Source organism: Ascidiella aspersa, chromosome 3 (genome assembly GCF_963924565.1).
Source record: "Ascidiella aspersa chromosome 3, kaAscAspe10.2, whole genome shotgun sequence".
In the NCBI taxonomy this organism is placed as follows: Eukaryota; Metazoa; Chordata; class Ascidiacea; order Phlebobranchia; family Ascidiidae; genus Ascidiella; species Ascidiella aspersa.
Genome location: NC_139449.1, coordinates 36,467,116 through 36,587,766, shown reverse-complemented (window position 1 = coordinate 36,587,766; position 120,651 = coordinate 36,467,116). Strand labels below are relative to the sequence as shown.

The 120,651-nt window shown below is 35.5% G+C and overlaps 6 protein-coding genes, 2 long non-coding RNA genes and 2 other non-coding genes across 10 annotated transcripts; 1 reads left to right on the top strand and 9 right to left on the bottom strand.

Annotated features, from left to right (window-relative positions):
- Positions 1-12,141: 12,141 nt before the first annotated feature.
- Positions 12,142-19,942, bottom strand: LOC146162781 (carbohydrate sulfotransferase 1-like). The gene is made up of 6 exons (XM_083385514.1): positions 19,238-19,942; positions 18,207-18,398; positions 17,159-17,287; positions 14,660-14,848; positions 13,819-13,946; positions 12,142-13,050 (listed from the first exon to the last, which is right to left on the bottom strand). The coding sequence occupies exons 1-6, from the start codon at positions 19,397-19,399 to the stop codon at positions 12,576-12,578; spliced, it is 1,275 nt and encodes a 424-aa protein (XP_083241640.1). The 5' UTR covers positions 19,400-19,942; the 3' UTR covers positions 12,142-12,575.
- A 17,415-nt stretch (positions 19,943-37,357) lies between these two features.
- On the bottom strand, positions 37,358-38,457 carry LOC146162780 (uncharacterized). Its single transcript, XR_014494702.1, has 2 exons — positions 38,382-38,457; positions 37,358-37,577 (listed from the first exon to the last, which is right to left on the bottom strand). It is a non-coding gene; the product is annotated as an uncharacterized LOC146162780 (long non-coding RNA).
- Positions 38,458-40,384: 1,927 nt separating this feature from the next.
- Positions 40,385-83,274, bottom strand: LOC146162779 (uncharacterized). The gene is made up of 43 exons (XM_083384122.1): positions 83,141-83,274; positions 82,371-82,646; positions 81,548-81,659; positions 80,529-80,710; positions 80,095-80,206; positions 79,615-79,796; positions 78,768-78,879; positions 77,811-77,995; positions 76,603-76,714; positions 75,811-75,998; positions 74,912-75,023; positions 74,558-74,742; positions 73,059-73,170; positions 71,715-71,899; positions 70,938-71,049; positions 68,922-69,103; positions 67,200-67,311; positions 65,980-66,158; positions 65,382-65,493; positions 64,770-64,951; positions 63,217-63,510; positions 62,513-62,689; positions 61,807-61,938; positions 61,102-61,316; positions 59,366-59,539; positions 57,024-57,228; positions 55,685-55,829; positions 55,275-55,351; positions 54,583-54,707; positions 53,841-53,931; positions 52,930-53,003; positions 52,044-52,178; positions 50,682-50,822; positions 49,988-50,148; positions 48,532-48,667; positions 47,709-47,812; positions 47,197-47,300; positions 46,392-46,459; positions 45,624-45,746; positions 44,886-45,014; positions 43,618-43,757; positions 42,963-43,098; positions 40,385-41,982 (listed from the first exon to the last, which is right to left on the bottom strand). The coding sequence occupies exons 1-43, from the start codon at positions 83,235-83,237 to the stop codon at positions 41,743-41,745; spliced, it is 6,357 nt and encodes a 2,118-aa protein (XP_083240248.1). The 5' UTR covers positions 83,238-83,274; the 3' UTR covers positions 40,385-41,742.
- A 2,566-nt stretch (positions 83,275-85,840) lies between these two features.
- LOC146162778 (uncharacterized) lies at positions 85,841-99,120 on the bottom strand. The gene is made up of 23 exons (XM_083385302.1): positions 99,105-99,120; positions 98,749-99,024; positions 97,930-98,041; positions 97,638-97,819; positions 96,848-96,959; positions 96,443-96,624; positions 96,151-96,262; positions 95,388-95,572; positions 94,607-94,718; positions 94,172-94,359; positions 93,188-93,299; positions 91,808-91,992; positions 91,431-91,542; positions 90,412-90,596; positions 89,960-90,311; positions 89,819-89,883; positions 89,588-89,734; positions 89,380-89,487; positions 88,426-88,583; positions 87,927-88,082; positions 87,377-87,588; positions 86,571-86,670; positions 85,841-85,966 (listed from the first exon to the last, which is right to left on the bottom strand). The coding sequence occupies exons 1-23, from the start codon at positions 99,118-99,120 to the stop codon at positions 85,907-85,909; spliced, it is 3,429 nt and encodes a 1,142-aa protein (XP_083241428.1). The 3' UTR covers positions 85,841-85,906.
- Positions 99,121-99,596: 476 nt separating this feature from the next.
- On the bottom strand, positions 99,597-100,270 carry LOC146162777 (uncharacterized). Its single transcript, XR_014494636.1, has 3 exons — positions 100,208-100,270; positions 99,807-99,884; positions 99,597-99,709 (listed from the first exon to the last, which is right to left on the bottom strand). It is a non-coding gene; the product is annotated as an uncharacterized LOC146162777 (long non-coding RNA).
- Positions 100,271-102,063: 1,793 nt separating this feature from the next.
- Positions 102,064-107,290, bottom strand: LOC146162776 (uncharacterized). Its single transcript, XM_083385301.1, has 5 exons — positions 107,216-107,290; positions 106,213-106,380; positions 103,523-103,600; positions 103,283-103,435; positions 102,064-102,398 (listed from the first exon to the last, which is right to left on the bottom strand). Exons 1-5 carry the CDS (start codon positions 107,277-107,279, stop codon positions 102,064-102,066), a joined length of 798 nt encoding a protein of 265 aa, XP_083241427.1. The 5' UTR covers positions 107,280-107,290.
- A 917-nt stretch (positions 107,291-108,207) lies between these two features.
- LOC146162775 (uncharacterized) lies at positions 108,208-112,264 on the bottom strand. The gene is made up of 4 exons (XM_083385778.1): positions 112,172-112,264; positions 110,622-110,838; positions 110,025-110,207; positions 108,208-109,237 (listed from the first exon to the last, which is right to left on the bottom strand). The coding sequence occupies exons 1-4, from the start codon at positions 112,262-112,264 to the stop codon at positions 108,603-108,605; spliced, it is 1,128 nt and encodes a 375-aa protein (XP_083241904.1). The 3' UTR covers positions 108,208-108,602.
- Positions 112,265-113,350: 1,086 nt separating this feature from the next.
- Positions 113,351-113,421, bottom strand: Trnag-gcc (transfer RNA glycine (anticodon GCC)). The gene has a single exon. It is a non-coding gene; the product is annotated as a tRNA-Gly (tRNA).
- Positions 113,422-113,426: 5 nt separating this feature from the next.
- Trnae-uuc (transfer RNA glutamic acid (anticodon UUC)) lies at positions 113,427-113,498 on the bottom strand. The gene has a single exon. It is a non-coding gene; the product is annotated as a tRNA-Glu (tRNA).
- Positions 113,499-113,760: 262 nt separating this feature from the next.
- On the top strand, positions 113,761-118,867 carry LOC146162772 (splicing factor YJU2-like). The gene is made up of 7 exons (XM_083384564.1): positions 113,761-113,901; positions 114,315-114,415; positions 115,203-115,347; positions 115,562-115,693; positions 116,137-116,318; positions 116,507-116,642; positions 117,526-118,867. The coding sequence occupies exons 1-7, from the start codon at positions 113,878-113,880 to the stop codon at positions 117,805-117,807; spliced, it is 1,002 nt and encodes a 333-aa protein (XP_083240690.1). The 5' UTR covers positions 113,761-113,877; the 3' UTR covers positions 117,808-118,867.
- The last annotated feature ends 1,784 nt before the right edge of the window (positions 118,868-120,651 follow it).

The following is a 120,651-nucleotide window of genomic DNA, read 5'->3' as shown; positions in this document are numbered from 1 at the left end:
TTATTCCGTAGGGTTTAGGCCTTATTTCGATTTAAAACTAATTTCGACTAATGTGTATCTATATACAATGTGTATCTATGTTCCATTTTTTCAATTTTCTTGTTTTTTTTTCTCAAACTGTGTTTTTTATTTTAACGATGATGAATGAAAAACAACCAAACAGACTGGTTGCACTAACATGAAGAATTTGTATATTTCAACAGGTGGGACATGACCACCGTGCTATCTGAACTCCACTTAAACAAACTGCGTTGCATTTCAAAGAGCATACTGTCAGGTCGCTTGTAAATTTATTGTACATTCAAACAATTCAACATTGCCCGCTTTTAATAAAAAAGTTTACAGTGCAGTAAAATGCGTCTCGCAAGATAAGCATGTGTATATTTCAACAGGGGAAACATGACCACCGTGCTATCTGAACTCCACTAAATCGAAACTAAAATAAACTGCCATTGTAATTTAAGGAGCATACTGTCAGGTCGCTTATAGATTTATTGTACATTCACATAATTTAGTATAGCTCGCTTTCAATAAAATGGCTTACAGTGCAGTAAAAACACGTGTTGCCAGTAAGGAGCGCATCGTTGACTGTTGTGCAATAGAAAGGACACGACTAACGTTGCATTCAAAGCGAATGTGTTGAGAATTAAAACTGGCCAGCGCACAGGAAATACGCCAGAAAGCCTTTAGCAGACTTTAGCACACGCACAACAAACACAGTACTGCAAATAACAAATACAGACGCTGATTCGCTACACATGCATTTGTTGTATATTGTTTTTAATCCAGCAGCCGCGTGACACTATACAGCATGGGTGGCCAACCAATCAGATAGCAAGAGCCGCATTTGTTACTTGGTTAACCGCTAAGAGCCACACCTTACACACATGGAACGAATTGAATAGCCTATATCACACCTTTGGAACACAATACACAGGTTTTTTTATTAACTTCAATAAAAATATAAAAGCCATAATATTTGGTAAAAGCGACATTTCGCAATTTACAGACGTTTCAGCAATAACTCATGCCATCATCAGTGTAAAAATCAAGTGATGATAAAAGCGTAAAAAGAAAGGAAAAAAGGACAAAAATAGCAGCAAAAAAAGGCGATGTATGGGTCAATGTGTAGCGCTAGGTATTAAAAAGATATAAAGGTGCCGAGGTTGTATCTATATTTTAACGCTTTTATGTTCACTTGATTTTTACACTGATGATGGCAGGAGTTATTGTTGAAAAGTCTGAAAATTGCGAAATGTCACTTTTGTCAAATATTATGGCTTTTATATTTTTATTGAAGTTGCTATATCACACCATTTCTTATTCCCACAGAGCGATTGCACGAAGCGCGGAAAAAGTGCCTTTATTTCGTTAAGTGGACAAAATTTTAATTTAGAAAGAGACGCGACGCATTGAATGAAAAAATACACATTTCTAGATATAATTTCATTCATCAATATTATTTGGTAAATACTTGGCGTTTATTTTGTTTCGAAAGTGTTACCAAAAGTACAAAGGCCTTCAGGCAAACAGTCTGAGTCCGACAATAATATATAACTTTCACAAAAAAACTTGACACATTTAAAAAAACCATAAGTGCGACATGAACGTAAGAGCAGCATAAAACTGAGTGAAGAGCCGCATGCGGCCCGCGAATTTGCCACCCCTGCTATATAGCAAAAGAGCGACGGCGTTAGGGATCAGCTCGAAATGCCGGCTGGGTTTTCTAGAACGGCCAGGTAAGGAAAAGAGTATCGAAATATTTGACGCTTTACCAGGCGAACACACTATAATTACAAGCACAAACAGACATGCGTCATTTCTCTACAAATATAACGCTACCGCCTGGGAAAAAGTGGCCGTTTGCCTTTGGCGGGAAAATATCTCGTGCTCAACAGTGGCAAGCCATGGGTCGATAAAAAATGGAGTACTATATAGATTTGGTTTAAGGATATTTACACTTGTGGAATTGACCTAAGCGAGTAGCCTTTAACCTTTTTATTAACGGAACCTAAATTAAATACAAAATAAAATCAGCATTTAAATGCGACCCCAGTTTTTTTGCCGATAGGTAATTTTTAAACCAGGGAGTCGAACCGGAACCGAACCGGAACTTTATGAACCGGTTTTGGGTCAATTTTGTCTGAACTGTAACCGAACCTGAACCGGGTTTTGTAAGATTTTAAGGAGCCGAACCGAACTGAACCGAATATTTTGAAAGTACCTGAACCTTAACTGAACCCGAACCTGTTAACTAAAGCGGTTCGCTCCAGCATGACGTCACAACTTCTATTTTAAATACTCGAGTTATGCCATGTTTAAAATTTTATGAACAAATTTGAATATTGATTAAAAAAACGTTTATTTTTTTATTTTTCAGATATTTCCATAATAAGTTGCTGTTTTTTTAATACGTCACGTAACTTTGATTGAATGACTTACTATTCAAAGATTATTCTCTACATATATTGATCCACATTTTTAAATTTAGCACAACTTATATTATATCCGAACCGAAACTTTATGAACCGGTTTTGAAATAACGATGGTCGAACCGGAAAAGTCAAACGGTTCGACTCCCTGTATAAAACACAACTTTTTAGCACACGAAACACATCTTTTTAATTTTTTTTAAACATTTGCAAATGCTCATTACACTTGTTTGAATCCCGAGCCCAACGAAACCACTAAAACTATAGAAATTGGTGATTGATGACGACCCTGTATTAGGTTTAGGCGACCCCATGTGGGATCGTGACCCATAGGCTGAAGACCACTGACCTAATCATTTGTTAAGTTTATCTAGTAAAAGGTATTTTGTGTTAACTTCATTGTTTGTGATACTGTATTCTGACTATATTTTATAAATCTATGCTGTCAAAGATTTATAAAAAATGTTTTTTTTTAATATAGATTCGAGAATAGCCATTTTGATTGTGAAATTACAACTGGTGCCACACAAACTCATACCAATTAAAATGACATTCATTTTTTTGCTGAGAAGCTAAACACAGTTGATGTAACATTATTTGAACCAGTCGGCCATGAAAATAAAACACAATATCAATTTTTTTGGTATAAATCAGGGTGATCCAAGGTTTACTGCATAGTGGGCCACAATATTTCTTGCATATTCTTTGCGGGCCACATAAAGGAAGCTGCATGCGTACCAGGACGTCACAAGGTATCGTCAAAGACATATAACCTTCAGAAACGTTCTGCTATAGTCAAACTTGTGCGCAAATGAAACCGAGTGTTATGAGACTGGGAGAATTGGTGCTCGCGAAGCGAAAAATTTGCGTATTTGGCAAAACTTTTAATTCAGAAGACTGCTTTTTATAAGTGTAGAATGTTCGCAGAAACTGTGCGCGTATCTTACTAAAATTTTAAGAGAGATGTTGCATACTACTCAATCTCTAAATTAATAAAACTAATTGTTTCGCGCAAAAAGGTTTTATCTTGGCAAGGGAAAAGCTTGTAAAACAGGTGAAAGCTTGTAAAACAGGGGCGGGCAACCTTTTTAACACTGGGGCCAGTTAGGAAATTTAATGCTTACAGGAGGACCGCACATCAAATAAACACTAATTGATATTTTCAGCTTTTACTAAAAAAACACAAGTACAAGCGAATATGAAATATCATAGCAGGCACACATGTGGATGTTCAAATAGAAGTTAGTGAGAAGGCTGATGTTGGATATTTTGAACCAACTTGTCAATGTTTGGTTTCAGGCCAGATGTGCATAGACGCAAACTATTTAACAGCAATTATTCAAAACCAGCTGTTAAACATAACATCTCAGTCAATATGCGCGGCAAAAGTCGTAGCAGACAAGTGTAATTGTTGCAAAACAATTCTTTATCATAACAACGTAACGCAAGTAAAACTTTAGGAATAAAGATTGTTTTGTAATAGATGCTTTCCATTCGAGTTGAACAACTGCATTAGTGTAGCGGTGTAGCCTATGGGTTACATTGCACTTTCCAGCAGGAAACTGAAATAGAAAAAGTTCCAACATTGGTGCACACAAAATACCCTTATTTAAGGAAAAATATCTGGAAGAAGGCGAAGGGCCGCACAAAAACTGCCAAAGGGCCGCATGCGGCCCGCGGGCTGCACGTTGCCCGCCCCTGCTGTAAAACAATACTTTCTAGCAGAGTGATATACTTTATCGCACATTTACTTTAAAACGCAAATATAACTTATAAGTTTGCAAAATAGCATTAAAAAAAGTTTCATATAGGACGCACTGCGGATTCTCTCAAACTGGTCTAACACATTCCAAAAATTAGGCGTTCTTGCAACCCCTTGGGTCCCAATTTGGTGAGAGATAGGAAACTGGTTTATTTCATGTTATAACTGGAGAAATGTAATCATAACCATACAATTGCAGTATGTATGCTTACTGTTTGTTGGTCACTAAGATTTATTTCAATAAATCTCACAGGTACACATTGCAATACTTCAACAGTGCTTCGCGGGCCACGAACAACGATGTCCACATGTGGCCCGCGGGCCTGGGTTTGGACCAACCTGGTATAAATAATACGTTTTAGAAAACGGCTTTTACATATCTTATCGTATTTTTACAGGTTTAAGTATTGTAATAGATTTCGCTGCGTATTTGGCCTTATAGTATGTTCCCGATCAAAAATCCAGATAATATTGATACTGACCATCTTTATGAAGAATCAGTTGATGGTTAGTCCCAGTAATATGCAGAGTTAACCTAATTGCATATTATCATACTTTTAATTTACCCTTTACAGTTAAATTAATTATTCATTATACTACCTATTTATTTACCTTCTATGTTTCGTCTTTTTTAATATTGTTAATACCTTAGTGATAATAGAGCTTTGTTGTCAAACCAATTTAGCAAATCACATTGTCAAGTTTAGTGTTGCATTTTTGTCAGGAATGTACTTCTCAAAACCTTGAAGCAAATGCTAAGAAGAGCATTACAGCCAGGGCTGGGGAGCCAAAGCTTTAGGGCCAGATCCATTTTTATTTTGTTTGTGAGGCGAGTTTATTATGTTTGTGGAGCTGGAGCCATTTTTATTACTTTGTTTGGGCGAATCTCTTACATTTTGAGAGCTGAAGCTTTGAATAACTAATATAATTTAATTTAGCCTGATCTGTAGGCAAAGCCTTCTTTCTGTGTTAGCGATGGCGATATCACTTTTTTGACCGATACCCAATTTTTTACAATTTTGTCAACCGATACCGTTACCGATTTTTTTATATACCTGGTAAATGTTAAAAACTTTAATTAATTAAAAATAAGATCCAAATATCATTTTAATGTATATGCCTTTAATAAATTATTATTAAACTATTATTAAATTAACTTGGCGTGGTGCTAAAACCCAATTTTTTTAAATTAAAAAATAGGTAAGTTGTTTGTTGTACAGGAAAAACTCTATCATATTTTCGTACTAAAATATTGGCAAAAGTATCAGCCCACATTTACCGATATCGATAAATCGTTAAAAGCCAAATATCAGCCAGCATGGGTAAACTGCTATATCTCTGTCTCTAATATGTGTGTTTGGTGATTCTGGAGCTGTGTTTATTGTTGATGCAATAACAGTTGTGTTCTTTACCTACTTAGGAAAGACATGTCATTTTTCAGGGCAGGAGAGTTCACAGCAGAACTCTTTACTTTTAACCAGGGCTGAGGGATTATTAAAAAAAATACAGCCCGACACTAACCAAACAAAAATAAAGTTGTTTCCTGCCAAATTTATCGATTTTGTGAAGTCCTGAGTTTGGCTTCAAATAAAGCCTAAATCAGTATTCCTACAATTCACAAAACCAAAATAGGGTGAATATACAGCAACCGACCCATAACCGTGCCATATAACTCACCCACCCACAATACCTGTTTTTGAAAATATTCCTTTTTAATTCATATTTTGTGGCTTTAATGGTTGCAAATTTGTTCTGCGCATGCACACATCATACTATAGACTGGGTAGTCTTACTTGAGTCCCACGTCTGCGTCCAGCAGCAAAATAGACCGACTCTGTAAGACTTTGACTCTGTAGCCCTGCTTTACACACAGGAAACTTTGTGGGGTGGAATATTGGTTCTAGGAAATATCTAAAATAAACATGCAAACTGCTTTTAAAAAAAATTGGACGGCCCAAACAGAGCTAATTATTTGTTCAGTATAATGTTGAAATCCATACTACCACAACTTTTTTAAAGTATTTTAGGTATGCTGTCAATTTTGTTTATTACAATGCAATCATTTAAAAATTAAATTGTAAATTGTTAGTTGTGTTAGAGTCAAAAAAATGAAACACTTAGGTACTAGAATAGTGTACATTCAAATATTCCATGAGAATTAATCTTATCACTACATTAAATAACGGTTTTGATGTTTTTTTAGAAGATCAACAAAGTCATTCAATTCAATTGGATAATTTACCACCTAAAAGAAGCTACAAGGCAATCAGTTTAAGGAAATATGCTAATCAAGCACCACTCAACTGCAAAGAAAAAAAAACAAAAAAAATTAAAGTTAAAAGGCAATTAAGGTGGCTAACCTGGCTTCAACGGGAGGCGGAGTGGTTTATAAACTATGAACCTGAACAAAGTAATCACAACCACAAAAATATCATTATTGCACGTCGACAATGGTTGAGGCCGCGATACATGTTGTCTCCACCCGTGCGGCCCAATATGGACAAACGCAGAACAGTCAACAAGAAAACTCAAACAAATGGTAAGTGGGTCACTGGCATTAGTATTCAAGTGGTTTCATGTCATCGGTTACAAAAACAAAAAGTGTAAGATCAAAGTCGAAAGAAAAGTTACGGCTGCCACAAAGTTTTGATTTGTGCATTGAAAAGTTTTTAAAAGCCTTTGTTTCTCCTTAAGTCTTTAAATAGTATTCGAATTTGTTTTATGTTCAGCTTTAAGTTATGTGTTAAAATAAGTGTGTTTAAAACTATTTTTAACTATTTTCTTATTGTGTTAACCATGGCACTTAAACGGTTTCGTTTTAAAAATGTATTTTGAAAAAGCATGGTTAATTTTAGGTCTTTGAAAGGCCATAAGTTTTCTTATAAAATATTTTTTTCATATCGACATTTAGCTTAATTATAAATTTCAAAGCCAAAAAGGTCGAGTAGATCGACAGCATCTTGATTAAGACGTTCGATACGAACTTGTATCATCTTCAGTTAGTGTGACTGAAAAGCAAATCAAAGCTTCACTTATAAAAGGCAGGATGCAATTGTTATCGAGTAGCCGCAATCTAAAGACGTCTGAAGCCCTCCGAGCACTTCGGGTTTGCAAAAATCAACCTTATGGTCCGAGTGCTGCAGAAGATGTCTGCAAACCTCTGACCTCCTACATTGGTCAAACCCGACAAAATCTTTTAACGAGGGTCAAAGAACACAGAGTGGACGAGATATCAGAGGTTTGCAGACATCTTCTGCAGCACTCGGACCATAAGGTTGATTTTTGCAAACCCGAAGTGCTCGGAGGGGCTTCAGACGTCTTTAGATTGCGGCTACTCGAGTCGCTATCTATTCAAGACTGCAGCCCTGAACTGAACGTCGACACCTTATCTACACCGCTCTACCTATTCAACACCTAAAGGCTCCAACTGTAAAAACTCTGATGATAACAATTGCGTCCTGCCTTTTATAAGTGAAGCTTTGATTTGCTTTTCAGTCACACTAACTGAAGATGATACAAGTTCGTATCGAAACGTCTTAATCAAGATGGTGTCGATCTACTCGACCTTTTTGGCTTTGAAATTTATAATTAAGCTACATTACAGATTCGTGCATAGTGTACCCACGAAATTTAGCTTAATTTTGAATTTTAAAACCAAAAGGTGAAGAATCATTTTGTTAAGATATTTTGATACCTGCTTGTATCATCATCAGTTAATAACCAAGAAGCTACATTTTGTTGTATACCATGGTGTGCAAAGAGGCGGTATTGAATGAAAATATTTATTTAATACGTAGTGCTAGTAAGTAGCATTTTGTTGTTCACGTTAAATACATTATATAATTTTTTATAGATGACTCAAGTTATGCCTTTTGCAGACACATTAAATTGGTGCTGAAAAACTGTTGTGATAATTGCAAGGTAAATTATGTTTGTAAAATAATTTACAGTCTTATTATTAGGTACTTTGTTATTTGAATAACTCAAAACTATTGCAAGATAAATTAAAAACTACTTTACCAAAAGTATAGTCATTTAATCAATAAAAAAATAGAAATTATTTTCACAAAAATCTTCAATTTTAACAAACATTATCAAAAATATTTTAAAAGTAGAATTGTGGTATTGTTTTGCTGCATTTAACATTTTCTGAACAGCCAACCAACAATTTTCTGAAGAAGTCTGTGACCAGTTCAAAATAAACGGAAAGAGCAAATTGCAAGTATCAAGATTCGTTTGGTCAGCAGGCAAGGTTAGCAATTTGACAGCCACAATTAAAAACTTTAACCCAAACAATTTTGGTTATGCAGTAAGTTAATGTCTTTTCAAGAAAAAGCGTATCTTAAAGTTGGTTTGGTGACTTAAATAGAAGTTAATGTTGAAACTAAAACACCACGCTCATTAATTTATTTAAATGACCCAACAGGCTTGTCAAATAATCTTGAACTTTCGAGGTTAAAACGTTCGGTTAAATATGGATATCATCGGGTTTATGGTAATATACGCCATCCACATGCAGCAACTTTAAATAAATTATGGGCGATCTCAGCCATACAGGGACCGTCGCTCTACCTACTAAGCTACATAGGCTCAGAGGGAAACAAGTTGAGAAACAACCTTAACATCGTTGCCTACTGCATCCTGCTCGTAAAACTAGCCTGTGGCGACATTCGAACTTATGACTTGGGCATAGCCGGACCGTGCAAACACAGTTGCAATGTATAATTTACAAGGCTGCCTCAAAGTCTTTGGGCTTTTTAATGTGTTTGAATTGATTTGTGTATTAAAAAGTTGTTAAATAAACCCTTTGTTTTTCAGTCTTTGAATAGCCTTTAAATTTATTTTAAGTATGTGCGATTACAAAAAAACATTTTTAACAATTTTTATTGTGCTACAAAATTGGCGTGCCCTCTAACATGTTTCAACAAATTTCTATTACATTAACATAATATACCTTAAAAATAAGCTATTGCTGCCAGGCATAATACTCCGTTATAATATACTTTACTTTCTCCGGAAAAACAATTCAATTTGAATAGACCATTGTACTTAAAGAAGAAGCAATGGTATACAAATTATAGTAAGCCTTATTTTGGCACCCCTGTACCTTGGCGCCTGGGAACATATGTACCCCACCGCACCCCCCTAGCTACGCCTCTGCTGATCATGACATTTATATCATTTTGTTTTTCGGCAAGTAATCTAAGTATAGACCTTTAAAAAACTTTTTTTCTTTAAAAGAGCCTTTGGAAGCTGTTATGGCTTGCTTTCACTTCTGAATTACAGAAGGCCTAGAACTAATATGTTTTAAACCTTTTTAGTTTATCTGTAGCAGTATGAATGTTCATGAAATCTCAACCCAACTTGGTGCAACTTGGACACAATTAAAACAAGATAAAAATCTGCCAAAAGAAACCACAGCGAAGCAAGTGGCAATAAAAGAGAAAGTTTGTTTCCCCTTTCCTCATTGGCGTTACAATGTTTTTGTATTAATATAAGATAACTGAAACTTGTCACAAAACAAACCTAATTTATTTTCCAAGTTATACTGTTTGGTGCTGGTCTAGAATTCTACCAGTTAGATTAAAGTAACGAAACAAGTTGTCGAAATTGAAACTGCCAGGCAGAAAATAGTAATCAACCCACGCGACCTAATTGCTAACCCTAACCTAAACATGTGTTCAAACAATCAGTTGTGTGGTAGGTTTATTAACCAGCGCCCTATGTTTTTGTATTGAAATAAGATATCAAAACTTGCCACAAAACAAACAAGGCTTATTTTCCATTTAAATACTCAGTTTACTTCAGTGCTTCTCAACTTATGGAATTTGTGTTGTCGTTTCATTTGGTTGGGTCGCCGACTGCAGTAGTTTCATATGCTTATTTAATAATATTGGTTCTGAGCAAGATTTGTATAATCTTTGAAAAAATGATGGACACAATACAATGACATGGCTTATATAATTTAAATTTGAACTTAATTATTAATGTCTTGGGTTTTGCTCGCTTACAAAAAGTTTATTTAAGATAAGTGGACCAAGATATCTTTGATGTAAAGCGTTTGTGAAAAAAATTGAGAATACTGTGGAAGAAATACGACATGGTTTATAATAATTAAATTTAAACTTAATTTTGTTAATGTATTTTGTTGCTTACACGTTTGAGAAAAAATTGAGAAAAACCTACGCTAGCATTCTGGTTGCCATGAAAAAATTAAACACTGATGTCAGGAGATAAATATTTGATTAAAATGCACCCATAAATAGTTCAGTACATACATATTCGAGTGCGCGTTACATGTACATCACAATGCACGCGTTACCATACATTGCACTACCATGTACACTGTAAAGTAGTGAGAGATGTTGTTCTCCTTCCACGGCCGCCAGCTCAGCTCGCAGACGCGCTGTTGCAGAGATTATTAACTTGATCGCGACTTGCGCTCTCTGCTTGATCTTCGGGCTACGGTTTTCAGGTGCTCAGCCCACAAGCACCGCGCGTAAAGTACTCAGCCGGGAGTTGAGCCCCTATCTGAGGATTGCTGGACAGTGGCGCTAACCACTGCGCCAACGCGCCCGCGTTCAGTGAATGAAATGCTTATGCTTAGTATTAGGGTCGCTGCAACTAAGGTTGGGAAACACTGGTATTTACCTGAAAATGTGCCCGACCGAAAAAAATCAACGGCCACAGGTTTTGCACCTGCTATAACTGAATGCGTAGAACTTTTTTTATTAGCTGCGTGTGATCAGGATTATTTTTGTTTGGGGTAACATGGACATTTTAATGACCTCACAAGTTTACGTCATTACGCGACGTCATTTAATTTTCAAAACTACTGTTGTTTTTGAGCGAACTCTTGTGGAAATCGCGTTTAGCGCAAAAAGTTTATTTGATTAAAATTGGCGACAATAATAGTACTTTGCATATTGCCTTTGGGCTGAATAGGTAAAAGCTGCTTGTCCGGCTGTATCGCTTATGCTGCGATTTTGACTTTCCGCCGTGTGTTGTAAATTGGTCCGTCGGATGGCCAATTTCTTTTTTTCGCATTCTAACGAAATAGTAGCTTAACTATTAACACCTGACCAATGTAGGCTACAAACCGGTAACAATCGTTAAAATTAGCAGATCTTTTGCCGTACGTACCGATTTACCGTTTGTTTATACGCAATTAGTTTATTTCGTTCTGGTTCGCACCCACATTGGCAATTTTATTTGTTAATCGAGAAGCTCTTACCTGGTTTAAAATTACCGTTCACACTTGATAAAAAATAGTTTATAACCCAAACGGTTTACTACTGGTTGTACGGTTAGCTTGTTTTGTTTATTCCAGTTGATTCCCTTTTTTGTTTATTCCAGTTGATTAACTTTTTTATTCCGTGGCCCAATTTTTTTTATAAAGCAGTTCGTGGCCCACTGTGTGTCGTAAAATTTTTTGTACGGTGTTTAGCGCATCGTTCAAATTAGATAAATCAGCCTGGCTGATATTATACATGCAAAATTGCCAGTCTGCAAGTCTGCAATTGAACTGCCTTTTCGAATAAAACCATTCATCTGGAGACTACAAATCGACTCATTAAGGCATTAATGAATTTCTTCTCTTTAATTGGGTATTTTATGAAGAAATCTTTTTCAGGTTTTTCCTATATTTTTAACCTCTCGCGATGGCTAGCGCACATTGATTAACAACAGTTTTTTTAAAACTAGAAGTATTTTTCTGACTTGATATATCACATGACAAACAAAAAAGAAGCTTCAGTAAGTTTCCGACTAGTCTGCTAAACTTCAACAACACTTTGGACTCTTGCTCTACAATGGTACTAAAACGCTCTGTCTCACCAATGATGTTTGATTGGTCGCACATATAGCTGCTAAAATCTAAAAAACATAGTCCCACACTTTTTTAACAGTAAATTTGTTTGGTCAGACAGGGATGAATGAAGGGTAAAGGCGTATAAATATTCATGTTTCACAGTTACAAGATTTTCTAAATACTTAGAAATAATGCTAACAATTAGTTCAGTAAAACAAACATGCACAATTGCCATCTTTCAGACAGCTCTGTTGCCCACTAAAATGGTCTCGTGGCCCACTATTGGGCCATGGTCCACAGTTTGGGAACCACAGGTATATTCCATCACAAATGATCGCGGAAAATACCATAGGTGACTGTTCTGGCTTGGCCGGGAGACGGCGGTTCCTTTTGAAGAGAATAAGTAGATACTAAGGATATAAGAAGGAACATTTCATAGAATACAACATGAAAATGGTTAACGCCAGACAGACGCCTACAAAACCACGCTTGGCGCAAAAAATAAAATAAACTGCATGAACCTAATAATGTAACGATACGCTCGTTTGAAAAAAGTAAATGATCTACAAAATCACCACCACAGATCGGCTGTTGCATTATTATAATGGTCGGCGTCTAGTACCGTTTTATAATTCAAACGCTTCAAAACATTCCGGCATTTTAATTGCGCCTGTTTCACCTCATCAAAAGTTAAAATCTTTCGCCAGTGGCCGACAGCCTCCAACGAGTTGCGTTTCGTCGTGAATAACGAAGTGATGTCACTGGAGTTACCAGCTTTTGTATTGTCGTTGATCCACCCCTTAATAGAGGAATCAAAGTTTAATCCGACAAAGTCGTATATTTTCTTTGCGCTTTCTTGGGGATTTAAAGAAACGTCCTCAAAGCGAAGTCTCATGTACTTGTTCTTCCATTTCCGTGTGTTTTTTCCACATTTTTTATCGCCCTCCTCTTTTTCAAAGCAATCTGTAAAGTTCAAGTTGGACTCCATTTGTGAGCAAAGGTATTCGCTTTGCCCGGAAATTTCAAATCCCTCTGAGGTGTCGTACCTTAAAAAAGTATTTTTTTTAGAAACGTTATTTAAAAGGTATATTAGGCAAAATACAGATAAAGTTGTAAAAACAGTATACAATGACGTTTACTAAAGGATCAGCACGTTTTGTTTTTAAGAAAATTTTTAGTTTTAACGAAAGTATATATATAATGAAGTACTTTATTTTATCCAAAGAAATGTAAATACTTTAGTTAAACGAGCTAATCCAATTAAACACAAAAATATTATATTTTCTCAGTAAATGAATTAGCTGGTCTAGTAGTAGCCTGTATCGGCCAAAATAATCGGCCATGGTTTTTGACAGTGTCGTAATGAGTTAAGTCAATGACTTTAAATTACTTGACTTGACTTAAGTCTTTCGGACAAATGACTTGACTTAAGTCTTTTGAACAAATGACTTGGGTTTGAAATAAAGTATTTTTTTTATAAAATTAAGCTATTTGTCCAATTTTTGAACAAAAAACTAATTGCTTGATGCTATATGGTCCGTTTTCGTTAGTTTTTAGTTCAGTTATTGTTCATAGTCATACGAGTTAAAATTCTAATGGGTTTAACGTTTTGTTTTTATGACAAGGACATGACTTGAAGTTGACTTGCTTTAATTATGACTTGACTTCTTTAATTATGACTTGGCAAACTGATGACTTGGACTGGGACTCGGACTTGACTTGTTATTTATTCGAAATGACTTGACTTAGACTTAAGTCACTTTTAAATGACTTGTTTACAACACTGGTTTTTGAAGCACACATGTTTCCAATACCTTGCGAATACTTTTCGCCTTGATGTCAAAACGGCGCGCGGGTCCCGCACCAAATGGATCACTCGTACATCCAGATTGTCATTTTCCATGATGTGATGGAGTTTCTGTAAAGACGGCTCGGCTATAATCTGTAACACACATCAATGTCAAAGATGGTTAATTTGGTTTGTTTCATACAAATTGTAAAAAGAAGTATACATTTGTCTTGGTGTTTGGCTTTTATAATAAAAGAACACTATTTTATAAGTTGGTAACATAAAAACATTACAAACTGCCAAACCGGAAGTTTTTTTTTCATCTGTCTAGTTGTAAAATGTTGCATGGGAGGTGCGCTAACATTCGGAAATCTTTTCCCGCTTTATGCGTTTAATTCTTAAAGCTCTTAATTTTGGGAGCTCACTGGTTGAAGGTTGTAGTAAGAGTAAGAGCAAGATTTTTTTTTTTTTTTAGTAAGTCTTTTATTCCAATTAATTAGATTGCAGTAAGACTAGCAAAGCCCATACAGAAGAAGCAAAAGCCGTTTTAAACTTTACGGATATCTCTTTTCAAAGTGCTATACCCTTGCTTCTGTATGGGCTTTGATATTCTGGCGCTTTTGCCCGGGAGCTTTATATTGCTAACATTATCAGGTGCAAGTTGGCGTTTCGGTTTGGGTGGGTCAAGTATTATTATTATGTTTTTTCTCGCATATTTATTTCTTCCTTTCAATTTTAATTTTGACAACTCGACTAGTTAGTGTAAAAATAGTGGTAGGATTCTAGATCAGCGCCGTGGCTCGCATTGCAGGTAAAATGTTACACGTATAAAGCCTTACTCAATAAATTTGACTAACAAACCACACCTTGGCAACTGGAAAGAGACTTCTCTTGCAAATTTCAGAAAGACGTTCAGGATTGAAGGGAACCGCGCATTTTTGACCTTCTTTGGTGCAAAGGTCAGTGTCACGCCTGAGAAACTTGCTTTTCCCACGAAAACAAAAGTTGTCACTGGCACATCTTGCCGATTTGTCGTTGTTGATTTCTTTGGTCTCCTAAAAACATAAATAGACATTTTACTTATTTGACAATCGCTGTGTTTAAATGACTAGTACGTTTATGAAAAAACGTGAAATTCAGTTTTGCCATTTTATCAAAATAAGTTTAGGAAATTAAAGCTTAACAGCAAAATGATGAAGATTTAAAACTGCAGTTTCTAAATATATCAAATTCTATGAGCAATATATATTTGAACTAAAAATAACTAAAACTCAACGAATTGTTTAACATTAAAATTAAAAAAAAAAACAATTTTATGAAAAATTTTATAGGAAAAAATCGTTGAAAAACAATTACTCAGATCATCGACTTAATCCATGTCATTGACTCCAGTCATTACAACAGTGCAAAATGCAACAGACTTTTTATTAAAACTGTGTGTATTCGTTAACACCTTAGCAAGAACAGAGGGGTCTAACAAATAATTAACTTTTATCAGCAGTGTTTGTATATCTTAATGATTGATTTTGTGTGTATGGGGGCAATATTAAATCATATTTAAATTTATTTTAATCAACTGGTTAATTTAGATTTCATATCAACACTTTTTGTCACAAAAAAACATTAAAAAAGGATTACCTTTACCTATGTAATAATAATCTTTTTTATTTTATTAAGTCTTGCTTTTTGAAAAAAAACTTTTATGTCATTGACTCCAGTCATTACAACAAACTTTTATGTTAACTGGCCAGTTTATTCCTAACGCATTCTGTTTTACTGCAACGTTAGTTGTATCCGAATTGTTCTAAAACCCAGTCAACGATGCACTCCTTACTGGCAACATGTGTTTTTCTGCGCTGTAAGCTCTTTTATTGAAAGCGAACTATGCTGAATTATGTGCATGTACAACAAATCTATAAGCGACCTGACAGTGCACTTTGAAATGCGATAACAGTTTGTTTTATATTTGATATAGTGGAGTTCAGATAGCACGGTGGCTCCCTGTTGAAAATACACATTTAAAGAAATATGAATTTAGTGGACTTTGTTGTTACACTTGGCTTATTTTCTCTGGGTTACGCCAATTAAAGAAATAATTACCTTAGCCAGCTAAAACACCAATAATTAAATGGTGAAACAACTCTCATCTAGTGCCAGATTATTCAATATTATTGCCCTTCCCAATATACAAAATAATTGTATCTTTTTTTATTAGTTTAACTGGGTGATCATTTCATTTAGTTTAACTGAGTGATCATTTTTGTGTCACCAAACATCCTGCGATTTTGTTACCAACTAAAAATAATCATTCATGAATATAGTCCGTATTGCTTTTTTGTGTGTAGGTGAAACGACTAAAACTCTGCCTTTTTCCTACGCCTTATAGAAGTTAAATAGAACATCGGGAATTTCTAAGTTTAAGGAAAATTACAGCAGTTAAGTCAGTATTTTTAACCTGGCATTTTCACGTCTTGTGGGGTCTCCGTTTTTTTTAAATTGAATATAATTGGGACGAAAACAGATACCAGAGGTCCTCAACGTTTCATGTATGGTGAGGTGACCGGATACCCCCTTTACATGGGCTCAAGACAATTAGGAGCCCCTTGCTAAATTTCAGAAATAAGTAATGTCACACGGGAAGTATGTGAAGTCAAAATGAAACCACAGATTTGAGTTAAACTGGCTTATAAATTGAAATATGACATGCAAGTCACAATTCGAATGTTGAACAATTTTTACCTACCAAAGCGTGGTGGTACATTAGTTAAAATTATACACGTCATTTTTGGACTTTTTTTATTGAATATATGGGGATCAATAACAGATTCCATTTCCCATTGCAATTTTCCTAAATCTTCCATGTTTGACGAGGGACTCGACCCCCCCTTTGCATTGACTCTAAACAATTATTGTCTCCCTGCTCAAGTTTCAGAAAAATACTTAAAACCTAAGCCTTTGAAGTCAAAATTAACCACTAATTTGTGTTTAACCCGGTGTTTCGCAACCTTTTTTTGGTTTGCGGCACCCTACAGAAATTATAAATAGCTCGCGGCACCCTTGCTCGTATTTTTGCTGAGTGATTAACTGTAACGTTACAATAAACGAGATTGAAACAGCACGTTAACTGTGCAACAAGGTTGAAAAAAAACTTTTTGATTTTTAGCGCTTTTATCTTCCACAAAAAATTTTATTAAAAAGCTTACCAATGGAGCAAAAATTGGAATCCTAAAGAATTTGAAGTATATCTCGGAACCTTTGAGCGTTAAAAATGTCACACTTTAGTGCCGCGACCTTCCGGTTGAAAACCACTGGTTTAACCGCCTAAAATTGAAATATGACATGCTTGTGGCAAAAGTTTTACTTACCAAAGCGTGCTTGTACATTTCCGCTAGGTGGCTGAAGTTGCACGTGACCACGTCTTCTAGCGCCCTCATGCGGTTAGTTTCCTGGCCTTGATTCCAAAACGCGTGGAGCGGTTCAAATGCGTAAAAAACCTAAATAAAACACAGAAATCCTAAACGGCAGAAAAATAAAGTTATAAATCGTCGGCAGAGGCGGATCCAGGGGGTGCGTGACTATGGTCTCCTCAAAACTGAATTGCGCGAATTTAAAACATTTTTTTGAAATAGCTTCTTTGTTGAAAGTCACACCTTTGCAAACTAAACCTTTCGCAAAATTAAAATAAATTATCTCATCTGTTTTATCATAACGAACTTCTGAAAAACGTTCCCATTTGGGTCCGGTCAAAACAGGGAAATTTATAGTTTTAAAATTACCAAAAAATTCTGTAAATTTACAGGATTTTTGTGTGCAGCATTTTACATAAAAAACTGTAAAAATACTGTTCAATCGTTGATAAGAAAATCCTTGTAAATTTTATTACCGTTTTAACTGTAAAAGTTTTACAGTGTTCCCATGTAAATCTGCTGCACATGAAAGTCCTGTATTTTTTATACTATTTTTCTACTAGTGTACCATTACCTGCGTGTGTTGGTTAAACACCATTACCTGCGTGTGCTGGTTAAACACCATTACCTGCGCGTGGTGGTTAAACAGCATTACCTGCGTGTGCTGGTTAAACACCATTACCTGCGTGTGTTGGTTAAACACCATTACCTGCGTGTGCTGGTTAAACACCATTACCTGCGTGTGCTGGTTAAACACCATTACCTGCGTGTGCTGGTTAAACACTATTACCTGCGTGTGCTGGTTAAACACCATTACCTGCGTGTGCTGGTTAAACACCATTACCTGCGTGTGCTGGTTAAACACCGTTACCTGCGTGTGCTGGTTAAACATCATTACCTGCGTGTGCTGGTTAAACACCATTACCTGCGTGTGCTGGTTAAACACCATTACCTGCGTGTGCTGGTTAAACACCATTACCTGCGTGTGCTGGTTAAACACCATTACCTGCGTGTGCTGGTTAAACAGCTCTCCTGTGAAGCTGGAACCCGATCGCATCGTTGTGAAGATTACCACCGCTGTTATCCTGCCTTCCTTGTCTCGTGGTGGTTTGACCTTGACCTCGTGCGGCGTGACCTTGACCTTGGCGTCTTTGCTTGAGCTCGAGTTTGCTTGTGAGGTTGGCGGACTCACATTGTCCTGTTAGTTTTTTAAGTTTAAGTTATTAGTGACTAACTTTGGAATTTAAACATTCATACACAAGTGTGCACCAATGCGATTTGAGCACAAGCGAGGTTTATAGCTTATTCGGAAAAACGAGCTTATGGAAGCTTTGCCAATTAAGTGCATTTCTCTTTGTCGGTCAATAAAACCTTCTAATTCCATTTTTTTTATTCTGCTGTTAATATTTTTGTTTTTCGAGAAAGATCGCAATTTTTTCTAATTATTTTAAACACCATTTCTAAAGCTCAGGAAAATACCTCTTTGCGATTTATTAGGTTAAATATAATCCCCATAAAAACAGGTTTAATGTAATCCCCATATGTTTTCATCATTTAGTTTTAATTTACTTAACTTTTCATTTTTGTTTTTTTTATAATCCACTCGTATGACACAGTGTTAATATTGCCTATGCCCGCTGCTCAGTTTATTTGCCGAAAAATATGACGTTTTGTAACAAAACCGGCTGAAAAATATGACTTTTGTAATAGAACCGACTGACAAAAAATTTGAATCCCACCACTGGTCACAATCCTGATATAAACGCAGAACAAGCCTGTTCTACACCACTAGTTGTTTTTAATATCCGAGTTACGTGAATGGGCCTTGTTTTTATCAGCGGCCTACACTCTTATCGCCATACACTGACCATCCTGGTTTAGATAATGTATTTATTTTGTTTCCTTCTGTCTGTCGTCTTTCGAAACGTCTAAAATGCTTCCTACTTCTGTATGGGCTTTGATATTCCAACTATACGTCCTACAACAACCTCGATCCATTATGCTGCAAAATCCCAATAATATTATGCATATACTTACGCTTAACAACTTTGTGTCCGTCTTATTTGTTTCATTGCGTTTCTGTTGTATCTGCTTTTCGCGTTTTAATAGTTTGCTTTCTTGAAAGATAATCAAACTGACAGCGAACAGACAGACAAGTAATATTATTTGTAGGCACAGAACAGTATTAACCCTACGCATATCGACTGCCTTACATAGATATGCGCCATGGACATATTAATAAGATCTGTGGAGGAAAATGTGTTTAGTTTACTCTGCAGAAACTACAAGACAGCGGCCGCCGAACCCATCTATGTCCGTTTGTTGGGTAAAATGTCTTGAGGCATGACGGTATATGACAGGGGTGGCCAACCAATCAGATACCAAGAGCCGTATTTGTTACTTGGTTAACTGCTAAGAACCACACGTTACACATATGGAACGAAATAAATCGCCTATCACTACTCCATCATATTCACTCCCACAAAGTGATCGCGCGAAAAAAGTGTATATACAATGGGCTTAGGAAAACAGTCGTAGTCGAAATCAATAGTCCATAACTTAACCAAAGAAAATCGATCAGAAAAAACATAAGATTAGGCCTACCGGTGCATCAAATACTACGCGTTCTGCACGTTTTGATGATGGTTGAAACAATTGTTTTAAATGAAGGCTACTGAAAGTGACAATAAGTGGTGGGCCGCACGTAAATATCAGGCGGGCCGCAGGTTGGACATCCCTGCCCTTAACAATATTATCTTTGCACCTTTATTTTCAACTAAAAAAATATCGTGTAACGGAATAAAATACGTTTCGTACATCCTTGCTCGTTTCTTGCGTAGGATTCCCGATAATGCCACGTAAATAGATGCTGTTTTCAATTTAGGTCTGTAGGTTGTGTAAACATACAGCTAACAAATGGACCTCGACCAACCCATGCTATGTGGCGCTGTTTACTTAGTTGTGCTTCATTTCTTGTGGTTAAACATCCACTGAAAATACCGGGTGTTTCTATATAAGTTGGCACCACTGCTGACGCATTGGCCTACGCCAGTGTTTGTCGACCTATGGGTGTCGCGTCGACAGTTGTTTAAAATCTAGTGATATCGCAACTTTGGCCACGACGCTATGTCCAGTTTCAACAATAGTTTCACGTCCGCAATCTGTTTGGAACACAACAAGACCACCGTAAAATGCCATTCTTACAGATTCCGCTATTCAAAACACTTTTGCTTTTTCAATTTTGCAAAAATAGTCCAACATAATAAAAATAATTTACGTAATGGAATATTCCCAAAGTTGCAAGGAATTTAAGTAAGGTCAAAAGCGGGACGAAAATCCGAAAAATACATCGCCCACAAAACTCGCAATAATGTGACTGAATTTTACAAAACTAAGCATACAAAGTTGAAACAATACATAGTAAGAATACCAAAGCTCATACAGAAATAGGTAGCATTTTGAACGTTTTGAAAAAACTCGTTATTCATTTTTAATATGTGAAAAAATACAGGAATCCTATTTTGACTTGCTTTTTCATTTTTTGCTAATCTAATCCAACGTTTCAGATCTTTTGTAAACTTGTGAAAAACTCACTTGGCACCTATGACGTCACAGTTTGTAACTGTTTTATATTGTGACGTCACTGACATATTTAAGACCGATTCATTTATGCCCAGTGAGCATTATTTCGCGAAAAATGAAGAGTGCTATTGTCTGTCTTTTTAAAAAAAAGGCAGAAAACCTTATTTTGACAAAAATAACAGACGGTTATGTTTCAATGACGTCATAAGTTTATAAGAATGAGATTAAACCGGAAATCAAATCAAATTGACTCAGTGATCCAATGACTTGACTTAAGTGCTCCTAGCTCACAGTTTTCAAATGAATTTATTTGACTTAGGCTAAATATTTTGGTCAAATGACTTTGGTTGGCTCAACTATTTTGGACAAATGACTTAGGTTGAAAAGAAGTGTTTTAATTAGGCTTTTTTATCGAATTTAGGATTTTTTTATATAGAACAGTTTTCTTGTTCTACTTTGCGTTTTTGTTATGTTTTAATTAAGAGTTTTGTAATCGGACAATTTTAATAGTTTAACGTTTAATTCTTATAACAAGCACTTGACTTGAAATTTACTTGGTCTTATTAAGCACTTGACTTGTTATTTAATCAAAAAAACTTGAATTGGACTTGTGACTAAAGTCGTTTTAAAATCACTTGTTAACTGGAAATCGTGGCTTATAATAAATATCGATTAACATAAAGAAGAAGATAGCAAATGTTTTAAACATTTTGAAGAAATCTTTGTAAATGTTAGATACTTGCTTCTGCTTAGGCTTTGATATAATCTTTTCTACATCCAACTAATCTCCATCCATTATGCTCCAAAATACGTTTTGAAACTAACGAAAAACATGTGAAACAAACATATACCTACAAAAACGCAAAGCAAAACTGCCTGGATTTAAAAAATATTAAGCCCTGTCGGTCAGATGACAAGTTTTCAATAAATTATAAGGATGCGAAACCAAGCTCTGCTGTTTTACTGACTTATCGTCTCCTTTTAACGACCTGGATTGTTTGCATAGTTGCAACTGGAGTTAAGCGGTTTGTACAACGACTGGCCTCATGTACACTTTGGTAAATATCATATATATATATACAGAACTTTGTTTTATTTTAGGTGTTGTAAATTTTCGTTTAAACAAAGTTTAACATGTTTTAACTAACTTTTTTAAGAGATTTGTTTAATACAGTTTGATGAGCAGTTTATTCCTTTTTTTATAACTGAATTAAAACACAGCCCCTTAAGTTACACATTGCTTTAGGACAGTACATTAATTTACTTTTGAAAAATAACATAAAACCCCAAAATTATAAGAAGTTTACATTTTATATATTTTTTTACCGAGACTTGATAATTGAGTGATACGAATTTTGACTGCCATACCTAAGGTACCTCATTCTGGATATGAAAATCGCAAGGAATTTAGGAAAGTTAAAAAAACGGAAAAACACAGTAAAGACAATATCTACAAAACTATCAATAAAATAACCTTTTAGTGACTGAGAACGCTGTAGAATTACTATTAAGTAGAAACCCCGCAAACCTGATGGAACCTTATCATAATTGTCAAAACTCCCGCTATGACCAAATGTTATGAAACTATAAATCGTTATACTTTTACCTACAATTGACACAAAACTTTACTACAAAATGTCAAAATATGCATTTGTGAAAAAAATTAAAATAAAATCCAGGTACTAGCTGAACAATTCCACTATTTATGGTGATCGTTAGATTAGAGTTTTTCAACTTCAAAGTTACCTTAACCGTGTCATCGGTCAAAAGCAATGAATTACCTACGTATGCAGAGGTTCTTAAACTATTTTTATCGCAGACCCCTAAAATTTTCTTTTACTTCGCGTCGACCACTGTAGGCAAACATTTTCAAAAATGACGTCATAAATTGACGTCACAGTACAAACAGGCTTCATAAATCTGCTGATTTCGGTCCAAAAATGTGAAAGTGAAATGGAGTCTAACTATACATTCAGTGCAAAACCGTTTAATTTTTAATCAAACTGTTTCCTTTTAAAACAAGATTACTTCTTAAATATACACTACTATTTTAAGTAGGATTCATGGACCCCCTAACACTAGTACACGGACCGCCACGGGGTTCATGGACGCTAGTTTAAGAACCCCTGGATTAGAACAAACAACCCCATAATAAGTACACAACATGTACCGGTATACCGTATACGAGTTTTATTTTTATACGTGATTGCTTTACGCCTTTTGGTTGCCAACCACAACTTTTTGTGGCAAAAAGAGTTGACGCTGGTCACTAATCATTGAGAGGAAATGTGTTTTAAACGACATAAACTAACTAGTAGTGGCACATAACAATAACGCTAGTCCCTTGTACACAACTTCGCGTTCAACCTTACGTAGCTGTTATGTTTTTATGGGAACACACAAAAATAAGACTGTAGTAAACAATACAGTATTACTTGATTTCTATGTAAACAGTGTATCACGTGACTGTATTGACCACACCCATTATTAATGTGTATCACATATCAATTCGGATAAACACGAGCAATAGCGAAAAATTAAGCAAACCACCTTGTGTTATGTCTAGTCTTTGACACAGAACTTGGCAGCGGAACACTATAAAAACCTACACAGCAACAATATCTAAAGTGGATTAGCCTACAATACGACAGAACTAAGATAAAAATGCATAATAAAGCCAAATGACGCGAATATATCTTCAACGAAATAAGACCTAAAAATGTCGCATTAAATCCGAAATTGATCGGTACATGGCTAAAATAGACAAAACAACGCCTAAAACTGTAGGGAGAGTGTATGGGACGAAATGGCATCGGCCATTTTGGTGTTGACGTTTGGCCGGCCTATAGTTTGAACGACGCCGTTGTTTAGCACCGATTTTTTGGGATTAGGTAAAAGGCTGTGTAGGTAGGGCCTTATTCTGGCCATTAGGACTAATATGATGTTAATCCTATTTTCGTCTTATCCCAAACTACAAAAAAACTGAACTTGGCTATCTTGAAACCTTTAAATAAATAATAATTAGGGAAAATTCCACAATTCCGTAAATGCTTTCAAATTGCCAGCCCTAATTATACAACTGCCGAAAATTATGCGCCAGTAACGATTTAAAAATAAATAAATCTTTCCAGAATTGCTTGGTACAATAAATTGCATTTCTCCACAACTTCTCCAACCTTATTCCTGCCCAATGCATTTGCTCTTAAAGGAATCTTTCGTGAACCAGCCAACTTATGACTGGCTTGTTTGCCAAGCTCGTTAATGATCGTTTTTCCCCAAATTACTTTTCTAAACCTACTTTGCGCGCACAAATACTCAACCTTTTCCTAGCAACCATTTGTAATGTGCTTTTAAAAAAGGAATTATTATACAAATGAAGGCGTGGTTATTATTGCAGATTGTCACATGCGAATTGCTGAATGAAATATCGACCATGTTTGGCTTGTGAGAAAATTAAAGAATGTGATAAAATAATAAAACTTGTAAAATGTGGTTTGAAATATAAAAAATGAATTTCTTTAAAGCAACCAGTTGTATGACCATAAAAACGTTTGTTAGGGCTTTGATATTATATAAGCAAACATAAAATGGCTAAACTTTCTTTCCTTTTAAAATATATGTAAGATTATTGGATTGGGTAATTGGTTTTACCATTGCTATTGCCCCGGAACATTTTTAATTAAGTTTCTATCAAAACCTGTGCAATAGGAGTAACATAATTGCCTGGAAGGCAGTGGTGAAAGTAAATCGGAAGGGCTTAACGGTAAAATTATTGCGTCCGCAACAGGGTTCGGGTGAATTTTGCATTAGGTACTGTTTAAAAAATGTATTTTTTTACCAGTCTAGTCCGCCATCTCCTTGAATGTATTTAAACGAGGTTTTCAGTTGCATTTTTGTACATCTCGCAAAGTCTCAGGTTTCCTAGAGTTACTTGATTTAGACGTTTGGTTATGACGTAACTTGTGACGTCATCTTTAAAATTTTGTAGGTTCCGTAAAAAAAATGTTTCTGGTTTTATCCGTCCTAGTAGGTGGTAAGAAAGAACACAATGAATGTATAGCTTATAGGAAGCCACTTAAAGCGCTATTAAAATGGTAGTTGTAAGTCAATATTGTTCAGCAGTCTGTTAGAGTATCGCCCTACTCTAAAATATGTGGCTGGTAAATGATTGGCAGACACGCATTATTGGGTTTTGTTTTTTTAGAGGAAGTGTATTTAATTTAGTGCACGAAATACACGTGTTGATAAGTATACCTCACATGTTATGCAACTCAAGATGCAGCTTCTTTACTGATTTCTTTTTTCAATACAAGTAATTTAAATAGTCTTATCTTAAATATCAAGAAAATAAGATGCTGTATATTTTGAAGTTTCAACGAACGCCCTAAAAATAAAAATCCGCATTTTTTTAATTCTAAAGAGAATTTCTAAGAGTAAAATCTTATGCACTTAAAAATGATTTTGAGGTTTTTTACGTAAAAAAACTTATGTTGAAAATAAAAGAATTATTAATTGAAACGTTCACAAAATGCTACCTACTTCTGTATGGACTTTGGATTCCAACTACGCCTAACTAAAACGCTCCAAAAACTTATCTTTTTATGCTTTTTAAAGCTTTAAAGGATATTCATTTTGGGTTAATATAAACATAGACCAAACAATCAAACCGCAGTGACGAAGAATTAATATTAACAGTGATTTTTTCAATAATTAATTAAAACAGTTGTTTTGAAAGGCTAACATATGTTTAAGGCAGGGGTGTCCAACACGCGTGCCAAATGTGGCACGCGACGTAATAAAAAATAGCACGCAAGCCCTCCCCAAAAATATTAAAATTGTTATTTAGCCATTAGCCAAAAAAGCTTAATTTGTTATTTAGCCAATTGTCAGAAAATACTAAGTTTGCTATACAGCCAATTGTCATTGTTTGTTGGCAATCACGACAACCAACAATTACTTTTGAAATAGTAACATAATACTGTGTGGAGGCTAGCATTCACATCATATTATACAGCTTGGTGTGAAGAAACAAAAGTGAGCTCACCGAGAGACACTTTGATGTAGTGATGCGCATTTCTACTAGACAGTTTTGTTTTTCAAGTTTAAATAAACGTTCTCATTTTTGATAAAAAAGCGCTTATATGATTAAAAAGAATTGGTTCGGCTACGAAACTTTGGCACGGGAAGAAGTTATAAGATAAAATGTTTGAGTTGGACACCCTGGTTTAAGGAGTCGTTTTGTCGTTTATACCTATGAGGGGGTTGAACTTAGCTTATAAGTAGGGGCAGTGTTTTTTTAAGGTGTTTTGTTCAAATTTCTCCAGCGTTTTCCCAAATTTTGGACTCGCAACTTTTGGCATTTAAATGACACACTTGCGGTCTCTTAAAACTACTTAGCGGTCACCCAAACCTTAAAAAAAACCTGTGTAGAAATGACCGATAATATCGGATAGCAGCTATAGGTGCCGATCTGATACCAAAAATAACAAGAATTTCAGTCATGATTAAAAAAAACAATTTTTTTGTAATAACCTGAAAAAAAAATGCCTTCGATATGTTACTTTGTTTATTTCGCATGTTTAAGGCATATTGATGAGGATATTTGGTATCGTACCTTATTTTTTTGTTTATTTATTTATTTTTTTTTTTTTTTTTATCGGACCCTATCCACGTTTTTTTTTTTCAAAACACCGTTTGTCGGCATCGCAATGAAAGTTAAGTATCGAACAATCCTAGATATAAGTTTTTTTCCCTTTTTTCTTTTCGCTTTACCAACACAGCTGGTTGTTGTTTTTCCCAAGACTTGGGTAGCAGGATGGTCCGGTTTTCTATAGCACTATGGCCTATACCTATAACTTTCATCTTATATATTTTTAACCTGGTCGCGTAGTTTGATGCTCTTGGTTCTACGATTATTTTCCTATGACTTTTTATTTCTACCACCTAGTTTAAGTGTTTACATTATTTTGTATTCGTATTTCAGAGACTGATGATGCCGTGATTGGCGAAATATATTTCTCTTTTATAAACTAGAACCTATAGTGACTGATTTTGACTGAGACAAGAAATTGTAAAGTATATTGCTACCATTCGAAGTCATTGTCGTCATTAACGTGCTTTAGGGCGAAGAGATATCTTCTTTTTTACATATTCAGTTTGCATTGTTATTGGACGTTGTGTGGAGATTTTACTATTAACAGGTTGTTATCGTTCTCAAGATTAAATAACGAAAACAGTTTTTTCCGATGTAAATCTTTATTACAATGTTAAGTGTACCTTTACTGCCAGTTCCGCCTAATATATTCGTTTATTATGCCATTGACATTACGAGCAATAAAATCGATTTCAGGGATCAAGGACCACATCTCAAATATTGTGCTAAACTAGAACACTAGGATTTTTCGTCGACCATATATTGGACAAAATTCGCTGTGAAAATTCTAAAATTTGTTTGGTTAAATATGAAAAAAGGCTACAATCGCAAAGCAAAGAAACAATTGTGTCTTGAACTTTAAATGTGCTTTTAATCATTGTAAAAAAGGCATTACAAACGGCTCTTGCCTCTTTATTGGGGACTTAGGTAAAGTTATGCACGACTACTAAAATAGATTTGAGGATGTCAAAGGCTTATTAAGCTTGTTTTTTAAAAGTTTTTCGTGTAACCACTACTAACATATAAAAAGGCGCATCTTTAAGGAATCGAAAGCCATTGGCAGCAGGTTTCTGCTTGTCGATCACTGTTCCGCTGACGCGTATATTAAAAAGTAAAACCCAAAGTTCAGAAACCCAAGTGAAACCAGGATCAGAGATTAAAAATTAAAAAATGTCTGATCATGGTTTCATTAGGGTTTTTAAACGTTAACTTTTGTTGCACGAATCACCTACAGTTATAGGACAGCCTACACCAGGGGTGGCCAACACTCGTCTCGCGAGCCGCATGCGTCTCTTTACCCAGTTTTATGCGGCTCTTACGTTCATGTTGCACAATTATGATATTTTCGAATGTGCCGGTTTCGTTTGGCAAAGTTATTTTTATTTGCCAGTTTGCCTTAAGGCCATGTATGTTAGAAACACTTTTAAAACATGATAAACGCAAAGAGTATGATTTTTGCACTTCGCAAAACAGCCATAAAGCGGCGAATCAATGATTCTCAGGTTATTTGTTCAAAACATTTTGATAAATGACATTATATCGATAAATGTGCATTTTTTCAACCAATGCCCCGAGTCTCCTTCTAAATTAAATATTTGTCTTGTTAACCGAATAAAGGTACGCTTTTTCACGGTTGGTGCAATTGCTTTGAGGAAGTGAGCAAGAAATAGAGTGATAGGCTATTATTTTCTTTTCATGTGTGAGGTGTGGCTCTTTGCGGTTAACCAAGTTAGAAATGCGACCCTTGTTGGCTGACTGGTTGGCCACCCATCGTCTACACCTGGGGTCGGCAACATTTTTCTAGTCGCGGGCCAAAACCAACTCAGAAAGATCTCTGTGGGCCACACAAAATGTTAACTAATAATTGTGTTATTTTCATGTTAGAACAACTGTGAATCAGCCAGGCCTCTGATCGTAATAACATTTAAGAAGGCTGTAAAGTGTTGGCGCAAAGAGAGAAAAAAAGCGTTTGTTTGGTTGAAAATTCGAGTTCACACGTCGTCATCCATACCACTAACGAAAAGTAGTAAAAGTACTTTGAGGGAACGCGCTAACATTTAAAGTTAATCTAGCTCAGTGTTGGCACACCTGGCAAGCGAAGCGAGCGCGATTTTTTTTTTTGGTATACCGCCATTTCTTTTAAATACCTACGGCCCGCGGGCCGTAGGTTGCCGAACCCTGGTTACATCGTTATTTTTCGTTGTAATGTTTATTAGTTTTCCATTTCAATGAAACTGGTACGGGCCGTATCACCCATAAATTTGCCCCAGCTCTATGTACATTGCTTTTCAGATATTTATCACGTATGACGTTAAACTCCTCGACATGCCTACTTGATCTTAGTAAAGCAGACAGTAACGTTAAAAAAAGAGATAACACAGTAGGAGAACATTTATTTTCAGATAAAAATGTCGCAAATATTGACGTTCTGGCGCAAATTAAAACTTTCACTCTTTCTTAAAAAGCTGGAGCTTTATCTCTCGGACAAACATCGTCAACTATTTGCGACCGAAGCGATGGTTCTCCCAAAGTCTAAGTTTTCTTATTTTAAATAAAAGACACACACACACACACACACACACACACACACACACACACACACACACACACACACACACACACACACACACACACACACACACACACACACACACACACACACACACACACACACACACACACACACACACACACACACACACACACACACACACACACACACACACACACACACACACACACACACACACACACACACACACACACACACACACACACACACACATGTTCAACAAATTTGATCTAGTCCTTCTTAAGTAGCGTTTTTGGAACCAAAGATAACGGATTACGTATTAATAGAACACCGGAAAATATCGCAGACTCACCGAATCTGTCGATCAATCACGCAGGTTTTTTTAAAATTTGCGTGGTATTTCCTTGTAACGGTTTACACACTGCTTCTTGTTCAACGTCCTTGTTAATATAAGACCAAGTGAACTAGCAGAAACCTTGTATAACCAAGTAGGGATAGAAAAACCCATATAGAAGCGTGGCGTCATTTTGAATTTTGATTGAAAATAATTGAAGATATATTTGTATCGTTGTCCCAAATGCTACCCATTTCTATATTGGCTTTAATATTCGTAATATACGTATATCTTCAAACCTCCAATCATTGTGATCCAAATCTTGAATAACGAGATTCGTCGTCAGGGACTAACACACAAGGCCAACAAGACAAAAAGTAAAAAGTTGGCCTTGTGTGTCAGTCCCTGACGAAGGCTTGCCGGATAGTAAGCCGAAACGTTGGTAGAAAATAATATATATTGCCAGAGGAACCTGTTTTAAATATACTATGCCTACATATTTAACGAGATTCGTGTGCGACGAAAGGCTTAGATAAGCCTACACATAGGAGCGGCAACATTGTTGAAACGTTTCAACATAGCAGGTTTACTTTTTGTTTGCTTCTTCACCATGTAGGCTACTACCATTTCCACCCGTTACCATTACTGTTCTTAAGTTGTATTGTAGTTGCTAATTTCAATTACCTAAACGTGAATTTTTCCAGTGTTGTAATGACTGAAGTCAATGACTTGACTGGACTTAACTTTGTATTTTTTGAAAAAACTTATCTTGAACTTTAACAAAATAAATTGACTAGGACTCGCTTCAAAAAACATTTCAAAATTGTTTACAACACTGATTTTTTAACTAACTGTACTTCCTCCGCTGAAAAGCAACAAAATCTAAACTGACAAAACTGAACTGAACTAGGTTGGTCGTATTCGGCCAATGCGCTTAATAGCTTCCGACAAGTTGAACCGAGTGGCAAACAACCTGTGCACTGAAACCTCCTCAACTGAACCCAGTTCGACGTAACATATTTAGGTGTCGCGATATTTAACCAACGATCTACTCATTGGTTTTCATAACAACCCGGTCTATATATATTTAATAACACAACCAAACCAAAACTGTCATAACAAAATACATGTATAACGTTGCTGTCGGAGTTCACATTTTGCATTTAAATGTTAATTGTTGGTTTCTTACACCGTGTGCCTTCGAAATTGTCAGTCTGATCAGGATAAAAATGCCTGGCCAGAAAAACAACTTGCCTGCAGTGAGGCTCGAACTCACGACCTCCGGCCATACCGGGATCTTCACTCTTCTAACTGAGGTACACAGGTTCAGAGAGGAGAAATTCAAGCAACCACCATGTCGCCATTGTATGCTACGTTGTATTAGAACAAGAAACTTCACATTGAGTCGATTTTCATGAAAGCAAATCTAGATAAACAACTGGCTCTTGGTGAGGTTTGAACTCACGACCTCCGGCCATACCGGGACCTTCACTCTACTAACTGAGGTATACAGGTTCCGAGGGGAGAAATTCAGGCAACCACCATTTCGCCATTGCTACATTGTATTAGAACAAGAAACTTCACATTGATTCGATTTTCATGAAAGCAAATCTAGAGAAACAACTAGCCTGTACTATACTAACATAGCTAAACCGACTCAGAGGGGATAAAGCCGATAAATAATTAGCAAGTATAGTTAGCGCCATTGCCAGCTGTATCCTGTTCGTACATACAACTTCAATTGATGGGAATCAACAGCCCGTATTCAGCACTGAAACTTACATTATACACAATTTGTATTGTGTGATTCCAGTGCTTCCTGTTGTATTCAATTCTGATCAGGCTAAAAGGTTTCAGTAAGCCTCCCCGAAGGCATCATGTGTGTAATATAATATGGGCGCCATTGTCGTTGGCCAGACTCCAGAAGGGTTTGGTCACAGAATACACAATGTATATGTCTATAGACTCTATACAATTCAGTCATTTTTTAATATAAAAACTAAACAACACACGGAGCATAATGGTTGGAGGTTGTATTAAGACGTAGTAAGAATATCAAAGCCCATACAGAAATAGGTATCATTTTGGACGTTTCGAATAACTCTTTATTCATTTTCGTTGAAAATGATACCTACTTCTGTATGGGCATTGATATTCTTATTACGTCAAACAACACACGGATTTTCTTTTAATGTTTAAACCAGGGATGTCCAACATTTTATTATAGTGGGCCTCATTGACATTTGAAATAATTTAATGGGCCGCAGAACCTATTAAGTATTAAGATTAAGTATTGGCCTTTAGAGTTATAACGGGCGTTTAGAGTTATATATATATATATATATATATATATTTGCCCGTACTATACTATTAGTGCGACCCTAAAAGCTGACTGGTACATTTTAATTAATATTGAAGGTAAATACTGGGAGTAAAAATGACTAGCGGGCCGCACAAAAATTCCAGGCGAGCCGCAGGTTGGACATCCCTGGTTTAAAGCATCGAATTTGTTACCGATTTTTCAAAATACAATATATTTTCATACCTTTAATAATTTCCAATGCATTTGGCCTAAACTCGCCCAATTGCACCTAAATTATGTTAGGTTAAATTTTATTTAAAATTTGTAATGCCTATAGTGTAATTGAGAAACCGATTTATAAATAGGTTGAGGTAGGTTTAACCGGTCACTAATTGTTTGCCGGGTCATTTAACGTGGTGATGTATATTAGTAAGCATTAGTTGAACGCGGGTTATTGCAGTTTATCGAACTCACACAATCTATTTTTGCCTGCGGTGCCGAAGTTGTTTTTACCTGTTCACTAACTATATTATTATACGGTTGTTTGTGTAATAAACCCTAAACCAATAACTTATTTTGACTTAAGTATGTAGTAAAGATTTTAGAAATAATAGGAATTTGGATTGAGGCAGTCAGTTTTAAATCAAATGTAGCCTAATCAATGGTTAACAAAATGTTACAGATTTGTCCACCCCCTACACATAGCACAGAGATATTTTCAATACATCTTTTGAGACAGTTAACCACTAAAGTCGTTGGCTACTGATTTTTACCTACACGACGGACTGTAGTAACGGACATAATGACATTTGATTTTCACAAAACAAAAAAGGCAATTGAACAGAAGGTTGAGCATTGTCCGTACAGTTGAACCTCGAAACTATATTAACTTACTTTTATTAAGTGTTACATGTCTCATTTTCGTTTTAGGTCTCCAAATCCTGTTTTTTGAGACTAGTTGCATGTGTTGGTCCTAGTTAGGACACTGTCTGTCTTTTTTAAAACCGACTTCCGACTTCGACGAAATAAAGCGGGGACCTCTATTCGTCGCACTCTGCCTTCTGTTTTAACCCGTCGGCTGTTGTTTTTTAACTTTTGTTAAAAAGGTTGTACGAGCAAACGTGCTCTTAGCCTTTTTTTTACAAACGGCAAGTTTTTGTAAACCTTACTACATTGTAATAAAAAGAATTATAAGTAACTTTTATTTTGAATTCAACTAAAACCAGAAAGTTGCCATATAAAGGAATGTTGTTATACTTCACTGAGTATAGCTCAATTTATTTAAAGTTGTACCTAAAACAATATTTTCACTATTGACAAGATTTTAAAATGACTTAAGTCCCAGTCAAAGGATTTGTAAAATAATTAAGTCCAAAGTTTTTTTTAAATAAATAGCAAGTCAAGTCACAACAAGAGCAATTTATTTTCAAGTCCGTCTTAAAAATTAAACATTAGATCAATTCAATTTGGTATTTCGATAAATAGCTCAACTGAAAAAGAAAAACGCGAATTATATAGTATACAAATATTTTTTCGTCCACAAATTTAACAAAATTGCACAATTATATGAAAAAACGTTTTAAATAAAATCATTTTATTTCAACCCAAGTTATTTGCCCAAAATACTTAAGTCAGGTCAAGTCGTTTGTCTGAAAGCCTTAAGTCAAGGCAAGTTATTTTTTCCAAAAGACTTCAGTTAATCATGTAAAAACAGTGGTCAATAAATTGACTTAACTAAGTCAATGAATTGGCTTAATTCATTACAAAGTTGCAAACTGCTAGTTTGGATATTTTGAATCACTAGGATTAAACTAAAAAAAGTGTTTTGTTTTTTGTTCAACTCGAACCATTTTTTTCTTACAAACACTGTTTTGATACATCACAGGGTTAAGATTTATTACTCTTGCCACTGCAAGTACATTTCGCTCCTGGCGAGTGCAGTTTTGTTTAACGTTTTACACCAACTCGCCCGCCCGACCGAGTGCATTTGGAACCTGTGGAAGGTGAACAGAATCGAACGAGTCAATTAAATTGAGCAGATGTAAATTAAAAGTCAAAGGGTAAATGAAACGGGGTTGAGTCATGTCAAAATGGATGAAAATATGGCATGCAAAGACGCCGAAAAAGTGTGAAAATGAAATACCTACTCCAGAACAGCATTTGTGCCACGAATTAAAGAATCCGATTGTGAGAGCTATTAATACAAATTGCAGTTTTCCTACTTATTACACTGATCTCACCCGTATTGTTTTTTATTTAGGTCTCAACTAGATAATTCTAGTTTTCTAATTCAATGAATTTTAGCAAAATGCCACTAATTCTAATTCTAATTCTAATTTTGTGAAATGCTTCTGGGCTCTAATTCTAGTTCTAATCTAATTCGGATTTTACAAAAATCCTACTTTACCCAAAGGCATTTTTAGTCTCTCGGTCGAAACAAAGAATTTAAATAAAAACTTTTTGGTCGAAACCACTTGTAGGTGAATTTACAGTCTAAAACGCATAAAAAGGCATGAAAAAAGTATTTAATTCTTTGTAAATATTGTGAAATAATAATAATCAAAAACAGCTCATTTGGTAATTGTAATTGTTGAGGTTTGAAAAACCTTGTTCTGAAAACCACAGGCTATGCTAAAACGTATAAAAATTGACACAGGAACATTTGTCACTCACATTATTCTGAGAATAAATTACGATTTAAACCAGGGATGTCCAACCTGCGGCCCGCGGGCCACATTGTGGCCCGTCTGAAATTTTTGTGCGGCCCGCTAGTCATTTTCACTCCCAAGTAGTATTTTAAACCTTCAATATTAGCCTAATTTAAATGTACCAGTCAGCCTTTAGGGGCGCACTAATAGTATAGTATGGGTAAAAAAAGTATATATAACTATAAAGGCCCGTTATAACTCTAAAGAACAATACTTAATTTTGAAACTTAATAGGTTCTGCGGCCCATTAAATTATTTTAAATGTCAATGCGGCCCACTATAATAAAATGTTGGACATCCCTGCCTTAAACTAAACTGATTCTATTAAAATTAAATTCTTGTTTAAATTTGGATTTTTAAGAGTTCGGTAATTTTAATCTAATTTGAGAAAACAAAGAAATTCTAATCTAATTTGAGAAAACAAAAATGATCCAATTTTAATTTTTATCTAATATGAGAAAACAATAATGATCCAATTTCTAATTCTAATAGTTTAGTGACTCCTGTCCATATAATCCGGTTGCTCTTTCTATGAATTGCATATTTATAGTGGGAAAATTGTTTTGGAAAAGGTATTGCGTTTATAGTGTGCCGAAAATACTAAAATATATGTTATTTTTTACGAAAACATGTCTTTAAACAATATTTGCTTATTTTAGTTCCATATGTGTGCATAGGAATAAACGATAGGCCCAGGTTTCTTAAAGTTATTTGTTTTATGACGCCTCGTAATGACGTAACTTTGTGACGTCATCCCTAAACATGTTATGCGTTCCTGTTACGGTAAATAACTTATTCTACTTTCTTTCTTGTTTAGCTGCGATATCTGAGCGTTTGTCTGTTATGAATTTTGTTTTTATCAGTGTTTCCTCTGAGAAATTTATAAGCTGAGATGTTTGTTTAAGTCAATACTTCCCAACCAGTGGGTCGCGAAGCATTTCTAAATGTTACAGTTTTCTATTAGAACGGGAAATTATGCATTATCATTACGTAACATTTATCCAACAATCACAAATAAGTAATAATTAGATGTGTTGTGTCGCATTACATATTTTTGTACGTACGCCAGTGGTTAAGATGCAGGTTTTATGTAACTTTATTTATTTGGTCATATCCCATTGTGGGTCGCACAATAAAACTTGCATTAAAAGTGGGTCGCGAACTGAAAAAGGTTGGAAGCACTGGTTTAAGTGACCATTAATATTTAGCAACTTAATAGAGACCCAAACTAATCAGATGTTGCAAACTAGTAATCAATTTCACGAAGTTACCTGACTGTGTTTAAATCCATCATTAGCGATTTATGGTTGTTTCTCAACTTGCTCCCCTCTGAGCCTGCATAGCTCAGTTGGTAGAGCGACGGTCCCGGCTTGACCGAATTCGTGAGGTTTAACCTCACTGTAGACTAATTGTTTTTCTAGCCTGCTCTGCTTGTATCTTGCTCGTTCAGTCTTAATCTGTCGAAGGCGTTTGGTTGCTACAAGCGTTACATGGCATGTGAAGCGACTCTTGTGCTTCACCTAACGGATTTTGTTTTAAATGAAAAATAGAAAGCTTGAACATGTGCGAACACTGCAAACTAATAATCATTTTCACGAAGTTACCTGACTGTGTTTAAATTAATCTTCATTTGAATAAATGTAAACAAAATACAAATAAGAACATCAAAGCCCATACAAAAGTAGGAAGCATTTTGAATGTTTCGAATAACTCTTTATTCATCTTCAAATGCTTTGGTATTCTTATTACGTCTTACTACAACCTCCAACTATTATGCTCCAAAATACAAATGATTTTGCTGTTTTTGTTTAATTTTTTTCATTAAAAGCAGAAATTAGAAGCCAAAAATTATTTCAGATGTCGTTGTAGAGATGCAGCCAAATCGCAAAACAGGATGGGCCGACGGCTTTATTCTACATATTTCCGTTAGACCAATTTGAGTGTGGTTCCTCAATGCTAATCTCTTAGACTAAATTCAGATTGGTCCACTTTCATCAGCTCACGCTTTCCTGTTTATAGTAAAGGCGCTTTAAGACCGCAAACAATGAAACGGACATAAAAGTAAAGTGCTTCAAAATATAGTAGATCTTTAAACAAATTCCTTTTTTGTAGGTTTTTCTTTAAACCAATTTTTTTCAAAGCCGAGCCAATTTAAAAATTCTATGCCACACCAACTTTTAAAATTAAGTGCAATAAATGTACGGCTATCACGCAAAGAAAGTAGAATTGTTACTTGAGTTTAATGATGGTCTAGGCTAATTTTCGGGATGTTTGGTTGTTTTTGGATTCTCGAAATAATTTTCGATAGGAAATTTGGTGTTGCTGGCCGACTCGAGCGCAAATATTGATCTATTTGTTGCGAATTTTGCTGTTGGCGGCTACGAAAAGAGTTATAAGTGACGATTTAAAATCCTAATTAAAAAGCATTTTGCGATCTGGTCGTTTTACCGTACGTAAATAACTTAATTTTATATTTTTTATTGTTTTGTATATAAGTGCTTTGCAAAATCAGCATGTTAAATCAGGTTGGTTCGTAGCTCGTTCACATCTTATTGTACCTTTGACATTAACATTTATAAACCTTATAGGTACCCAACTATGGGGGATTTGTGTCACAGTATTAATCTTTTACTGGTTGTCTGTGCAATGCGTTAGGGCTGCTTTGCCATATACAATTGATACTTTTTGGTCAGAACGACTCCTATGTGAATTGCACGCAGTCTGAAAATCACAGGCCATGCTAAAACATATAACGACTAACACCGTAATGTTTGCCATTCAGATTCTCATGAGAATTAAATCCAATTTAAACTAAATTGATTCTTAATACTATTTAACCTTGGTTTTCAAGAAATTAAGAAAACAACAATGATCCAATTTTAATTCTATTCTGATTTTAATTTAAGAAAACTAAAATCATATAATTCTAATTCTAATCTAATTTGGAGAAAATAATGAAATAAATCTACTCTGTTCCAGCAAGTATTTTCAACAAGTGATTTCATAATTTAGTTTCGTCATTCAACCATGCACCACAATTCCACAGATTTTTCATAAATTTATTGCTTCAAGCGCGACATGACGTCACAAACGTGCGCGATACATAATTATGACGTCACAGTCTACTTTCCCTTGCAGTGACAACTACTACAAGTCTTGCAGTCGGCCTCGACTGCTGTTTGAATGAACAAGCTTGTGAGTGCCAAGAACATAATGAAGACGACGAACGTTCGGATCAAAGGGTTCATCTTTATGTTTCCTTTTGCTTAAAAAGAAAAATCAGTAAAAAAAAGGTATGGCCTATTTTGTCAGTGTTATTAATGTCATTTTCCATTACTTTTTAATTAGACTGTCAATATCCGCCTAATAACTTAATTTTAGTAACAAATAGTGATTTGTATTAGAAGCTTTGACTTTAAAAAGTTTCTCAAAACTATTTTTAAATATTTGTTTGTTTGCGAAAAAAGAGTTGTAATTTCTAATCTTAAGAAAAAAAACTGAAAGCTGAGTTTTGACAGAGTCCAAGTCAAGTTATTCGTAAAATTACTTAAGTTCAAGTCTAGTCATTCGTAAAATAACAAGTCTTATTCCAAGTCATCGTTTGCCCAAGTCAATTCTCAATCAAGTCATACTTATAGCATGTCCTTGTCTTAAAAATAAATCGTTAAACTATTCAAACTATTAAAACTGGTAAAATGAAGCTAGAACTCAAGTAAAAATAACAAAAACGCAAGCTACATCAATCAAATTGTTTTAGGTGCGAAGCATAAGATAAAAAAAGTTTACCATGATGTTAAATAAAAACACTTTATTTCAACTGTCATTTGGAATCAGTGACTTAAGTGCAGTTAAGTCAAGTTAAGCGCTGTCGGATAACTGTTTGTTATTCCGTAATATAATATTTTATAAACATTGCTTCTTTCTGATATATATTATCAAAACATAATACAACAGTTCCATTTTCCCTAAACGTACAGTCTCTGGTGTCGGAAAATTACAAACGCTAACTAAGGAAAGCTATATTGTTTAACATGCCAATTAATTGCGAACATACAAAAATACCACTCACATTTTTAAAACTCACTCTGCTGATCTCGTTCCGAGACTGTTTGCAAAAACTTGAAACCGACTTTTAAGGTACTTTGTCACAAATGTTAGTCCACGGCTGCACAGCGCGAATTTAAGGACAAAAATGTTGCAACACCCTAGAATCCCCCAGGTCCTACCACTAGGGGAATAACCTTGCGGGCTTAGACAGCGTAAAGATGACGACATACCATTGCCACGCGATTCCATATTTGGGACGTGCAACAGTTTTTTCTCCGGCCATCCCGCCATCTTCTTGAATGTATTTAAACTAAGAATTCAGTTGCATATTTGTGTACTACAATGAACGATAAACTGAGGTTTACGAAAGTTACCTGTTTTTAATTATACCTTTTATTATGACGCCCAGCGTTCCAGTAAGACAATCGCACAATTTTAATCCCTGCTTATAAGTTAGAATGACAGTCAGTTGTCGTATTAACTAAAGTTAATGTAGCAGTACAGTTAATATACCTAATACAGGGGTTCTTAAACTGGGGTCCGTGGACCCCTTGGGGTCCGTGAACTAGTTTTAGGGGGTTCATGAATGTCAAATTTAAATATTAGTGTAAATATATTTAGGAAGTAACCAATTTTTTAAAGAAAACAGTTTGATTAAAAATAAAACGGTTTTGCACTGAATGTATTTAGACTCTATTTCACGTTCACATTTTTGGACCGAAATCAACTGATTAAGAAGTCTATTTGTACTATGACGTCAATTTTTGACGTCATTTTGATTTTTTTGCCTTCCGTGGTCCACGCGAGGCAAAAAGAGAATTTAGGGGTCCGCGGTAAAAAAAAGTTTAAGAACCCCTGTACTAATATATATAGTTAATATATGTATTTTTTATTGTTAGTTTAGTTAATGTATAATCCCGTATATCTGTTAAGTTTATAAGTCGCATATTGGCTATTGCAATAAGCATCCCACAGTATGTGCGCCACCCAACCTAGTGCAACACAACAAACATGGAAAGTATGAGTAAATGCAAGTTTTACATACTAAAGACAACTTTTAACACCGTTTCACGTTTTACGCAGCTGCAAATTTCGTAATTTAAAGTAAAACAAAGCTGATTTCATCACAAAGAATTCACGCTATGTCGCAACAATGTTGGTGGCCGCAGTAGAGTTTAATGGCAGGGTGATGGAAAACAAGTCAAAAAAGACAATTATAACATTAAAAGACAATATGTCATTTTTAGGCTGTAGTTAGACGTAGAATAAAAATTAAAGACCTTTCAGAAGTATGTAGCATTTTACGTCTAATATATGATTTTACAGCCCCAACGGGTAAATTGCTGAGACAAATTATTTCCTGCTGGAACTACCTCAAGGGGAATCACCGTTCGGTTCTACACCCGGTCATTCCAACTACGTTTGTCGTTCTTTCCGCTTGAGCGAGTTTGGCGCCCTGTAATTGCCATTTTAACTACCGTAAATCTCTTTAACTGGCGACGGAACAATTTTGTTTTGCACGAGGTCGACAGTTGTTACGAAATGTCTCAACGTTCAGTATTCAGACAATCTTAGGTTTAAAATGGTGGGGGGGAATATAATGCATTTGGGGGTTCTTTGATTTTATATTCAATGTGTGTTTTCTTTGTTCTGGTGCTCCTAAAATTGAGTTGAAGTCTGATTTCCTTCTACATATCTGAACTAAATGGTCGGTAATACTTTATCAGTAACTCTTTATTTAAATTCTTATCTGAAAACTACTTAAAAATGCAATTTGATTTTAACAGTGTCACCCATTTTACATTTATTATATATCTTCATTATGCAATCATATTTACACTCTTAAACAAAAACAACATGTTGAACAAACCGTAAACAAAAAACGAAATAACATTAAGTGTTAACTCTTTTAGTTTCTAAAGCTTTGAACAAGAAAGTTTGCGAAAAAAACAAGAAATATAAGTAAAAATAAAACGGTACATACATATTATATATATACATATACATATACAAAACAGTTATTAAAATATTTACATCAAAACTGAACAGTTCATCTGAAATTTGCACAACGATACATGCAGATGATAGCATACCGTTTAGACTCCAGAAAATGAAAAAGTCGGTTAGCCGTTAAGGATTTAAGTGCAAGTGTGCATTAAGTGCTGAAAAAATTAACTGCGGTGAGTGTCGAACTCACCACCTGGACAATACAAAAACAGCGCTTTTGACCAGTGTTTCTTAAACTTATTCGCAGCGACACAAATACTAAGCGTAAGTAGAACTGCGAAGCTTAGGTGACCAAATTCATTTCATTTGACTTTTAGAAAATAACAAAAAACATAAAACTCTAACGCTAAAAAGTTCCCATTTTAATTATCATAAGCCATGTCTTCTTGTTACTTGCTCAATTTTCCTAAATTTTGTAAACATTTTTACTTAGAACTTTAAATAAAAAATGCTAAAAAATGGTTATAAACACGGGTTTGAACGCCAGAGATACACGTAGGTCAATTTCGGGAAGGTTATAAAGGGGTTGAATAACTATATGGCCCCAAGGCTCCTCCATCCAATACTACAAGTTTAAATTCTAAATACAAAAATAACACATGTTCATATTTCATGTAAAGTTTTTGAATAAGGCCAAGGCTTTGGATTTAAAAATGCTCTTTTTACAAACAAAATGCAGTCAGTTGGCTTTAAGAACAATCAAATGCTAGAAACATAGCTTAGATTCCCGTCAAGTGCGTTTTTTTTGCATTTACGTTTAGCTTTAGTTTAAAATTAAATAGGCTAAAAATACGGTTAGGTTGGCGGCTTTGGCTAATAAAGGGCCGTTGATTGAAAAGATTCTTGGTTTTTAAGTTAAAATACTAAATCTAAAACTAAAAACATAACGTCTAAAAACTAAAAATATAAAGATTCGCGTTAAGCGCGATTTTTTACATTTACGTATAATAAATGTTTAACATTTATGTTTAAATAGGAAAAACAGTGTGGGTGGCGGTATGGCTACATGGAAGGCTGCGGATTCAAAATATTATAATAATGTAAGTTTGGTTGGTGTAAGCACAAGTCAGATTTTTTGAATCAACCTATATAATATTTAAATTGGCTAAAATACAGCTCGGGTTCGACATGGCTACGTTAAGGTCTGTGGGTTTAAAAATGCTCTAATGTGTTTGCAAGTTAACATACAAAATGCATTAAGTTGGTTTAAGAACAATGAAACATAACTTAGATTTCGTTCGAAATTAAATTTAATTTTAAATTATAGGCTAAAATACAGTTAATGTGAGGGCATGGCCACGTGTAAAGTGTTGATTCCAAAGATACCAAGTTTAAATACAAAATTCCGTTTGCTGGTGTAAGAAAGTGTGTTTGATCTACACTTGTGCTTCAATGTCTTTACTTAGTTTCATATCTTCCTCAACCATCTGATTCAAATCCAATTCCTCTTCTGTGCTTTCCCCAGCGAACAAACTCATGTCTTCCTCCTCGTAAGAAAACTCCCCATCATCTTCATTAGCTTCCTCTATCGCTCCTCCCAAATAACTGTTGTTGACGTAAGCAGCCCGAGCTTCGACGTAGCTCATTATCACGTGGTAGCAGCCCTTGTATTGCTCCTAGAAAGACGATAACGATTTTTGGCGCCTTAGTTTGTTTAATAATTACAAGTTTTAATATCGGCAATAGTGCTATATCCAGACGTAAAGTTGGAACACTTTTGTTTTTTTGTTGGATAACATTTTTTTTCCTGTAAGCCATGAAAAATAAAAAACTGACGTCACAAATTTACGTCATAATCGGACGTCTAAAATAAGTGACCTTGGAAAACCTAAGGTTATTGTTCGACGTAGTGCTGAAATATGCAACTAAGAACCTAGCTTAAGTACAAGTAGCTTCAACGCAGCTCATTATCACGTGGTAGCAGTTCTTGTATTGCTCCTAGAAAAACGATAACGATTTTTGGCGCCTTAATTTGTCCGATAATTATTAATTCGCAAAATCCAATATTGTAAGTTTTCAATATCGCCAATTGTAGAACATCAGTATCTTTACTTTATCCACAAGTAGGTTAAAATTTTCAGCAATACAAAGCAAACTGTTCTCACCTTTGAAATCTATTATGGTCAAAAATGAAATTCGAAACACTTGTCAAACAACAGTTAAAATAAAAGCATACCGCCAAGTCCTTGTTTATCGAGTATTTTATCTTTTCTCTCTTTTTTTAATAATGTTGTATCAATTGCCGGAACTCTGTACGCTGTTTGCGTTTCATTGTTTTCTAATGGTTCTATTTTTTACTGCTGTGTGAGTATTTGTCAGTGTTGTAAGTCATTTATGAAATAACATCAGTTCCAGTAAAGTCATTTGTTGTGCAAAAAAATAACTTGTGCAAATATGAGAAATAACTCAAGTAAAAAATAACGTAAACCCAAACATAAAGCAAGCAAATTATTTTATGTGAAAAAATTGAGGTAAATAGCTCAATTTAAAAAAAAATGTGTAACATTGGAATTTCTATTTCGTTTTTTTTATTTTTACTGTTAGGGCCTATCGCCTATGCTTTGGTAGCAAACATACAAACAGTTATCAAACTTACAAGTGATAGGCCAAGTTCAGGCATCGCATCCCCGATGTCCTTCACTGTGCGGAAAACGTCGATCATATTCTCAGTTTTGTATCGTTCAATCAGGTTCCACACAGCACACATGAACACAGCCTTTGAGAAGCCGCCTCTAAAATGATGCAAAATAAAGTTTTTATGGTTTATGATTATAGTGGTTCTCAACCGGGGTGCCATTTCTTATTCTCAAGAGTGCCGATAGATATTGTAGAATCTTTAAGAATCTGAGTTTTGTTCAACCCTTACAACTTTTGGTTTAAGATAAGAGTGGAATAAATCCAATTATTCCTTCCTATGTTGTGTATAGTTGATGTGTGTTGTTCCAGTTCCGTTTATTGACACATTCTAGTGAATTACCCACGGAAAATCTTGTAGGGTCGCGTCAATCTATTTATTATTTCTGAGGGGTGCCGCAAGCCATAAAAGTTGGGAACCACTAGTTTATGATATCAATTAGACAAATAATTCGTTTATTTTATTTAAGAAAACGTTTTACGAATTATGCTGTGAAGGTTTTAACAACTTAAACTTAAAAAAAAGACACCTTATAGTTCTATGTGTTTTTTTGTCGAGCGACAAAGTTACTGAAATCGAGTCAATGCTATTCCAGTTTTATTATTTCTTTATTTACCTGCAGTAAAGCAACTTGGCCCCCGCTCCCCCTTTCTTCTTCAGCGCGTCCATCAGATCGAAAAACTCGAGAAGCTCATTGTGACGTGTAGGTGTGACTTCATCGCTCCAGGACATGAACTCAGTACGAATGACCTTGACCTGAAACCAAGGTCGAAGCCGATAAACCACGAGGTTTGGATTTGTGTTCGTTTAAAAACGTAGCATTGGAAAATGTGAAATTTCTGGAAAAACTTTAATTAAAACCGCCGACATTTCGATGGCCTATACAGTTAATGTGTAATGCGAAATTTGGTCCGGGGCCAAAACTGATCCGGTCGGATCAATTTTGGCATTGAAACAGCCGCTAAAATAGGTCAGCAGGCTAGGCCAAAACTGGACCGGCACAACCCTAACCCTAGCCAGACCTGTTTTAGCGGCTGTTCCAACGCCAAAATTGATCCGACCGGATCAGTAGGGTTAGGCCAAAACTGGACCGGCACAACCCTAACCATAGCCAGACCAGTTTTTGCGGCTGGTCCAACGCCAAAATCGATCCGACCGGACCAGTTTTGGCCGGGCTAACTTTGGCGTGACAAATATTCATTACGCAATAGATTGACACATCCGAACACACAATTGCCAAAACTAGCGACAAAACGATTCGAGGATTTTAATAAATGTTTTGCCGGAAAAGCATTTTTAATAAAAATATATGAAACATATTTTGGTCGATAACCGATTCTTCTTAGTACGCCGGTTCATGTTTGATACAAACTGTTAAACTACAAGGACCAATTAACAAAACTATATACCAAATTAAGACAAATATGTTAGCCCGTTATTTTATCTTAAGTTGCAAAAAAAGCATTACACTTGCTTTTTCCAAACGCTTACGACTCTCACGTCGCTCTTGGCACATTTGCGTAACTTACAAACTGGTTTCATAACAAGAAATAGATCCCGTGAGTTAAAGCAATTCTATTACCCATTCGGCCACAATTCGCTTACTTATGATTTCTTAAATTTAATTTATGAAAGTAACAACTTAAGTATTGATGTTGAAAATGAATAAAGACTTATTCGAAACGTTCAAGATGATACCTACTTCTGCATGGGCTTTGATATTCTTATTACGTCTTACTACAACCTCCAACTATTATGCTCCAAAACTGAAGTATTGTTTGGTGAGAGTTATGAGGCGTTAACACATGTTGCCTACGTAACACTATGTATAACTGGCATACATATTATGTGACAAAAGACTTTACTAGGTTGAAAAAGAAATACCTGTCCTTCCCCTTCTGGTAGTTTTGCTTCAAATTCAGCACAATTGTCTTCCCTTTGTTCGGTCATAGTGACGATTATGCTCTCTTGTTGCACTTCGTTTTCTAACTTCTCCGGCCAGAAGCTAGAATTCTGCGTTAAGAACAACTAAAATTCATCCAAGAAATGAATAATAATTCATAAAAAATGGGAATCACATAAATAAACAGTATATTTTTGGCTTTAATTCTTTCATTGTCAGCTTTTATGTTAGTTATTCTATATTTTGCGAAAATATTTTTTATGTTACTATATGAGATTTATTTGGTGTTACTTTCCTAACAATACAAACAAAAGTGCCCGCGTAGAATTAAAAAAAGTACCAGTGAAGCAAACAACGAAGTTAAACAACTTTATTTAAAACACAGAATACTGCAGTTACGACAAAAAACGTTGCCTAAAAACTTAATTTTTGAACTAAAAACTTAATTTGAACGACAAAATATGTTACAATATACTCGCGTAAACCAACGTGTTTAGTTTTGGAACTTTTTTGTCTTTACTTTACTCAAGCACAATTTGTTTTAACAAAAACGGGAAAACCTTTAGTACTTGTAGTTTAATTGCAATATCATGTAACCGACCATTTCGAGTTTTAATTGAGATCCATAAAGTCAAGATTTGTTAGAAGTTTATTTTTAATTATTCATATTTCTGCTACAACCCGACGACTATTGGCAAATGGCAACTTTTGTGTATTACCTCTGGTTGGTCCAGCGCTACAACCACTTTGGTGTTGGTTTCCAAAGCTAGTCTCCAGAATTCCTCAGCCGTTTCAATTGTAGGTTCTCCTGCTATTATAATCTTTTCCCCGTTGTTGTACGACTAAAAACAAAATGTTATATTTGAGAATAAAAACAAAATTTAGTCAATAACCTGGCTCTTTTAAATTTTACAGAAACACGTGTAATGAACATGTTGCGTATTGATGCGATGATAATTGTAGCTTTTTTTTAAGGTTTGGCTTTTTTGACCGCTAAAAAATATTAGAAGAAGGAAACTATGAGAATTTCAAAATAACTATGGGCTTTCGAACAACCGTGCTTCGTCAGGTCTCAGACTGGTCAGAGATCAAGCACGATTGTGCGAAAGCTCGCCAACTTAAAAATACAATTTGTCAATAGTGCCACTTGTTTTCAGTTTTTGAATAAGACAAATACGGCTATCAACCGACATTCAAATAATTAATTATATGTAGCTCGGTTGGTCGACCTACGGTCCCGGCTTGACCGGAGGTTGTGAGTTCGAACCTCATCACAGGCTAGTTGTTTTTCTGGCCTGTTCTGCTTGCATCATTGATCGACAGATTCGGTGAGTCGGTAATGGCTTTTCGGTGTACTAATGATACGTAAGCCGTAATCGTTTGTCAAAAAGCAGCTTCAGAAGGACCAGATCACAGTTATTAAACGCATATGGTTGTGTATCTTTTATTAAATTATGTTTCCCTGATTATATCGTTCAGCAACTTACCTGAACAGAGTAAGCGTTGTATCCCTCCCAGGCCCCCATTTCTGGAATAGTTGTAAGTGTTGACTTGTCTGGAAAACAATATTTAATAAGCTTCCGGGTTATATTTTGTATTTTTGCAACACAGGAAGAAATCATATATTGTCGAATTTATAAAATCCTATAACAGCAGTGGTTGTCAAACTTATTAGTTTGCGGCACACTAAGAAATGTTGATTAATTTGTGGCATTCTTTTAACAGAACAACAAAAGGGTAATTTTAAAATCGCCCTTAGCACAAGAAAAACTATATAAATGTTTCAATATTCTTAATTTGTAACGGAAAGTGTACTATTAATTTGTAATTGATAGTTCAAGTATTAGCTAAAATGCTTGCGTGTATGCCTATTGGTAAAACTTTGTTTCAAAATTACAAGAAGTTTCGCGGCCCACAGTTTGTGAATCACTGCACTAGAGAGAGAAAAAGCTACAACTTAAGAGCCAAAATCTTTGAAACTGATCACAAAGAAGGAAGCTACAGCGCCCCTGTGTTTGATGATATGCGCTTAATAAGGTTTAAACATGTATTTGATGTATTGGCTGTCAAGTTCCTAATTTGGCACAAATACCAACCGAGCAACGATACCGACACTCACGGCCTCGATCCGATGCATTATCGGACATTTTTATAGTTGAGCCTTTCAATTTTTTCAAAACAGCAAAAACATCTATATGAGTGATATTTTTTCACAACGCTCTTGTGGTTAATAGTGATTAGTACGGCTTTGAAAAAATCTTTGGTGTGCTAACGGTTTTTAATTTTACTTACAAGAGACTTGTGAGTTTTCTATCACCACTCTGGACATTTCCTCTTTGTCGAATAGTCGATCCAGATTTTGGAATTCTGTGTTAATCTTGCTGTCAATTGGATCTCTTAAACATTACAAGGTTAAGTTGTTATAGGGAAATAAACTAATCTTGGGAACATGTGGCAAAATGACAATTCGATTCGATGCAAAGGGAGTGAGTCTTGTTGCAAAACACCTGTTTCTTTCCAGTCTAAAGGAGCATGCTATTAACTTTTTTTTTAACTAGAATGAGAGCTTGCACGAAGTCTTTGAATCCTAAAATGACTTTGAATATCTTTGCTTGATTTTGAAATGATATGCGTACTGAAAAGTACAAAAAAAACATTTTATTTAAGTTTTACGTAGTCTTTTAAATTTAGTTCATGTCCAGCTTTAGTTAATTTGTTTACCATATCTCAAAATAAATAAATAAATAAAATAGTGACGATCTTGTATTTAGTCTCGAAAACGAATCCACAAAGCATTTTCTCACCCTTCCATCTCTTTGATTTTTTCTTTTACTTTCTCGGTGTTGGCATCTGTGTCTTCAAAAATGTTCGTCTCATTCAAAAGCTTGTGAAGAAAAATGTATTGCGACTGAAACAAAGAAATCGTTTGTGTTCAAATTTGATCTAGGGATCGTATATTCTTGATTTTTCAGTACTTTAAAACCCTTTTTTCTCATGGGTATCTAAACGCCCCTACTTTATCAGTATTTCAAAACCTTTTTTTTCTCATGGGTATCTCAACACCCTTTTTTTATTTATTTCAAAACCTTTTTTTCATATGTAAGTATTTTATTTTTCTCGAAGACGTTATCCCAAAAACTCAAAGCCAATCCTGGTCCACGCGATCCATAAAAATTATTAGCGGCTTCGCGTTGAAAAAAGGTTGAACCCCCGAGGTACATTCAGTGCACCATCTATGTGACTTTTGCCTCACTATTTTGTGCTCAACGAAACGACTGCTATACGAAAAGAAGCGAAATAATACACCTGTAAAAGAGCGACGATTTTCCAGGTAGGCATTAAATTCTTACTTGTACTGGGCTTTAAACAAGCCCTGTCCACTTGCAAAAAAAGTAATTGATCTTTTTATTCTTAGTTGCGATTCCGATTTCTGGATCGAGTTTATCGTACTGACTTTTCAGATGCGAGATAAAAAAAATACAGTTGGGGATACGGGGCTTACTTAGACTGAGATTAAACAGAGCCCTGTCCACTTGCAGAAAAGTCGTTTATTTTCTTATCTTACTGGTAATTTCTATTTCTGGACCGATATGATCGTAATCCTACTGACTTTTTGTCCAAACTTACGTTTGTTTGAACCATGTCGATTCTCTGCTGCCTCATGTGGTAGACGGCTTGGAAGAAGTCCACGGACCCTGTCTGCTTCATTTGTTCCTTCAAGTAATCAAGTCCAACAAAGGTCCCAGTCCGACCGACTCCAGCACTACGAGCAACTTATTGTTACTAAACTCTATGTCAGCAATCTAAATTTGCTTTATCTATTTATGATAAACTCTGTAATTAAAACCAAAACAATTGAACAACAAAGTGTGCATTTGTCCAATCAAATGGAAGACATGTGGAAAATACAAAACGACCAGAAAACAGGGCAGTTTACTCAGCTGTTAGTTTTTAATACCTAATAACGCTGCGACACTCTCAATTGTGATGGCCTGTAAATATTTGGGCGGAGTCGGACTCGGGAATCGTGACCACGTAGAACTACCAAGTGCGCATGCGCAGTACAAAATTCAAAACCGGTAAGACCGAGTATAACACTTCGATATGATTTTACAGTTTACCTGCCTTGCGCACTAGCAAGCCAGCGAAAACCAATGTAAAAAACGAGGGGTGTGCCTCTATGCTTTAATGCACAAATCAATTCAAAGACATTTGCCTCTATGCTCAGAAATCCTGAAACAATTTCATAAATCTTTTAAATATCAACAAATTTAAGTAAATCGCACAAAATTGCGTCAGTTGAATATTGTGTCAACGCTTCTTGTAACGCAAACACTTTTCGACTGTAAATGCTGACACTTAACAATACTATGTTTTTGTTATTTATTGAGGTAGATAAATGGAAGCTAGATAGATGTCCAAAGCTGCTGAACTGTTCTAAACAAAACCAATTTTTTGCTAATAATATTTTATGGTCAAAATGTGAATCTAAAAATTTCCACTCCAAATGTATTTTTTTGAGTTGTATTTGCTTCTTTTTACGACCAATTATGTTTGGTGAGAAACATCTGGTACAGTTGATGCAGACGTTACGCACAAAAGGTGGAACGATGGGCCTATTACCAAAGAGGGCTTAAAGACGTGCTTAATATAGGCTGCTGTTTTGGTATGATACTTATTAGATATCTGTGGGAAGCGACAATTACATTTTTTTATATTTTTTTTCGTGAGAAAAAAGTTGACAGACTCTGCTTTGAGTTTGTAGCAAATTTTGTGACAACTGACCTGCAGTGTAGAATGGTAGAAGGTTTAGGGATATTATTTAATTAATTTTTTAATATAATTATGTGAATGGTACAAGGCATAGGTCAATTCCAAAAGGGTGCCCGAGAAAAATTTGACAGCCTCTGCTTTATAGTTTTCAGCAAATTTTGTGACAACTGACCTGCAGCGTACAATGGAAGGAGGTAGCGAGATAATACTTATTTAAAATATTTGGATGGTGCAATGCACAGGACAGTTACATAAGCGAGGCTCAGCAGCGTCTGCTTTATAGTTGTTAGCAACTTTTATGACAACTGACCTGCAGTGTACAATTGTAGGAGGGTTAGGGATGATTTCTTGCGCCACTTCTTCCATAGTTTTGTTCACGTTTTGTGCAAACCTCAGCAAACCAGTTGTAGTTGTAGGTACGCCGTGGTCAGGCCAACCAACGAAATGGAATTGCGTCACATTGCGTGCTTGCTAGATGAAAAGATCAGTATTGTATGTGGTGAAAACCTACTCTACATTAGAACAGCTGTGTGTGCATTTTGTGGGTTGGAAATTGGATTACGTAAAACAGTCCGAACACGTTGTTGCCTCGTTGATTTAGTTGAAATTAGCCGTGTGCACATAAAGATACAACGTTTTATTGTTTGTTATAGACGAAACCATTAAAACATAACTTTTTCTTTTTTTTGTGTTGGAGATCGGCCAAAAAAGTAGTTTTATTTTTCGTCAATGTTAGTGTTTAATTAAACCCAGCATAAATTACTTTTAGGAATGCCTTAAATTAAATAATTAAATCCCATAGGTTTGGCAAAAATTCGACGGTTCAATTCGATATTATATCAACATAACTTGTTCGCACACCGAGAGATTGTAAATAAATTCCTTTATTAAACTCCGTAAGGAATAAACGTCTACGACTCTCGTGAATCGTAATTTGCCGAAAGTTTACATGTTTGGATTTAGCTGTGTCAATATAACTATTGGGAACTAGATTGTAAACTTACCAACAAGTACGTGGTATCTGTTTGAACGACGCTGAACTTCCTTATGACGTAACAGCCACGGTGTATGACCTCACTGAGACTGACTTCAATTGTTCCGAACCTGCTACCCCCGACTGTTGGCCAGTAGAGGGCGCACTTTGCCTGTGGAATATTTTTAAATTTTTATTCGTTTTTTTAAATGACCATTTATAAAATACAATAATAACAATTTAAACTACTGGTGAATAATAACTATGGTAAGGCAGTACTGTGGTATAAGTTATCTAAACCACTGGTTTTCAACCTTTTTAGCTTACGGACCGGTAAAATTTCAAAAAAATTTAAAAAATGTAATTACGACAAAACTATGCAACTTAAAAGCAAATAATGGAAACTTTATTTTAATGAGCAATTTGCTGCTGTCTTTTTGATAACATATGTGGTATACGTGGTTCAATTGAACTTGTTTTTAACTCATCTTATTAAAGATGTAGACTTACTTTTAAACCGTTGGGCATAAAACTTACAGTCTTGTGATGTAATATACACTTCAAAGTAGACTCTATGTTACACCACAATGCTGCAAATTACAAAACTGGCTAAGTTTCAAATTTCATGGACAAGCCTTTAACAACTTGCATTTTGTAATTGAGATATAAAATTGTTAAATATTTGGCGAACCGGCAGGAAAGTTGACGCGGACCAGCGGTTGAGAACCACTGATCTAAACGGTGATTTATTAAGTCAACTTATCAACAGGATCAGACGTTTTGTTTAAAAGAAAATAACTTTTTTTTTCCCTTCCTTCACTTATTTGCGTCGCCTACTCATTTGTCCCAGCCGTGTTGCCTGCGAGGCTGTAGTGCTTTTCATTGCGTTTTTAGTCTATTATCATGTTTTAATATTTTATTCTTTACTTTTATTGGTTTGTTGATGGCTGCGCTCTGATTTTATTTATTTGTACTCTTACAGGAACTGGTGATGCCACTTGGCGAAATATAATTTCCTTTTAAACAAAACGTCTGATCCTGTTTTTACTCATGTTTTTAACTGTATGTTTTACTTGTTAATATACGCGTCAGCGGAGCAGTGATCGACTGGCTATAACCTGCCGTCGATGGTTTTGGATTCTATAAAGATACACCCTATTATTAAGTTAAAGTAGGGTTTTCCAACCAGGGGGCCTCGACCCTTTCTGTCCGAAATATTGGGTGTCGGGTATACCTAGTTATGATGGTACACAGCGTATAATATTGTAACGGAGCTGCTATTGTTGGAAACTACGACTTCAGAAGAGATTGGTGCTTCTATCGTTGAAAAGTGCGATTGGTGCCAGTAACGAACATACACATATTGATTTACCAGATGTAAGTTATTTCTCACCTTGAAGTTCTCGTACACGTTTGCCAACATAACGATAGTCCTTATATTTTGCTGCCAGACCATTGTCCAGAAATCGTCGGTTGTGTTTGGCAAGGGACCTTGGGTACAAATCCACTTTCCTGGCTGCATGTAACCCTTAGAAAGCAACAAAAGGTCGTTAACATGCTTGCTATCAAAACAGTATAGACTTTCTTGTCTCAGTAAAAATTCGTTTTTTAGAGACTGATGATGCCGTGATTGGCGAAATATATTTCTCTTTTATAAACGAGAATCTATAGTGACTGATTTTGACTGAGACAAGAAAGTCTATACTGTTTTGCAACCATTCGAAGTCATTGTCGCCATTAACGTGCATTAGGGCGAGGAGATATCTTCTTTTTTACATATTCAGTTTGCATTGTTATTTTACACTTAATTGAGGTTTCTAAAATAGAAATACGAAAAATAACATTTCGGTGTCGTTTTATATTTAAGATTTTTTTCCATGCTTTTTAAGCTTGTTGATTTGCTTAAATACCGCCTTTTTATTTTTCGGTTCCCAAAAATAAAAAATAGGCTTGACTAAAAAAATGAACATTTAAGTTAATATTCAATATTAAAAAAACATATTTAAGTTAATATTAAATATTAAAAAAAAGTTCGGTTATTTGATTACGCTTTGCCTCAGCTTGGTGTAGTTGAGTTATTGTAATTGTTAGTCTACTATTGCTTAAAAAATTCAACATTTAATTATAAAAATTAACTGCGTTGGATTTCAACTCATGGCTCATATTCCTATATTAACTTGGTATCGGGTCGGCACCGATGTCGCCCTAGTATCGGACGAATACCACTTTGCATCGTGTATCGGCTCCGATCCGATATTATCGCAAACCTTGCAACTCACCTCTACTTCCGACGCGTTGATGTAAGTGTTTCCATCATCGGTGTTAGCTTGTAATTTAACCATATTGTGGTCGTCTAGGAAATATCGCAAAACGCGGCTTTTTAAACCAGTATTATTTTGATTTCGAGCACTTGTCCTTTGTTATTTCATGTTAATTTTGAGCTCTGCACCGTATGCGATTGTCGTTTGGTAATGAACTTTTTAAACTAAATTGATTGAGTTTAAATCAGTGGTCAACATTTTTGCTAAATCAACCGCTTTACTGACTGTTTTGTTCACAGCAACCAGTCCAATATTTTTTTTAATAACGTACTGGGAGATGTTTTTACAAAAATATCCAATTTACTAGTACCTGAAAGTGTAAGTTGCTAAACATTTAATGGAGGCTAGTCTGGATAATTAAATACAAGTTACTTGGTTTTCCTAAAATGGAATTGACGGCTCTGAGAACGGCAGACTTTAATTAACATTTTAGTACCAAGCGGATATTTGCATTTGTTTTTATTGGTATTTCATGACTGACATTAGACAAATTTATTGGAGATTTGTTAACTTAGAAAGCTAACGAGTGAGACGTGGCACCTTTCCATTGAAGTTGTAACATGTAATTACGACGCTGTAATGGATTAAATTTTAATCTGGTTTCAAAAGGTGCATGTAACAGGCTTACTGGTATTTCAACACCAAAAGCTAGTCAGCAAATAATTTCTGGCAGATTATTTCAACATCAAAATAAACTTAATTACGTATATTTTTTTCGAAAAAAATATACGTAATTAAGTTTATTTTGATGTTGAAATAATCTGCCAGAAATTATTTGCTGACTAGCTTTTGGTTATTTCAACCGTGGACGCAGACATACTTGTTATTGTAGCGTTCTCATGTATTCTACCACTTGACATAATACTCACATGGTATTATGTTTCGGTAACGGTTTTGTAAAGACACTTTTGAATCTTTGTAGAAGCTGGTTGCAAAGCCCTTGGTGATTTGTTTGATTTTCTGAATAAAATAGTGTTACTCGAAATTAAACAAGCGTTTTAAAAAGCTGAAAGGGCATGGCCATGTGAACCCGCCTCGGTAAGCGGCCAGATTGAATTGATCTTAGTTACTCTATATCGGTGCTTTTCAACCCGTGGGGTGGTACGCACTTATGTGGATGAAAATAATTATAATGCGGATGACAAACGTCGTGCAGATAAATGTGCGGATGAAAATCGTGCATGTTATTATTTTTTATCATGTGGAATATAGTAATCAAATAAGCTGGTGCGCAACTTATGCGTTACAGATTCAATAATATAGTCTCGTAGTCTCGTGGTTCATTGCAGCTTAAGCTATCTATTTTATATCGGTCAAGGCTTAGGCACACGGTTTCAATACACAAACCTTTTCATTGTTATTTCTCCAATAAAACTAAAGGTTGCAAACTTACTGTGCTTGTTTCGTGCAGATGAAAATTTTCCCAAATAAAGAAGTGCGGATGGAAATTATAAAAGTTGAAAAGCACTGGTCCATATTAATCGTGCCACTATAGCGGTACGGTGCAGCTAAATATGGGATATTTTTTTAAACTAAAATAATTGCTGATATGAAAGTACTATTACAAAGCCTTAGATAACATATCGCATTTTTCATTTGAAAAATATTTACGTTAAACTGTTCCTTCAGCTTGGCGTGTTCGCTGCACAAACTGCTTCGGTAAAATTCCTCCAACTCTTCAGCTGTTATCTGGGTCCGTTCCATCGTGTTGATTTTGTTCAGCGGTGAAACGTATTCTACAAAAAAATGAATGTCCTACGGCTACTGTAATATGTTTATTTTATTTTAATCTATATATAGATTATGTTTTAAACTCAAATTAGACTATTAGTTTATTTTGTTGCAGTGTTTTAAAATTTGCAACAGTAAGGTTTTCAAAACACAAAACAAACATTACTATCACCGATTAAGAAAAATGCTTAAAAGTAGATACCAGAAGTTGAAAGTGTACGAACCAAATTTTGTTTTAAGTTCCAGTCAAGTCATAATTAGAGCGATTAATTTCATTTGAACTCCTTGAATCAGTAAACTCGTTCGATTATTTATGAGCAATATCTAACACAAAACGCAGCATACGACAAGCAAATTGTTTTGTGCGGAAAAAATAAGATGAATCACCAAATTTTATAATAAAAATACCTAATTAGGCATTTCATTTTAACATCATTTTATTCAAAAGGCTTAAATCAAGTGAAGTCATTTTGTCCAAAAGACTTTAGTCAAGTCATTGACTTAAGTCATTACAACACTGCCAAACATTCATCCCTAAATAATCCTCTCAACATAAAAATGTAAAGCGTTACCTCCTTCCTGCCTTTCCACGTGGACTCTGTTAAGGTCATTTGAAAGTCGTTGCAGTTTCCACGTGCCCATGCGTTTTCTGAAAAAGAGTGGATCGGTATAAAAGTAATTTTGTATTCTTGTAAATATGCGGGATCACACATTTCTTTAAAACGAATATATTTCGCTTAAGCGGTATTATCAATTCCTTAAAATTGAGATGGAACTAATGAATATACTGTTGTTGTCAGACATTGTATCAATTATAAAATTGTTCTCCGGCAAATATTCCTACAATGTGCAAATAAATATTTGACGGACGAACAATTTTAAATCAAGCACCTGATTAAGTTTAACTTGCTTCTAACTTATTAAGGTACGACGGGCACACCTGCCTTTCCCCTAGAACCGCCCCTGTCCGACTATAACTCACGTGTATATGAGGAAGCCAGCCACCATAGCAAAAACGACCAGGATAAGGACTGAGATACCAACAGCCAACCCGACAGTTGTACCACCGCCTTCTTCTTTACCACCACCACCACCACCACCATTACCTGATGGCGTTGGTTGGGCTTCTGCAAATATTAGTGTCCTTGCGTTAACCCTGTGGTAGTTTCATAGAACTCCAGTTAGATGCACACTCAAGTCTGGAGTTCCAAACAGCCTAGGGCCTTAATTTAAGATGGATTTAAGAAAACAGTCGTCTTTTAAACGTTTTTAATGCGTAGCCCAATACGTATTAGTTACTATATTTGTGAAAGCGTTGAGGTTCTGTGTAAATATTTTTGTTAAACGAACACTGAAAATACGATAAATATCATTTAAAATGTTGATTTTCATGCTTTGCATCACAAAATGGCGGCAAAGTTAGATAAGCAATCCCTATAAAACAGTTGTGCAACCACATATTACCTGATGGCATTGGTTTTACCTCTGCAAATATCAATGTATTTACGTTAACCTTGTGAGAATTTTATAGACCTGTAGTAAAATGCACACTGAAGTCTATAAGTGACAAGAGTTTAAAACAGTCTAAGGGCGTTGTTTATCTCTTTTGAGACGAAGTTATAAGCAGCAGGATGTGCCTTTAAACGTTTAGTGCGTACCCCAACACGTATTAGTTACTATATTTGTGAAAGCGTTAAGGTTCTGTGTAAATATTTTGTTAAAAGAACACGTAAAATACGATAAATTTAATTTAAATCAAGTCCATTTGTGCTTTGCATCACAAAAGGTTAGAAAGGCAAAACCTACAAAAACAGTTATATCATTCACTTCTGTAAATACCAATGTCCTTGCGTTAATCCTGGAATAATTTTATAGAGTAAAAAATCACAAAATAGTGAAAAATGCACATTAAATAATAACAAACAGTACCAAGGGTGTAAAACAACGTTTTGTGTCTCATTTATAAGACGGTGTCAACCAAAAAAAATCGCCTTCGAACGATTTCAATGCGAACCTTAACGATTATTATGGTTATTATATTTGTGAAAGCGGTTCTGTGGAAATATGTTGTTGAAAGAACACGGAAAATACGATAAATCTTATTTAAATGAAAGAGCGTTGAGTCTTAAATCTTCAAAAGGCGGCAAAATGCTTTTAAAACGTAGTACGAACATCAAACCATAGAGAAGTAGGAGCATTTTAAACGTTTCCAATTAATCTTTATTCATTTTCAACATAGATGTTTTGTAAAGATAGTAGCATTTTGGACACAAGCTTTTTCCTGGTAAAATTTATTTTACTTTAAAAATGTTAAGCTTTACCTCTAACAACCTTGCATTCTCCAATCACATCCAGAACCGGGTTTTTGCAAGTCGATGTAACAGGGATAAAAGTAGCTTTAATGACCTGTCCCTCGACCAGATTCAGCTGATGCTGGATTATCCCCGAAGCTTTAATGTTCAGTTCGGGGATCGCCGTTCTGTTAGTTCTGTTAAACGCTGAGGTGAGCGTCTCCTTGAAGCGAATCTATACAAACCAAAGAAACATATTTTTGCTAATGTTAAAAGCAGGACTGCGGAGTCGGTTAAAAATACCCCGAGTCCGACTCCCGAGTCCCGAGACCAACTTATGTAACGAAATAAGGTGGATATTTAGCAATCCACTTACAGGGGTGTCATATATTTCCTCCATTCACAATACGTGGTTAGAAAATATTCTCCATATGCCTTCAAAATTTACAGTTGGCGGCAACATCAGTTTCAAAATTTGGTACTGCGCATGCGCACGTCGGACTCGGGACTCGGGTAGTTTTAGGTGGTCTTACTCGAGTCCCGAGTCCGACTCCGCAGCCTTGTTAAAACTAGGGATGTCCGATAATATCGGATCGGAGCAGATACCCGATACCAACCTGTAGTACTGATACTCGTCTGATGCTAAGGTGTACGAAGCCGGTCCGGTATCAAATTAATACAGGAATACAGACCTTGATTTGAGATCAAACGGAGATTTCACCTCAAACGTTAAATTTATAAAATATTAAAAACTGGAGGTTACTTAACTTCATAACGCCAAAGCAATTTTTTGATCTAAGGACATGGAAAGAATCCCTTAGAATTGCAATTTAAGTTTTAATTTAAACTAATTTGCATATTTGCGCTTAGTTATGACGTGTTTGGGTATCAGGTCGGATCGCGGCACTTTTGTTCAAAATATCGGACAAAATGTCAAGTTTGAAACCCCTAGTCAAAAGTACACTTTATGTAAAAAATTAAACAAATTATGTCCGCCAGAAACCAAAAACAGTTATCCAGGCATTTAACCAAAATGTTTAACCTCAAAATTCTTGTTGGCCTAGTCCAGGGTTTTTTTAAGGTTTGGTTTGGGTGACCGCTAAGTAGTTTTAAGAGACCGCAAGTGTTTCATTTAAATACCGCTGGAGAAATTTAAAAAACACCTTAAAAAAACACTGGGTCGAGTCAGTTTTCTTAATAGGCAGCAGATTAATGAGTAATTTCAGTAATCTGATATTATTGGACATCCCTAGAAACCAGTAGGTCTTGCCTTCGGATTTATCCGAAGACGGGCATTATACAGGGCTAAAAACGCAAAAGTTACTTTTTTAGCAAAATAAAAATATTCCGTGAGCATGACAATGACGTCATTTGTATCGGATCGGACCCGATACTCTTTGTCCAAAATATCGGTATCGGAATAAAATGTCAAGTATCGGATATCGCTAGAAGTGAGATATCAGTATATATTTTGGGTGGCACTATATAAAGACAAATTTAGACAAGCTTTAGCATAACCGTGCTTTATTAAGTCAAAGTAGAAATGAAGCGCGGTTGTGTGAAAGCTTGGCGAGAATTTAATACAGTTGTCTTTATACAGTGCCACCTGATTATCGGATCGCGATACTCTTGTTCAAAATATCGGTTATCGGTATCGGAATGTCAAGTTTGGACATCCCTCGTCAAAAGTTCACTTTATGTAACATACTTGAACAAATTATATCAGCCAGAAACTTCAAATTGTTGTCCTAGCGTTTAACCAATATGTTGAACCTCAAAATTTTAGTTGTTGTAGAAATGTCAGCAGTTTTATAAATGTGCAGCAGGTTAGTGATTTAAAACCGGTGAACCGTGGAACACTATTGTTCCTTGAAAACTAATGTTTAGGCCTAAAACGCAAAAAGCTACTTGTTTTGGCTAAGTAAAAATCGCCCCTGACTTTTCAGCAAGGTTGAAATGCCTTAAGACAATCATTTGACTTAAGTGTTCTTAAGTCACTGTTTTTAAATAACTTGACTTGACTTAAGTCTTTCGGGCAAATCACTTTTGTTGAAATGAAGTGAAGTCTTTTTCAATAAAATTGAGCTATTTGTCCAATTTTTTGAACATATAACAATTTGCTCGAGCTGTGTTGCGATTTTCTCATTTTTTAGTTCAGTTATTGCTCATAATCGTACGAGTTTAAAAATTCAAATAGTTTAAGGTTTTATTTTTACGACAAGGACGTGGCTTGAAGTTGACTTGCTCTCATTATGACTTGACTGGGACTTGACTTGTTATTTATTCAAAAAGACGTGACTTGGACTTAAGTCATTTCAAAATGACTTGTTTACAAGCCTGCATTTCAGGACTAATCTATTTACGTTTCCCACCTTAACTGCGCTGACGTGTACAAGAGCCGACTGTGGAACCGTGATTGTGACGTTACAGTAGGTTTCTGACCACGTGACCATCTTGCCGGTGACGTTTTGGAAAATGCTGGAAGTTTGAGCTGTGATGGTCGCTGTAGATCCGGTTAACTTGGAAACGTCAGGAAATAGAGAGACCTGGATAGACAAGACTTTAGTTTTAAATAAACCCTATTCAAGGATTTATTTAGGCTTACAAGCGTATTGATTAATTCCAAACATTCATGGAGGACAACATGAGCATTAAGCCAGTAATGGCATTGTTAGTAAGAATGTCGGGAAATATCGGATCGGAGCAGATACTCGATACCAAATTAATTTAGGCGTTTTAGGAATTACTAAACATTTTCCAAATTAAAAAAATTAAGGAAATAGTGAATAGCATGCTAACGCTAAGGCAAATTTTGGTTTAACAACGTGGAAATATATTTTCCAGCTCAAATTGTTTTATCACAGTGATGACGTGATTTGGTATCGAATAGGAGTAACAAGAGATTGACTGAAATACACATATATACAATGTGTATTTTGTAATTAAGCTCTTCCACACCAACGATAACGACACACGTTATAGTATTATAGTGTGTTAACAATATTATGGCAGGTCGCGGCTACATTCTGTTGTTGGACGGCAGTGGTGTTTTGGAGGCTTCGGTATTCACCAGTTTTCTTGCAGCAAATAAAGAAATTTTTAATTTGATTTTTATGGCGAATATTAATATTTTTTCGAATATTATTTTTTTTTCAAAATTTAAAAAATATAGACCGGTTTTAAGACGGTGGTAAAATTTGTTTTCGAAAAAATTATACGTAAATAAGTTTATTTCGGCGTTGAAATAATCTGCCAGAATTTATTTGCTGACTAGCTTTAGGTGCTGAAGAACCCTATAAGTGATAGACATTTGATAATAATTACTTAAACAACCAATTATTGGGAGGCTTACAAGCGTATTGATTAATACATGTAACAAGAATCGTACTGACCAACAATAACGGCACACATTATAGTACACAAGATGCCTTCGGAGAGGTTTACCGAGATCAATCAGCCTGGTCAGGGTTGCGTGCAAGTAATCCCAGGCTAGAAAAACAACTAGCCTGTGGTAAGCTTCGAACTCACGGCGTCCGGTTATACCGGTCTAGTCTGGCCTTATACTATAATCCTGGTAAGGCTGACTGACACCTTGTGTACTAGAGTAGACAATAGGGTGTATCTTTATAGAACATAGGGTGTATCTTTATAGAACATAGGGTGTATCTTTATAGAATCGAAAACCATCGACGGCAGGTTTTAGCCAGTCGATCACTGCTCCGCTGACGCGTATATTAACAAGTAAAACTCATAGTTAAAAACATGAGTAAAAACAGGATCAGACGTTTTGTTTAAAAGGAAAATATATTTCGCCAAGTGGCACCATCAGTTCCTTAATTCGAATGAATGAAATTCATTGTTTTTACCCATGTTTTTAACTATGAGTTTTACTTGTGTACAAGAGTTCGACCTATATCGCTTTTAAAACCGATATAAAAACCGATTTTTTTGGCGAACCGATATCCGATTGTTTTTGTATACCACCTGGGATAATAAAAATTGCAAATAACGCTCAGTTTAACTAACTATGTGTTTATACAACTTTTATTATGCGAAAATATGTAAATATAATTTCGTAGAACACTTTACTGGACAATTCTAAGCTTACCGATAGTAGGTACGATTTATCTGCCACCAGTCCGTTGACCACATTGGTGTACATGTGATTGCTGGTCGATTGCTGGGTGTTCTTCACAGTAATGTCGTTCTGGTTACGGTTGGCCTTGACGAGGTAGGTTATGTTGCCTTTGTTTGATGTGGTGTCTTTCCAAGTCAGGGTGATGCGATCCGAGTAACAGTTGCTGGTTTCGAGAATCTGCGTGTCTAAAAATGTTGATTTCATATGAGGTGTGTGGAGTTAGAGGTCTTCGGTAACATGAGGTCACAATAAACTTGATATACTCGAAAGTTAATTTCAGTGATTTTCTTTTTATCTATGTTCGCGTTTATCCATTCATGGCTTTGTTTTTAAAATTTTATCATGAAAAAAATGACATAAACCAATATTACAAACTAACAATTCAGTCGCCAAAACAGCTGCTAAGAATCTCTTTGATAGAAGAATAATTTTATAAATAAGTATCGATTACAGACAACAAAGGACACCAAAGCTTTTAGAATTGTACACTGCATAGATTTAAAAAAACATTCGAAAAGCATATTAGCGTATCCATATAGAGATGGAAATTTTATTACAGTTTGTTTGTAAAAGACAACGATACTACACTTCTGTGCGTGACCAAATGCTGGTTAATAGCTCACAGGTTAAAAATCCTAAAGCAAACTTTCGCTAGGAACCCATGGTAGGACTTACCACTGAATAAGCAAACATGTTGTTGGGGGGTTGAGCAGTTTGTGTTGATGAACCCCGTCTGATCAGTTGTGATGTTAACGATTAGTGTCATAACTGTACAAGTACTTTCGTTGCCATCAGTCGTAATGTTGGCTGTGGAAGAAAAACGTTGTTTAAGAAATATCATATTGATTGTACTGTTGCTACCAGCAGGGCTCCGGAGTCGAAGCTGGGACTCGACAGAGTCGGTTTGTTTTGCTGGAGTCGGACTCGGGACTCGAGTAAGACTACGTAAAACTACCCGAGTTCCGCGTCCGAAGAGCGCATGCGCAGTACCAAATTTCGAAACTAATTTGGTAACAAACTGTGTAGCTTGTAAAGTTGGAATAGCAAATGGTGGAATATTTTCCAACCATGTATTGTGGATCGATGAGTTATATGACACCCCTATGATTGGATTGCTGAATATTTGCCTTATTTCAAAAATTGTGAAGTTCATAAACATGTTGTTAGCGAGACATGGTCCTAAGGATTCCAATACAAAAAGATTGGAATGAGGCCACTGTATTTACCTGTGCTTATTTGGTATTGCTAAACAAGTTGTTAGCGAGACCTGATGTTAAACAAGTTGTTAGCGAGACCTGATGTTAGATTCTATTGTTAAATAGTTAAATCCCGACCCTTACAGGTATTGCAAAATGTATTAGAATCCGAACATTACGTGTACCTGTGCTTTGAGCCCACATTTGCATCACACCAGAAAGCTTAGGAGCCCATTTGGTTGAATTAAGGAAAGCTATTGTTGGCAGCCAACCACCCGCTTCTGTGCAATGCTTGGAAGCTGCTTCGTAGCTCATCGACTGGTTGTGGTGAGTGTAGTACTGTTTCTGCTGGATTCGGAGGTCTGAAATGAACAGGGTTGTAAACCAGTCATTTAAAAATAACCAATACCAATTAAGTCATTTGCGAAATACCTCAAGTCCAAGTCAAGAATTGTGCATAATTTACAAGTCCCAGTCTAGGTCACAAATTGTACAAGTCAAGTCCCTCTTAGGTAAAATTAGGGGCAAGTCAATTTCCGGTCTTTGGCATACAAATAAAATGGTAAACTATTGAAATACAAAAGCTCTCCCGATAATGAGCAGTATTTTAACTAACAATACCAATTATAGCAACATATAGAAAGCAATGGGTTTAAACGTGAAAAATTTGTGATAAATAACCCAATTTTTGTTTAAAAATTTTACACGTAAGTTCAACCCAAGAAAACACCTAATTTTAACCCAGGGTATTTGACACAATTACCTAAGCCCAAGTTAAGTCGTTTGCCCAAAATACTGAAGTCAAGTAGAGTCATTTGAAAACTGTAACTTATGTGCACTAAGGTCAAGTCATTGATAAACCCAAACAATAGTTACGCTTACGGCTTACCTTTGTTCATTAGTTGCATATTTTTCTTTGATTGTCCCAATAAATTCACCGCCCAGCATTGAACACTGGCGTTTTGGCCGTAAATTATCGAGCTGTGCGTTGTTAGTCTTGATATTGTTTGTGTCTCGGTGCTGTGAGTTGAGATTTCTGTGAGCGAGGTGTCCGCTTCTGTGATTGGTCCGTTGTTCACGCTCCAATGCACATTGGGCGCCGAATCCGAAGAGAACGCACAAGAGAAAGATTGAGTTTGCTGGAATCTCGCGGTGGCGTTTGATTGCTCGATATAAGGAGCAACTGTAAACAGCAAAACAGCTCTGATTTATCCATGTACCTGTAAGGCATCTTGCAGGCCGATTACTGATTGTACGGTTAGCCTATTTAGTTTATTACATCACAAAAAGGTCGCATAATAAAAGGAAAGCGAGTAGTCCAGATAAGGCCGTTGGTCTGATCAAGTAGAAGTAGGATCGAGAAGAGGGCGTTATTAATAGAATACAACATTTCGGCGCAATGGATAGCCGCTGTATTTACTAAGCATTTGTAGAGCTAAGCACGGTGAGCATTCGTTTCTTGAAACAGTACGATTTTATTTAGGTTAAGTAGCCGCCATCTAGTAAACTAGCTTGTATAGAAAGCACATCAACAGCAATACGAAATACGCGGGTCATCACTTTGCCTCTAAATGGTTCCTAAAAAGTACAGTGAACATAAGAATAAGCAATTAATATAGCAACTTCATGAGCTATTGGATACAAATGTTTGTGTACTGCAATTTAGCCCTACATACTGACCATACTTGGACAACTAGATAATTCTATCTTTCTAATTCAATGAATTAGAGCAAAATGCGGCTAATTCTTATTCTAATCTAATTTGTGAATTGCTTGTGTGCTCTAATTCTAGTTCTAATATAATTCGGATTTTTCCAAAAATTCTACTTTGTCCAACGACATTTTTAGTCTCTTAGTGAAAACAAGAATTTGAATTCAAACTCTTTGGTTGAAACGTAATTTTCACAGTCTGACCAACGGTTGAAAGTGCTAGATGATATAGAACGACCAACTATTAATATTTTTGCATACTCAGATAAAATAGCTTGATATAGTAAATTAACATTGTATTGACACAGACGTTTTGATACGAACTTGTACACGACAATGATACCCGTATCGAAACGTCTTCATCAAGATGATGTCGATCTACTCGAGCTTTTTGGCATTGACATTCATTATATCAAGCTACACTAGAGATCCGTGCACTTTAAATTAGTATACCGCCAAATTTAAATCTATATCCCTTAACTGTAGGTTTTTCAACTATATTTAATTCTGTTTAATAGTTAACAAAACGGTTCGTAATTCACAAAAAGCGTTATTCATTTTCAAGATTTATATAGGTATACATTAGATTGCTAGAACTTAGCGTAAAAAGGCACTGATTAATTGTAAAGTTCGGCAAATATTTTTTTAATTTGCCCAGAGAAAATAGATTTCGGAAATAAAACTTCTCAGTGGTCCTCAAAAGCCAAACCTTCAAAGTCTGACAAGGGTTACCTTGTATATTGGCGGTTGCCGAAGTTTTTCCTGCAATGTTGTCTGTGTGGCAGACGTAGCCTCCGGAGTCGGTGACTTTAAGCTTAGTCACATGCAACGTGACCTCCACCTTGAATATTTGGTGGCTTGTGACTTCCTGGTATATCGACATGTTGCTGTGAGTTGTGATGTTCGCTGAATCCCTGTTTAATTTTATTTAATGAAACATAAAATGATTTTTTTATGATAAAAACTTATCAGAGCATAAATCTACGTTTTACGTATTTCATAGGCGATAAATAAGGCACCTTTTCTACAGGCTATAACTTTTAAGGCTTTAAACCAAAAAATGAATTTTTATGGAATTATGAAGCATTTTTAAGGATCAATAAGTCTGTTATGCCATATATGAGTCAACAGAACTAACAGTATTGTTGTAGAGGGATATATTTATGCTATTTATTTAATAAACTATAAATAGTACTGACAAACATCTCATCCTTTTAAAAATAAAACTGCCTATAAAATCGATTACGTGTCACAGTACTGAAACCTTATAGATAAGTGTTTGCTAATAATATAATAATAATAGTTGTTTATGTTTAAATCTATTAGGTACGACCTCTAACCGACCTTGCCCAGTGCACAGTTGGCGCCGGAAATCCGAACGAAATGCAAGTGACCTTTGATCTTGAGCCTTCGATGTAAGTTAAAGATGTTGTCGAAAGCGAAATGTTGACCTTGACTGTAAATATAAGCACGTGTTCAATTTGGACATCGTCTAGCCGTTTAGCAGAAATATATGACGTAAATTATTATAGACATTATAAAACAATATTACGAATTAACTTCCAACATGGTAATTATTTAAAGTAAGATTTTTGACTTGTGGAGTTGATGTACTTTGTTCTTCTAAACAACCAACCATATTTTAACGATTATACACGAAATAATAGACTGAAGATGCCTTTTGTTTAACATTTTTCTCTTTAAATCTTATCAAATGATTGACTTTAATTACGACATAAAATTCAACACAATTTTCTCTTCTAGTTATTTTTACAAAGTGTCGTAGCCCTAATTTGGTAAACTGATGACTTGGACTAGGACTTGAAACTTAACTTATTACACCAATGACTTAACTGGGACTTAAGTCTGATATATCTTGTCTGCAACACTCCCCGACATACAACGCTCGTCGTAATTGCCTTTTACAAAAGCGAGTTATTACCGTTTGCTTGAAACGTGGCTTGTTGTGCTTGTAAGTTCAAGTTAGAAGCACCACACACATAAGCCCCAGCTTGCACGATGGCATTGTAACTGATGCTCAGCGCAGACGTGGATTTGTACGTTGTGGTTGTTCGTGTCTGGTAGACGCTTGAAACTACGGTTGATACTTCGCTGCCTTTCCTATATAAACATAAGAGATGTTATTGTTGCAGACTCGGACAACTAGATGTTTGGGTGTTTTCCAATTCGATTCGATGTACAATTAGAACTTTTCATTTTTCTTCTAGGTTCTCTAATTTTCGAAAACTAAAATATAAACTAAATCTGGATCAGAATTATATGGAAATGCATTCTTCTGTTATATCATATCGCTTTGTATCTTTGTGTCTACGCCATCATCCATACCTTAATATTCATATAACAAAATCAGGCATAACAATTATCCCCTCCCAAAAAAAAAAAAGTAGTACAGCACGAATATCATTTTAATGATTAAACAAATAGGCCCAGATATCGCACAAAGATCAACTAAAAGTGAAAACATTGTTGTTGTGTTGTTTATTTTAACGCATATTATAAACCTTTGTGGGGTGGTCCTAAAAAAATGTATGCTCTTGCGTGAAGTGTTCCGTGGCTCACAAAGGTTTGAAAACACTGCTTTAGGAAATCACATGTAACCAATCGAGGCAGGCGCTATTTTGTTACCACTAGGTGTCTATAAAGCGCAACATATGTGTGCAATTTGGCTTCGATCAGTTTATGAGTGTTTTTTCCGTGTTTAAATTGAGTGGTGCATGTGAAATGTAGTTTGATTTTATGCATCGGAAAAATATTTTCATCAAAGAGGTAAAATAACCCAATTTCTGGTCATGACGGCATATTGGTGTAACGGATAGGCTTTCTATATACTCAGCATTTGTAGAGCTAAACACGATTAACTTTGGTTTTTCGAAACTGCATGATTCGGGCCGGATCTGTAGTTTGGTATTACGGCTAACATTTTAGGTTAAAATTATAATCATCATTTATAGTTATGGAAAACATTTAATATGGCTAGCACTTGCACTGCGATGATTTCCAATTAAAAAAAGCTAAATAAATGAGTGATAATTAAAACAAATTAGTTCCTTAAATTCGATTAAATACAAATAAATAAAGGTTAACTGTTGAGAAAACATGTTCTTTGGAAATCTTTAAATCGTCTTCCTGTAAAGTACGCACCTTGTCCATTTGGTTATGGGCGTTGGAAATCCAAATGACACGCAGTCGATTTGATAAATTTTTCCTTCTTCCATAACACGGCTGGTAACGCTCACAGAAACGTTGGCGAACACTAAAAGATAAGTATAGCTCGTCTTGTTTCCTTTGCAATGTATTAATATCACAAACAAAAACAGATGTCTTTAAAACAGCTGTTTGTATGCAGATTAAATGAGTGGGTGTTTGGGAATTACTAAAATAGCCAAACATATTGTGATGTTTACAAGGAAGTCTTGCAGTGCATTGTAGCATTACAACGCTGACTGACTTAGTGTAACCAAAAAACATTTCTTCGTTTTAAAATATATAAAGCGTAATGCATTATAAATATATACAGCAAATGTTCCACTACTTGTGTTGCAAGTTGGAGGCTGTAGTAAAACGCAGTAAGAATATCAAAGCCCATACAGAAGTGGGAAGCATTTTGCACGTTTTGAATACATCTTTATTTATTTTTAACACAATTTTCAAATGAATAAAGAGATATTCGAAACGTTCAAAATACTACCTATACTTCGGCGTTGATATTCTTACAGCGTTTTTAAACTTTGTTTGACTAAACCAGGGGTGTCCAACAAGCGGCACGCGTGCCAAATGTGGCACACGACCAAATAAAAAATGGCACGCAAGCCCCCCTAAATTAGTTAATTTGCTATTCAGCTAATTGCTAAAAAATGCTTAATTTTTTATACAGTAAGTTGTCATTGTTATTCACAATATAAAACAATCGCTGCAATCACGACAACTAACAATTACTTCTAATACTATAACATTATATTGTAGTGGAGGTTAGCATTCACATAACTATAAAGTTTGGTGTGAAGAAACAAAAAGTCAGCTCACCGACGGACATTTAGATGCAGTAATGCGCACTGCTATAACTACACGTTTTTATTATTTGTAACAAAACGCTTTTATTATTAGAAAGAATTATATTACTACACTTGGCACGGGAAGAAGTTATAGGATAAAAATTGGCACGCCGGCAGGTTTGAGTTGGACACCCCTGGACTAAACAATCCATATAATCCTTAAAACGCCAAAACAAGTTTGATGTCTAAAATAACAATATTTGGCTTCATTCGTTAAGGGTCCCTTAGCCATGCTCACATTCAGTATTTCCTAATTAATCAGGAAAGCCTATTGCTTCCGTATTAAGACGGAGTTCTTACAATAGATGTTTGCTATGTAAAGCAAAGTGCTTACTGCTCCGTAAGTTTTTGAAAAAATATATGCGTATCTGACAAGCATGCTGTCTATCGGTAACAAACTACACCTGAAAACGTAGTAAGTTGCAAGTAACATTTAATTTTTTTAATATTTTTAAACGCTTTCAAAATATAACCTAAAACCGTTTTTTAAGTTTTCGCTTTGGTATCCTATAAGAAATTTTATAATTCTTTGTTTCCAAAAGTCCCGAGATTTCCAATTGACTTATACTCAGCGACGCGTTTATAATTTACCCTCTGCATAAGCTAGTTTTTTTTGTAACACTATGTTATTGACTTCTGTAATTACAAATGTAGGCCATATTTTAAAATACCGCCAAGAAAACTTGAAAAACAGTTTTGATCGCTTAAAATACCTTAAAAAACACTGCGTGAAACTCTCATTAACATACGAATTAAATCAAAGTTATTACAAATTTACGTTGGAAATAGTCGCATCTTAGCCTCAACTCACCATTAACTGTTAAACTAACTTCCTTTGTCCCTGCTGAGTTGGATGCAACACAAATGTAGGAATCCGCTTCACTTATTGTGTTCACTTTAAGGTATATGCGATTTTCGACCAAATATTCCTTCATATCAATGACGGAGGTGTTGACGACAGCTCCTTCGTTGTTGGACACAATAATGTTCTTTCTGTAGAGTTAGATTCCACATTGTTGTATTATAATATGAGGCATCAAGTAATTATTGAAACATTATCTTGTTTAACTCCTGAAAAAGATAGACTCGTAAAGTCAGAAATTGTTGTGCACTTACAAACACTTATCTGGGGTAATATTACCGGGTACTTAATTCAAATGAACATTAAACCCAGAGCCTGATATTAAGATAAGTTTTATGTATTTTTAAGATAAGTTTTAGTTTAGCCTTTAACCGTTAAGCATACTAACTTGTTTGTATAAAATATGATTTTGTTCTCTATTCTTGTAATTTACCCATTTTTTGAAATGCTTATGTTGAATTAAAATAAGGTTACAATAAATGTTATGGCCTGGTGGTTGTTAACCTTTTTGGACCTTACACCAAGTAGTATTTGGCTCTCGTTGCGCACCACCTGGTTTTGTTCAAGAAACCATTTATAAAAAAAATTGTTTATTCAAGAAAAAACCTGTTGCAAAAGAGCGATTTTAGCACTACCTACAAATTTTCGACTGTAGGTCCAATTAAAGTGGCACAGAAAGAATATTAATTACTGCAGCCGCAATAATTTAACACGTTAATTTCCTTAATCTACAAATTAAAAAGCCGCTTACGTACGACCTAAGCTCTCGCCTATTAGCAGTGCCCAGTGGCACGCGTTCTGTAGCTTCCGAATATATATAAAAAGGCGTATGGTTTAAACCAGGGGTTCTTAAACTGGGGTCCATGTACCCCTTGGGGGTCCGTGAACTAATTTCAGGGGGTCCATGAAGGCCAAATTGAAATATTAGTGTACGTTTGAAAAGTAATCAAATTAAAAAAAGAGTTTAATTAAAACTAAAACGTTTTACCACTGAATGTTAGACTCCATACTAACTTGTTTATATAAAATATAACATTTATAACAATTTTGTTCTCTATTCCTGTGATTTACCCATTTCTTGAAATGCTTATGTTGAATCAAAATAAGGTTACAATAAATGTTATGGCATGGTGGTTGTTAACCTTTATTGGGCCTACCACCAAGTAATATTTGGCTCTCGTTGCGCACCACCTGGTTTTGTTCAAGAAACCATTTATAAAAAAAATTGTTTATTCAAGAAAAAACCTGTTCCAAAAGGGCGATTTTAGCACTACCTACAAATTTTCGACTGTAGGTCCAATTAAAGTGACACAGAAAGAATAATAATTATTGCAGCCGCAATAATTTAATACGTTAATTTCCTTAATCTACAAATTAAAAAGCCGCTTACGTACGACCTATAGGCTCTCACGTATTAGCAGTGCCCAGTGGCATGCGTTCTATTGTGTCCGAATATATATATAAAGGCGTATGGTTTAAACCATGGGTTCTTAAACTGGGGTCCATGTACCCCTTGGGGGTCCGTGAACTAATTTCAGGGGGTCCATGAAGGCCAAATTGAAATATTAGTGTACGTTTAAAAAGTAATCAAATTAAAAAAAAGAGTTTAATTAAAAATAAAACGTTTTACCACTGAATGTTAGACTCCTTTTTACTTAGCCTGCCACATTTCTGACAGCCTTTTTGATTGTGACGTCAATTTATGACGTCATTTTTAATATTTTTTTGTCTACAGAGGTCCACGTGAAGCAAAAATAATTTTAGGGGTCCGCGGTGAAAAAAGTTTAAGAACCCCTGGTTTAAACAAATATTGGCAGCAGGTTTCTGCTTGTAAATTACCAATAAAACTCAAAGTTTAACAACCCGAGTGAAATCAGGATCAGATATTTTTTTAAAGGAATCTATATTTCGTAATGGCATCATAGTATGAGAACCACTGTTATATACGAAGCAATGCATGTATACCTCTTCCACATAATAGTTGGTCTCGGGAAGCCGTAAGCTTTGCACACCACTGATGTCAGTTGCGAATAGTTGACCGAGACATTGTTGGCAGTAAGCTCAGCATTCGGGTACACTGTGACAAGAAAATAATAGCGACACTGAACACAAGTCACATTGTTGGACGACAAATTATATTAAAATCTTGTGGGACGAACCCTCACTTTAAGAAATATTGCAAAAGTCGAAGTAACGCATGTAACATCTAATTCATGTATACAGTTAGAGATATTTAATAAAGTGTTTAAGAATAGTTTTGAAATAAAATCAACGTTTAATTAATATAAATTAAAGATAACACATTTCAGGTTACTTGTTTTATTTTGGCACCTTAACAACTTTTTGAAAATGGTTGATTATTTTCATGATTTTAAAATGAGCGTTTAATGTTCAGTGTTTTTGTGTTGTGGAGAAAACGTTCATGTGTATCAACATACACGGGAACTTAACCGTTTTAAAAAATGGGAATTCAGCTTTACAAAACTAAATGTTTTCTAAAACAGTATTTTACTTAAAAAAGTTCAGATGATATTTGCACCAGTCTCAATTAAATATACCTTTCAAAAGAGCTATACACGTGATAAGTGATACTATGTGATAAAACATACATCAAAAAATAAATTCCTCAGTGTGCTTCAGTGATTTATTTCCCTTTTTATTCTAACCAATTGTTTAATTCCTCTTTTACTGGTGTCAATTTAAACATCGATCCTGAAAAGCACGGACTTTGTAGAAAATTACCTTGTAACAATGCAGTTGCTGTTTTCATTCCACCAGCAGAATTGGCTTCTACTTCACATGTGTAGTTGCCACTCTCTGATACATTTGTGATACGAAGATGTAGCTTCTGTGTTGATTTATATGCTTCGGTTACAACGTGGCTCTGATGAATGTTGGATGGAATTGTAGAAACGACGGCGCCGTTTCTGATAATAAGATTAATGGTTAAATATAAATTAATAGGACACGGCTGTTGGAAATAAAACCAAACATAATTCGGTTTATATGAAGCGTTGCTACCAGGCAGCATAATATCAACCAAAAAAAGCTATCCTGGTAATTGTTGAAGGCGACTTGAATTGATTGCCGAAACGTTGGTTAACATTTACTCGGTTATTCTTCAGCCTTTAACAAATGTTTAGTCTAAGTAAACATATAATTCCGAAAGGGGCATGCATGCTCTTTATTAAAGTACCTTTAGACTACTAGATAAGTATTTATGTTGCCCATCTTGGCATTACATTAGCCTCACATTCCAAAATAAGGGTTGAGTGTCGTTTAACAGTTCCATTCTTGCAGACATCAACCGACAACGTACGGTGTATCATAATATAATATTTTAAGCTTACTGCATCTTAATTGTGAACGGAACCTTTAGAAAACGGAAAAAAGGGACATTTGAATAAGTGCGTGTTTGATTTTTGTAAAGCTGTATATAGCTAAAGAAATCATGTACATCAGTTGTTTTCAAAGTTTTTCACCTGGCGGTTCCATTTTGCTTTGTTAAAATAATTAAGGGCCTTCTTAGATTTAAAAAAAATCACCGTACAATAAACGCAACCAACAACTGGCGCTGCCGTTTAATAAATTTTCAAAAACATAGTGCAGATCCCAGTGTTGTAAACAAGTCATTTTGAAAGAACTTAAAGGCAATATATTGCATTTTAATCATTTTACATGCAAAACCTGACATAAACAGCTCAATTTTGTGATAAAAGGTAAATGGAAACACATCGAACGTGTAAAACAGCAAAAAACCTTGGTTGTCAAGATCAAAGGTAACGGTGTCATATTTTTTGCTTGCGGTTGGTTAGAATCCAATTGTATACGGTATTTGAAATTACCGTTTATTTCCAGTTTTTGGTATTTTACGTTGTTTTTTAGTTACACTTTGTATCGATAAAACTATTTTTTTTGTGTATAAATTCAACCTTAAAACACAAACATGTTTTTTTTTCTAATCAACCAACTCTTTTCAAGTCCCTTAAAAACAGTAACTTAAGTCATTATAGCATCGGTTTGAGGACGACTGATGTTTACGGCTTGGTAAAACAGTCAACTAGTTGTTTTAAAGTCAAGTATTACCTCTTCCAAGTAACACTCGGCTTTGGATATCCGTACGAAGTGCACACGACAGTCTGGTTTTGTCTATAGTCGGTTTTCACTGTGGTTTGTGTCAATGACACATTCGATGCAACTGGAAAAATAATTTTAATAAATAAGGAGAAAAAGGGAAATACATGTTATAATAAACCGTGCTAGGGTTGTCTGATAATCGAGCAGAATAATGGCTTCATCGGGTACCGCATCAGATCGCGATTCGTTTTGGCTAAAATATCGGGTATCGGCATCGGAATCAAATGACCAGCATCGGACAGCCCTAGGCCGTGCACTTTAAGCATTTTGCAGAGGCGCATCAAGGGGTCATTGCCTCCCATACGTTGTACATTTTGCCAACTTTTTTTTACTAAGTAATTGCAAAGATTTTCGGATTTTTAGTATATTTTGCCTGATTTAAGCAAGTCTCGTTAACCCAAAGGTGGACTCATATACTCTACAAAGTGAAATTTCTGTTAAATAATACTATAAAAACCATTATTTCCGGCAATATGAGGATATTGTTGTCCTATTCAATTGAAACTTGTGCTAATATAAACAAAAAAATCTATCCGTTGCACGATTAGGTTACGCTCAAGCTGCAAATTTGCGCACAAGCTTGCTTGACAACAACGGGTGTTTATTAAACTGTTTTCTTTAGTTACGTCACATTACGACGCAACGTGACGGCTTCTCTGAAAAACAAAACCAAAAACCAACCCTAGCGTCTCTTGTTACAAGGAAATCCTTAATATGCAGGGTTTAGGTTCGCTCTACGCGCTTTAGTATTGCTTAGGATGCCTTCATTGTTAGAGTACACAAACTAATGCCCACTTAAGCATTTATATATATAAGAATTTTTGTAACATTATCTTTGCCCGACCAATAATTTTTACCAAATCGCTCACGTGAATATTTTCGCGATATTTTATTCTCCTTTATCACGCTAAAAAGGTAAGTGAACTAGCCATTTTTGCAGACAAAATTCGCTTTACTTGTTGTTATTTTGGCCTAATAAAGCACGGACACTTTACACTAAAATTACAATTTGTCAACTGGCACCAGATTTTAAACAAATACGGACAATTATTAGTGAATTAAAATTCGAATTGATTTTCTCGTGCAAAACACAGAGTGGTGTTACCTTTATACGGTATTGCGGTTGTACAACTTGAGAGTCCACAAGCACCACCACTTAAGGCACACACTTTTTATTTATAAATTGTAGGTACATATATATATATATATAGGCTACTAAAAAAAATGGACACTGTTGACAAAGTGACACTTGATTTGAGTTTTTGAATAAGACAAACCAAGATTAAAATATAATTCAGTAAAACTGTATAAAGGTAACACCACTCTACGTCTGTGTCTAATATTTTATATATATATATATATACGATTTATTTAACTAACTAACTATAGCATATCACGTTTTACGGGTTAGCATAAATGTTAGTTCAATTAAATGAACCAAAACTCACCCAAAACTTTGAAAGTTTTATTCCTCGTAAGAACCTCGTTGTTCGCTTCACAAACGTAATCTCCAGCTTGCTCGATGCTGTCCAACTTTAAGAAAAGTCGCACAGTTGAGCTCAAGCTGCTGCTGCTGCTTACCGTTTCTTGATAAACGGCAGCGCCAGTGCCGCTCGTTACAGGGTTGCCATTTCTATAAAGAATTAGCTTAATTATGTAAAAATAAAGAAATAAAATTTTTGTTGTATTTCTTTTTCTTTGATTTGCTCAAACCCTTAGAAAGCTATTCAGACATCCTAATTGTACGCTTAGCTTTCTATGGATTCGGAAAGCCAAGCAGGTTAAGAACACTACTGTAGTACCTTTTCCATGTGACTGTTGGCTTCGGCCATCCAGCTGCATTGCAATCGATGGGATACTGCTGCGTGTAGTTGGCGGCGACTTGCGCGTATGAAAGCTGCACGTTAGGAGCGACTAAAAAATGTTGAGATAATCAGAAGAAGCGTGTACATATGTTGTTTCACAACATACAGGTTTATGATATCTCGCGTCAGGGGGTAAACACACATCGGGAAGTTTTAAGTTGAGCTAATCAGTGCATATATGCTGTCTAGGCTTTTAAAACATATTGTCTTGCGTTAACTTATGTGGCATTGCGACCGCATTTGAGTTATTTAGCAAGCCTATAATATACGAAGGCATTTTTAGCGCTGCACCCGAGGGTTTTCCGTCTTTTTAATATACAAAATACGTCACATTTTCACGCAATGATGTCAATTGTGACGTCACGTTTTGACATGACTTTCAAGACATGATTTTTTTTTATGACCCCCCTCAAACAAAATCCAAGATCCGCCTGGTTATTGCTAAGTTTTTATCAATTTAAAACGGTTGGATCTATGTGAAAGTCGACTAATATAGCAACAAACGTTTTTAGATGATTACTATGAACCATTCGCTTTTATGTTTTGTAAATGGCCGTATTTGTCTAAATCTAAATAGGGTAATAAGGTGGCACTATATAAAGACAAATTGTTTTAAAATGTGGACAAGCTTTCGCACAACCGTGCTTCATCAGGTCAAAGTAGAAAATCGAAAAGTAGGTTTTTTTAAAGTAGATTTTCATATTTTGACCTGATGAAGCACGGTTGTGCGAAAGCTTGTCCACATTTTGATACAGTTTGTCTTTATGTAATGCCACCTAATAACCCTATTCGCGTTTAAGAATCTTTATAGTGCTCTTGAAACATAAACAAATTACTTGACACGCTGATAGCGCTTGTCTTCTTTGTGGTTGTTACGGTGTTAGTAGCTGTGCAGGTGTACGACCCTGAATGATGGGCGCTTGTAACTTTGAAGGTCAATCTGCTTCTAATTTGTGAGTCAGACACGTGGGTGACGGTTTGGAAAACCTCAGATGTGGTTGCAGTCGTTACATTTGCTCCATTTCTAAAAAAGAGACATGATTTTTGTGACTCGAGACATATGAAACCAAAGTGTTATGTAGTTTGGTTAGTAATTAGAGTACCCGATCTTTTTGTTTTTATTCTGGTGGCAATCCCGACTTTTTATTTTTAAGAAATTTCGCTCAATACCAAATGACGTCACCAAGGTGATTTATTAACCGAATTGCTGAAATTATAAGGTGTAATTGTATTCTTCCCATGTGGTGAAGCTATAGTTTTCCTTAAAGTTGGGAAGCGTTTAGATCGCATACCTGACTTATATATTCTTATAAAATTTATAAATAAATCCGGCACCGATTCCAAAAATAAACGTTTGGGTAACTTGGAAGATATAATGGTGTTTTTTATGTAGCTATCATATTGAAATAAACACCTCTCCAACCTAAACTACTAGCTGTATGGCATTCCAAGGTTATTTGTTTATAACGTCACTTTAGACATACATTTGTAGCGTGAGGAAATGACGTAATATCTGGACTTTTTTCATAACTTTCCCCCCAAAAATATCCTGGATCCGCGGCAATATTATCAACATCCCTATTAGTCATTTTATTTTTGGGGTATTACGAATAGTTAAAAACATTTACCTTTGCCAGAAGACTTGTGGTTTCGGATATCCAAATGATTGACAATCAACTGTCTGGGTTTCGTTGTAATCCAGTTCCAATTTAGTGGAGGACACGGATATGTTGACAGGCACTAAAACAATAAACTGTAAGTTAGACACAACTTATTACACCAGGGACAATTCGCTGACCTATAACAAAAATATAATGGAAAAACAAAAACACACTAACATTATAAATAATATACACCTGTGCAATACGAAAAGCAAGTAACCGCGGCATAATTCGCCACAAGTCTGGTCAAACCGCCTCACAAAACGTTAACTATTTATCTTCAAGCAAAACGTGCTTGGTTCAAAGAAATCTCGGTAAATCGACGCCGGGCAAGAAAACATCATTTACAAACTGATGTGCAAAAAAGGAAGATATCTCCTCGCCCTAACACGTGAATGGCGACAATGGCTTCAAATGGAAGCAAATAAAGACTATACCAGTGGTTCTCAACCTTTTTTTCTTTTGTGGCCCATTTACGTTGCAAAAAATTCTGTGGCCCAATAGTTTTATGAAGGAAAAAACTGTAAAATAGGTTTAGAACAAAACACAGCAGAACATATTTCGAAACAGATTATAGTAACACAAATGAAACTAAATCTAGCGTTTTTAATAAATTGATCTGTGGCCCACCTCAAATGTTCTTATGGCCCACCAGTGAGCCATGGCCCACTGGTTGAGAACCGCTGGACTAGAACTTATAAATGACTTAATTTGACTAAGACAGGAAAGTCTAAAGTATATAAAACTTCATATTATTTTTGTTTTTAAAGCGGTATTTAGCATATGTAGCGGTATTTATGGCTGCTTTTAAGTTTTACAGATTTGAATACGCGGAATAGTTTATCATTCAATGCATAGTATATATGCCGGCTTGGTATTCATGCTTTCCTTTTTCACTGTTTTGTTTTTAACTTGAAAACTAAAAAAAGCTGTTTTTACCCAAGTTTAAAATTCGCGGTTAAAATCAGCGTTGTCATGTTTTGAGGTGTGTAAGTTTAAAGAAAAAAAATACCAAAAATCTTTTAAGCTTATTATATACTGAAAAGAAGTTCTGCCGGTACTTATTTGTTAAGGCACAAAACGTCGTAAAAAATAAATTATTTTCAGTATACTTGAGTCTTATCTTGCCCAATATTATTAAATAATAAATAAATTATACAAATAATCTCACTCACTTGTTATTCCCAACGAAACAGATGTTGTTTTCACCACGTTGCTCGCCTCGCAAACGTACACACCGGATTGTCCAACGTTACTGAATCTAAAGTTGACGCGAGCTCGCGCTTCTAGTGGGTTGCTGGTTTCAATAGATGTTGTGTATATCGGTTGGTTAGTGGCAGATGTCACTGGGTCTCCGAACCTGGAAATAAACATAGAGAGATTTTTTGCAATTTTTTTAGTATATCAATATTATATTTTGCGTTCGGTGCAGCCGTTCAGCTTATGAACAGTCATCTTATGAACAGTAATACTACTTTATGTGCCTAAAGGCCCGTTTACACTACAGCTGCACTGAGCGGAGCAAAGCGCAATTTACATTTAAATTCTATTGTGGCGAGCGTTTCACGCTTTGCTAAACTCAAGCCCTGTGCAGCAGCTGTAGCTAGCAAAAAGTTACGCTTTGGAGCGACACGTTTTGCTCGACTGCCATCGAAGCGTGAAAGTAATTTTGCCTTGTTAATAGTACAAACGCATCTTTCACGCCCTGCACAGCTCAGCTGTAGTGTAAATAATTTCACGTCCAGCTCAGATCAGTGCAGCTGTAGTGTAAACGGGCCTTATTGCGTCAAGGTTTCCTTTGAGGTAAAGTTTTGCCAACTGAAACTTAATAATAAACGCAACCATTATTTGTACAACAGTTCGTTTGAGAACAGAACGTTTCTAAAGACTACCTAACTAAGACGTCATGTTATAACTTAACATAAACCGTCATATCCAAAAAAATATGGCCCTCGCTATACAATCATCCTAGATCCGCCCCCTTCTCGTGACCGTTAACTTCCATCGCTTAACCTATTGTTTGTTGATCTTAATTTTATGACCTTTCAATGATTGTCAACCTTAAAAATATACATCATCTCTTGAAGGGTCTCTTCATTTTTGCAATTTAAACATTTAAAGTACAATCTTACCTCTTCCACGTTATACTAGGTTTAGGAAAACCGTAGGAGTAGCAGTCGGCTTGGTAGGGAGTCGCGTATTCGGCTGCGATGCTTGCAACTGAGAGAAAAGCGCTTGGGGCAACTGAAATGTATAAGTAAAATAAGTATTTGTGAACGTAACAGATTTTAAATCATTTCATTTATTTCGTGTTTTACTTTACACCAGTGGTCGGCAAACTGTGGGCCGCGGCCCAAATAGTGGGCCGCGAGTTTTGAATAGCTTAGTATTATCATATAGTTGTGGGCCGCGTGAATGCCGTACATTTATTGCACTTTATTTTAAGGTTTTGTGGAATAGAATATTTAAATTGGCTCAGCTTGAAAAGGCCCACGTACAAAATGAGGTACTGAGAGCCATTCGAACTATATTTTTTGCCAACTTTAACTATATGTAAATATCTTGAATTCACTGTTTTCGTAGTGGTTTTACGTGCTGGGCCTCTAATAGCTCTAAAAAGAGTACTTTGGGCCGCGACAAAAAAAGTTAGCCGACCACTGCTTTACACCATACAATTAAATAAATTTAGACTAAAATATAACTTGCTACTTTTAATTTTTTTAATTTTAAAACAAGTAAAACCTTGAATTTTGTTCACAACTTTTAAAATTCTCGCTACTGGAAAAAAAGACTTATGGGTTAATAAAATCAGCGAGAGGTTTTTATTAAAATTCATATACTGTAGGTTAATATTAGTATTGATCGATTTTTATATAAAAGTAATGCTAAAGACTCCTGGGTTCTATTTGCAACTAATCGGCGTATAATAAACTTGTAAATTCAAACGCTTGCGCTAAATGTTGGACGCCAATACCTTACCTCTCACTGTAAGAGTAGATGTTCTTGTTCCCCCAGTATTGGAAGCATCGCATGTATAATCCCCGCCTTGATTTGCGTTCGTGATTTTTAGGCTTAACCTGCTTTTTGCTTGCAAGCTGCTTGGGTAAGTAATAGATTGATGGATGTCATTAGATATTGCACTTGTTACGGCAACGCCATTTCTACAAATGTAAAAGAGTAATTTCAGCAGTTTAAAGCTGATTGCCATAATAATGAGCATTTAAATTTTAAATTAGAGCTTCCTCCTCCAATGGTGTTTCTACAAACTTTAAGGAGTATTTTTCAACACTTTACACTTGGTTACCATAACTATGATCATTTAATTTTTCATTTATTTTAATTAATTATTTGATTTTAGAATGCTTATAATAGTAAATAGTATAATCATTACCTTTACAAAATACTTCATTCTGTTGTTTTGCTAGATATTGTATAAGTTCTATGAAATTTTTTTTTTACCTTTTCCATGTTACTGATGGTCTTGGGTTTCCTTTAGAAGTACAATCGACAGTCTTCACTTGTTTGTAATCCAAGTTTACAATAGTGGAAGAAAGTGCGATATCAGCAGGTACTGAAACGAATATTAAGACCTTTATTGTAGTTAGATATAGGTATTTCTTTGTGAACGTTTCGAATAAATCGTAAGATATTGGCTGGCGGTTGTAGGCTATAGTTAGATGTAGAATTAGTGTTTATTGAACATTTCGAATAAGTCTTCATTTATTTTCAGCTTTTTTTCAAATGTCAGCGTTTAAATAAAAACATTAATTTATTATTCGAAACATTTAAAATATGCTACCTACTACTGTAATGGCTTTGAAATTTAATAAACGTTTTGTTCGTAAAATAGCAATTAAAGCTCGACTGTGCTTTTAATTTAGGTCTTGAATTACCTCGAACTGTAAGAGTTAACTGTCGTAGGGGTCCGGCTACATTTGCTGCAACTTTGCAAACGTAACTTCCACTATCGACCACGTTTGTTAAAGTAAGGTATAAGCGTCGATCCACTGTACCAGAGCCTGTTTGTGATCCTTGGTAAATTCCTGGGGATGTCGTTTTAACAGCAACGTTGTTTCTAAAACAGTATATCAACATAATATTCACAGTTTATAAAAGGGTATATATTAAGAAATCCTAGACGACGATCCGCAGCTTTCTGTCTATCGATCACGAGGATTTAAACAAGTAAAACTATAAATTTATCATTATTTTTTTACGCTTTTGAATTACGCGTTTCTTCATAAAAACACTTATAGGCGAGACTGTGTCATCAGTTCTGTAAGATTGAAATACATACAGGGTAAAGTCACTAACAGAATTGCTTAGGGAGCATAATGTTTAGAGGTTGTAGCAAAGTGTAGTAAGAATATCCAAGCCTATATTGGAAATAGTAGACTGAAAAGCCATCGCAGACTCGCCTGTCGATCTATGATGCAAGCAGAGCAAGCCAGAAAAACAACTGGCCTGCAGTGAGGTTCGAACTCACGACCTCCGGTCAAGCCGGGACCGACGCTCTACCAATTGAGCTATGCAGGCTCAGAGAGGAGCAAGTCGAGAAACAACCATGCGCCAATGCTTGCTCAATCTGTTAGTACAAGCAAATTCACATTGTAATCGTTGGTCAAGCAGCTTCCGAGGGGCTGGATCACAGTTGTTATTAAACACATATGTGTGTGTGTGTCTTTCATTTATATATGGAAATAGGTAGCATTCTGTGAAATTTTCGAAATCTTGGGTTATTTTAGAAACTATGGATTAAAAGATATTCAAAACTTTACAAATGAAACCTACTTCTATATGAGCTTTAAAATTGCTAAGATTTACGTGATCACAAGACGTCGTTTATATGTGTATGTTAATGTAGCGAGCGTGACAGACAAAGCACTTTAGTGCAACAGTCTCATGAACTTACCTGTACCAAGTAATCTGTGGTGTTGGTTTTCCACTTGAAGTGCAATCTACTGTTTGTAGAACGTTGTAATTAACAACGATGTTGCTACTTGACAAGCTGATACTTGCAGGCGCTGAAACAATTTTGTAAACATAAACATCAGGGTTTTAAATAATAGATGGACAAGGTTACATGCTGTGACAATCACAAATTATAAGTTCAAATCAAGTTTAAACAAATTGTTTGGTGGATATTTCAGCTATTGTGGTATTTTGCTTAGAAATGAATTTTCGGAACTAAATACAGGCACAAAAACATTTTTTCGTAACATTATGATAATTTTTGTGAAGTCTAAATCAGTAATAAAGTTGTTTTTTTTACTAATATTTCATAGTTATTTTTGCGGCATTATATAAGTTTTACAGTGTTAAATATGTTTGTTTGTCTGAAGAAGTATATTAAACTATATTGAGTGTTGATTAAGGTTTGAAAAAAAAAAAAAATGTGTTTATCGACCCAAAATAGGGATGCCGATAATATCGGATCGCAGCCACTACCTGATACCAAGTGGTTGTATCGGAACCCGATACTCGGGCGTTATTATTATTTTTTAATTTAAATAAATTGTTTTGTATAAATCTGAAAAAATGCCCTTAAAAGTTTTAATTTCTTTATTTTGCTGGCTAGAAACTGCGATGAAGTTTATTTGGAAAAGCAGGACCGATTAGAGTGGATATGTTAGCGGGATATTATGAGTTTAATGATTTCCTATATTAGCGTGCACGGATCCGCCTTAAGTTATCGTCGTTTGACATATTTGAGTCTAAACACGAAAACATCTCACCATTTTCAAGTAGTACAGTTGTAGCTTCACTTGTAACACAAGAAGCTCCCTTTGCGACAAATCGTATTGTTGTAAACTGGGATCTAATTGCGCTGCTTATTGTATAGCTGAAGGTTGTTGTAATTACTCCAGTGGCAACTATGACCTCGCCAGAAGTAAAGTTAGCTATGATGGTCAGTGGTTCGTTGTAGAGTCCAGTTATTTTACCAGTTATCGTGACAGAACCTCCCAATTGAACACGATACGATGGACTGTCGATTGAAATGCTCCTCGTGTCTGTGAATTTAAACTATTTATAGCAAATTTCCTTAGATTGCACAAAAGTTGTTGAAGAGATGATTAATTTTTTAAATTAACCTGTTGCTATAGTTTTTAGGGTTATATTAAGTTTTTTTTTAAATAAAAATAAAGATCGTTTCGTAGATTTTAAAGCAAATTCTTCCCAGTGTACACTATTGATTTATTGTTAACGTGTTGATCCTGAAACCTGGAGACTCGTTGTATATCGTTGTTACTCGTTGTAATTAGTGCCACGACAAAAGGGTTTTTTCAGTCGTAAGACTGCCACCCGATTGTCGTTAAATCAATAAAAAGAAAAAACAAGAAAAAAGAAAAATGAAAAAAATGATATGTGTGTTACATCATTATATAAATTACAGATGATTTATTAAATTAAATATCAGTCTATTGTTAAGTTTTATTTTCTTTTAAGTATACCACAAGAAAGTTTTAAGAAAAAATTGCCTAGTCTTTTATAATGTATAGCTTACCGTTGTATTGACATAGGTAGTAACGATTTGCAGTGCAGAATGAATCTCCCCAAAGCCAAGTATAACCAAACGTTCCACTTGTACCAGCTAAGAGCATACAATGACCGCTTCCTTGGGCTTTGCCGCCCGGCCACTGGTTGTAACCTGCCGTGGTTCACATTCAATAGTCAGTAATTTTGGTGATGTCGCAAAAGAGAAATTCATTTAAAGCAAAACACGGAATATGCTGTTTAATCTTTACCTGATGAGCTGACCTTAATTCCTCCAGGCCACAAAAAATCGCTGCTTGCAGATGCTCGTTTACCACCCAACCAGATGTCTTAATAAGTTCAAGAGAAACAAAAAACAAACAATAATATAAATACAGTTTAAAGAGTTTAAACCTAAGCCTCAATTGGATTTTTTAAATAAAATATTGCTAATGTTGTTTAGGAACCAGAGTTGTAAACAATTTTTTTTGAAATGCATAAGTCCCAGTCAAGTCATTTGTAAAATAACTTAAAGTTATGTCCTGTCAAGTCCTAGTCAAGTAATAATTAGAGCAAGTAAATTCCAAGTCAAGTCCTAGTCGTAAAATTAAACGCTAAACTATTAAAACTGGTAAACTCGTACGACTTTGAGCAATAACTCAACTAGAAAAAAAAAATACAACTAGAAATACAGTTTATGTGAAACTTAAGAGTAATAACCCAATTTAATAAAAATTGAAACATTTCATTTAAAAGTCATTTTCCAAAAGTCTCAAGTCAAGTCATTGTGCCAACAGACTTACGTCAAGCCAAGGTATTTTGCCCAAAAAAGTCTTTTGAAAAACTGTGACTTAAGTTCACTTATGTCAAGTCATCGAATCATTATAACACTGCCAGGAATTGTGCCAGCAATTTGATTGTTGCACACTGGAAAAGCAATATTGAACTTTATTTTTTTATTTTTTTATTTTCAATAATGCACTTTCTTGATGTAAAGGTGCAAACATTACAACAGGAGTCCCGTGTCAGTTAATTTGGCTGGACAAAATCTAAGTTTTGTATGAATAGTTTTGAATTTTAACTGTAAAATATTACTTTGCCGAAAAAACGCGCTTAAAATACCTTCAGGGAAACTTCCAACTGTAATTTAAAATGCTTTGATGTAACTTACATGGATCCCATGTCCTTTGATTCGCCAGCTTAACCAGCTCTCCTTGTGTCTCTCCATCCGGGACACTTGCCAGCTTCCCTGCTTTATAATTACCACATGACGTAGAAGCTGCAGACTGAGTAAGTTTATCGTCGGAAATTGTAAAGTATCTTCCTTTGCATGACTCGCCTGAGATATATAAAAGTATAGTGCATTCCAGATACACTTATATCTACAGTATACCAGTGGTTATCAAACAGGGGTCTGTGAGAAAGTTTGAAGGGTCCGCATGCAATAGCTTATTTTATTTTAGGCTGATTAAATTTGTCACAAGAGTACCTTTCTAAATGAGTTTTAATAATAATAAATATTTTGATAGATTTTGTTCAGTAGGTATAGTGAGTATAAGAACCAAACTGAATGTTAGAGTATTTAATGTTCAGTATTCTTTTTAGTTAAAACTTATAATAATTAGAATAATTTTTATTTAGTTTACATTCATTACACCCGTTGTTATTTCTTTTGCATAATTAAAAATACAGAAACTATAATCAAAATACAAAGGATGAGTTTTAATGCCTTCATCAAACGTAGTATGTTTCAGCTAATTTTTAAATTTGTTAAAAACGTGATGCTTTTTTATTTAAAAAAAATGAACAACCCAAAGTACATTGATCGTTAGCTTTTTCGTCAAAACAAATAAAGCCTCTTTTTCTATGTTTATTTTACTATAATTTTTCAAAACAGCTTTTCAACGTTTTAGCAAATTAACAAAACTATAATCAACAAGTAATAAAAAATAATTTTTAAAATGACCGTAATAATAATAATCATATTCACCTCTACAAAGTGAAGTCCTCATCAAAACAAGAACCACAAAGGTGGTTATCACTCTAAACCACATAACTTCACTCTTCTAAGGCCAACCAAAACTCCCTAAAAGTTTTCCATCTTCTTATAACTTGCAAATCTTGTCCAGACGCAGATACGAAATGTCTAATTGTGGGAGGGCTATATATACGCCGAAGCCAGGTATTTTGGGAAGACAACATACGTCCCACATACGCCTCCTCGTGTGCAAAAGGAAGTTTTGATTAAGGTCTGAAGTAATATGGTTAAAATTAAATTATATTTTAATTTCCTTTAGCAATGCGATTTAAAGGTGCTGAACATATATTATTTAACATAAGTTTTGGAAATGTTCACGTCTCAGCGGTTATGTAAAACTTACAGTACGTATATTGTTACCTGAATTGATTTGGCAATTAATTAGAAAGTTTTCGGTAGTGCGTTTATTACCCTAGAAAGGGACTGCAATTTATATTTATTAGTCCTATATGTTTTGAATTATAGCCGTTTAGCTTTGCGAAGCTTGGCATAAATAAAGTAACCTATTCCTATAGTTTTATTTATGCTTGAATACAATAGCTTATTGTTTGCCTTAAAACGTCCATAAATACTACAATTAAATTATTTTATTTACAAACTTAAATACACAAAAACAAAGCTACAATATATGGAAAGACAAGTTTTGAATTGCGATGCAAACTAAAAATAGAAATAATGCATTACGCAATAATGCTTAGATTTACAAAATACAATAATGACTGCATTTTAAGATTGATCTCGACGAAAGAATAATCGTGATCACGCTGCACAAAATTCAGCCTCCTTGAACTTTATGTCTTCGTAAACCGCTGTTGGATTCTGCGGAAGAATTTATAAAACATTAGTCTAATACAGTGGTCGGCAAACTTTTTTGTCGCCGCCCAAAGAACTCTTTTCAGAGCTATTGAAGGCCCACTACGTAAAACTACTACGAAAAGTGGCGGATTCAGGATATTTGATTTGAAGATGATACATTACACCGCGACATGATGGACAAAACACTACTATGGCATTATAAAATAAAACATACCATAAAAGGAAAACAATACGCGCGAAGCGCCAAAAATTTTGCGTTTACATATAGTTAACGTTGGCAAAAAATATCGTTCGACAGGCTCTTAGGACGACATTCGTCACGTGGGTCTTTCCAAGCTAAGCCAATATAAAAATGCTGTGCCCCACAATTATTAAAATAAAGTGAAATGATTGTACGGCTGTCGCGCGTTCCACAACTACATGATAACACTAAGCTATTCAAAACTAACTCGCGGAGCACATAAAATAGCTCTGCGGCTCACATTTGGGCCGCGGCCCACAGTTTGCCGACCACTTATCTAATAGCTTGATAGTGAATTGCAAAACCAAAAGGGTTCGCTACCTTTTGGCTTTTTTAAAGTCTTGTGTTTTCTCAAATGTTACTTACGTCTAAATTGTTGATCACGTGTTCCAGCATCTCAACGATGCGTTTAAAACTTGGTCTTTGTGCCGGCTCTAACTTCCAGCACTGAAGCATCACTTCGTACCTTTGAAGCAACAAACAATAAAAGTGAAAAACAGGATTATACATTCTTTTTTAATAACAACGATGTTCATTCAGTTTATTTTAACGCGTTTGACGAGTGCTAATAATTAAATTTTGCTCCTATTGTAGTTGCTAACGTTGCAAGATCTAACAAATTTAAAGTTTAGCAAACCTCATCTCTTTAAAGTGCTTCGAAGAATAAGTTTAAGCCTCAGAACTTAAAAAGTAATTTTCAGTAATAATTTGATTTTTACTTTCTAAACTTTGGCCGTAGTTCGAACCAAAATAACGAGTAAAACTGTAGGGTGTGTCATCGGCTGTTTTAGTGTCGGCGTTTAGGCGCCGCCGTTTTGGTACCGGATTGTTTGTCCCTGTTTGGGGTTAAGTTGGGGGGTAATGGTAGGAGTTAGAAATGGGTTAGCGTTAAACTTATTAAGGGGGCTAGTGATGTACTTAGGTGTGGGGTTTGGGGGTAGATAAAAGGTTGCAAAGGCCTGATCCTGGCTATTCAGGTCCTATTCCGACTGGTTTATGACTTATTCCGATTAACATTGTAATTTATTTACGTCAAAATAGTATAGGTCCTACTTTGGTATTATTACGAACTATGCTTCATTTCTAAAGTGATGTTGTTCTTTTGGCTGCAGTCCATGAGACAAAATATATCGGATATCGGAATGAACCAAGCATCGGACAATCCTACTCACAGTTGTTCGGGACAATCTTGCGGCTTTTCCAGCCTGTGACCTTGAACGACCTTTTGGTGCAGTTCCACTCCACTGCACCCCTCGTAGGGGATTCCCCCAAACGTCACAATCTCCCACATGGCGACACCAAGTGACCAAACGTCGCTCGAATTTGTGAAGATCTGATCGAAGTAGGCCTCTGGCGCCATCCAACGGGCTGCGAGTCTTGCTTCCTAGAATGGAAAAATATTTTTTTTTAAACAGATTACTCAAATCCGCTGGGTAATGAGCAGCACATTTCCTTGGCAAAGAACGTGTGCTTAATTTGCTTAATTTATGACGTCATTAAGTGACGCAATCTTTAAAATTACCCCTTACAATCACAAGCGAAAACCTTGATCCCCCTGGCATACTAATTTTTTAATTAAAATTTATGATATATATATATATATATATATACTAGACAACAGTCAAGAAATCAGCATGTTTTGTAACTTAAATTATGTAGCTTAGTGGCAACTTTAAATCGGCTGTTCGAACTGCTCCTTTTTTGTCGACTTAGTCAACTTACCGTTTGGTCGTGATTGACGTAGACATGATCAGAGGTTTGAACATTTATCGTCAGTCCGAAACCCGAGATCTTGCAATTAAGGTTTCGGCCCACCAAAACATTTCGGCAAGCAAGGTCCCTGTGCACCAATCCGTGTGAGGAAATGTAGTCCATTCCCTGAATGTAGAAGAAATGTGTAGAAACAATGTCTCATAGAAATCACTTTTCCGTACAAATTCTTTAGTGTCTTAGTGCGTGAAAAAACATACTTTGAAATGATTTGTAAAACAAAACTAAAATGAGTTGATAAGGCAAAAAATGAGAAGAAAATAAAGCGATTTTTTTATAAATATTTTATATTCTTAATACATATGTTTAAAAACTTACTACAAACTTGTTTTAGGTTTATAGCTTTATTCATGTCTCGTAACTTCTTTATAATATAATGTCCAGACGAAAAACCAAATCTGCCCAGACCTGTATTGTACAAACATTTGGACTATTAAGTTCCTTGTATTACCTCAGCAATATCCAAAGCGAACCGAACCATCTCCTTCATTCCAACGATCGAGATCATTTCATAAGGAGAACTCCCAGTAGGTTCCCCAGGCCTTTGTTTGATTAGAAAACTCCTTAAATCGCCGTGATCCATAAGCTCCATGAAAACGTAAAGATTGTCTGCAAATAATAGAAATATGGGAAAGAACTGATTTTCATTTGACAAGTTTTTGGTCCGTCATTTTGTTTAAACAAGTCATTTTATAATGACCTAAGTCTAAGTCAAGTCATTTGTAAAATAACTTGAGGCCTTTTTTTGCGAAAAAAAAGCAAGTCAAGCCATAAAACTATAGCGCGAAACTAATCAAATTGGCAAACTCGTCCGATTATGAGCCACCACTCAACTAAAAATAACAAAAACCCAATATGCAGCAAGCAAATTTTGGAGCATAATGGTTGGAGGTTGTAGTAAGACGTAATAAGAATATCAAAGCCATTTTCAACAGATGTTGAAAATGAATAAAGAGTTATTCGAAACGTCCAAAATGATACTTACTTCTGTATGGGCTTTGATATTCTTATTAAGCAAGCAAATTGTTTCATTAGAAAAAATTTAGATTAATAACAAATATTTGATAAAAATATCCATAATTTCAACTAAATTTATTTCAGACAAAAACCCAAGTCATAGTCAATTCATTTTCGTCACAAGACTTAAGTTAAGTCGTTTGTAAACAGTGACTTAAGTGATAACAACACTGGTATTTCGTCGTCCCGGTTATGATAAAGATGTAGTTTTGTTCTGAGTTCGACATTTTGTTTTTAACTCTAATCCTTTTGCTTGAAAAATAAGCTTTGCAAAGTTACGCTTGTAGAAATGCACGACCTAACAAATCCGCTTTTGCTGGTTTTAAACTTAACGGACAGTTGAATATATAAAAAGCATTTAGGGAACTGATTTTTTAAATGAACCAACCTTTAATATTGCCAATACCGACAATCTCAATTATAAATCGATGTTTTCCCAAATTCACCATCTCTTCAAGTTCTTTCTGCAGGTCGCCAGAAACGCTTTGATTGCCGTCTTAAAATAATAATAAGTTGACTATAGATAAGCATACTTTCTCCACACCTGTATGATGCGTAGCTTAGTTAACGTAAGAAAATTTGTCAATATCAGATACTTTTCAAAACTTTGGCTGCCACAAATTGCGTTGCTTGGTTTTCGTCAAAGGTAACTTTTGCCTTCCAAACAATTCCAAACTTTCCATCACCGAGTTGAGAAACAAGTTTAACTCCACTTTCGTCAAAACGTCGAATTGAAACTTTCTCTGTGGAATAAGTTTTCAGAAAAACCCCCTCGATAAGACTTCTTGATAACAAAATGATACAAGTTGTTAAGTTTGAATATTTACCTTGATTTCTAGTAAAGCTTCCTTGCGTTTCACGAGAGTTTACGTCGTTTTCTGCTTTTTTGGACCTAAAACATGTTTACTATATGAATAAGTTTTGATCATATACTAATACTGTGCTTCTCAATCTGATTACCAACTTACCGTTTGTGATAGATGAATATTCCCACCAAGAGAATCTGTACAACAACGATTATCGCTCCACCAATCAAAAAGTACACGTAATCCTTGATGACGTAATTTCGGGAATTGTTGTGACTGTTGTCAGTTGTGTGACTGTTGGCGTTGTCAGTATACATGTAGCTGTAGTCAGTTGCTTGATTGTTGCTGTTATCAGTTTTATGACTGTAGCTGTTATTAATTGTAGAACTGTTGTTGCTGTCTGTTGTGTGACTGTTGCTGTTGCTTTTGTCAGTCGTATAGCTGTTGGCACTTGTTGCACTTTTCGAAGGCTCGTTATAATTGCCAGTGGTGTTGATAACTGGACTTATCACAACTACAAAAAGTAGTTTAATTATTAACTTCGGTTTAGTAATAGTAATAGTAATAACATAACTCAAGGCAAGGTTTATTCTTTAAGGTTGTTTCCTGCTCACCTTGCACCAATACACTCGCTGTTTTCATTCCACCAGCAACATTGGCTTCTACTTCACAAGTGTAGTTGCCACTTTCTGATACATTCGTGATACGGAGATGTAGCTTCTGTGTTGATTTATATGCTTCCGTTACAACGTGGCTCTGATGAATGTTGGATGGAATTGTAGAAACGACGGCGCCGTTTCTGGCGATAATATTCATGGTTGAATATACATAAATATAACATGGTTGTTGAAAATAAATGCAAAGTTAACTCAGTAGGTACTTGCATTTTACAAATGGTTAGCCTTAGTAAACGTCAATTAACGTTCTTATGGATGGGTATGGCTTTATTTTTTTAATAGCATGCATTTATCTTATGTTAAAATTCTTTCATCCTTATTTTGTTCTGAAGATGTAAATAAACACTCTACAACAGACAGTAGACACATATTTCGATACAAGTCTCGTTTTAAAAAGCAAACTCCTTCATGTATCGCATGACATTCGACTATAATATTCTGACACTATACTTAGCCCAATTATGTAAACAACACTTTGGAAACAAAAATGACTACACTTTACTACTCAACGTATTTAATCCATTTTATTTAAAGCTGTTTAAAGCTAAAGAAATAATGTAAAGCAGTGATTTTTAGAATTTTGAACCTCAGATGCTTTTTTGTTTTCCTGAAATAATTAAAACCTTATTAAATTTATTACCAAGAAAAATTTATGGAATCACGGCCCAATAACTACTTTAAGATACAGATCAATAAAACGTGTTAGCTCCAGCTAATGTAACGAATCAGTATATTAATTTAAATCAATTTGCGCGAACCCAATGAAACTTCCTCGCGAACTTATTACCCCGCTACCCCGGTTCAAGAACCACTTGTAGCTGCCCCTCAATAAAGAATAACGGTTTGCTCTTTGTTTCCTAAAAGCTGAAAGCCTCCCAGGGGCCTCAGTTTAAGAACCACTGGTGTATAATGGTTTGGAGTAATGACTGACTATATTAGTTTAAACGTGGTATTACCTCTTCCAAGTCACACTAGGCTTTGGATATCCGTACGAAATGCACACAACAGTCCGGATTTGTCTATAGTCCGTTTTCACTGTGGTTTGCGTCAATGACACATTCGATGCAACTGGAAAAATAATTTTAATAAATAAGGAGAAAAAGGGAAATTATATGGATCAGAGCCAAGTCAAGTGATAATATCGGTACTCGTCCGATACTAGGGATTCGATTTTAAACCAAATCAGCATGAGAACTTTATCCGTGAATTGTCATTAAACGCAGTTATTTCGTCATTAAAATGTAATATTATCAAACAACTGGATTTCTCAACTTAACTTTAAAGCTATTGTTTGCTTAAAAGCGTTAGTTCAAATTAAGTTAACCAAACTCACCTAATACTTTGAAGGTTTTGTTTCTCGCAAGAACCTCGTTGTTCGCTTCACATACGTAATCTCCAGCTTGCTCGATGCTGTCCAACTTTAAGTGAAGTCGCACAGTTGAGCTCAAGCTGCTGCTGCCACTTACCGCTTCTTGATAAACGGCAGCACCAGTTGTTGGAGGTACAGGCGTGCCATTTCTATGCAAGAAAATACGTGATTTAGGCGAGAATTTGTGTGACGTTTTTAACGCTTAGGTTTGCCGAGAAGTATTGTTTTGAAATTTCTCTAGATTGCAATTTTGCTGAGTTAGTGAAATTCTTAAAAGAAATTCCAAAGTGTTTTCTAAGGCAGGGGTCGGCAACCTTTTTTGCACTGCGAACCGGTTAAAAACTGAAAATTTGTCGCGGACCAACCTTGAAAAAACAACAAATGTTCAGGAAAGGAAATTTATTACAACTGGTAATGCGAACTTTATGCTGGTTTTACCGCAAAGGGATGCTCCGATCTAAGGATTATTAAACTTACTGAAACCCGTGAGCGGCATCCGGCCAGCCAAACAATTTAGTTTAACCCAGCCCGCGGCTCATTTCAACAAAACTTTTAGGCCTTTACATTTTTTCTTAAATTACACTGGTATAACATAATTACCAATTCCTATTTTCTTACCAGCTTCTCAAAATAAGGATATATTTAAGTTTGTTTTTCAACAAATTTTAATCTTACAAACCCTGCTACGGACCGGTAACCAACTCCTCGCGGACCGGTGTTTGCCGACCACGGTTCTAAGGAATTGCGTATATGTCATTAAACTAAATATGACATATTGTACAAGCGACGATGTTATTTTTATATATTGTTAACCATAGTCAAAAAATTCATTTGCGGAATGTAAGTGGAATAGCTTTGTGTCACTTTCGCCAAACAGGTTTAAAACCAGCATGTTCAGATAACCTTGTCACGTTTTATGATAATGGCATTGGCAATTTAGAAAGGCTGAAACTGCGTAATATTCTATTCTAGCGACTTATAAGGGGCCTATAACAAATAGACTTGTTTGGTAATATTAGTTGAAAAACTTTTTGCCATCAATTTCGCTAAATCAAACTATTTTGCCAAGCAGGTTTAGAGTCAACACGTTCAAATAACTTTGGAACAAGCTAATAACGGTCCGATGGACTGTATATCCACCAGATTTATTTTTCAGAAATAATAACGGCTTTTCAACCGGCAGCTGACTCGATTTACCTAACGATATTTCGCTGCCGCCTGGGAACTTAAAACCATATTTTTTTATTGTACCAGTTTGTTTGTTATGCATTTTAATTTTGAGTTGATCAATGACTTTCCAAGTGTTTGACCAAGTCAAATCGGTTTAGAGCACTTCTGTAGTACCTTTTCCACACGACTGTGGGCTTTGGCCACCGAGATGAGCTGCAATCAACGTGATACTGTTGTGTGTAGTTGGTGGCGACTTGCGCGTACGAAAGCTGCACGTCTGGGGCAACTAAAAACATCGGGAAGTTAGTTTTAGAAGAGACGTTTTCGTGTACATATATATCGTTGAGGCTATTAAAACAAGCAAGTCTATGACATATATTGTTTTGCGTTAACTTAAAGTAGCGCCTGCGTTATTTTATGTGTAGTACATTTTTTATCTTTTTGCGAGATTCTGTGACATTTCTGCAATGGAAAAAGTGTTACCGCTTTCATCGGGGCTAGGCAAACTGTGATCACAGAATATCGTTATCGCCAGGGGCGGATCAAGGAGGTGATCTATTGCCCCCTAAACTGAAATATTTCCCAATTTCTGCTAAGTTAAATGCCTTTTTTGCAATTTTACTCGTTTGAGCATAGTAATGACGTCATTGGTATCGGATAGGGAAACTTTTTGCTCAACAAAGTTAACAACTGATGGTACTTATTCATGCTCAGCCTAAAACATGAAAAAATTATTTTTGAGCGTTTGAATTGAATCTATTTGGTTTGTTTGAGCTTAATAATGACGTCATTTGGTATCGGATTGGATCGGGAAACTTTTTGCTTCCATGTAAAATGTATCGGATTAAAATTTATCGGATGTCCCTAGTTTTACTTGATTCATTCGAATTAAGAATATTAGCAGAACTGACGATGCTTTTTGCGTAACTATGATATTCTGCTTTTGCTGAATAAAGTTGTTTTGGATCTTTTTGCAACCTTTGTGTTTTTGCTTGAATCTTACGATATGGAGAAGAGATCAACAACTAGCAATGTTGAAGCAGGCTTAGATCCCAAAATTAACAAAAATAGTAATAATATTATTTAATGAAACATGAACACGAACACACATATGTGTGTTTACTAATAATATTATTATTATTATTTCATCAATTTTACTTGACACGTTGATAGTGCTTGTCTTCTTTGTGGTTGTTACGGTGTTAGTAGCTGTACAGGTGTACGACCCTGAATGATGGGCGCTTAAAACTTTGAAGGTTAATCTGCTTCTGGTTTGTGAGTCAGACACGTGGGTAACGGTTTGGAAAACCTCAGATGTTGTTGTAGTCGTTACACTCGATCCATTTCTGAAAAAGAGACAAGTTTCTTTTTAGTGCAAAGTGGCTTTTAAGTATGTAATTTGGGTAAATTTAATTTATTGTAAATTTGACGTTTAGATATAAATTTGTGACTTGACGGAATGGCGTAATATCTGAACATTTTTTCGTAACTTACCCCAAACAAAAATCCTGGGTCCGCGCCATTATAATCGGACACCCCTATTTTAGTGTGAGTTAAGTATTAGGAATAAGTAATTGAATAGTTTATTATTACCTTTGCCAGAACACGTGTGGCCTTGGATATCCAAATGATTGACAATCAACTGTCTTAGTTTGGTTGTAATCCAGTTTCAATTTAATGGAGGATACGGATATGTTGACAGGCACTAAAAAATATGCTGTTAGCAGAGACGGATTTTTTGCATATTTTAACAACTTCAGAGATTTATTTGATCTGCGCGAATATTGTATTTCTTAGCCTATTTTGTAAAATGGATTTAGCCAAACATCGGCGTTAATTTACCCTTAAAATTAACGTTTTGGCAACTCAATCAATATAAAGGTGTTTTTTTGCTTTGCGCGAATCGATAACGTCGTTGTAACGCAGCTTTTGTTTTGAAAGTTACCACTTCGCAATTTTTAACTTTAACGAAATAAATAAGTGTGTGAGGTAATGGAGGTTACTTTATTCTTTCTGACATCACACCTTTATGACGTGAGGTTATGATGTAACGTTGTGACATCACGTCTAAAGAAATGTCATGCCCCCAAATAAAAATACTACATTCCCGCCTACTTGTAGTTATAGACACAACTTATTATACCAGTCAAAATTTGGCGATCTATACTTTGTTGAGATGCATAAACATATATTAGAACACTGACAAACACGTCATTCAATGCAATGCTTAAACAAAAAGTTTTGCAGCCAATGTAACACGGCAATTCAAAGGTAATATTAATCAAATAGGTAAATACCGAAAAGTCCTTGTTTGTTATTTGTGTCTACCTTTCACCTTGATGGAATTTGAAGTTTACATATATTTCTCACTCACTTGTTATTCCCAACGAAACAGAGGTGGTTTTCACCACGTTGCTCGCCTCGCAAACGTACACACCAGATTGTCTAACGTTGCTGAATATAAAGTTGATGCGAGTTCGCGCTTCTAGTGGGTTGCTGGTTGCAATAGATGTTGCGTATATCGGTTGGTTAGTGGCAGATGTCACTGGGTTTCCGAACCTAGAAATAAACAAAAACAGAAATATAAAACCGTTCATATTGGACAACTGGTTGTTATCCATTTTGTTTTTTATTAGTGAAATGTTTTTACGTATAAGCTGTAGTCCCTTTAATCCCCATTACATACTGTGTTTAGCAATCCTGTTTAATGTTTCTCACGTCGCGTATTACCCGCTCTCCCGCAGTTTATGTCCGTAAACATTTAGAGCAGGGTTTCTTAGACTGTGGTCCGTGGACCCCTGGGGGTACGTGGACAAGTTTTAGGAGTAAATGAAAGAGTAAAATGAAAGGAGTAAATGAAAGAGTAAAATAAAGGAGTAAATGAAAGAGTAAAATTAAAGGAGTAAATGAAAGAGTAAAAAAAAATAGTTTAATTGAACAAAACATATTTGGCGCCTTTTCTTCAATGTTTTTTGACTTTCACATTGGTTGGAATGAAAACAACAGGTTTATTTCAGTCTTCTTGTTTATGACGTCAATTTATGACGTCATCTTTAAAACTTTCATGCTAACCCTGGTCGATGCATTTGGGGGTTGGCGGTAAAAAAAATTTAACTACCCCTGATTTAGAATATTACCTCTTCCACGTTATACTTGGTTTAGGAAAACCGGAGGAGTAACAGTCGGCTTGGTAGGGAGTCGCGTATTCGGCTGCGATGCTTGCAACTGATAGAGAAGCGCTTGGGGCAACTGAAATACAGATAATTGTTGTTGTTTTTCAAAAAATAATGGTTAGGTACTTTTAAAATACCATTCATTACTTCCCTAATAGTTTTTATGTTACCGGCTTACCTTATGCAATGAAATTAAAAAAAAAACTATGCCAATTAAGGCATTTAAATTGACGTTTCGTTGGACGCCAATACCTACCTCTCCCTGTAAGTTTAGCTGTTCTTGTTCCCCCAGTATTGGAAGCATCGCATGTATAATCCCCACCTTGATTTGCATTTGTGATTTTTAAGCTTAGCCTGCTTTTTGCTTGCAAGCTGCTTGGGTAAGTAATAGATTGATGGATGTCATTAGATGTTGCACTCGTTAGGACAACACCATTTCTACAAATGTAAAAGAGTAATTTCAGCACTTCAAAGCTAACTGCCATAACAATGAGCATTTAAATTTTCAATTATTCTAAAAAAGCTGATTGTTGTCAAAGCATCTTGAATCGCTGTAAATATAATAATGTCAAAACTGTTCTAACATTTCGCGGAAAATATAGTTTTGTACACTTTGCTATATTTAATAAAAGTTCTATGGACTATGGAATTTGTCATTTACCTTTTCCAAGTGACCGATGGTCTTGGGTTTCCGTTTGAAGTACAATCGACAGTCTTCACTTGTTTGTAATCCAAGTTTACAACAGTGGAAGAAAGTGTGATATCAGCAGGTACTGAAACGAATATTAAGAAATGGGGTTGCTGGTAAAAAGTGAAAGCAAAACTATCTCAGGTGCTGATAAAGTATTTTGTTGTAGGGGGAAATTCAGAGATGACGTTACAAAGCTACGTTGTGACGTAATATAAACGTGACGCAATGAAGAGCAACCTTAAGAGCGACATACAGTTCGCTTATGCTGTTAAACTTTTAGGTTGTAGAGGTATTAGCGTAATATAAAAGCTACATTACAAGATGTTATGGATCCGCGCAAATATAAACATTCAATAACGTTGTTTAATTCACAGTGTTGTAAGCAAGTCAGAAATGACTTTAGTCCCAGTAAAGTCATTTGTAAAATACCTCAAGTCAAAGTCAAGTCATAATTTGAGCAAGACAACTTTAAGTCACGTATTTGTTATAAAAATAAAACATTGAACTTTTGAAATAATTAAACTCATACTGTAATGAGCAATAACTGAACTAAATAAATATGAAATCTTTCACTCTAAGGTTGCGGTGAGATGCAGACGCTTTTGGACTGCATTTTTTTCAGTTTTGCATTTACGTAGTTAGACAAAAAAATAGGCAAAAATAGTTTAGGCGAGGACATGGCCACGTAACCACATCGATCCGCCCATGCTCGCTTTACAGTTTGCCACGCCACAGAAATAGTAAGTAATAAGAGAATTACCTCGAACTGTAAGAGTTGACTGTCGTAGGGGTCCGGCCACATTTGCTGCAACTTTGCAAACGTAACTTCCACTATCGGCCACGTTTGTTAAAGTAAGATATAATCGTCGATTCACGGTACCAGAGCCTGTTTGTGATCCTTGGTAAATTCCTGGGGGTGTCGTTTTAACAGCAACGTTGTTTCTGCAACAGTATATTATTCTAGTTACATGATATTCGTTTTTTGTCAGTGAATTAATTTTAAGAGTGGAATGCAGACAAAGCACTTTAGTGCAATTGTCTCATGAACTCACCTGTACCAAGTTATCTGTGGTGTTGGTTTTCCATTTGAAGTACAATCTACTGTTTGTTGAACGTTGTAATTAACAATTATGTTGCTTCTTGACAAGCTGATACTTGCAGGGACTGAAACAATTGTCAAGACAGATTTTAATTTCACAACCATCGCAAATCGAAAATCTAAAGCACCTAATAAGTCCATTCCATTGTGGCATTTTACTATAAAATGACATTTTTAAATAGTTATGATGAAGATTACGAGTGTGTGTATTTTCCCGGATAATGGAAATTTAATGATTTCCTCTCTCAGCGTACCGAGCAAATGGCTTTGGTTTAACTTTTTATAAAAAAAATTGCCTGGCTACCAATACGAATATGTCTTGGGAAAGCTAAATCTTTTAAACCAGCGGTTCTTGATCTTTTAGCTCTTAGCATACTTAAAAAACGATTTATCGCGAAAAAGCATGTTCTACAGCCAAACTTATAACTTGCCAATCACCCTTATACGGGAAAGCTTGTTGTCATATCAGCAGTGTCCTAAATAGATATTGTGCATTGTTCGAATGCTTGCTTGTGTGCTTATTTATGACAAAATTAGGTTATTTTCCCACATTATTAAACTGTTCGCTACAATTAAAAAATCTTTAGAGGCACACAGTTTGAGAAACACTGTTTCATTGTACTACAAGAGTTCGATATCATTTACCCTGAAGCAGTCCTAAATAGGTTGCTAAAGTTGAAAATTCTAAATACCAGAGGAACTGTTTTTTTATTATTATGCCTGGTAGCAACCGTTTATGTATTAAGAGATACTGGTCTGAACAAAAACTTACCATTTTCGAGCAGTACAGTTGTGGCTTCACTTGTAACACAAGATGTTCCTTTTGCCACAAATCGTATTGTTGTAAACTGTGTGCTAACTGCGCTGCTTATTGTATAGCTGAAGGTTGTTGTTTTTACTCCAGTGGCAACTATGACCTCACCAGAAGTATAGCTAGCTATGATGGTTAGTGGTTCGTTGTAGAGTCCAGTTATTTTACCAGTTATCGTAACGGAACCTCCCAACTGAACACGATACGATGGACTGTCGATTGAAATGCTCCTAGTGTCTGTGAATTGAATGTATTTTAAGCAAATTTTTAAATCCAATAGGTGGCTGCAACTAAGTTAGAAAAATTATGACTTTAACCTATATTTTTATTCATTCCTTAACTTGCACAAAAGTAGTTGAAGAGATGATTCTTTTTTTAACTAACCTACTGCTATAATTTTTTAGGGTTATGCCAAGTTGTTTTTTTTAAATAAAAAATAAAGTTTGTTCGTATAATTATTTTGATGTAAATTCTGCCCAGTGCACACTATTGAGTCCTTGTTAACGTGTTGTTCCTGTGAACCGTTAGTTACTCACTGTAAATAGTGACACGACAATAAGTTTTTTCAGTCGTAAGACTGACACTTGATTGTCGTTAAATCAATAAAAAGAAAAAACAAGAAAAAAGAAAAAAAAATGATATGTGTGTTACATCATTTAAAATTACAGATGATTTATTAAATTGAGTTTCAATGTATTGTGAAGTTTTATTTTTTTACGTATAACATAAGGAAGTTTTAATAAAAAAATTGCCTAGTCCTTTATAATGTATAGTTTACCGTTGTATTGACATAAGTAGTAACGATTTGCAGTGCAGAATGAATCTCCCCAAAGCCAAGTATAACCAAACGTTCCACTTGTACCAGCTAAGAGCATACAATGACCGCTTCCTTGGGCTTTGCCGCCCGGCCATTGGTTGTAACCTGCCGTGGTTCAAATTCAAAAGTCAGTAATTTTGGTGATGTCGCAAAAACGAAATTCATTTAAAGCAAAACACGGAAAATGCTGTTTAATCTTTACCTGATGAGCTGACCTTAATTCCTCCAGGCCACAAAAACTCGCTGCTTGCAGATGTTCGTTTACCACCCAACCAGATGTCTTAATAATTTCAAACGAAACAAAAACAATGATTTAGTTTTTGAAAATAGTGTATTTTTTGAAATACTTAAGTGCAGTCATCGACTCATTATAACACAAGAACTGCGCCAGCAATTTGATTGTTGTACACGGCTAAAGCGTTTTCATTGGAGCACTTTCTTAATCGACAGTACACACATTATTACAGAAGTCCCGTGTCAGTCAACTTTGCAGGACAAAAGCTAAACCTTGTATCAATGTTTTTTAACTTTTTTTTGCAGAAAAATGCGCTTAAAAATACCTTCTGGGATAGTCTTAAACTGTAATGTTTAAGTGTAACTTACATGGATCGAATGTCTTTTGATTCGCCAGCTTAACCAGCTCTCCTTGCGTCTCTCCATCCAGGACACTTGCCAGCTTCCCTGCTTTATAATTACCACATGACGTAGCAGCTGCAGACTGAGTAAGTTTATCGTCGGAAATTGTAAAGTATCTTCCCTTGCATGATTCGCCTGAGATAAAGGAAACATTATCGTATATCTTTGATCCCGATACACTTATCCTACGGTGTACCAGTGGTTATTAAACTAGGGTCTACGAACCACTGTGATCCTTGGAAAGGTTTAAAGGGGTCCGCACAACATATTTAATTTTATAAAATGATAAAACATAATATACGCGAGAAACTTTTTCTTAGTGAATTCTATTGATAATAAATCTTTTGACAGCTTTTGTTCAGTAGGTATAGTAAGTATGAGTATCGAACTGAATGTTGAGTAGTTTTTCTACAGTAATCTTTTTAGTTAAAGTTCGTAATAAATCAAATAATTTTTATTTAGTTTAAGTTCATTTCATTACACCCGTTGTAATTTCTATATCGCGTTGCATAATTAAAAAAATATAGAATTTATAACAAGATACAGATTATAAGTTTGAATGTCTTCATTAAGCGTATATAGTTCATTTAATTTTCAAATTTGCAAAAAATTACTGCGTTTTTATATCGAAACAAACAAATAAGCCGCTTTCCCATGGTGCTGATTCAGGATTTTGGTTGTAGGGGGGGGGGGGGGGGGGGGGGAGATGACGTCACAAAAATACCTTATGACGTTACATAACGTGGCGTAATCAAGAAGTAACCTTAGGACAGCCACACAGTTCCCTTTTGCTGTTAAAAGGTTAGGTTGAAGAGTTTTTACTTTAATAAAAAATGCAACAATATTAATGTGAAAAAATGTAAGATTATTGTTTAATTACCAAATCTTTCACTTTGGGGTTGCGGTCAGATACACGACGCTTTGAGACTAAAATATTTTTGTCAGTTTAACATTTACGTAGTTAGGCAAAAATAGTTTAGTTGAGGACATGGCCACGTTAACCCCTGGATCCGCCCCCCCCCCTCGATTTTCCATCTCCCTTAACGTGGTAGAAATAGTTAGTAATAGGAGAATTACCTGCAACTGTAAGAGTTAACTCTTGCATGGGTCCGGCCACATTTGCTGCAACTTTACAAACGTAACTTCCACTATCGACCACGCTTGTTAATGTAAGGTATAATCGTCGATTCACGGTACCAGAGCCTGTTTGTGATCCTTGGTAAATTCCTGGGGATGTCGTTTTAACAGCAACGTTGTTTCTGGAACAGGTAATTATTCAAGTTACATGCTATTCGTTTTTGTCAGTGAGTTAATTTTAAAAGTAGAATGCAGACAAAGCACTTTAGTGCAACAGTCTCATGATCTTACCTGTACCAAGTAATCCGTGGTGTTGGTTTTCCACTTGAAGTACAATCTACTGTTTGTTGAACATTGTAATTAACAACTATGTTGCTTCTTGACAAGCTGATACTTGCAGGGACTGAAACAATTGTCAAGACAGATTTTAAATATCACAACCAAAGCAAGTCGCAAATCTAAAGCACCTGATGACCCCAATAAACGGGAAAGCAATAAGTGACAGTGTCCTAAATAGACATGGTGCATTGTTCGAATCCTTGTTTGTGTACCTTTTTATAACAAAAATGGTTATTTTTCCACATTTCTAAACTGTTCGCTACAATTAAAAAATCTTTAGAGGCACACAATGTGAGAAACACTGATTCATTGTACTACAAGAGTTCGATATCATTTACCCCGAAGCAGTCCTAAATAGGTTGCTAAAGTTAACAATTCTAAATACCAGAGGAACTGTTTTTTTATTATTATGCCTGGTAGCAACCGTTTATGTATTGAGAGATACTGGTCTGAACAAAGATCTCACCATTTTCGAGCAGTACAGTTGTACCTTCACTTGTAACACAAGAAGTTCCCTTTGCAACAAATCGTATTGTTGTAAACTGGGATCTAATTGCGCTGCTTATTGTATAGCTGAAGGTTGTTGTAATTACTCCAGTGGCAACTAAGACCTCACCAGAAGTATAATTAGCTATGATGGTCAGTGGTTCGTTGTAGAGTCCAGTTATTTTACCAGTTATCGTAACGGAATGTCCCAACTGAACACGATACGATGGGCTGTCGATTGAAATGCTCCTCGTGTCTGTGAATTGAATGTATTTGTAACTAATTTTTTCGTTTTATAATGGAAACCGACGAACGACGATGAATCATACGAATTTACCTCTTTTTAATTATTTCTATTATTTTCTAGAGTTTACGACGACTGAACGTCTGTTATATTGTTAAGGCTGCCCCAAGTCATTGACTTGGCAACTTTAAAACAAAAATACCTTCTCGAGTTTGTGAATTCCAAAAGTTAAGTTATCTAATATAAATTGTAATTTTTCTCAGGCAACCACACTATAAAAAATATGAAAGATTGCCAAACTGCCAATGTAATAAACACATTTATTTTATAATAACAAATTATGTCCAAGATTTTTGTAGTTCCATATTTTCCGTTTTTGGAAGGTTCAAATTTGTTAATTGCGCCGAATTAAATCTTAATTTCAAAGATCAACTAAAGCCTTCTCTAGTTAAAAACGTTTGTAATGAAAATCTTCATCGCCCATTGTATCCTTACCAAGCATTACTCCACTCCTTAGTATGACGTCACAACACATATTATCGCTATCCACTGACGTGTGACCAACGCCTAGGCAATTGGGATTGGCGTTTCTTATTACTAATGATTTATACTAATGGCTTCAATCACCGTGTTTGTATCGTGTGTAGGCTACAGAGATTTGTGAATATATACGCAACGATAACAAGAACGTGTAACAGATTTAGGCAGCCGCCGGCTCTCGCCTTATGAGTCAGTGTCTAATTACACACCTTTAACCTACTACGAATATACAACTTTTAAATGCTGTCTAACATTATCTTTTTTATATTCAATTTTGCATTTTTTTGGACATTTTCGTCAAAAAATAAAAACAGGTTTCGTATTTGCAAAGTGAATTAACTAGGATCGTTGCTTACCGTTGTATTGACATAAGTAGTAACGATTTGGAGTGCAGGTTGAATCTCCCCAAAGCCAAGTATAACCAAACGTTCCACTTGTTCCAGATAAGATCATACAATGACCGCTTCCTTGGGCTTTGCCGCCTGGCCATTGGTTGTAACCTGCCGTGGCTGATATTCAATAGTCAGTAATTTTGGTGATATCGCAAAAGAGAAATTCATTTTAAGCAAACACAGAATATGTTATTTAATCTTTACCTGATGAGCTGACCTTAATTCCTCCGGGCCACAAGAAATCGCTGCTTGAAGATGCTCGTTTACCACCCAAAAAGATATCTTGACAATTTCAAGCAAAACAAAAAACAACAATTTATTTACTTGGCTCCTATTTTATCTTGAATTTATAGATTTTAAACCTAAAATACCTTCAAATGCTTAAACTTGCATTGGCTTTAAAGGCAAAGTAAACTACTATTGCCAAAAGTTTTAATTTATATTGAAGACCTTGTTGAAACGACTACAAAGACGAATTCTGGATTTGTGTTTAAGGGGAATTGAAAAGCTTCAGATATGACGTCACTAATTACGTCATAACGTCACATCATAGTTACGTAATCGAAAGAAGAGGACCTGTTCTCTAACCAACTGTTGTGCAATTATGCAGCTGAAGTTAAGTTATGATTAAAGCGATCAGGAAATTTGCTAAAAAAATAGGTTTTGAAGGCGTCATGACCTTGTATCTCCGCCCTCCTCGAATCCACCCCTGTAATCTACAGGTAAACATATTAAAAAAACATGTGTTAGGTTGCCTTGTCCGCTCGGCGCTGCTTTGCGTTAGAATAAGCCATAGTTTTCTTCTAAAAGTCTGTTTTGTTTTTAAAAATTTACCTAATCTGTACTGCTTTCATAATATGTTTTTGACTTTTTATTAATTTTATTATTTCTCTTCTATGTATATGTATTTTCCTTTACTTATAGCCAGGGCTGCGGAGTCGGTTAAAAAAAACCCGAGTCGGACTCCGGCCAAAAAACTAAACCCGAGTCCGACTCCCGAGTCCCGAGTCCGACTCCGGCCAAATGTAAGATTTTGTCGAGTCCCGAGTCCAGCTCTGACTCTACAGTAGGCTTAACATATGTCCTCTTTTAGGAGGATTTGTCCTCTTTCCTCAAGAAAACTGAATGATCCTCCGAGGACGCTTAAAAATGTCCAAATATCCTCTTTTTTCGCATTTTGAGTTAGTTGCTCATACTTTTTTTTGCGCTAGCTCTAAGTTAATATTTAATTTTTGCAATGATTCCAATGGTTTCGCTGTGTTGTACACCACTCCTACAGCGCTGTACAAACTCTGTTTTTACCAACTTTAACATTAAAACGGCAAAAAATTTTCGCGCTCTGCGCGAATCTTTTCTACTTGGATGTTAACTTTTCTTAGCACAAAGTCTCTTTGAGTGCCATTGCATGTTTTCATATCATTGAAGGTATAACGGCCCTATTTAAACCAACTTATAGATAAACGATAAAATTCACCCACCGCTCGAACTATTTTTTATCCATGTTTTATTTAATTGGATAACAGGCTAGCAACAGGGACTCAAACTTGTTCGCGCGAATCGATAATGTTTTTGCAATATTGCTGCTGTTGTTTTTTTCGCGACCGACGACAAACTTCACTATTTTCAAGTTGTCTCAGTGATATTTAATTAAAAATGACGAAGTGCTTTTTTCGTAGAGAGGGGGGGAGGGGGCAAGGCATGGAAAAATTACCCAGGAGGACACGGCTAAAAAGATTAAGAACCACTTGTCTATGGCATCAGGTGTTTCTCAGCAGACACTTTCTTTAAATTTAGACAACATTAATCAAAATATAAGTTATACATTATAATGCTGAAAAGGAAAACTCTGTTTACTGATGAGCTATACGCCAGAAGTACGGTATCCGTGTTTTAGAAAAGGACGTGTTAATTTCGAAGCTGAATGCAATACTTGACACGTTTTTCTCAAACGTAACAATTCTACTTTCGTTTTACTTGCAGGCAAGAAAATGTCCTCTTTTAAGGTGCTGAAAATATGGTAGCCCTACTCTACAGCCTGTATTTTGCCCATTTACCCAACTAAATTAAGGTGGATTTTTTTGCAATCCACTCATATTGATGTCATAATTGATCCACTCACATTACATGGTTAATAAATATTTTACCATTTGCTATCGCACTTTTACAACTTACATTTTGCCGCCTTAACAGTTTTAAAAATTGATACTGCGCATGCGCACATCGGACTCGGGACTCGGGTAGTTTTATGCGGTCTTACTCGAGTCCCTAGTTCAACTCGGCAAAACAAACCGACTCCGTCGAGTCCCGAGTCCCGAGTCCGACTCCGCAGCCCTGCTTATAGCTACTGAAGATGCCAATATAGGCGAAATATAGCCTATGTTCCTTTAAAAAATCTCTGATCCTGTTTTTTTAAACTTTAAGTTTTATTGTTAATTTTAGAAGCAGTTTCTGTTTATTTATTGGTTAAAGCAGCGCTTATTTAGGCCTACAAACAAGTGTTTTTTTCCCCGAGACATGTTATAACACAAAAGCACATAACTTAATAAGCAAAATGTTTCTGTGCACCTATGTAACCTTACATGGATCCAATACTTCTTCTTTCCTGTCTTGGTCAAAGTCTGTCATTTATAAGTTCTGGATGGTAAAAGGGAAATGTATTTCGCCACTAAATAAGTCATCATCAGTTTCCTAATTCGAATAAATTTGCCTTACTTTGGATTCTTTATTTTGTGGCGAAATATATTTCTGTTTTAAATGACTAGAACATATTAATTACTGACGTTGACCACGACAAGAAGATCTAAAGAATATTTCTTCCCGTTTGAAATCATTGTCGTCATTTACGTGTAATGGCAAGAAGATCTTTTATTTTACACGTTCAGTTTGCCACTTACATGGATCGAATGTCCTTTGATTCGCCAGCTTAACCAGCTCTCCTTGTGTCTCTCCATCCGGGACACTTGCCAGCTTCCCTGCTTTATAATTACCACATGACGTAGCAGCTGCAGACTGAGTGAGTTTATCGTCGGAAATTGTAAAGTATCTTCCCTTGCATGATTCGCCTAAAATTAAGTCAGTCATTTCAAAATTTGCATAAATTACGTACCAACTATATTTTGGAGCATTATGTCTGAAGTTTCTAGTCAGACGCAGAGTAAATACCAAAGCCGATTTTGAATAAGGTAGCATTTTGTTAGCGTTTCAAATATTTCTTAGGATAATGGCTGGGGATTGTAGTTAAAGGAAAAATGAATATCAAAGCCCATGATACAGAAGTATAGGTATTATTTTGAACGTGTCGAATAAATCTTAAGATTCTTAAGATAATTGCTGGAGGTTGTAGTTAGACGTAGAAAGATTACCAACGTCCATATAGAGTAGGCAGCATTTTAAACGTTTCGAAAAATTCTTTTAAACATTGTATTTTATTTTTAACATTGTAAAGAAAGCGCTGGCGTAATGTACATTTACTGCTGAGGCGGATTAAAATGTAGATCTGAGATAACAGATATGACCCAACCACGTATCTTAGAATTCAGTTATATGTGTATATGGCCGTGAGGTGATAAAAAATACTGCGCTACATTTGTAAACCGAAAAGTTCTTTTATGATATATTAAGAAATTAAACTTTAGTCCTAGTCTTGACTTTTCGAGTCGGAATCCGACTCAATCAAAAGTTGCCAATTTCGTCGAGTCCCAAGTCAGGTTTCGACTCTATACAACCTGCATTTCACCAATTTACGTAACTAAAATAAGGTATATATACCGAAATCCACTCATAAAGTTTTCATACATCTTATCCACCCACAATAAGTATAGTTGGAAAATATTACACTATATGGCATTTCACCTTTACAATTTTATGTTTGTAGCCTGTTATATCAAATATACTTACATTCTGTTTGTCTTATGCTCCAGGTCACAGCAGTAAAAGCAAACAGCCAGAAGCGAAAATACATTTCACACTTTTCTTTTCTTATTAAATGAAAAGAAATGCAAGAAGTTTATGATTTAAAAAAAAAGTTTAAGAAAGAACTGAGTATTTTACAAATATCTCAAATTATATCCTTTTTTATACTTCGCCCGTTATCTATTTTTAACTATTTATTTGTCTACCTGGGTTTCCTTGCGTGTAAAAGGGTTTAATTTATCATATCTACTGTTAATAAACTACTTATGAACATTCATCTCAAGTTAAGCTTATTGTAATGCTGCATCAAACAATTTGCCAGACAGGATTGAGACAACCTATCAAACAAAATCCATCTTGTACATTTTACTACCTCCTAAATCGTTATGCTCCTGTATGGAATAAACAACAGCTTTATACAATTTATTTCAATCGTATATTTCTGCCCACTGACTCGGGCTTTTTAAAGATCTCGGGGGAGGCTGACACATTATAAAACAACAGGCGGATATTCTTAAACCTAATGTGTGGTGAACAACTGATTAGGTCACATTGCGCACCTGTCTTCAACCTACGAACCACGCATGTAAAGCATGTAATCACAACTAACTTTAGTAAAACAAACATAGTATGCGATAATACGTATATTTGCTTGACGAGGCGCCATATAAATTGGTACACGCTAATTTAGGATTAATCTGACTAACACCGTATAGCAATTCCTTAAACATATCTGTGTTTTGTATATTACTGTGTTCCTGTGCATATTATACAATATATATACTGCTATTCGAAACTAGACAAAACTTACCAACTATTCTTATTATGTTTTTTATTTTTTTTATTTTTTAGTTTTAGTTTTTTCGAAGAAGTGAGTAATACTTTAATAATTCTTGGCAAATAGCACAATTTATAGCGCAAGCATCAGTCAACCAACAACATTGTAAGCTGTAACATGCTGAAGCAAGCGTCGTGGCAGAACGCTTAAAGCAATTTGTCGACACAAATCGTTTTAGCAAACTTTTGTAAGTGAACAAAACTAACGACATCATTCTTTTAACTATTAGCGTATTTTTCAGCATGTTTTAACGCTTCAGTGTAAAATGGAAGTCAGTCAACAACAGCCCATTTCTCACGCCATTTTAAAATGACGTAAAGCGACGGGCGGGGGTCATGTCTACGTATTTCTTCCACATTTTTTACATTTTGGAGCGATTCTAAGAACCACCTCAATAAATCTAACCATGCGAACTACTGCAGACGGTGACCAAACGCCTAAGATAGGGGCGCGACCCACAGTTTGAGAAAGACTCACGTGTCAAAAAATGTGTTAAACATAAAACTATAAACAAAATAACAAAAAAACAACTAATTAAACGAGATTAAAGATGGACGGTGATTGCTTGACGCGTATATATACAGCCAGAAAAAGCGCAATACACAAAAATAGCATTCCAATCCAACATAGGTAGAAAGAGTAACCGAAACTCAGCTGCGAAATTTCTCCAAACATGATCAGCTTCATGACGTCACCCAAATTGGGGCTTCCCCTAAATGCTTTGTGCGCCGAACGCCTTCGTCGATTTCCGCCGGCTCCGTTTCCGCTGAAAGGCCCTAAAGCAATTCCGTCGCCGACAATTGGTACGACGCCGCCGCCCATAAACAAATGCATGGGGCTGTTAGGAGGCGGGAATGGAAACCATTGCGGGTCGCTTTCGTCGATTGTTTCCAGAACCTCAGGCGTGAGTAGATCAAAAATGTCCGTCTGGTTTACAGTTGAGTTGGAAAATAGGTAGTCGCTCCCGTTCAGTAGTGTGACGTCAATAAAAGCCGGCAGGGGGGGTTCGGTGTTGGGGGGTAATGAGGGGTCCAGCCCAAACATTTCGTCATCGTTTATGTTTTTCCCGCTAACAGCGCTGATGACGTTGCTTACAAAGTTTCGTTTTCCAGTTAATGTCTTTCGCTTGAGATCGGTGTACATTGAGAGTCCGCACAACACGAGAACGACTAAAAAACAAATAAATGCAAAAACAAATAAACTTCGACCACGCTACGTTTGCAATTGATAAAACTATATTGATTTTCAGCATTTTTTGTTCTTTCTTGTATTTTAGATGTGATAAAAGTGACAAAACATATTACCTTGTTTAGAATAGCACGAAAGTCGACCCAGTAATTTTTTTATCTCCTGGAGGTAAAATCAAATACATTTCTCTTGTAGTTTGAAAAAAAAAAAAAAAAAAAAAAAACTATGGGCACCGATAAAATTAAAATGGTATCTGATCAAAAAATTTTTTTTGCCCAAAATGCAATTTTGAGATCAAATTTAGTCATAATGTATTTCATACCGATTTATTTATAACACCGCGCCGCCAATATCTTCTCAATATATTGGATGAGATTTTTTTTATAAAATACGCACCATGTTACTTGTTTAATACCAAGTATTTTCAATCTAATATAAGCAGGGGTGAATGTACAATAACATTCTGTCTGGAACGCATGAATTTTCAGGATGACGTCACAAGGTTACGTCACAATGGGGCGTCTAAATTGAGGGTTATCGTTGGATGTCGTTCACAAATTTCCAACTAAAATCTTTGTTTAAATACTTTGGGAGATAGCGGGATGGCCAGGTGAAAAACAAAGAATGGCCTGGTAAAATTTGTATTTGTTTCAAAGATACGGCAAACCTGTAAAAATTATTTCGCCGGAATATCTGGACCGTACCGGCTTACGTTCACTGACGCTTATAGGTATAACATTGCCTCACACAAGTTCAACAACCACTTACATCCCAAACTGAGGGCTACAGTTCCAACAACGCCTCGCTTGCTCGTCAGTGGATCGACCTTCTTGTCGTCACGGTCCGGCTGGCACGCTGCTGACGTAATAAAGAGCTCAGCCAATAGGATCGCGATGCCGCCGATGAGAAGTAACCCGGCTACAACACGAATCTGCTGCTTTCTTTTTTCAACTTTGGAGAGAAAAATTGTTGTTATTTCGAAAGCTTAATTACAGGATTTTGGTTTTTATTTAATTTTACTGCGACTGCGTTGAAAAATCGGCTAAACATGGCGTTTTTAACTAAATGGAGGACAGTTATATGTCGTCAGTGATTATTGTAAAATTTAACCTGTGTTTTTCAAACTTTTTAATTACAGCAACCCTTTTATATCGTTGAAGTAATGTGTTTGCATCATGATTCAAATCAGAACTGATTTATTGGTATTGATAATATCTTGTGTGGTGTATTGTGTTTATATTTTCAACGACACATAAAGGACACCACGGTATTTTAAGAAAGCCGCTCAGAATCATGAACAGGCCCTGTGCGGACCACCAGTTTAAGAACCACAACTGTAAATGTTTAAACAATTTGCAAACTTACGCGGCGTCACTAGGTACATTGTTTCATCTCCTTTGGACATTCCAACGAAGAACAATCCTTGCTGGAGACAGATTGTGTCATCCCGGTCCTCTCCTGCGCTCGGATCCATCATAGATCTACCTCCCCTTCTTTGTGAGAACGGAGGAGGTCCTCCAAAAGGTCCTCTGGGCTGGTGGGGTCCTCGCATCTTGTGAGGTGCAACGTTTGTTCCGCACATCTGGAATAATGTTGATTGTGGATTTAAGTTGTTTGTTGGTATATCGTTGGGGTGTAAGGGGTTACGGGTTTGAATATGGGGACATGCTTGTAATTAACCATCTGGAATAATGTTGGTTATGGATCAAGCTGTTACGATGGTTCTTAGTTCACATTTCGGTCTTATGGCTGGAGTCCGAAATAATCATTGTTGTTAAAACAGTTTTGTCATTTTTACTCTAGTCCTTGCTTGTAAAACCACGAGTTTATCAATTTCATTAGTTTAACGCCTGATTCTTTTGTCAATGAATAGAAGTTGAGTTATTCTAACAAGGTCTTTGCTGGGAATGGATTTTTTTGCAGTTAAATTTTACATTGAACCCCACTTTGAGCAAACTTTTATTTCTTTACTTTACTGGGAGTTTATTTTAGGCCAAACCAAGAAGTTTGACGAAAAAACAACTTTCATAAAGAACAACTGCAATTTAATTCAATTTCGAAACCGGTACATTGTTATTACTTGCATTGTATAGAGAAATTGGCAAAATATATTAAAACTAGTGGAATTTTAAAAGTGCTTCACGACCCACCAGCCAAAGTCAGTGAAACAATGTTGATTGGAAGTTAAGTTGTTTGTAGGTATTCGCTGTTGCAATTTAATTCAAGACTGTTTATTATGCCCTAAGGGCTTTAACGGCAACAATGCTAAATGCTAAATGTGCAAACTGAAAACGGTCGAAATGGGTATACATTTGCTTATTCTTAATTTAAACAAACATTAGATCGTTAAAGTCTAATCAAAAATCTTAATATAAACAAAAATAGGATCTTCTTAGATTCCAAGTTTAATAGTAAACTATTTGATACAATTTTTCGTATACGATTAAAGTGCAACAAATCCAAAAGATTTTTCAACCTAACAAGGTGAAAATTTCATGGCACGATTTAATAAGTTTCGTTGACAGGCGATATCAGCCAGTGCGAAATGTGCAGCTGAAAACAATCCATTTGCAAATACATTTGCTCGTTCTTAGCTTAGCAAACAAAATAAAATAGGATCAATCTTGAAGCCGCTGCGCTGTCGCCAAATGTTATCAAGAGCTGCGTGCCACAAACTATTCAACGCCTATGCTATGCCTTATTTAATCAGCTGTTACCATTACCAATATTATTATTTAACTTATAATACAATTATATAATCTTTGTTGTAAATTTTAAATAATCCTTCATGTTATCAATTTTATTCGTTATTTCTTAGCTTCCGTCACAATAAAACTATTTCTGTAACCAAGGCACTGCTAAAAGCAGTAATGTAGCAACCTAACTTACAAAATAAATATCAAAAAAAGTCTTACCTGGACAACACAAGGTGACGTCACACCGGAAATGACGAAAGCAATGCCGACAAGCAGAAACAAAGAAACAAAAGTGTAGAGCCGCTTAGACATGGCGATTTATCTTTAATCCTTCGCTGTTTGCAGCTTTGACGATTTGAAATTCGAGTCGATGCCGCGCGCCCTGGGCTATGACCGCACAATGCCCGGTGTGACGTCACAGTGAGTCTAAATCGGTACGTGCGCCCGGGGGAGGGTTACCTTCCGGAATTAGACGCTCCCCGAATTTGGAAGAGTTCGTTTTGCGATAAATTCTTGGTTTGTTTTTATTTAGAAAAGTTTCGCCGTGTTTTGCTAAAAATATTTTGCTCAAAAATGTCGTTCGCCCAAAATAATGTGCATCGTTTTCATGGTGCATTATTGATTTTTATACAGATAATAGCTTTGGTAATTGCCAAAATGTTTTAAAACAATATAAATAATTAGAAAGAGAAAAATAATAACTCCAGTTCGCAAAAGAATACTTCGAGTTTTATAATGGGACCCATAACAACACTTATATATTAGAAATTTTACTCGTGTAGTCTACGCCGTAGGATATTACGCCATTCAAATTTAGGGTAATTGCATTCAAATTTTACTTTGAAAACTTTAAATTATATCAGTTAACTGTTACTTGGCTAAGGTGCAACATATGTACGGTGTTAACACATTATTACAGCTCCCTTGAACCGATAATTTTGCAGGCGAAGTTAGCGCCGCCCGGGGGTTGATTACAATCATTTTCCCATCCGGCTTTATATCTCAATGATAGCGATTTGTAAGATCGTTTGAAAACTTCAGGATGTTTAAAGTGTTTCTCAGGTTGAAAACGGACATCAAAAGCTAGACGTAAATGCTTTTCAAGTTTAAACTTGAACCCTGACCCTAATAATGTAAGCAGTTTAATCCCTAAATAAAAATGTCGTAGGATTCTAGACCAGTGCCTTATTTATGATATAAAGCTTTTAGAGGTTGGTTATAAATAGGTATTTAACGAAAACGTTTTTAAACAGATTAATATTCTTAATACACTTACAAATATTATTTTTTAACATTCAATAACAACACGTTTTTGAAAAAGTCACGCTAATTGTCATACATATTTTTCAGAATCAATGTTTTATGCTTAGCAAATGACCACAACCAAGCGAAAAAGAATGCATTGGCCGGGAATCGAACCCGGGCCCCCCGCGTGGCAGGCGAGGATTCTACCACTGAACCACCAATGCAAAGTTTCCTACACCGGGAATCGAACCCGGGCCGCCTGGGTGAAAGCCAGGAATCCTAACCACTAGACCATGTAGGAGACGAGATAAATACTGCGAAACCGTAGTATTATACACTATAAATTGTAGAAAAGAGTTTGAATTTTGTTCGTTAAACGTTGTAAACTAAATATAAATATTTACCAAATCTTATAGCATTAAACGCAGACCCAACCGTTCTTATCAAACCTTTCTGTGCCATACTTTCGGCCCTTCAATTTTAAATAATAAAGTATATGCCTGAATAATTTAATAAGTGGGGCGTGACCAAATTTATTTGCATGTTGAAAACTTGGGAAAAATTTCGTTGAGGTTTATTTTTACTTTCCTAAAATTAAATTACCTCGATTAGAAATAAAACAAACAAAAATTTGAGTGATCAATTCTTTATTTACTGTTAGCTAAAATCTTATATGAAGAATGTCGGAACGTAAGGTTCTAAATGTAAGTAAACATTCTAATTTTTTATTTATTTGTAAATAACTTATTTTTAATGAATATACTGTTGCTGCAAGCATTGTTTCAGTTGTAAAATTGTTCTTCCGGGAAAAATTTTGAAGTTCGAATTTTAAAGTATGATACAGTACCGGGTTGCCGGGCAAATAGCCTTTTCGTATTATTTTTTTGTCCATATCTTACGCCGAATTTCTGTGATGTATATACGATAATAAGGCTAGTTTTCTCAGTAATAAGCAATATTTTACACCAAATGACATCACTGGGTTTGTTTTGGACGGCATCTTTAGCAGAACGGCACTGGAATACAATCGGGTCAATGGATATATTTTATTCCTCTCTTACTAAATGATTGCATTCATCCAGCAAATTGATTTTAAAACGTGTACTTTTTTGTTTAGAAATACTACCCTCCTGATTATGATCCATCCAAGATACCAAAGCTTAAGAGAGCCAAAGATCGACAATATGTCATCCGAGTCATGGCTCCTTTTAACTTGAGGTAGGTTCAACATTTTAATCCAAGAGATTGCGAATTCAAGTTGACAAACAGACTAAAAGCTTCAACTAGAAATTCAAGTAAATTAGAACAATTTAAATTAACAGAAGAAGTGTTAACCAAACCCACCAATTTCATCAAACATAAATTTTAGTCCACCTTTCTTGAAAACCATAATTATTGCATAATTATTCACATTAACTGAAGATGATACAAGCTCATATCGAAAGGTCTTATTCCAGATGCTGTCCATTTACTCGACCTTTTTGGCTTTGCAACTTATTATCAAGCTACATCATTATTAAATGCCAGAAAAAATTGCTCATAATTTTGTTTTGACATTACACCTTTCTTTGATCTCTTTCACCCTTTTTAAACTCTAGTCAGAGTCGTGTCACTCAGTTAATATTGCTCAGTGAGTATATTTAAAATTAAATCTCAGAAGACACGAAAACACATTAAATAAAGCCGCTAGTATAGAACCAAATATCGTAGAATTGCACTAAGTCGTTTAATAGAGTCACTTCAATGAGGTGATGACTTGATAAAGATTGTTGAGTATACAAATTCACAATTAAATCTCAATGCACACAATAACACAGTGATTCAAGCTGCTAGTTTAAAACCGAATAGTATTGAATAAAAGTGTCAAGACTGCATACTCAGGGTGTTGGTCACACATTATTGTACACCGGCCGCATGCATTAATACCACAGATATTAAGGTAAATGGTTTGCTAGTTTTTCTTTACATACCTACATACTAACTAAAATTTGTTTAATTTGTTCAGATGCAAAACTTGTGGTAACTACATTTACAAAGGAACCAAGTTTAATGCAAGAATGGAAACAGTTCAGGAAGAGAATTACATCGGACTCAGAATTTACCGATTCTATATCAAGTGCACAAAATGTGTGGCAGAAATCACATTTAAGGTATTCAGATTATTAGCAAATTGCCTTTTTTACTTTAAAAGAGGGCAAGTATACTTTTTTATAAGATTGACCATTCTGCTAACTTAAATCACCCATCTATTTACCTAAAACCTACATTTTATCCTTCGGTAATAATCTGTGAAACAAATGAAAAGCACATTTTTTGAAATGCTCAAAGTACTGAGTGTTCTACAATATTTATTTACATCTTTAGACTGATCCTGAAAACATGGATTACGCAATTGAACATGGTGCAACGAGGAATTTTGAAGCAGAAAAAATCTTGGACCAACAAGAAAAACAGCTGCAAGCTCAAAAAGAGGCCGACGAATCAAACCCAATGAAGGTCATTTTATGTGCAAAATATATCCTGTATAGTGAAGGCTTAGATATTTTCCATAAATATTAGCTTAAATGTTCTGCATAGAACATTATAACTCTTAAGTTTTTAGTATATTGCTATATATATCTTGCTATAAACACTTATATATTTATAATCTGTCCCCTGTCTTGTAAACAACTCTTTGATTAATGTTAATTTTTTAAACAAATATTGCACACCCTTGTAACATTTTGTGTGCATGAAAAACAGAAAATAAAGTAAATTATTTTTCAGCAAAATAACATACTTGATTCAGTTTTTTTTTTAGTAAAACTAACATCATTTTGCACCAAAACTTTATTTTAGAAGTAAGCACAATTTCAAAAGTCAAGTAATGATATAGTTACTTACTATACTTAAACATTTGCTCACTATTCAAGCTTAGTTAATAACATTTATCTTCCTAGATGTTGGAAATTCGTACGAGGGATTCTAAGCGTGAAATGGAGTTGCTTGAGAAACTTGAGGAGCTGAAAGATCTGAACGAGCGTCATCTTGGAGTTGATTACGACGAGATGTTGAGGAGACGTCAGGAAACAGAGGAAGAAAGGATCACCAGGGAGAAAGCAGAAGAGGATGCAGAAATTAGGTTTGTTTTTGGAGGTTATAATTACTACCCAGTTTTTACCTTCATAAATTTGTTCATTTTTTCTCAGTTAAAAAACTATTTTTTACGACTTCGTTAAATGACAAAAAAGTGTGATTTGTATTGCTCCTAGCGTTTGAACTATATAATATTGTTTTGCTTTGTTTGAAAAAAAATCTTGTTTTCTTCAGGAAGATATTCGACAATGGATTGATCCGACGTCTGCAGGACGAGGACAGCGATGAAGATTCTCCTGCCACATCTTCATCCTCTGCATCTTCTGCATCCAAAAGATCACTCCCACCTCCATCGGAGATCCTTACTATTGTATGTCGATTAAGTTTAGCATTAAACTAAACCTATACCTAAGATTTGACTTGGTATAGGGATTGCAAATATAAAATGTACCAATGGTGCTCTTAAAAGGCTAATAACAAGGTAGCTAGCAGAAAGGCATATCAGACCTACTGGATTCATTTTGTTAATCTGCAGCAAATATGTTAAATGCTAAACATTGGTGGCCAAGTATTGTATGATATACTCTGCGCAACGACAAAAACGAATTCACCAAGCGTATCACACAAATTTTGTTTGGTTCACAAGCAAGAAAAGGCTTAAGAAAAGTAACCAGAGGTGAGATTCGAACTCACGACCTCGGCCACATTGTAACTGCTGCTCTACCAACTGAGATATGCCGACTCAGTGGTGGAGCAACTCGAAATAATCGTATAACCGTAGCCGGCTGCATCCTGTTTGTAAACCTACTTGCAATAACATTCAGACTCACGGGTTTCTTAATTACCGGTAACGTCGCTCTACCAGCTGACCTACACAGACTCAGATGATAGCGAGTCGATAAACAGCCATAGCAATGTTGTCTGCTGCATCATGTTCGTATAACTAGCCTGTGGTGAGGTTCGAACTCACGACCTCGGTCATACCGGGGCCGCCGCTCTACCAACTGTCCTACACAATATTAGAGTATGGAAGCCAGTCGATAAACAGCCATTGCACCGTTGCCTGCTGCATCCTGTTCATAAAACAAACCTGTGGTGAGATTCGAACTCACGACCTCGGTCATACCGGGACTCTACCAACTGAGCTACACAGACTCAGAGGGAGCAAGTCAAGAAACAAACATGGCACTGCTGCCTGCTGTATCCTTATAAACGTTTTTTTTTTCCTTTTTGTTCAATTTCATTTTTCATAGAACGAAACCAGCAGCTCCGCGGCGCCTCCAGCGTCGAAAACGCAGAAACTCGAAAGCAAAAAACGCGCGATCGCCTCGCTTGGCATTGTGAGGAAACAAAAGAAAGCGGAACCGAAAAACGACGCAGAGTCCGAAGTTTCAAACACAGTAACTGCCAAACCTGAAGTTCATCAAACTACAACCCCCAGTAATGCTAAAGAACCAGCCAAACCTTCAGGCCTTGGTTTGCTGGGAAACTATGGGAGTGATAGCAGCGGTAGTAGTAATGACTCGGACTCTTGAAGCAAGCGGAATGAATGCTGCTTAAACAATGCTTTGAGCTGGTTTGTTCCTGTTTAGATTGCGACCCTCGAGAATGAACAAAGTAAAAAACGAAGAACAGTTAAACATAGAAGCAAGCGGGATGTTTGCTGTTATTGGTTAACTGAAATAATTAAACAATGTTTAACGGAGCTGTTCTGCAGTTGTTAAGTTTGCAGTTCCTGTCAGTTATTGGCTCTGTCATTCATATTTTCTGTAGGGTGCGGTAAGCCAAAAAAGGTTGCGAGACGCTGTCGTAGAGTACCATAAGTGCCGGAAAATTCTCGAAGTAAAATCCAGAAACCCGTTGAATGCAGGAGCTAATTTTGTAGCTGGTGTACTTAACCGATGTTTAACAGAGCTAGTCTACAATTGTTTAAATTGTGCTCCCTATCCTTTATTGGCTCTGTTTGTTTCTCGCCGAGTATCATCAGTGTCGGAAATTTTCGAATTAAAAACGGAGGCCTGTTTTGTATAGAACAGTGGTTCTCAACCGTTTATCTTTCGTGGCCCATTTACGTTGCAAAAAAAATATGTGGCCTACTTCATTTTTATGAAAGAAAAAACTGTAAAATAGGTTTATAACAAAACACAGCAGAACATATTTCAAGACAGATTATTTATTCAACCGTGCATTAGTGAGATACTTGCGACTGAACAATAAATTTACATTTCTTTTCAATTCCTTCCCAAGCCATTATTCCTGTAAAATTAAATATAGTTAAACAAATGAAACTAAATCTAGGCTTTTTAAATTGGTCTGTGGCCCACCTCAAATGTTTCTTTATGGCCCACTGGTTGAGAACCGCTGGTATAGAAGCTAGGTATTTTAAGTACAAATTTATCCCCCATTTTTCATTATAAATTGCACCCACATTTGTTTTAATGCTACTGTCAAACTCGAGCAACATGTCTTTCCATGATAATCCAAAAAATATCGTTTTTTAACTTTTTTAGTTTAAACTGCCGAGTGTGGATTCTAAAAACAATTCATTGGGTTTCTTTTAATACTTCTTATTTCTGATTTAATAAAATCTGCCTTTTTGTCAAATATTTTACTTGTGTAATTTTGTCGTGCACAACGCAAAAAATGGCTTGAGCCCAAGTCAAGTCATTTGTGAAAAAAACTTAGCCAAAGTAAAGTATTTAAAAAAAGTAACAGGCCAAGTGAACTCCAAGTCAATTGACTGATATAAAAATCATAAATTAGTAAACTCACGATTACAAAAAACACGTTTACTAAAAATAACAAGAAACCACATGTAGCGATCTAGTTTTTTTCGTTAAACAATTGAGACGAATATCTCAATTTTATAATAAATTGTTAAACGAAACACTTAATTTTACCCAAAGTAATTTGACTCAATGACTTCAGTGCAAGTCATTTTACCGAACCGACTTCACTCAATTCAAGTTATTTAAAAAAACGACCAACTTCCTTTAATTTTTCTAATCGCGCGAAGCGCAAAAAATGCGTTTATTTAGTTTTAGTGGAAGTTGGCAAAACCTAATTGAGAGTAATCCGAAATGTTTTGTTGAATATGGATCAAAAACCATTAACACTTTGCTATTACGTGGTAGAATACACTGCTACCATAATCTGGTTAAAGAACTCAGTAAGACAATAAAGGCTTTTAATCCTCAATCAAAGTGTCAGAATTGATTAAAAATATTCTTAGAAAAAATGTAATACAAACAAAGCACATACCTCAAAAAATAGAAATAAGCACATTAGTATTTTCTAAGACACTGCATTCAACCTCGCATGTTTTGGAAATATGCGCGGACTGGTAAACCTGTGCTCGTAGATGAAGTAGGTCGAGAACCACCTTCATCACCGAGGAATTCTGCATTCTGTTCGTACGTTTTATTGATACGAGTGCTATTATGGCTACCAGGTTGTCTTTTGAAAGGCTATAGTGCAGGGCTAAGCTGGTGGCGAAAGGGTCCATACGGTAGTAACGGTCCAGCATAATAACTTCTGTCCGTTACATTATTTCAGTTGGTTAGTTTCGTTAGCCTCGATTGGCTTAATGCCCACAGCTTTTGACACATCGTCTGGCCATCGAAGCATTTAGCAGAGGCGTGTTAAGGGGTAACATCTCCGTGTTATTTATTTATAGACACGGTCAAATGTTTAATGGTGAGAGGTCTCCGTATTTGCACGTCAATAAGTTTGTTATAAAACATTAAGTTCGAATAATACCAACAAATAACAATACGTACTCTACACTAGATCACATTTGTGCTTTCTTACGTTCGAAAGTTTCATCAAGTTGTAAGGCTTATTATTCTTAATCTTTATGAATCTATTTTTTTAAGAGCCCCAAACTAGTAATTGAGGTCAGACATCTTTTGCAGATGATAATATATTTATCTATATATGTTATATGTATATCGCCTACTGAAGGCATCGTCGGATTATCTGAATAAACAACGAAACAGTATAAACATTGGACAGAAACATTCGGCTTTTGCCGGCGAAATATATATTTTAACATCTATAAAATGTCGAGATTTATCTTGCAAGGACCAAGGTGATTTTCAATATATATAACATATTCAGTGCAACATTTATTTCAAGAGGCTTTGAAAAAAGTTTCACCCTATTTAAAAAAACATTTTTCAAAGAACAAAATATGTAGTGATTCTAGAAAGATTATGGCTTTCATGAACGTGTATTTTTAGGTCAAACTGATTCAGTTTCCGGAAAAGTTTGTAGCAGCGTAATATTCGACAAAAGGGCTATATGGTTGGTAGTCTAACGATAGACTATACAGTGCGAGTTCTATTCCGTTTTTGTTAGAAGCTATTCAGTTATCTCAC

Bases quoted from the DNA above. Each gene is read 5' to 3' on its own strand.
- LOC146162779 (XM_083384122.1), bottom strand. From the start codon at position 83,237: ATGCTCTTAGCTGGTACAAGTGGAACGTTTGGTTATACTTGGCTTTGG. The intron at 78,880-79,614 runs GTAAGGTATTGG...TATACATTTCAG, and splicing joins ATCTACTCTTACAGTGAGAG to TTGCCCCAAGCGCTTTTCTC. The intron at 59,540-61,101 runs GTAAGCTTAGAA...TTGTCTATCCAG, and splicing joins ATAAATCGTACCTACTATCG to GTCTCTCTATTTCCTGACGT.
- LOC146162775 (XM_083385778.1), bottom strand. From the start codon at position 112,264: ATGTCTAAGCGGCTCTACACTTTTGTTTCTTTGTTTCTGCTTGTCGGC. The intron at 110,208-110,621 runs GTAAGTTTGCAA...TTCTCTCCAAAG, and splicing joins AATGTACCTAGTGACGCCGC to TTGAAAAAAGAAAGCAGCAG. The intron at 109,238-110,024 runs GTAAGTGGTTGT...TTTGTTTTTTAG, and splicing joins TGTAGCCCTCAGTTTGGGAT to TCGTTCTCGTGTTGTGCGGA.
- LOC146162781 (XM_083385514.1), bottom strand. From the start codon at position 19,399: ATGCGTAGGGTTAATACTGTTCTGTGCCTACAAATAATATTACTTGTC. The intron at 18,399-19,237 runs GTAAGTATATGC...AAAAACTAACAG, and splicing joins CGGACACAAAGTTGTTAAGC to GACAATGTGAGTCCGCCAAC. The intron at 13,947-14,659 runs GTGTGGTTTGTT...TGTGTGTTACAG, and splicing joins GTCTCTTTCCAGTTGCCAAG to ATTATAGCCGAGCCGTCTTT.
- LOC146162772 (XM_083384564.1), top strand. From the start codon at position 113,878: ATGTCGGAACGTAAGGTTCTAAAT. The intron at 113,902-114,314 runs GTAAGTAAACAT...TTTTTTGTTTAG, and splicing joins CGGAACGTAAGGTTCTAAAT to AAATACTACCCTCCTGATTA. The intron at 115,694-116,136 runs GTCATTTTATGT...TTATCTTCCTAG, and splicing joins ACGAATCAAACCCAATGAAG to ATGTTGGAAATTCGTACGAG.
- LOC146162776 (XM_083385301.1), bottom strand. From the start codon at position 107,279: ATGTATTTTCGCTTCTGGCTGTTTGCTTTTACTGCTGTGACCTGGAGC. The intron at 106,381-107,215 runs GTAAGTATATTT...ACTTAATTTTAG, and splicing joins GAGCATAAGACAAACAGAAT to GCGAATCATGCAAGGGAAGA. The intron at 103,436-103,522 runs GTAAAGATTAAA...ATTGAATATCAG, and splicing joins AATTAAGGTCAGCTCATCAG to CCACGGCAGGTTACAACCAA.
- LOC146162778 (XM_083385302.1), bottom strand. The intron at 89,884-89,959 runs GTAAGTTGGTAA...AACATGTTTTAG, and splicing joins ATATTCATCTATCACAAACG to GTCCAAAAAAGCAGAAAACG. The intron at 86,671-87,376 runs GTGAGTAGGATT...GTTGCTTCAAAG, and splicing joins CAAGATTGTCCCGAACAACT to GTACGAAGTGATGCTTCAGT.